This window comes from Manacus candei, unplaced genomic scaffold, assembly GCF_025592945.1.
Source record: "Manacus candei isolate 608988 ecotype Guabito, Panama unplaced genomic scaffold, ASM2559294v1 h1tg000092l, whole genome shotgun sequence".
NCBI lineage: Eukaryota > Metazoa > Chordata > Aves > Passeriformes > Pipridae > Manacus > Manacus candei.
In genome coordinates this window covers 1,945,043-2,076,823 of record NW_026138140.1, presented here as the reverse complement: position 1 = coordinate 2,076,823, position 131,781 = coordinate 1,945,043, and the positions used below count along the sequence as shown (strand labels likewise).

Genomic DNA, 131,781 nt, shown 5'->3' with positions numbered 1-131,781 from the left:
AGAAACAAAAGCTACTGTGGCCAGTTCTGACTGAAATGTCCATGATCATGCTGTATATGAAATTTTAACACAAGTCTCCAGCTACATCTATCTTTGCATCATTTTTGCCAGGAAATTTCCCACTGCCGTAGCTCTTGCTGCGGAGATCAGTCCATATAGGACACTCATATCCTGATATCTACATTTTGCCCTAACAACAGGAATTGTTTCCTCATTTGTTGCTCTTTTCATATATGACACTCTCCTCACAAGGGCAGCTTGAAAATACCGTAACAAAACACCTGCGATTTAGAGAAAAAAACAAAAAGAGGACATGCCATTCTATGGAACAACTCCCCTCCATCAAGTCCATGTTTCTAAAGTTTGACAGGTTTCCTTTTCAAATGCCCATTTCTAAACCTGCATGCACAGTTTATTTAAATTAAGACACCTGTGACACTTCTAACATTAGCGACTTCAAACACACTAAAAAAAAAAGATCTGGCAAATTATATATCGCATTTTGTGTTATTAAGAATCCCATATAGGGACTAAAATGGGCAAGGAAATACAACAACGGACATGTTGTGTTGCACATGTTCTTAAGCCCTTAAAAACACAGGCTATGTCCATACCATTTCATCTGCCAGGATGCCATTGATGCCGTTTTCATATAGAGAAATGAGCCAGTTCAGTCCTCGGATCTGATAATCCCGCAGCTTTCCCCATTTCACATCTAGAAGACACAAAAGAATAGACTAAAAAATCTACAAAAACTTATGAAAGCATGTCACCCACCGTTGCCTGCTCATTGACAGTGATTATCAAAGCTACAGAACAAAAATAAGTAGCAAATTCACTTAAATTCCAAGGACAATGAAGACTGGAGACAGCAACGTGGTAATTTTGTTTCTGCAAGCCGCTCCAACAGCTTTGTTTTTTGCAAGAACCCACAGCACATAGAAATTCTAACTCTATCACCACCCTCCAAATCTGAACACAGTCAACACTAATAGTGAATTCCATTAAATGAACTGGAAGCTGTTAGATACTTTAAATTATATCAGAATATAGGTTACACATGTAAAAATGGGAAGATGACAGACTTAAAAACTCTTTCCTAGTAACTAAAGTATAGGAACTGGATTTCTTAAGGACAAGACTCGCTGGACCATCTTTCTAGACTGACTGAAAATAAGCAGTCACTCACTAATACATTTTGTCCCATTTTTTTCCTCTTCCTCCTGTCCCCCCAAATTAATTCATTATCCTTAGGGAGGATGAAAACAAAGTTCGTTTTGAACAACATTTTGAAGAAAAAGAAGAGTGGCAAAAAAAACCCCAAAAAACCAGGAAACACACATGATGGAGACTCTTCAAATCGAGTGCAGACATTGGTTGTCTTGGAGCTTTCTGTTAACAGCTCCTCATCTTCTTCCTGCTCCGTCCTACGATGCCGGTAGCTGGAAAAATCCAAGAAAGCAGTAAGTTTCTGGTTTTTCTTCATGCTTTAGCATCAACACAAAACTCCTGTAACTCCTAGAATTCTCAAACAACCCTCAACTTACAGGTAGGCAGATAAAAAAAACAAAACCCACATGCTGCAATAGGACTAAAGCTGAGCAAGCTTAACTTACACTTCTAAAGTGCAATAAGATCTTAATTACAGTACAAGTTGGCCTGTGTGCCATCACTCACTCGCCAGCTGACAGTAAATTCTGTTTCTCGTCCTTCTTTATTCGTGGACGTCCAGGCTTCATTTTTAAAGGTGAAGTTGGAGTTTTCTGAGCAGCAGGCTGAATGAAATGAGCAAAGAGCTCAGTCTGCTTCAACAGATACTCAAATCTGTTTGCTCTGTCTGTTTGCTGTTGACAAGGGAAAATTAAATGGAACAATTGTGAGACGTGACAGTATGTATTCATTCAAAAGAAAAACCCTAACAAATACTTTTTAAACAACACAGATTCACATTTCTTTATATACATAGCTACAACATCAAAGAAAAGATGGTTAACATCAATATAACTGCTGCTGACAGATTCTATAGTCTTTCTATAGCCTGGGCCAAGGCTTGCCTTTGTTACCCAGTAAGATCAAAGCTGTGAGACAGACCTGAGCCAAGACTGAAATATGACTTTGGCACAAAGATTGCACCAGTCTCACTAGATAAGGCCGGAGTCCCCTTAACAACTTTCTCGTATCAAAAGTGATAGTCCCACTCCCAGAAATTTACCCTCACCTATCACACACAGGATTCTTCAATGCACTCATTCATCTCACCAACCTGGCAACAACTACTTTCTACTGCATTAGTGTCCTGCCTGCTCAGCAAGATAAACCACCTCACTGGGGTGTCAGATAAGCAGCAGAGCTGGCATGAAACGGGGCAGTGGGGACACAGCAGCTCAAAGCTAAAAGCCAGAACATCTATTTCAGCAGCAGAGGCCTTAGATATGCTCAGTCTAACTTGTCAGGCTACCCCCTTTGATACGAGTTGCTGTTTCTGCTGTGCAAAAAAGATTACAGTAGAAAATGTTAGTATCTGAAAGGTTCAGTTTCTTTGAGACAGGTTCCATTTGGAATCAACACACCTTCCCAAAGCCACATCATAACTTTGAACAGACAAACAAGATGGAAAACAGCTCCAAGGTTAACAGCAACCACTCTGACATTCTGCCAGCTGCCACAACATAACCTGGTATTTAGCAACTTGCAGCAGTTACAGGAAGTCAGTTTTCTTAGTAAAAAGGAACATATGTTCCACATTTCTGCAATGCCAGCTCTGTGAGTATTCTCCTCTTTAAAGCAAGCAGACCCTGCACTATGTAAGAGACAGGAAGACAAAGTGTTAGAAAATAAACAGACCAGGAAAGAGAACTGTATGTACCACAGAGGACTCAAACTCACTCTAACTTTAGTTTAAGCGTGATTGACACAGCTACAATCCACATCCACTAAATTTAAGTTTTCCTATATATTCCTCATAGGTTTTGTTTGGTTTTTGTTTACTTTGCAACAGTTTAAACTAGGTAAGATCTTACTACTGTCCAAATTGCTAACTCTTAAAGTACTTTTTTCACTGACTGTACCAAAAAGAAAAGATTCAGGCTGCACTGCAGAAGGTTCCTTGTTCTAAAATTTTAGTGAGGAATCTTCCGCAAGTTTTGGCCCTGTAGACACATCCCCACACTTGCTTTCACTGCACTTAAGGATGTTAAAAGACTAACAAACATTATCTGCATTTTTTAGGCAGGATACAGACAAGAATAGTCTGTACTCTGCAACCCTGATCTGTCCTTCTACCAACAGAGACACTTTTCCCATTTTCTTTTCCAGTGCATCTTCTGACTCTTGCAACAGTAAAATACAATCCCTCTTCAAATTGTGTCTGTCTCAAGACTTAGAGGAGACAACTTCAAGTTCACTTTCTTCAGTTTGCCAGAAGGTAGCACAAAGAAATGAGCAGAAGATGATTGGGTTATTTTCAGTGCCAAAAAGAAGAAATAATACAGGAAGCAGCAAATTGTAAGAAACAGTTTCACTTTCCTATGAAGAAATTCCAGATGAAGTCACAGATACTGGAATTATGAACAGAAAGAAAGGCAAACAGGGAGAAACAGAGGAAGAAAACATGGTGAGATGGTGAGGGATGGACAGCTCCATCTCTTACATTATAAAAACTAAGAAAGACTTTATTATTAAAAAAGAAAGGAAAATAGCAAATTTTCTCTTTTCTTACCCACGAAGCACAGAATCACCCATCTTCAAAAACCTGAAGACTTTAACTAGAGCTTCATAAAAGAGATTCCTAGAGGATCTTTCTATGTCTGACTGAGAAAGAGAATACTCAACTCTTTATACCCCCCCTTGCCTACTGGATGGACAGCTCTACAGATAACTTTAGTATGCTGTAAACAAGAAGGGTCAGAGGAGCTTTTTTCCAGATATTTTTTGGTTACAAGTTATGTATTTTTTAATAACTAGGTAAAATTTTATAAATCTAGGTAAGGGATTTCAAACAAACAGAAAACTCACGTGCATAGGTACTGGATAGCTGTACACACTCCCAAATATTACATACCATTTTCTCTTCATATGTAGGATCTGTTTCCTGGAGTTCTTTTTGTTTTGCCAAGGATGCATCATCAAAAGACTCCTGACATGAAAAAGAATTAGAGAAAAAAAAAATCTCTGAAAAAGAGAAGATATCCATGTAAAGGAGAATAAGCTTGTTTCAAATTACATCAAAGCAGCAAAAGATGACTGTGCCATCTGATGTGGACATATACTAGTCAGCTTTATATTATTTACTGTAAAATTACCTGGAGATGGATCAAAGATCCCTGCCACTGGGTGAGGGACAGAGCTGGGTCCCTGTAATCCGATTTAGCTCCATTATTAAAGCATCACATCAACATGAATGAGAGAGACAGCTGTGGTCCAGGAGCTCAGCATGCCCCTCCTAGGGTGCTGAGCCAAACCCCTCCTGAAGCTAGCTCTGGAAAGTACTGTGAAAGCACCAGCTCCAGGCCTGAAGCAAGAGTAATTTCAAGTGTTTTTTTCCTTTTTCCAGATTCCCCCAATCCCTCATCATTCTGTATCAAGGGAACAAATCTAAACAAGAATCCAGACTGCAGTTTTCTCCTGAAAGCTGAGTAGGAATTTAGACAAACTGTATTTTTTCCCTATGCAGTCTATTTAATTAAATAATTGTTATCACCAATGGTACCACTAACAATAGAAGAACAAGCTGGTTGGGAGGGGGCAACCCTTCCTGCCAAATCCTTAACATATTGCCTTCAATTACTCTTTCAGATCAGGGCTGCTTTATCCCTGTCTCTCCTGTTATTAGGTTAACTCTTTCCACACCATCTCCCACATATAATTTCATCTTCTGCTGTTAAAACTAAAAGCAGTGAGATGATCCTTCCCTGACAAACAACACTAAGACAATTACATTACAAAATAATTCCTGAAAGAGTGAGAAAAGGAAACAAACAGGATGCCTTCAAAACGATTATTAACCATCTGTTTAATTGAGCCAAGTCAGAATGGAGCTGAATTCAATCTTTATTGGCCAATGTAGAACAAAGGAACAGGAAAAGTAAGAAACACACTAAACAAAGGCTGACAAAACACGGGATGTTTGTGGGCGGGTATTTCCTCGGAAACCTCTGGCAGGTAAGGCACATGGAAACAGAAAAACCCAATTGTTTTGTTCACTAGTCAAAATATAAAGAATTGAGCATAAGAAGTTATGGCTAAAGCTCTTCTGAAGTCGTAACCAAATCCTCTTACTCATCTCTCACTGGATTCAGCCAACACCCAGTGAGGACAAGTACAGGACTGTCTGAACTGCTGTTCAAAATTCCCATTTCTCCCAAAATGCCTAACCTGAAAAGCACGGAGCACTACGGCACCACGGCATCCGAGCTCATCATCCGAAACACAGATGACGAGAACTTGCCGTTCAGCCGGAGACCAAGAAAAGCAGTCTTTCAGATGCTCGTGACTCTCAATAAGGCATTTCAACTTAAACTTCCACTTCATGGAAGGAAATCTCTTCCTAACGTAAAAAGGAACCGACCTGGCCAGTACAGGGAGAGCCCTCGCACACGGGCGCCTCCAGAGCACGCGTTTCACATCCTCCACACGCTTAACTCCAGCCTGGAATTGCCCTATTTCTGCAGGTTCGAGCAGGATTTATTTCCCACAGTGCTCTGGCTACTTGTTCATCCGAAAAACATGGCATTTGCAAATTTATTTAGATCAAGTAGGTTGGGCAGCCCAGCGTGACTCAGAGAGCACAAAACCACCCAGCGCTGAAAGCAGGACCGACCAGTTTCCTCTTATCATTAAGGAAACAATGCTGCGATAGAATTAGCATCTCCGGGCAATCACTTAAAAACCCCTTGAAATTTCTGGAACACGCGCACCTGTTGCCAAAACAACCCCCTCCGACAACCCCACGCCCCCGCCCCCCCAGGAAAAAAAAAAAAAAGGAAAAAAAAAAAAGAAAAAGGGAAAAAAAAGTTTTTAAGCACTTCAGCAGATAAGGTCGGTGGTTTTTTGGAAGCCAGGCCGGCTGGCCGCTGGAGCAGGAAGCGCCAAGGATGGGGAAGGTCTCAGGGAGGCCGGCGGTGCGCGCGGGGTGGGGGGGGCGCTCCCGCCGGCCCCTTTGGAAAACAAACAACGGGAGTGACCCCGGCTCGGCGCCTCCTTCCCGGTGTCCCCGCGGCTGGAAGAACGCGGCTCCCGGGCCCCCAGGAAGCACAGGGCTCCCGGGCCCCCTGCGCGGCGGGGACGGGGAGCGGAGGGTCGGGACCCCCCAAACACACTCACCCATCCCGGCCGCGCTCCCGGCGGGCAGGAGGGCGGGCGGCGAGCCCGGAGCTGGCCCGGCGCGGCCCCACGGCCTCCCCTCCATTGTCTCCCGCGGCCCCACGCGGCCCGGGCTGTCCCGCACCTGCCGCCGGCGGAGCCGGGGGGTCCCGGCCGGGGGGCGCGGGGAGGGGGGAAGGCGACTCACCTCCATCTTGATGTCGCCCCCGGCCAGCCCGGCGGCGCAGGGCGGCCCCGTGCCCGCGGCCTCGCCGGGGCTGGCGCCGGGCGGCGGTGGAGGAGGCGCGGGCGGCTCGTCCGGCGGCGGCGGCTGCCCGGCAGACATGATCCACCGCGAGGACACGGCGCTCCGCCGCGGCTCGGGGCTGGCGGGCGGGCGGGCGGGCAGCGAGGATCCCGGCTAGCGGAGGAGGGGGAAGAGGAGGAGGCGGAGGAGGAGGAGGCGGCCTGCGGATCCCGGTTCCCGGAGCGCGGCCGGCGCAGGGAGCGAGGCCCTTCCCGGCCCGTCCCGGCGGGAGCCGCCAACCAGCGCGCGAGCCGCGCCGCGAGCCCGCGCTCGCGAGACTTCCCCCCCCTCCCCTGCCAGGGCGGGGGGAGCAGCGCCCGCCGCCGCCGCTGGGGGAGCCCGAGGGACCCGCACTGCCCGCGGGAAGGGGCTCCCGGGGATCCGCCTGGGGATCCGCCTGCGTCCCGGGGGGCTGCGAGGGCTTCTGAGGCTGGAGGGAGGGAACGAAAGTGATCCTTCCCTCCCTGTGGCTTAGGGCCGTACAGAGGGGATGAGTCGCCTGTGTAATTCGAGTCTCGGTGGGAATCGGGTTTCATACCCTGGTTAAGGTTCACGGAATCACAGAATATTATGAGTTGGAAGGGACCCACAAGGATCACAAGGTCCGACTCCTGGCCCTGCACAGGACCATCCCCAAGATTCACACCATGTGCCTGAGAGCATCATCCAAATGCTTCTTGAACTCTGTCAGCCTTGGAGCTGTGACCACTGCCCTGGGGAGCCTGTTCCAGTGCCCAGCCACCCTCTGGGGGAAGAACCTTTTTCTAATATCCAACCTAAACCTCCCCAAACTTCATGCTATTCCCTCCGGTCCTGTCCCTGGTCACCACAGAGAAGAGATCAGTGCCTGCCCCTCCTCTTCCCCTCCTAAGGAAGTTGTAACTGCAGTGAGGTCTCCTCTCAGTCTCCTCCAGGATGAACAGACCAAGTGCCCTCAGCCACTCCTCATACAACTTCCCCTCAAGGCCCTTCACCATCCTTTGGACACTCTCTATGAGCTTAATATATTTCTCATATTGTGGTGCCAATATATGATGTGTCCAATTCCACAACAAAGATTAACAGAAGACAAAAGGAGGAGACTCTGGTGTGACCTTATTGAGACCTTTCAGTACCTGAAAGGAACCTATAAGAAAGCTGGAGAGGGATTTTGAACAAGGGCATGGAGTGATGAGACAAGGGGGAATGGCTTTACACTACTAGAAGAATATTGGGAAGACATTCTTGACTGTGAGGGTGATGACGCTGCCCAGAGAAGTTGTAGATGTCCCTGGAAGTGTTCAAGGCCACAGGGGATGGGGCTTTCAGCAACCTGATCTAGAGGAAGCTGTCATTGCCCATGGTAGGGGGGTTAAAACGAGATGTCTTTAAGGTCCCTTCCAACCCAAACCTTGGGTTTTAGAGTGGCCCCAGGGAGGCCTGGCTGTGAGTGCACTCTGCAGGTTTGTGAAGCTGCATCTCCCACATCCCAAGAAAGTATTGTAACCTTGTAGGCAGCAGCTAGATGGAGACCATCTCTGTGATGATTATGACAACCTTCATTCCATTGTTTTTTATTACAGACATTCTTTAACATTTTTTTGAAGTTAAAATTATTAGCTTTGACATTTCCAAAAGATTGTGTCACTTCATTTCTGCCAAAACTACTCGGAAGAATAAATTCCCAGAAAAAAAAAATCTCAATTTTCCTAGAATAGGATTTCTCAATTAATAGCAAATTTACTGACATATTTTCCCACTTCTTGTTGTCATCTCTTAACACAGATGAAAACCCAGTCCCTGAGCTTTGCTAAAGGCTTTTCTCTCCATTCAGGGAGACAGCTTTAACTTTTAAATATATGCAGCAGAAAATTATACTTAATTGTATTAATTCATCCACCTATGCTCTTCCAGCATAGCCTTGTGTCCATCTGCTCTGCCTCAGCTCCTGCCCCCTGTCCTGGAGCTGCTTCAGATGATGCAGTGCTCTCCCTGTTGTCAGGAGTGTAGGTTAGAGTGGGAGGTGAACTACACTCTCCCCTCCCCATTTTGCATTCTTTTGTCTCCACTGCAAAGCACACAAACAAAACCACAGGTGGAGGAATCACTGAAGGAAAGCGGGGTGGAAGGTCCCTGGGAAGAAGTCAGGTATTTGGGAAGAGAGGTGAAGGTGTTTTAGTACCTTCGACACCATATCTTACAATCAGACTGAAGCTGACAGGTAAGATCTGGTTTGAGGGAGAAGGGAAAAAAGCACAACCTTAATCCAAATCTTACTGATCCTTGGCCATCCAGCAAAATAAACCAGCACCTTGTGAGGGGGTGGGGTGCTGATATATTTGTACGCCTGGTGTCAGAAAAGACTAACATGGTATCATTCATCCCTACTTCATCAGGCATAGTAATTAAAAAAAAAAAAAAGAAAAAAAACCCTTTTTCCAAAAGTAAAAAGACAAGAGGCTCTAAATTTCTTTCTAAATTTTCCAAAGTCCTGAAAGCACAGCAAAAGACTATGCAAAATCTCACCAAAAATCAAAATCCAAAAAATCCCAACAACAAAAAAAAATCAACAGAAGCCCCACCCAAAAAACCTCCAACCAAAGTGGGAAAGAGGACTTTCCAAGTTGACGTGAAGATGTTCATGAACACAGAAAATCATAAGAGTCCATGCAGAGCCCGAATGTGAAGACCTTAAATCGAAAGCAACCAGTGGCATAAAGAAGCTCATGATGGGGATAACTAATGTGCTAAACACCAACATATGGTCAAATACACAATAAAGCAAAAATCCCTCCCTGAGCCAGTACCAAACTGTAAAGACAACTAATTATTAACATGCTTATGAAGTTAGTAAAGAACGGCTTAATTACAGATTTTTGTCAAATCTCTTGGGCGACATGTCTTTCAATTTTGTTGCTCAGTTGTGCAGTCATAACTTTAATTAATATTCTTTGGATGGCTCCTTGTTAAACAAGAAATTGAAACACCACAAGTAAGAGCAACTCTGAGTGATTCTATTAGCTGTGCAGCAATTATCCTAATAGGCATTGCTGCGCATGTATCAACGCTGTAAATCTTCCCAAAATTTGGGAAATGAAAGGAATTAAATAGACACTGTTTGTAGTCGCATCATCAGATGTGTGGCAGGCACTTGGATTTGGGAAGGCAGGAGAGGGATGAGAGCCTGGTTTGCATTCAGATCTTAGGGGGTTTTGTTGTTGTTTTTCTTAAAGTTTAGTTTGAAATGCAAAAGCAAAATACTACACAGGTGAGATTAGATCCTGCCAGTTTTTGTGGCCCCTCACAAGACTGATGTTGAGCTGGACTATCCCATCAAGAGTAAATACAATTAGGCCTATTTTTCAAAGCCATCACTCCTCTGTCACCATCATTTTTCTTCCGGCCTCGGATTAATGGTGCTGCAGGCAACAGGTGATGTACACTCACACACTCAGAGTCAGCAGTCAAAGCAGCATCAAAATCATGCTCTGTCTTCTAAAAACAATGACCCCCACACCCCAAAATCCTCTGCCCATCAGCAAAGGTCACTGTTATCAGCTTCATGAGAACTGACAACACATTGATTTTTCACTGTTAAAAAAAAAAAGGCCTCCACCAAAAAAAAAAAAATCAACACATGCAAACGATATTCTAATTTCAGTAGATTCCTTAATGCACTGGAAAAAACATTTTAAAGTTTACCACATGTAAGTAAAGTAAGTTTACCATACGTAAGTAGTAAACATACACATGATAAACATGTAAGTGGTATACATTTCATCCACGTGCTCTTTAAATTTTGAGTCCTGTGAGGATGACACTGAGGTTGTTCAAATTAGGGTGTAAGCAACCTAGTCAAATGTTTCATACAAAAGAAACAGTGACAATTTGGTAGCAGCAACATGGCATGTACAGACTGTCATAGCGTGTCACACTGTGCTTGTGTCCAGTTCAAAATAAGGCCTTTGAATATAATTTACTCATGCAAAAAAACGATCCCATACACAGTCAAATGCTAAGCCCATTACAGAAAACCTCAAAGAATGAAGATTCTGTAACAAGCAGCACCTCACAGAAAAAATAAAACCAGAATTTAAAAAAAAAATGCTTTGAGGTTTTATTTGCATGCTGCTATGATCGAAAAGGTTCAACCAAAAGGCAAAAATAGATTTTTTTTTAATATGTAAAATACATATTTATATAAGAAGAAATAATGCACAAACACTTTATTACACACAAAAATCCTTCCCTCTTCAAAATTCCAGGTTCTCCTCCCTCTCAACGACCTGGTTCTGCCCTGGCCATGTTTCCTTTCACCCACGAAGTTCACTCCACACCTTAGAGCACAGCAACCAGAGGGAGGCAGTGCAAGGAAAGGTTCCCTCGGGAAGGTCCCTTCCTCCATCTATTAGCACTGCAGTTAAGCCACCCGACTTCCTCCTGCTCCTGTCATTCTTAGAGCAGAAAAGAATTTTAAGAAGTTGGATATAAACCAGAACTTCACTGAAGGATAGGGATGAATCTGAAAAAGTTTTCTTAAGCAGGACTAATACTTTAACTTTTCTATTTTAACTGTATCTGCAATTCTATCACTTAGAGTTCTAGTGGGATTCCACGTTATCAATCTGCCTCTACACCCGAATTTCATACATCGAGGACTCTGCAGTAGTGTCTTAATCTGATTTTCAGGTTTTTCTTGCCTTTCTTATGCTGCTTTGTTTCTTCTCAGCTGCGACCTGGGCCAATTCTCCCCGTAGTGTTTAGATACTTAAATACTCATGGAAAGATTATGAAAAACACTTCGGCACTTAACTCACATTGACGAATGTCTACTTTCCTGAAACTATATTATCAGAATAAATAGGACATACAGGGGCTTCCAATAGAGTTTTTATTGCAGAAATGGTGGGCTCTTTATGTGTGCTGTAGACTGTGCTTGCTTTGTGCCACATGTATTTCCTGAGCCCTTGGCATTGGGCATGAATAGCTTTTTGTATCAGCCTCCAGTCAGTGCTTTTGGGTTACTAGTTTGTATACATCGTCTGAATTCCTTTCTGCATTAGTGATTCTTCTGAATAATAACAGATTTGCTATGTTAAAAAAAAAACTTCTGCTCACTCACGAAAAACAGAGCAGCTATTATAAAATTAATTGTTTCTCAAACCTGCTTTAATTAAGCAGAGTATTTGAGGAGAAAATCACATCAGAAAGACACAGGAAATCAAAGTAAGATTTCACCAAAAAACTAAGTGTCTTGGGAAAAATATAATAGCATTTATTCAAATCATTATGATGCAGGGGAGATAAAAACTATGACCCCAGCCAGCTGAACTGACGGTGTTCCGGAGGGATGCTCTCTGAAGGAAATAGAGAAGGTCTGTGCAGCTGTGGTTTACCTGAAGATAGTCAGACCTATAAATAGAAGATACTAAATAAAGATATACAGTTGAAATCAAGTTTTTTTGGTTTGGTTTTTTTTTGTTTGTTGTTTTTTTGTGTTTGGTTGGTTTTTTTAGGGCTCTCTGAGTGTTTATTTTGTGGGTTTTTTTTTGTTGTTGGTTTTCTTGTTTTTAAAGTATCACCTCATTTACAGAACAGTTACTGCTTGTTTAATTTGAAGTTTCCACTCTTCTACACAATGCACCCTCTAAAAGAAAACCTCAAGAACTATCCTTAAACTTTTATGCAAGTACACCTTGACAAAAAAAGGTTGAAACTACTGATGAATCTATGTGTCCAGTCACTACAAAGTGCATTATCACAAAAACTAAGACTGGAATAACCTTGCATAAAACTATCCCACAGTTCAAGATCAGACCTGACCACAAACCTGCACCCATTCAGCTTCTTCCCAGAGTCTGAGGGAACCGTATTCCAGGCAGCTTGGATGGCTGGCTAGAGAAAGGGTGTGAGCCAGCATTTTCTGCTCCTTGATACCATAGCTTAAAAGATGGCCCCCCTCCTGATACACCAAATGTACAAAAATACTCTACAAAAAATATAGACCACAGATACCATTACAAAAAATGAGGGTGAACAATAAAATTCACAGTGAGATGCAGCACAGTCTGTAAAAGGTAGTACCAAGTGTACTTGCATCCCAAAGTTCATCATGTTCCTTTTACGCAAGCGAAACAAACCCACCACCCACCAATCCTCTCCAAAACTAAATTTTTGCTTTAACTCTTGATCTGGTTTTTAAGCACACCACTTCTTCAGAGCCTGTTGGTGCTTTTCTGGCACTGGCCAGACAGGATTTCAGTCCCTACTTCTAAGCTGAGCACTGGAATTGGGGGCAGCTCCACTTCACGGTGTATGAGGGGAATTGGGGGCTCACTGCAAGGCAGATCAGAGGCTAAATCTTGGTCCTGCTTGGCTCTTTTAATTTTCTTCTTGTTTTTAAAAAAGTTCAAGGGCCAAGTCTCTTCTATGGTCCCTCATATTGAGCTGTGAGTGGGTAGAGCTAATGGTAAAAATGTCTTCAGGATCAACACTTCTTTCATTTATGAAGGAGAAGAAAAATAGTTAAAATGCAGAGTATTTTTAAAGTTTTGTTCCTAAACTTATACCTACATACCTGAGTAGAAATTAAATTATTTTGAAAAAGTTCTTGGAACATTCACTTACTCAAGGAAGGTACACCAGTGCCTTGAATATTAAATTCTGCTCCTCAAAAGACCATGCAGTGGATTTCTGCGCCTGGGGAATTTGAACCCTGTTACACTTCAGGCCTTAAAATGCTGCTCTATGCCTAACTGGAGACTAGGGAGCCTAAATCTAAACACCATTTGTTTCCAACATTTTGGTCTCAACTACAATTAATTTTTAAAATGTAACTAAATATGCACACCATGATTTCTAGGTATTACTATGAAGACAACCTCAGCAGAGGGTTGAATCACCATTTTGATGCAATTAACTCCAGACTCAAACTGAAGTACTCTAGCAGGCCGGTCTGAGGCATCTCTAAAACTCCTAGGCCTGTATCCTTCACCCCTAACAGGCAACAGAAAAAAAACCCCTAAACATTTCAGTTAAATCTCTGTAGTTTACAAGTGTGTAAATCCACAGCACAACTGCACAGAAACAAGCAGTGATTCCTTCCTCTAAAGTTTATTCCCTGAAAAGAGCATAAAAATATGAAAGTTTATGTATTTTAAAGTCTGGTAGGAATTCAGCAAAAATAAGCCATAATTATACTCTGCTCCTGTTCTGGCCTTCTGATTAAGAAAAAGCAGTACAGGCAACTTTCATGTGCCCAGTTGTATTTGCTCACATTCAGCATCAATGACCAGCTTTCCAGATACCAACAGATTTTCTGTAAACAGGGGTTTAGAACAGATATCTATACTTCACCTGTAAGTGTTGGTCTTCGGAATTTTAGTGGCACTAAAAAAAAAATCCTCTAGCACTTTATATAGCTAGTTACTAGCTAGTTACAGCTAGTCCAAGAACAACTCAACTCCCTTGCAATGTCTACAACTAAATTCAATAAAGCATTGAGATGCCCTATATGAGCCTCTTTTGCTTTCCCCAAATCAAAAGCATTTTATTTCATACTTAAAATACACTTGGTTGATTCTAGAAGTAATACTAAGCCTGGTTCTACTTTGTGTTATACCTGTTAAATATTTTCAGCAGACTGGATTTCCACATCCTCTCCTGAAGTGCAATCAAACCATCTGGGTACCCTGTGCAAGCCCCACAGAAACACACTAAACCCAGGACCTCACACAGCATTTAATAAAATCTTATTAGGATTGGCCTTTGTCAAAATTGATGTGACACACATTTTTTTATTATTTCACTGCAGATATACCTTACCAGAAAAGGCTTGGCAATGATGACAGATCCTGTGAGAATTTTCAAGAGCATATCCCAGTGATTACTACAATGGCTGATTTTATAACTACGAGAAAATTTCTCTGTTTTAACAACCCTGTGTTTTATGTTCTGAACTGTACAGGATTTTATTTCTATTCCATTTTACTGTAGTACACTAAAACATCATGTGTGTGCGCAGCACATCATACAACTACACCCTTCAACTAAACTCTTTTTAAAAAGTTGAAGCCAACATAGACGGTCCCTTTCAAATAAAACATGGACATTTTCTTCTAAAGACCATCTAGAAAGAAAACCACTGGCATAAGAACAGTCTAGCTCTGTTTATCTAATGGCGAGATGGCACAACCTTTCACCTGGTCATGCATCCAATGCCTACTATCCTTCCACTTCTGATACTGAAACTTAACACCAAGGATGCCAAACCATAAACATATACTGGGAAACTTACCATGACAAAGACATTGTTCATAACCATCTCAAGCACCTTTTCTTTTTGTCCCACCTTGAGGTTCAGTTCTCAACCTGACAAGGTACAAACTGCTTGTTCAGTTAAGGCAAAAAGCCAAAAACCTCATTGCTTGGTATTTGGTTCATCTACACCTGATCAACACAATGTTTCTGTGGAACATTTATTACACTAATTGCTGGACAAGCATCTGTTATTTGTGGTCATGGACCACATTAGCATTCCCAAGTAATAAGACAAACAACAAGAAATGAACCTTAAAGAAGCAGCTTGGTGCAATGCACAGCTACCAAGAGCAGACACAGGAAATATGGAGGATAATCTCCAAATTTAAGTTCATCTCCTAAGAGCTACAGGTATGAACATTTAAACAGATCAAGTGACATTACTGATGTCTAAATTGTATGGCAATACCATTTGTGTATTGTATGGTTTTTGCCTTGAGCAAATAAACATCCTCTATAGTTAAGGATGGAATGGAAGCTCTGTCCAGGGCTGCTAAATTTCCAAAACACTTTTGCAGGACTAATATATATATATATCTATAAATTCACTGCTGCAGGCAGTAATAGCTAAGCTTAAATGTCACTGTGATAAAAGTCTTGCTTAGCTCATAGTGCACTGTGAAAGATGTAGAGCTGCCCATTGCTCCAATGACTCCCTACATGGACCAAGGAATTCTAAATTACTTAATTAAAACAGCCATGTTGTAATCTGTCTGTACGCCCTAAGTGTGGCACTATGTCACAACAGTCATACATGAGTGGATTGTTAATATTAACATAAATACAAGTCTCGGTAAAGTAAAAAAAGACTAATGATCACATTTGTATGTTTTTCATGTCACATTACAAATGTTTAGCAGAACAGAGCAGCTGTGTTTGCACCTGCACTTCATGAGGTGACAGTGATTACGTCACAGTGTGTAAAAGTGTGGCTGTTGGTACTTACCAGACAACACAGTGTTCAGATGATACCATGGAGCAATACCAAATCACCTCAAGAGTCAGTCTGAGTGCACAAGGCACTAAGTTTTTCTATTGATTTCTGTGAGCAAGATGTTTTGTATTTGTAAAAGACCTATTACATACATATATTTGCAGTTTATAATGAACCTGGTTTATGAAGGTTATACAGCAATGAAAACTATATCCACAACTGGTACCAGGTTGTTTTAGAGAAAGAAGAAAGAACTTACCTGTCTAGAAATAGAACACTTGACAAACAACATTCACAAAATCACTTCTGCACCAGTATCTACTGGAGTTTCCACCAGCATCCCTCCAACTAGTGTGTCCTCACAAAGCTAGTAAGAGAAAGTGGCACAAAGGCTAATATCAGTCCAGCTCACTTTCTACTGCCTACAGTTTTATGATTCACATTTTCAATTTAATATTCACATCCTCAGACCATCAAAGAGCTCAGACACATCTGCAGCATGAAGCCCCTCTAGCTTTACAGGTGAAAATGAGTCATATCATCAAAAGTTACATACTCTGGAAGACATGTAAGTAGGGAAAATGTATTAGGAATAAGGGGGAGAAAACTGCTAAGAAATCTAATTAAAGAGAAATTTTGGACTGTTATTCAAAAAGCATTATACTGTCTGTACAGTGTGAAAACTCCTGTTTTCCTTAGCAGAAGAAAGGGAAAAAGCCTAGAAATTAAAAGTGGATTCTCAGTCATAATAACATCAACATTGTGAATGTTGCCAAATATTAAATGAAGAAAGAATAGGTGTAATCTGTAAACCAAGGACTGATATCAGCAAACTTAAAGCAAACCCACCTTCTATCACTAGCTCAGCAAGAGAGGTCAGCCTAGGAAACTGATTCTTTCAGGCTTTTATACCTCAGTCTCAGAGATTCTCACAACATCTGAAAACACAGCATTGATATTTAAATATCGGTATCGTAAAAACCCAAAGAGTTTTAAAAATAAAACATAGTCATGTAGTTGCTCAGTGTTTCAAGGACAGACAAGTTAGGATTAGGTAAAAAATTCCAAACCTTCTCCCTCAAATTCTCCCGCCTCTTGAGAGGCCAAAGAAACATAAGTTTGAAATATTCCAAGATCACCTCGCTCCTCAGGTGCAGGCATGAGTGTAGGAGTCCACAGTGTGAGTTCTTCTCCCCAGGGGCAAGCACCAAAACAATTGTGTAGGATAAACAGCAAAGTGATACTTCAACCACATTTGTGAAGAATTATGGGCATCTCACCGGTCAAGATGCACAGCTGCCATTGCTGTGGTAAAAGGCCTCAAGCCAATGCCCTCAAACAAAATATCATTACATTAGTTACCAAGTACTCACCATGCCTGTGGCTGCTTCAGCTGTGGCATGAGTGAAGGAGAGTTTGTTATGGGATAGCAAGACCATCAAAGCAGAGCTGAGCTACAGCTCCAGAATCTTTACGGATCTGAGATAATTTTGATGGAGCCACCAAGTTTTCCCTGACTCACATCACTGCTTCAGGCTCCCAGAGGAGTGAGAATTCACATCATTTACCTTCTTGGTGCAGGGTTTTAAATCAGAGATTCTTTTTGAGAATTGTTTTAGCTGCACATCTGTTTTTTGAGAGGTACTAAGAGGCAATCTGCAATTTTGACCAAGGGTGGTTGGCATCCAGGCACCCTCACAGACACACCGACCCCGGTTTGCTGTTTCACAGGACAGAGTTTACACATCAAAACCGAACAACTTGATTTATTTAAAATTCACCTCAAAATGCATTGTGTTTAGTTTCTTTTTTAAAATGAACATTCAAAGCATCAAAATATTACTAATTTAAAAAGAATCTTTGTTAAGAATAAGATAATTTACATACTGTAGATTGTGGCTGTGAGGGGAGAGAAACAACCAATGGTAGATTAGGCACAGTACTAAGGCCAACATGCCAGAAAACAATGCAGCTCTATGCTCAACTTTTAAATGATCTGGACAAAGTAAAACAATTGGGTGGGAAAACTAAACCAACCACTTGCTTGAGGGTGTTTGTGTAAAATGAGAGTGTTAGTAAGTTTTCTATCTAGACCTAACTCATTCATGTATTTAAAAAATCTCTATCTTCTTCCAAATAACAAAAAAATGTTTCTAAAACCAAGGCAGATTATTATTTGGAACTGGCATAGTAAAATAAAGGATCACAGTATACAGAGCTTAAAATCCTGTACCAGGAAAGAGCAACGAGTGGTTTACAAGGGGATCATTTAGGTATATTATCTAATTTTTAAAAACAGAGATATAAAATATCAGTTGCATAGGGATTTAAATATAAGGCCAAGCAGGAGATTAAAGTAAAATAGAGCTCATAAGAAGGGCACTATGGTGTCAAAACATAGTATTTCCATTTGAATTAACGTCTAATTCAAAATCACAGTATTTTGCTAGTACTACAAAAAGTGAATGTCAAACTGTCCCATTAATCTCAAACTGAAAACTGACATTAGAACTTCTAAATAGTACAAAACTAAAGCTCATTGTCTAAACCTGATCAGTGTATTAGCACAACAGTGCTTGGTACGTACCTGATTTATATACTCTACCTTCTGTAAATAATATAAAGGTTATTTCTTGTTAATAAGTGTGAGATCACAATATTACTGCATGCCATCAGTGGTTTGCAGGCTTACTTGATATTTAATTATTCAGTCTTTGAAAGTGTAAGATCCCACCCTGCAGAATCTTCACCCATTGAACACAGAACACTGTCATTAATAAAATACAATAGAAGTTCCACCACTAACAACTAACATATAAGCCAGGATTGTAGGTCTAAACCCAGTACAGTTCATTATTATTAACTCACAGCAATTTTTGTTAGGAAGGTAACCTGTAGACTTCCAAATAATCTTGTGTGTATTAAATATAAACAAGTATGTAACTAACGGTCCTCTCTTGGCATTTCAAGTAGATTATTCAATTGTGAAAGTACTTCTGCAAAATCAATTTTGAGTTGTTAAAATGAAGTTCAAATATTAATTTCCATATCTACACGTAGCTTAATTAACCTAAAATTGTAAGGAATAGTAGTGTAAGGAAAAAAGAATTCTCCAGATGAATTAGGCATTAAGGTATACTTACTGGGAATACCTGAACCAACATTGTAACTGAAAAAGTGCATAAACATGGTAATACTACAAATGTGTTAACTACAGAACAAAAGGTTTTCTGAAAGCTAAGTGATATTATTTTACATGTTATTTACAGGCTGCGATTTTTCCAGACACCACAGAGCCAATTTATGATCTGAAAAGTTCCTTTGATATATTCAAAGTGTCCCTTGGCTTCCATCCTATTCGGTCAAGAACCTGCTCACACACCAGTGAATCAGGTGCTGTACAGCTGAACAACACTGCCACTGTGGTTCTGTAATTCTTCAGAATTCAATTCTTCCTGTTCTTTCAAGACAGAGCAGTATTTTCACTTCACGCTTTTCGTAGGTGTTTCAGACTCCGTAGACTGTCTCCCATCAGTCCAGGCCTCTCGTGTGCTCTTCAGTGCTAACGTTTTCTGCTGGTCGACCACCACGTAATCAACTCTCTCGTCCGCCACGCTGCTGCCCGAGCCACTGCTCTTCTTCTGGAAAAGGCAAGGAAGAGGGAAAAACATGGTAAAATAAATTACCAGCAAAAAGTAAGTAGATGTCCCAAACAGACAGAGAACAAGTAGAGGTTTTCCTGAAAGGTCTGACACTGTCTCTTGGATTGACTGTTTGAGAAAGTAGTTAAGCCTTTGACACCATCTCCCACAGCATTCTCCTGGAAAAGCTGGCAGCGCACGGCTTGGACAGGGGCACTCTGTGCTGGGTCAGGAACTGGCTGGAGGGCCAGGCCCAGAGAGTGGTGGTGAACGGTGCTGCATCCAGTTGGTGGCCTGTCACCAGTGGTGTCCCCCAGGGATTAGTGTTGGGCCCAGTTCTGTTTAATATCTTTACTGATGATCTGGATGAGGGGATTGAGTCCATCATCAGCAAATTTGCAGATGACACTAAGTTGGGGGGGAGGGACCATCAGCTGGAAGGCAGGAGGGCTCTGCAGAGGGACCTGGACAGTCTGGAGAGTTGGGCTGAATCCAACGGGATGAGGTTCAACAAGGCCAAGCGCTGAGTCCTGCACTTTGGCCACAACAACCCCCTGCAGTGCTACAGGCTGGAGACAGAGTGGCTGGAGAGCAGCCAGGCAGAAAGGGACCTGGGAGTTTGGATTGACAGGAAGCTGAACATGAGCCAGCAGTGTGCCCAGGTGGCCAAGAGGGCCAATGGCATCCTGGCCTGTGTCAGGAACAGTGTGGCCAGCAGGTCCAGGGAAGTGATTCTTCCCCTGGACTCAGTGCTGGTGAGGCCACACCTGGAGTGCTGTGTCCAGTTCTGGGCCTCTCAGTTCAGGAAGGATATTGAGGTGCTGGAGCAGGTCCAGAGAAGAGCAACAAGGCTGGTGAAGGGGCTGGAGCACAAATCCTATGAGGAGAGGCTGAGGGAGCTCAGCCTGGAGAAGAGGAGGCTTAGGGGAGACCTCATCACTCTCTACAACTCCCTGACAGGAGGTTGTAGCCAGGTGGGGGTTGGTCTCTTCTCCCAGGCAGCTCCCAGTAAGACAAGAGGGCATGGTCTTAAGCTCTGCCAGGGGAGGTTTAGGTTGGATATTAGGAAGAAATTCTTTACAGAGAGGGTAATCAGGCATTGGAATGGGCTGCCCAGGGAAGTGGTGGATTCTCTATCTCTGCAGGTTTTTGAGATGAGACTGGCTGTGGCACTTAGTGCCATGGTCTAGTAACCATGGCAGTGTCTCAGAGGTCTTTTCCAACCTGGCTGACTCTGTGATTCTGGGATTTTGCTGGAGGTTCCCTCTTTCCCAGCAACTACTTGTGAATCGATTTTAAACTCTTGATGGCAGGACTGCAAGAGCTGAAGATCTGCTTACCTTACGAGGTGGGGTAGATTTTCCAGAATCTAGGTCCAGATCTAAATACTCTACTTGTTTGTCTCCTTTAGGTTTTACCATAGGGCTGCTTCCTCCGTCAAGACTGTTGCTTCCAAACAAATTCTGAAATCATAATATAAATAACTTCAGTTACAAATGTATGTGCTAGTGGTCCACATTATCAGATATGCTTATTATAAAACTGCCAAAAGCTTAAAGGTTAAAAAAGTGACTAAGAGCTCTTGCAATCAGTTAAATCATGCAAATTTCATTGACTTTGTAGAACAAGGGGGTATATTCTATGTCAAAACTGGGACAGAGTCAATAGCCAATGGAAGGGAAAAACCCAGAAACCAACCCCCCAAATTTAACGTTGCCACCAAACCCATCTGTGCCTTCCACCTAATGTCCCCTTCATATCATGAGATAAGAATGGAGTGTGCTTTGTTCTTTTCAACTGTAGTTGTTATATCTCAAATTTAGCATTACTTAATTGCCAACTTTTTTATTTCCTTAAATTGCTGTTTAATACCTACAATAATTCCAGTTTTACAGTAGTGGCAAAACTTCAAATGAAACTTTTACATTTCATTCAAAAGTCATCATGATTAAGCTGAAAATCAAAAAGTATTATTCCATTGTTAAGATCAAAATATTAAAACTTTGGAAAATATGTGTAGGGCTGCCTGAAGTGAATTTGCATTGTATATACCTAAATTTCAATTAGCTCAGACTTTTACGACCTCACCTCCTCTGTCCTCTCCCAGCCTGATCCCTCCCTCTTAACAGGTGTTATAGGAACAGTACAATAGAAGGACTCTTCTCTAAAAGATAAAGAAAAAACAGGAAGACAGAGGGCAGCAGTCAGCAAAAAATGAAGAGGAAGGCAGAAGGAAAGACAGAAGGGTAAGGCTGACAGCAACTTCAAAGAAAAAGCAGAATATTGCTGATTTTATTAAATAAAACAGAAGTATGACATGTCCAAACAAGATGCTTCGAAGCTGATGACAGAAAAAGATGAAGAAGTATGGACTCCTTGCTCAGAGTTGCAACAAATAAAAATTCTCAAAAAGTCTATTTAATAGGCAGATTTTAAAACAAAGGCTGTGAGCTATCTGGAAACATTCTGGTTCTCTAGGAAATAAAATATTTTATGGGTTAAAGCTCAATGGGCTGGGCTTTTTAGATTGAATTTAAATTTGTATCATTCAACTCATTTAATATTAAGTGGTAACAAAGGACAACAAACACAAACAATTGATACAAAGTTCATTTTTGTTGCCCAAATTCTCTAAACGAATTTCTGCATATGTAACATACAAAAATCAGATTCTGTATCAATGTTTCCAGCATAAATTAAAAACCAAAAAATAATCTGTTATTTCAAACAAACTAGGCAGGCAGAACATAGGCATTAGAAAACAAAACTTTAAATATAATACAAATGAAACTGAAAGGAAATCTGCAGAACAACCTTAAAGAAGGAACGGTGCAAGTGAACAGAAGATATTAATGACAGGCTGAGCCATGGCATTAATTATACCATCCTGGCATTGGCGTTAAATCCCTGAAACAGCCTTAAGGATGCACAGAAATCCCCAGTTTGAACTGCGATTCTGTGCAGGGAGAACCGCGGGTGGCACTAATCCTTTGTGTAAAATGGGATGTTTCCTGCGCCTGTGAAAGGGGAACGTCACCGGTTACTTACCAAGGGCCCTTGCAAGAGAGGGGCTCGGTTCTAACATCACCAGAACCCACTGCTGGGGCACATTTCTCCCGGGAAGCACACCTGCACTGCCCGCAGGTCAGACAGGGCACAAAGCACGGCTCGGGATGCTCTGCAGGCTCCTGAGCCGCCAGAGCTGCCCCAGGGGAGTCAGCAGGAAGGGCTCGCTCAGGGGGGGCTAAGGCACGGCATCCAGAGGCAGCAGTGGTGAGCTGAGGGGAGGGAGGCTGGAGGAGACTGGGAGGGGATCCAGAGCAGCAAGGGACAAGGAAGCAAACAGCACTGCGAGAGGAGGGGTCCAGGGGGTAGCAGGGACATGGGCCAGCACATGCCATATAAGGAGGCGGACAAACAAACAGGACAAAACCGGTGCTAGACAGGCCCTCCCCAAAGAAGGTCGTTCGTAAGTGCTTTAAAAATGAAAAATGCTGCTGTATTCCCTAGGAAGAGCCCAAGCTGGAAAACATGGTGAAGGCACTGAACCAGGCTGGATGGGGCTTTGAACAACCCGGTCCTTGCCCATGGCACGGGAGGCTGGAACTAGATGATCTCTGAGGTCCCTTCCAATCCAAACCATTCTATGATTTTATACTGAACAAAAAGCTGAGCTCAAGATTCAGGTTTTCCTCCAGTGTTTTATGGGTATTCTAGACCACATTTCAGTTTAGGCCTAGATCTACTGCTATTCTCTTTCTTTAAACTACTATTATTGTGTCTTCTTTTTCTCTCTCTCCTTTTCCCCCACCCCCAAAGAAAAACCACAGCATGCATCACTAACTTTTCCTAACTAGGTCTTCAGTTACTGCACTGCATATGAAACTTTATTATCTGAGAAAGTTCTCCCCCAAAGGGGAAAAAATACAGATACTCAATACACACAGACTCCTTCTATCCTCTTCTTTGAAAGAAGCCTAATAGAAGTACACATGGCTCTGTTCCCATAGAATGCAAACAACAAATATCAATCTTTTTTTTCCCCCTGTTCCTTCCACATTTCTTGGAAGATGTCCTTTTAATACAGTTTTTTTTAAGCATGTCTCAGAGGTTTTTAGACAGTTTCTTTCCCTTGATGTCATAATACTGAATTGGTGCATAGCCCAAGGACAAGCCATTATAAAGAGGAGACAGTTTCTAGGGAAGAGGTAGAAAAAAAAGTAATGCCTTGAATTGCTTTGTATAATAGATGTGTGTATCAACCATTCTCTTTATATGTGACTATGCTCTTAACTTCTTCAGGGAAATCTTACCAAAATTACAGGTTTTCTATGGAATTTTTTTATTATTATTTTGATCTGGAAGTATCAAGGGAGTGATGTTGAGCGAAGGATCTGTGTTTGCATGATTTAAAAGTAAGGACTGCACAGGAAGAGAGTAGTTAAGACGTAGATTTTACATACTGGGTCTTCAGTGGACTGATTTGGATTCATGGATACATAATTCTCTTCACTGTCGTGCGAGTCACTGCTGGAAGTTGTGCTATGAACTGAATCCGGTCTGGGAGACACGGGAAACCTGGAGGAGCTAATTACCAGGAATTATTTTACAAACAATACATCTCGAATATCTTAAACCTCCTGGTAAACAACAAAAATAAGCATATTAGAGCGGAAATTTTCATTCAAGTTTACTAGAGTGTCACATTTTTTGGTTATACACAGTCCCTTATATTTAATATTACAAAATAAAAATTCACATGGACACATTTTGTTTCAATATATAGACACACACACACACACACACATATAACACACTTCCAAAGGAAACTTCAATTTGTATTACACAGGCTAAAAATATAATACACACACACATTTATTAACTTTCTAGTGAACAAAACCAATTAATCCGAATAAGGAAAATCTAAGAAACTTACTCTCGTGCAAAGCTTCTGGTGATAGGAGATCTAACTGGAGCTTGTAATTCTTCCCATTCAGGCAGAGGTTTTATTTCTAGTGGAGCTGGTTTTGCTAAGTAAGAAACAGATAATCTTAAAGCACAGAACATTCCAGAAAAAACTTTTATATAGCAAATTTTAAATTGTAAATACTAGTTAGGAAAAGGAGACACTGTTCAGTTCTCAGAAATGTATGTTATATTAATATATTTTTAATCTTTTCAGGTAATGAAAAGCAACATCAATGAAAAAACAATTAAAATGTAAATTTTTAAAAATCCACCACAATTTAAGAATTTTGCAGCATATACTTGTACATAGGAATTCTGTTTTGAAAAGAGATTCTGAAAGTGGCAGCATCAGGTTCTGCCTTTACCCTGCCACAATGACTTGTTGAACTGACAATGCCAGGATAGGGCTGATGGATGTTTCAGCAGAGCCAACTCTTTCCTTGGCTCAAGGACAGTTATAATTATGTAAAATGTGCCCTTGCTGCCCTTACTGATGAGGTTTCACAACTCAAACTGTGGGCAGAACCTGCAGCTAAGACTAGGTCTGCAAAAGTGAGATGAGCCAACACCAAGAGGAGCTTGGCTCACTGCACTGCTTATCAAGAGATGAGCAGAGTGGTGGTGTGCTTCTGCCATGCATGACAGCTAATATTGTTCTCAAAAAAAAGTGCCATTTTTAAATTCCATTTTCAGAACAGAACCAAGAATAGACTACTAGTGAGAAACCCATTATCCCTCCCTCCAGCTTGTATGTCTCACCCCTTCTAAACATTAGGGGAAAAAAAAGTATAAAAAGACTTGTGGGAAAAAAAAAGAAAAAAAATTAAACAAAAATCACAGAGTCAAACTGCTATCGCAGTTTGGATCTCAACTTCATCCTCCCTAAAACTGTTTTTAGAAAATGAAATGCAATGTCCTTATAATATCACCCCTTCCTCTCCTTGCCCCCCACTCCATGAGTTTGCTGATTCACTATTGGCAGATTCACTAAGATCAAATGTCAGGCATGTAGCACTAGTTCATGTGGCATAAGAGCTGCCTTAAGTGACCACATGAGGAACTGAGAGAAATCAGTTGCCAGATCAGTGTGTTTGTCTCACAAGGGAAAAGCAGAACTGTACTCATTATACTTTCATTACACTCACTCCTCAGACTGAGTTTATTAAAAGGTCAGCTATCATATACTGAACTTAAGAACTCCAAATTCAAATTTTCTGGATGACTATCAGTCTTTGGTATCCCAACATTTTTCTCCTTTTCCCTGTTAAGAAGTGACAATTCCACGCTCCAAGCACATCAAGCCTAGTCCAGTAATTCTGCCACTTTCACTCACTTGCTTATAAAAAGCTGCCACCACAGACTCCAAAGAGGAACTACAACTCATCCATCCAGAGATGTAAGGTATCACATGAGATAAGAGTGGCAGAACTGAATGTGACATAGGCAAGATGATACTAAAGCGTGAGTGACACAAACTGATCTTTGTGCTTGATCTTGAGCTTGGCTCAAGTCCTCTGTAAAGGTCTGAGTCTACCTGGCAGGTATAAACAGTGGGCAAGGTACTGCTCCAGCAGAAACAGAGCCAGGACTTTGTCCAAAGCCCACAGCAAAAATATTTCATCCACTTGCAATGGGCTTTAACAACCAAAGGTAAGGATCAATGATATTTCTGTGAGATTTTTTAACATTATTCATCTCCTCTACTTCTTGTGACTATATAAGGCACCAACTCAGCATGATGGGCTCATCAGACTAATTGCGAACCTCATTAAGATGCATAAACAGATCTCTGCACTAGTACAGGGGCAGAGGATCAATATTTTTCTTCAGCAGGGGACCAAAGTGAGCTGTGATTTCAGGTTATTGCCCAACAAAAGTTATTTCAAGTAACTTACAAGTTATTATATAATAAGTTACAAGTTATATATACATGCTTCTAAATAAACAGACAAAAGTAAATCCAAAATATGAAAAACTACGACTTAAGAGATCAGAACACCCACGTCAATATCAAGGAAATGTTTCCATGCACTGTTCAAGGAAAGCTGTTGCTTGGCACAGAAAATGTATCCATGATCTTAGACTATGACAGAAGTAAAAAGACTATGCAAGAGCTAAAGTTATTGTAGAATAACAGTTTTCTTAATTTTTGCTTCATTTATTTTTATAAAGCTCCATATACATACAGTGCTAAAGTACATACCCTTTCTTCTTGTAGTAAAGTCACCTATGGTTTGTGAATCAGTTCGCTCTAAACCATGTGGTTTAGGTCTTAAAATTTTAGGACTTTGACCTAATTGGTAAAAAGAAGACTCTCTTAATAATATTCTATTTGTAAGTGGAAAATTGGAATTTTGTAAACAAACAGCACAACCCCCTGCAGAAAGATTAATGCCACAAGCATAAGCAAGCTGCTCAAGGAGAGTTTTACAGTCTAGCTGAGGCTCACACTAAGGGCTTAAGCACCAAACCAGAAACAAAGAAAACACTGCATGCAAGTAATATGTTGGAGGCAAGCGTAAAAAGTGTACAAAAAGGCTAAAATGTGCATCAACAAATACTGTAAATAATCAGTACTATTAACTGGTTTCATTAAAAAAAAAAATCGTATTTGAGGGGTATTGAGCATGAAAGGGGAATAGTCATCTTTCAAATGCAAGCTGAGGTACCCTCAGGGAAATTAAATTCTCCTTAGTCACAATATTCCTTTGGAAATAGTGATACTCTTGGGAGATCTCCTATTCACTGGGCATCTCCCACTTGAGATGTCCCAAGAATCTTTTTCAGCAATGTATTTGTTAAATTTGTTCCCTAGAGGTCTCCATCTCTCTGTACCAAAGAACACCTCTCTGGCCCTGCAGGCACAGTGGGATTTTCTTTCCACTGTCCCTCCACCACAGCACACCCCAACCTCCATCACAAACAACCCTGTCATGAAAATACCAATAAGCTCCCTACAGACACCAGTGGAACCCCCCTGCCAAAAAGGGTATTCTTTAGCCAACATGACCAAACTCTGCAGGTGTTCCAGGTCACATTTTAAATAAACATGATCGACAATGTGTAATAGCCCTAAGCTTCCATTAAAGTCTATCTGAAAAGGTGTTAATATCAAAAAAGGTGAATGCCTTCAAGAGGTCCACCAAGAAGCCTTCTGAAAGGTAAATCTTTACAATAAATCAAATTAAAAGTTTAAATCTGATAATGTTAGAAAATTGCCCTACAGGACAAAATGGAAAAGGACTGGTACAGACTCAGACGTGGGCTGGTTCTCCCAGCAATGAGTGAGAATGCTTTTTAAAAAAAATAAACTTGGCAACAAACACAAGAAGTTTGCAAATCTCTACCCCAAGTGTTTTGCATATGAAATGCTCTATTACTGTTATCACTGAAGTATTGGGAATAATCAAATAACAACAAGAAAGGTAAACACAAAGGTTTTATACTGCATCTTAACTTCTACACAGTGCTTCTGAGAGACCATGCAGGTAAGATAAAATTTATTTATTTACCAGTAGTGCTGCTTAGTAACTTCCTTAAAAAGAAAAGGACATGGAATTATTTTGACATAGACAGTTCTTTCCCAATTTCAAAATCAGATGCTCCCTTAAATGGCTCGATGTGCCGATGGAAAGGGTGAGCAGTTGGGCAATGCTGACCAAAGACACAGATTGCAAAGTGGAACACAAAAGTATTTCTGTACAGTGTACTGTTGACTGGAGCCAAGTCAAAAGCACGACCCAACATGTTGGTGTACTTAATTCTGAGCTGAACCAATACTCTTAAGTACCTTGCCTACAACTCTCTGATAAAAGCTGGCCTATATAAAAGGACCAGGACCTTAAAATCGATTGAACAAATGTAGAAGTTCAAATGCAAACACCTCTTAATTAAGAACAATTTGATGCTCAATATCATTATGTGATCATATTAATTTTGTGTTCGGCAGTTTTAAAATCTGATTTAAAAGAAATTTGGCCCAATACAACTCAACTTAAAATGCCAATGAACTGACATACGAGCACAGATCATAAGTACAGTGAGAAAACTAGCAGAGGTAAGAGAGTTAATGAAATTATTTAAGCAGTGTGTACTTTATAACCTCTGTTCTTATAACCAAACAGACTGAAGTGCCTGAAACCCGTAATACAGAGATAAGCTCAAGGAACTCATGCCTGTGACTCATTATTTCTACTTATGTTAATGATGTTACGTGGTCTCGTGCAGCCAACCTTTCTGAACTATGATTAGCCCTATTTGTAAAACATGGGTATTATGTAACTGCCTGCTTCACACTTAATTTAGCACTTAAAAACCACTCCAAGATTTTCAGAAGTACAGGTCCCTATAATACTTCTCTTCCACATCAGACATAAACATACAAAACGCACTGAGCTTTCATCTCTTGCTGCTGGAAGACTGCTCAACCTCAATAAATGTCATGGCAAAACAGCTTGCTGCTACCAACCAGCCAGGACAGTGCAATTCCTGAAGCTTAATATGTCACAGAGAATTAAAATATTTGGGCAGGGTGTTTTCTTTTTCCTCCCTGCAAAACAAAACCCCAAAAGGCCTAATCTCCGTTCAGGAGCTTATACTGTGTAACAGGAAAGACCTGATACCGGGCAAAGGAAAAGGGGAGGGAAGGGGGGGAGATCAAAATCACAAAACTGAGATTATGTATTTGTTTAAGTGCAGAATTCCTATACCCCCTTTTTGCCCATTTAAGAAGATCAAGTGACACGAGCTAGGGCACTGAAAGCCCTTAATGATATCCCTTAGTGCCTTCAAAAGACAGAATTTTCCCCAAGAGCACCTCTGAGAAGCAACAAGCTGAATATAATGCAGAGGAGAAAGTGCCTCATCCAGCACACTGATCTCCCTCATCTATCCCCAAATAATCACTAAAGGTAAGTGTCACAGGGCTGTTCTTCAAATCAGCACAGTGAAGGTGGAAGGACAGTAGGGCTCTATGGAAAGCCTGGCTCTGTACAGCATTCCAACGCCAGCAATATTGAGGAACACATTTCCTGTGGTTCCCACAGGCCCAGATTTACCTCATCTCATGTTCAGGCATTCACAAAAAACAACACTTTTAACTTACACACCTATTCTGGGAAAGCTAAATCCAGGGTTAAAAAAGAAAAAAGGTTTTATTTATGTAATTTTACTTTTTTTTAACCGAAAAGGAAATAAATTATGTTGCAACACCACTGGATGCAAACCTACAAGGGAGAAAAAAAAACAAACCTAAATAAATTATGTCAAGTGAAACCAACCAAACAAGAAGTGAAAATTAGATGTTTTCACTGTTCAGTCAAGTCACCACCTGTGAAATGCAAAATGCTACAGCCAGGAGAGAGAGAAGCTCAGCCTCTGCACGTTCTATCAGACGAACAGTGCACAAGGGCACTCTGAGCTGAAAAATCACTAATGAAGTCTATTTTTCTAACAAATGGCTGCTTGTACAAACTGCCAGGCAGAACAGGCGATGGTGGCTCCAGCATTAGAGCGCACTCAGACGCATGAATTCTGCTCCTGGCATTTCGGTGCATGTCAATGCTGCCTTTGTCTGAGAAGTCATCAGGAGAAGAGTCCATTTCACATGTTTGATTTGGTTTCAAATAACGGTTTCAACTGAAAAACCTTTCGGGTTTTGCATCGGCTAATGTATTCTCTTGTTGTTTTTCATAAAACACTTGGAATATAGTGTTGAGGGGAAAAAAGGGATCCCACTGCATCGAATTCCTGCATCGATGTAGGTGGGTCCCAATGTTTTTGTGGACGTAACACTGAAGAGCCTCATTTGTTTTCAGGCTATTGCCTCGAAGCAGCAATACTGAACATGACTTCTGTTAAGGACACTTCTTTCCCGACTGGCTGCTTGCTCCATGGCTTGCTGGTGAGGGATTGTACATCAGGAAATTGCAAACATCCTCACAGAAGAGGCCAACTCTCTATTTAAATATCAGCTATTTAGGGCTTAAAATTTTAAGGGAAATATACTAACGTGACATAAAATTTAAGAAATGTGTGATCTGTTAATGCTGTTTCCTGGCCAACGGGAGTAATCCACGTGAGACAAGGAGATCAGACATAGGAATGTAAGAGCAGTGCTCTACTTGGAATAGCAGGGGGAGAGCAAAAGGAAAAAACAGCTACATAAGTGCCCTGCATCCACAAAAGTACTTTCAGAGAGAAATAACAGCAGTTTCTTGTTTCCATTAAAAAATACACATCTTTCCCCCTTTTCTTTGTTACTAGAGGAAACCGAAATTTGCACTGAGGTCAAAGAATTCCCGTACTCAGAATCACTGTAGACTTTTCCTTGGAAAACAAGGCTGAAACTCACTGTCTTACTCCCACGGGATTTATTATTTGGTTTTCAATTCTGCAGAATAAACTCCCGCTTTCCTTCTCTTCCTCTTCCTCACCCCAGTGAACTCTGATTCCCAAGTACATGGTCTTCAGCACAGAGCTCTACAAATATCCTGAATTTGCTTTTTTATCTCTGTTTTTATAAGACTATTTCCTGCCAAGGTACTTCTAATTAGAAACATGTATTTAGTTATACAACATTCAAATGGATTTCCATAGTAATATCCACCATCAATCATGTGCTTTGTTCTGGTCAGTGATGTGACATGAATGGTGATAACTACAGCCTCTTTAGGACAGCAAAACCAAACTGAAATCGACTTATTCTTCAATATTATGAAATACAAAAAGCAGTCACCTAAAGAGAGGCTCTCCAGTTTTCTCAGACATCTTTACCTTCTCAAAATAACTTTTCTCAGAGAACTGGTACTTTGAATGCTCCAGAAATTAAGAATGAATTGGAAAAAAAAAATCTGATTATGAAGAAATCCAACTGGATGTGACAGCTAAGGTTCACTGGTATTCCTAAAATATTTGCCAAATGCCATGAAACTATTCAGAGAATACCAAAGCTATTAATCATCAAAATACTATTTGACTGCTCTAATTTGTGAGTAACTCTACATGTCTGTATTTTAAAATCCCCCAAAGCATGATGAACTAAAAGCATTCGATAACAAAGTACAGTGTTCTGGAGTGTTTATTGATTAGCAGTTCAAACCTGCACTAAGATTCATTAAGTGCAAAGGACTTCAAAAACAAAACACGAAAAAAGTAATGGAATTCAACTTGTTCACTGGAAAAGTAAAGCCTAACATTAAGCCTATAAAAAAGCCAAGGGAACAGCATGACAATATGTGCATCAAAAACTACGTTTTCCTAAAAGAAAGCAATAAGCACACAAGGAAGAAAAGAAAAATTCTATGGAGGGGGGAAAAAAACAGGGCGTTATTACCCTTGTTCACTTGTTCCTGCTCTCCGTGGTGCCTTTGGAGTTAAAAACTACCATCTCTACCGGTAGCATCAGAGCAAGTATTGCAGTTTGTCTTTAGAAAACTCGTGTGTTTGATTTTCTTAAAGCCATTGTGTCCAGCAAAGTGGAGCGAGCTTCCTTTGCAGCTGCGACGCAGCCATCCAAACGAAATCTTTACTGAAATTATTTGTTGTTTCAAAGTTTTGTAAGACAAATCACAGCTGCAAGTTAAGGGCTGGAGTATCGCAGCAAGGAGTTATGTAAACTTCATTTCAAGCTATTAAGTAAAAACTAGGCTTGTAGAAATAATTTGTACGGGCACGGAGGAAGTTTAATTTTCAGCTAAATGGGAGCCTTTGGAGCTTGTGGGGGATCAAAGAAGAAAAAAAAAATTCAGTAAATTTGTATTCAACTTGCTTTAGGAATTCTGACGAAGCACCGAAACTTTCCCCCAAAACAGGATTTTTTAGAATTCCTAAACAGAATGAACAGGAGTTTCCAAGAGAGAAAAAAAGGATTAAATGCCTGGATTTCTCAAAAGCAAAATGAACACTACTTCTGTTCAAAAAAGTCATCACAGAAATTACAGTTTCTTTTTTAACAGATCTTTAGTTCAGTTTTTGCTGCTGATTAAAATCACCATTCAGATTTTTTTCAATGCCTACTTGTCCTAAAGCCTGAGAACATAAGTGAACCTTTATTAAAGAACATGCAAGACAATCACGATAGCGTAGAACACTGCAGTGTTGCCAGCTTCTAGTTATTATTATTATTTATTATTTTAAAAGAATTGTCAGCTCCTGTATTCACAAATGCTTTAACTGTTTCTCTGAAGTTTTATTTCAGGTTGGTGGGATGCTCCTCCTGCATCAGGACATGTAACATGTTCACGCTGTCCAACTTAAATATTTACATGTTTGAGTGTCTAACAAGGAAATTGTTCATTAGGCTATTTATAACTGCCTCCATGATTAATGAGGATTCTTAATTTCCTTAACAACTACCTACTTTACTTGGGATTTTTACAGCACCATTACTACACTACAACAATGGGTGATTATGCTGGTTATCCAGGAGCATCATAGCAGGTCCTTTGGGGACCAGAATGTGGCAGGTGCTTCCTGCCATGGGAAAGCTCTGTACACAAATACCTTTTCAAAGTGGGTTTATACTCTTACATCAAGAAAACTGGAATTTTCTATGAAGTTAATCCATTTGGGAGATGCTCATGAGGAGCCATGGCCAAGATACAGCCACATTTTTAGAAGCAATCCACATATTTGTGGTTTAACCACAGAAATAATGTCTTTTAACATCTTAAATGAGAAAAAACTATGAGAAAAACAACCAGATAAAATTTTTAACATTTTTAAAAACAATCACAATTCCCAACTCCATGAGAATTTTCTTCCTCTCCCTTGGTTTGTTTTGTTTGTTTGTTTTCTTGTTTTCAAGAAGCAACTGGGTATTTTCTTGGCATGAAAAGAAAAGTGTGCATCACCCACTAAATCCAAGTCTAAATCCAAGTTCACCACATGCTGGGCTGAAAATTGCCTGGGCCAAGCAGCAGCCTCTTTTAAAGGCAATCCTATGGACTTAAGTCATAGGAAGCATCTCAGATTAAATTTTTGTTGAAATATAAGCCTTTAAAAAAAAAAAGTGAAAATGCACTACACTGGTTATTGGTTATTTCAGTAAAAAAATCTCTGCAATCCTACCCAAAACCCCTGTTGTAAACTGGGATTCCCAAATTTTGTATTGCCTCTGTCAGCAATCTGATCCTGAGGGTATCATTCTAACTCAGCTCCCCGTGACTCTGAACTAGGACCTGTGCTAAATGGAACTCTCTCATAAGGTGTTTTTAAGTACTATGGATCAAAAACATGACTAAAATTACATTTATATTCATTCATGCATTACATTCCAATATTATACTGAAATGAATGAGATTAAATTTTAACTTTCATTCCATCATGGTTATGAATTGCTAATTCAGCCATATGCCCATAGTTCATACATTTCTTTGCAGAACCTTAAAATACCCACTTTGGTAGAAATGGTCTCAGAAAAAAGAATTTACCAAGTTAATGTAAGCTAGGCATCAAACTGAGACTCTGAAGAAGTAAATTCCACCATCCCCAATTCCATCGCTGACTTAACAGTTTGATTCAGATATTGAAAAACTGTATTTTATCAGTCAAGATGACAAGCACAGATTTCAACTTTATGGATGAGATGATGCCACATAGCTATAAGGACTCTTTCTGTAGGGCTCCTAAACAGTTACAGTTTTTAAAAAAATCTGATTTTGTAGATGTTTGGTCTTAAAGTCTTGGTTTAAGATGACATACTCCATCCCCCTAGTCCTGGAAATAAACCCTTGGGCAGGAGGGGGTCACTAGCATGCCCAGAGGTTGACAGACACTCTCATCTCAAATGCTATGTCACTCAAAGGCTTCCTGCTGACCTATAAAAAAGAATTCACACCTTTTTCCTTTCATTTTTGACCAGGTACCTTTTCCTTAAAATAGGTTGAACAGGTGTTCTTTGTTGCCTTGGCTGCCCACCGTGTTTGGGCACCTTTAATTCCACCGCTCCTTCTTGGATAAATATTGTTTTGAGGAAGGAACACGTCACTGTCACAACAAATGTCACAACTGCTCTGTGGCAGAACCCTTCACAGTCTTTGAGCAATTCAGTGAGTAAGATTCAACTGCATGGATGGATGCAATATTTCTTCTGCTCGAAGCCTTTTGCTAGCAAACACGCTTCCAAATTAGCATCACGACTACATGCAACTGTGGCAAGCTAAAGCGGCCAAAGAGCAGAAATACAAAAATCAATACAAACAATGGTTCTATATAACTAAAGAAATAGTACCCTGAAAAAAAAATTAAATTAAAAAAGATTTTTTTTTTATCATTCAATTACAGGTGAATGCAGAGAAGCACCTGCTAAACGCTCTCCATTTTGTTCCAAGCCGTACATCACTTACCTTTTGGTATGCTTCTTTAAAGAAAAAGTAAAGTGCTCTGATTCAAGTTATTGAGGCAGGGAGCCAACACCATGTTTTGAACATGGTTCAAAACTGCAGTTTTATTTTTCAGAAAGTACTGGAAGCTCCCTGTATTTACAGAAGCAGCTGTGAGCTAGAAAATGAAACTATGTGAACCTGTAGCGTAATCTCAAGGCTCTCTCTCTCTATTTTTTTTTGTTATTATTTTTAATCCATTTTCTAAAGCAAAGCTTTAAAATCCAGTGGGAAAAGACACAGGGTATGTCATAGCTCACCATGGCTCCTGGTCCTGGCTACTCCTCCAGCTGGGAAGACCAAAGGGCCTATGCCTCTCAGGGCTGGGCTGCACAAGTACCCTCCTCAAAAGAATGTGCACGTACTTTAGTAAATTTTAGACCTATTACCTACATTTAGTTTACCTATGTTAATGATTTTTCATAAATCAGTCCCCTGTCAGTCACTACTTCTACATAACTGTAGAAATTTGGAGAATATTAATGATTAGATAAATTACCCTGAACGTCAGCTGCTGTATGAGAGCTGTGAAGACACTGCACACTACAGTCACTACTGTCGATGGACAGACTGCCAGGTCCTTGCTGCCTGACACATTATTCTTCAAAGACAGCAGAACCAGAAGAAAGTGAGTATCTGTTTCATGTCAGGTGTACAGAACAGAACAGCAAAGGGGAGAGCAGGCTATATGCCAGAGAAGGGGCCCTGCCATCACCGAGCCCTCCACTTTCTACTCTTGTCAAACTATACTGCCTGTAAGCTGGAAGCCCTTAAACCAAAGGAAAGCAGAGGAGATGCTAAACACATACATCTGACAACAAAAAGCAGTATATTCTTTCTTTATCTGCTAGTTTCACCGCATTATTTCTTTGTCAAATGCATTTTTAGCACTGAACAAACTTCCCTGGCCCACACCAACATGACTGAGCTAAAGCTAATGCTCATCTGAAAGGCAATGGTGATACTTCTCGTAGCTACTAAAGAGCAATTGTTACTTGGAGGCAGTGCAAACACTATTTTTGCAGCAATCTGTAACCAATAAAAAAAGATACAGCACCTTCTTCCAAGAGAACAGGAGATGTGCCCTCACAATACCTCACCCAAACACACCCGATCTCTGTGGTAACGCCATCTCTTAGAGAAGCACCAGTGGTCTTCAACAGAAATTCTTGAACCAATGGCATATTAAAAAACCCCAACATTTAATGGAGCAATACCCAGAAGGTAAATATTTTATGTTCCATTTCCTCCCTTTCTGTGTCTGCCAAAGATTTATTGAACCTATTGGCCAACTCAATACTTTCTATGCACTCATTTGTAGCAGAAGAGCGTTGCAGTACATTTACATAAGCAGAAACAACCTGATAGTAGAAGCTGCTACAAGAACTTGAAAGCTGAAAAAGCAACACAGAAGAACATAAAGCAAACACTTGTTTTAATTAGGTAAAGGTCCACTTAAACAAGAGTTTTATCCTACTTTAAATCAAAAGAAACTGCAGTTTTATTTTCCCAAAGGTATATCTGGAAGGAGTTATTTGCGTGGAGAATTCAGCTACTAAAATGTGAATATATTACCATTCTGATGTGCCATCATATCTGCTCTTCACAACAATGGAAAACTCACAGTAATGCACTTGATAAAATTTGAGTGAGGCTGTGTGTATATGTGTTACTAAGATAAAACCCTCAGTGATAAATCAGAATCATTACCACTCTTGGTAGCTCAAGATCTTCACGACATTTTTTGCAGCCCCTAAGCATTTACTATACAATATTTACTTTCAGGGACAGTTTTACTTTAAAATTATGTTATCTTGTAAATGACATTAAATAATCCTATTATTTTACAGTGGTAACAGCTTCTAAAAGTCTCCAGGCAAAAATTTCAGCCAGTCACTCTACACTTATTCAGAGGTATGTTAGCACATCTAAAAATCTTTTCCCTAATGTTAGCTAGTTCTTTCTAGCTGTAAAGCATTTGAGGATGGGAGCAAAGCAGGAGCCTCACATGCCACTTTCAGAATGTGAACCACTAATTCAGTTTCAAAAAGAGATGCAAGAGCAATGATGTTGCACCAGCAGACATCTGTGTGGCAGCTTTGCACTGCCAACAGCAAAAGTGAGATGCTTTTAAACACAGAAGTTTACTGCTTTTGAAGGTCAAACATTTTATCAGTAAAATACACAAACTGGCCAGTCAGGAAAAATATTTTAAATCAGTTCAGTGCTTATTTTGAGAATATTTTCCATCATCAGCTTTCATCAATCTGTTACTGTCCAGTATTTCTTAAGAACTAAGCAAAACTACTGTCTGGTAAAACAGAAACAATTAGACACATGCATAGAGCCAAGGTCTTGAAAAAGGCCATGCCTTGCTTTCTGAACATGGACAGGCAGAATAAGACATTCCATTTCACACTGAGCTCATCTATATGATCATGATACTATCTACATCCCTTAATTACAGGCTGTTTTCACCTAGTGGGAAAAATACTAATTTAAAGGTTTAGTTAGTGAATATTTTAGACCATCTGAATATTTGCCATCAAGCTTTCCTACAATGAAGTCAGGCATTCTCAATGTAAATACTAATTTTTTCAAATGCATAAGATTAAAAATAGGACTTACTCATATGCAAAATAGCGCAGAGACTTGACCTAATGTTCTGTAGTTGCCACTTCTACAAGAAAGTTAGTTATCTTGTCTGAAAAACTGCATAGTGGGGGAAACAAGTTCCTTAAGCATTTGCCTGTATTTCTGACAAGATGGCTGATAAAAAATTTCAGCTGAACTGGAAAATCCAAGCTATTTATTAGTGATTCTCTATACAAGTATCTCTTACAGACACATTGAAACCCTATCTTCTTTGTTCCTTAAGAACACCAGTCACTCAAATAATCCTTATTTAAAGGAAAAGTAAACACAGTGTGCACCAGATTTACAAGATTAATCTTTTAGGATAGATTTGGAAGGGCCTTCTGAAGTGAAAATGTGTACTGCTCCTGTACCAAGCATTGTTATGGCTATAAATCTGTATTTTATCCAGTGCCTTGTGTGCTCTCTCTGCATCACAAGTGTCTCCTATGTATGAGGACTAAAACTCACACCTCTAAATGTCAGCAATTCTGTGTCATTTTTTCTTTAGTAACTGCAGGGCTATCATATAAGCCTATGCTTGTATTTGGCACTGTTTTTGTGATGCTTTAATATTGTTAAGAATAATCCTACGATCCCTTTGTGTTACAATTACCTCATAGGATAAAAATTATTTTTAAAATAATTTCTAAGAATATGGTAATTTTCCACTAACTGGAAGCTGGGAGAGCTATGTTATTTTCTTAATTAAATTAGCTTCTAGTGGACATTTTCCTCACCTTTTCTGTCTGGTTTGAGGTTCCGATCCACTGGCGGTGGCTCACATTCTGCAGCAGGTACCGACCGTCTGGGAGGGGTCTTTGGACTGGACCTGAAACCCATGTGAGCAGGAGGAGGGACTTGCTTTCCAAATAATGGAAAATCAAACGTGCCTGGTATCATTGGTACATAGTTTGTTTCCTGGATGGGTTCAGTGAAGCTGCTGGAATGCTGTCGTGGAGGAGAGTTGGGATTCATTGGGACATAATTTTCATCTAGTTCTTCACTTGAAACACTTCCCACTGTCAACATGCTTCTGTTTTTCTAGAATTAACATATATTTCCTTTAACAAAATAAGTTATGCAATCAGCTGTGAATCATATGAGTTTTTTAACCTAATCTACTCAGATTAATACTGAAACTGAAAAATCACAAACACCGTGCAACTTGCTTTTTTACACAGGAACCAAGAGTATTCAAGCACTGTCACTGTCGCCTCACATCAGATCAAGTCATACTTACAAAGTGGTTATGGAAGCCCTCCAATGAATTAGATCTGTCATTCGGAAACGTTCGTGGAATATCATAACAGTCTTGAGAACTAATTTCTAAAGAAACGAGAAGAGAAAGTGGCTATTTATCATCCTTGTTCCTGTCACTTGGCACCAGGCATCCAGAGTCTGTTGTTATTTACTGTCTGCTTCTGAGAGCATACAAACACGCCTCCTGAAGCTGTGGCCCATAGATTTTATCTGTACTTGGGAGGACTGTGCTCACAAACAACCTTAGCACCCATCAGTCACAACGCGAAGCTCTTATGGCGGCGGTTTTCCACAGTGAGAAAAGAAAAAGGAATTTTTGCTTTTAAAGAAGCAGCAAAGTCTTTCTTTCAAACAAGCACCTGTATGAACTTAGTGTAAGAGTCGGAATCTGGGCCCTCATGAAAAAGCTATTCTAAAATAAACAAATGGCAGATGCAGTTCAGGGTCTGGAGAAAGGTTTCCTTACTGATACCCTTCCCTTGGAAAGTGCTGATTCAACAGGATTCCATCTGTTGCAGGAACAGGTGAATCCCTTCTCTCAGCTCCCCAGTGTGGTCTCCAGGGGCTTTCAACTGGAACAAACTGCTGCAGAAGCAGAGATCTCTCCATTTTCAGAGTTGTGGCTCCTAGCAGTCCCCACTAAGAAGGTCTCGATCTTCGTGGCTGGTTCTTTGGTGGAGAGGGGTGTTTGTGGGACACCTGGTTCCCAGGTGCTGCTCATCCGTGCAGGTGGCAGACTGCCTTATCCTGCAGCAGGCATGCCCTTCCTCCTGATGCCAGTACAGAAACTGGGAAAACTCTGGGTTTTAGCCCCACCTTGCCCTGTAAAAAACCTCTGAAGTTTTTTTTGAGATTTCCATCTCAGAGGAAAAATAAACACCTCTGCTATTGAGCACCAAATTAAAACAGTATTTTCAGAAAGGCTACTTTTCCTGAGACAGAGAATCTCAGCTTTAGTGTAGGAATATTCACCTACAAACTTAGGAAAATGAGAGAAGGTAAGCGGAGCAAACAAGGATCTTTCAGGGTGTTACTTTGTAATTTTAAAATGCTATCAACCACCAATATTGTTATACTCAGCCTACAAAATGAATGACAAACAGGACAATACTATTTGAGTACCTGTATGTCACATCCATTCTGTATATTGCCTCCTCTAAAAGCCCTGTTCCCATCCCCTCATTTCAGCCTCTCATCCCATACCAAGCACAACTCAAACAATTCTCCTTTCAAAAGACCTCTAACACTAGCATTCACCATAACCAGCTTAGAATTTCACTCTAAAAATAACACTGTAATACCCACCTGCTTCAGGAACCTAAAAAATGATGGAAGTCAGCACAAAAGCAGTTAACAAGACAATACACAAGGCAGCACATCTAGAGTACCAACATTTAGGTAGCCACAAGGAATAACTTCAATTTTACTTAAAAACTGCACTAAGCATGTCAATCACAAGTAATGAAATAAAGGTTAGTGGCAATGATCACCCAATCGGGGTTGATCTCAAAGCTGTGGGTATACACCAAATCCCACTGACCTTCATGAAACTCTTTTAGCTTCTGCAGATTGGACCACAATTTACTAACTTTGGTCGTTCTGAAAGACTGATAATGGCAGTATTGAATTCAGTTATATGAGCTTATTAGGTATCAGAAAAAAAAAAAAAGATTAGTTCTTCACTGGTGTTTTCTAAAGATGAGTAACACCACAAATATGTCTGGGTCTTCAAATATTTTTAGCCAAGACCAAATGCCACAGTGCAATGTCCATCCCTTACTGATGTTCCCTTTAATAATCTCTTTTACCTCTTTCTTACGTACTGTGACCACAGACCACCTTGTGAAGGGCTACACACTTGTTTCCAAGGGCTAGAAACGCCGCTCACATCGTTCATATCCCACCATCCCTCACGAGAGCACACCATTTAGCACAAAAACTCTGCGGAGTACTGACCTTTCCGAAAGACATTCAGATCTCCAGTTGAAATGGTATTACTGCGGGAGGGCGGCACTCCTGCTGTGGGGATGCAGTAACTACTGTCCGTGTCGGAAGCAGTGCGACTAATGCTACATGTTTCCACAGGAGACCGATCTGCAGCGTGGTGAGGTTTTGGTGGCCGAGGCGGAGGAATATCTGGAATAGTCTCCAGTTTTGAAGTCTGAGACAACGTTCCCTCCGGAAAAGTTCGTGGAATCTGATAAGTACCTCCAGGTGTGGGGGGAATGTCGTAGCTAATGGAGACGTGTCTCATCTGTGCGTCCAGCGAAGACGTTGCCGACGGCGCGTTGAAAACGTGTTGCTCTCCTTCCGCGTCAGTCCCAGACGGAGACGCTGCCTTGGGTAAAACATCCTGGGAGTAACTCCTGGGCAGGTTATAGAGGCTGCAGTCTGCCAGCGTCAGTCCGGTCCGAGAAGGAGGGGAGTCATAGACCCCTTGCTGCGGAAAGAAGCCGTTCACAGCGTGCTTGCTCGCTGAGGGAGCGGGGTTTTTGTGGGAGGGCAAGTTATCATTGCAGTCTGTTTCAGAAGAGCTGGATTTTGCCGAGTCAGCGTGAGATCTACATGTGAGATTGTAAGATTAAAATGTTGGTGAACAACACAAAGGAAAAACAAACATTACAAGCGATAGACACAATGTTTGGAATGTAAACAACTAAAAAGTCTGTCAGTGTCTTCCAAGTTTTTATTTTTATTTTTTTAAAATGAGATGCAGGAACTCAATTATCAAACAAATAGTAGTGCTTAAGGATCCTAAGTGACTACATATGTACAAATTCATGCATGTGAAACACATAATACAACTGTGGAGCTTTACAAACAGCTCCACAACAGGTTGATATTTCATAAAGCAAGTGATTTCCATGATGCCAATTTGGAGCAGTTTTTTTGGCAGCTGGGGGATTTTTTTATTTGGTTTGGGTGCTGGAGGGATTTTTTTTAATTGTTATTTTTTTAACCCATGTTGGCAACTAGCAGCACTTTAATGGCATAGTTAAAGATAAAAATAAGACACTCCATTCTTGGGGTTACAGTACTTGCTAGTTCTAATCAGTATGAAAAAGATGTTAAGAGGAAAAAAAATGACTGCTTGTAATGCTCTTAAATGTGTGCCTGATGTTGTACTGACCACATAAAACTCATTTGAAATATGTAAAGGAAAGAGAAGTAGGAGATAAGAACATAAATAGGAGGAAAACAGTATGCTCTTTGAGGGGAAAAAAAATCCATAGGTTGCATGTGCAACAGAGTGCTTTTGTCTTGAATGCAAATTAAGGCAGTGGTGTTAAATAAAGTTGCACAGCTGTTTACCTTTGATTTCTTAGGAAATTCTTTTATGAGAATAGCACTCACTAGTAGTGGTACTAACCAGTATTAATGTTTACTAAGTTTACTACCAGTAAACTTACGTGGAAAGCAACCACGTTGCAATGATTTTATTTTCTTTATAAACCTCCCCAGTTACTGTGCTCCAGGCAGAGAAATTCTGTTATTACTGGTCTTGATTCTGTATTGGACTCCTTGCTTAAATGAAAGTCAAGATAGTGGCAAAACACTGGTGGAGTTAAGGCAGTCCACACGCTTTTTGACCAATCATACCATGATATTTCCTATTTTCATTAGCACAATACCATACATTGTGTTAATTTATACATACATACGTAAATATTTCATCATGCATATGTTTCAGTGAACACCTGCTACTCTTAGTAAGCTTGATTAAGCAACTGGACCACACAGTTCTGAAACTTTTGAGGAATAAAATACATGAACTACCATTTTCCCCCTTATTTAAGAGGCTCGCTACCTCAGAGGGATCACAACCAATATTTATTATACAAATTTCTTTCGTCAGTAAGTTTGCACAAAACTTTCTTTCTCAAGGGACAGCTGCGTTTATCTCCCAGGGTTCTGGCAACCTGAGGAAAAAGGAATCCAGTTTAGCTATCCAATTAAATTTCCCCTGCAGTCATCAGAGAAATGGAGACTGTGAAACACAATCTGTTCCTCTTAGATATCCACGTAAACACGAGGAATCCCTCACAAAGTGCCTCCCTGACAGCTATCAAGGGAACCAACATGGTTAGTTTGGAATGGACATCTGCAGTCAAGAAAAATGTCATTCACCCAACCAACAGAACTTTTTGTTCTGTTTAATAGCAGAGATACAATCTTCCACCAGGATGAGCAGCTTATGAGATTTCTCTCACTGCAATTATATGACCTTCTCCTGTTAGCTTATTCTTAGGGGTTTTGGCTTTTTTTTTTCATCAGAGAAATGCTCTGGTTATTATTTTAAACATAGTTTTCAGTTCTGTCTTACTGGCCAGAACTGGTTTCTAGGTAACTCAGAACATTAATCAGCATTAGTTTAGTGGACTCTCTCCCAAAAATAAGAGAATTTTCTCATTATTTATCCTTGGCACAACCAGGGAAGCAAAACTTCCTGTATTCCCTCCAGTGCTGACCATGAAAAAATTATATCTCTTGTCTCTTAACAGTTTACTCCCTTTGCCTCAGAGCTTCAAGAATTCACAAATGAACCGCTGGAGGTTTAAAACGTTTGCAAAAAGTAGAGCCCATGGGACTGAAGGAATTACACGAGGTTACAGACCGCGTAATAAATTGTCAACAGTGTGACCGGTAACACTGAGCTCAGCCCCTGCTGCAGCCCCTCCTCTTTACTCAAAGAATTGATTCAGGAGTTCCTCGCTTTCTAGATGTACTCTTCCAGTTCCATGACATTCATTCAGACTGAAATCTCAGCAAAAGTCAAATGTTTTTCACATAAGCAAGTGTGGCGAGGATTGGGATCTCTGTTTTTCATGCCATAAAAATAAAGCGGGCAGTCTAGAGAAGCTGGGCACCGACAATCAATTGCAGAACCAAAATTATTAGTTCCAGTTCACTAGGATATACTTTAAAATGAAAAAAAACTTCTAAAACTACAGAAATAAAACATCGACACTACATTTATCTTACGAAAACACACAGGACTATATAACCAGAGCTCAAAAATGCAACAACAGCACATGTACAATGCCAGTGCTTAAGGATTACCCATCACATGCAAGCAACAAATGCTTTTTTAAATATAGGAGTTTTTCTGGGTCAAAGTGGATGGTGCTGCTTCTTGACCACAAGCACTTAGAAGACTTTCAAAAACCATGACGCATGAGACAGCCAGGTCTGTAATTTGCTTAGCTGATGGCAACAACTTACATTTCTCATTATAAGAGGGCATTTCTGATTTACTTCATAATTTTCAATCTTTTGGAATCAACCTCTGTCTACTGAAACAGTTTTCAAAATATGAATGGGTTGTAACCAACCTGATTTTGCAAGACTAAAAGTTTGAAGACAGTCTGAAACAAAGAAAGCAGTTTAAGTCCAAACAAAGTCAAGGAATTCAGCCTCTGAATTTTAACTAGTTTTCAAAAATCAGCATTAACCACTGATCATGATAAGAACACCACGTACAATTCTGAAAATGCACAGTGCATAGTTGACAGGAACAAACTTTACTTGTGGGGGTTTTTTTTGTTTGTTTGGATTTTTTTTGACAGGATGCCCAATGACTTCTCTACTTTGGGAATTTTAATTTTTACCAAGCACTTTAGTATAGCTCAATAAAAAAACCCCAATTGCCTTAAATATTCTATTAACAACTGGTTATTAAGATAAGCATTATTTTTTTATATCTCAGTTTAAAACAATGGCAAGGCTGGATATAACACAATGATAACTCCTCACTTTATAAGCAGAGGATGGCTATGACATGAATTCAGTGTTATCACAAGTGGATATCATGTATCTCCAAATTATGCTCAGTGGCCAAGCTATCCCTTACCCAGTATTAGGATTGGACATCTCTTTCCACATATCAAGAAAAGAAAACTGTGCAGCCTGCTGGACTACAAAGACTAGGCATTAAGGTGCACAGAGAAGAGGTGCAAGGGGAATCCAGTGAAAAGTATCCACATCCTAAAAACTACATGTTGACAGAGACCCAGCAAAAAATGTTTAAGAAGTGTTTTAGTCTGAGGGGCAATCATCCCATTTTTGAAAATGATGTATTCGGGCTGGCTTGACCACTCATCCTTTCCAGCTGATTCTTTTCCCATCTGCAGGAAGCAATATGACTGATTAAACAGAATATTACGAACGATACGGTAGCAAAACTGCTCTTGTGTGCAAGTAATCTGGGACAAATGAGCAAGCACAGAAAAGAAATGCGGTAGATATGTAAATAAATAATAACCCAGTTTTCTTTCCAGAAAATTCAAGCCAAAGTTACAAGGTTCTTCTGTTAAAACTCACAGAACACCATGCAAGACGCATCTCAAGCAAACAATATTTTCAGGCAAGTTAATGGCTCTGTCATTAATTTCTCACACGTGTGCCAAGAATGGCTACTGTTCACTCACTGCAGTGGAATCTTTTTACTTTCAAAGTCTTCTAACAGCAGGTATTCCTGCCCTTCTTCTGAGAGAAAGGGTGACCCTTGGCTGGTTCATAAACATAGGAGAGATGGGGAAGACAGCGTTTAGTATTTCAGTACACCCCTCGAATGAGCCAGAACAATAAGTGGGTTGGAAACAGTCTTTGGCTGCATTTTCCTCTCTAGGATCCAAATGCAAACCTTAAAATCTCACTAAATGTTACAGTCAAACAATACTCTTTCTCAAGTCAAGAGCGATCAGAGCATAAAACTATTTTAGACAAAATACAGCGTGATTGTTACAGCTGCAACTGCTGCATCCAAGATGTTCTCACAACAGTATGTGGTGCACTGTATGACATTGTAATGAAGCATTTCAAAACTATTTACTAGTTCTGAAACACCACAATTCTCAAAAAATTCCAAAGAGGCAGCTTGGATACTTCCTCTATATTTCACAGTCCCCCATCTTGCCCAGAAAAGAACCTCAAAGCCTTGAAATAAAATTCAGTGGTTCCCAGATTACCTATAAAGTAAAATGTACAATTAGAATAGAAAATGTTCCCTCTGCATATTGGCAACTTTTAAGTCTAAAGGGAAAACATCATAAAAATAAAACCATTTAATTAACAGTACCTGCCTGTTTAATTACAGCTATTAAGCTTTGCACTTTGCACTAAGTCTGTATGAAATACACAGATATATTGCTTCAAGCCTGGAAATTATTAGGAAAATGATGAAGCCATTTAATTTTTTTCTTCGCTTTTAAGGATGTGGACTGGGGTAGTGCACAGAGTGCACTCTTACTGATCACCTTAGTAACATGCTACACAGATACACAAAGCTCTAATTCCATAGGAAAAGGTCTATATGCTCTATATTCTGGCCCAAATCCAGCAGAATACCTACTTTACCAGACAGAAAACATAAAGAATCCTTTTAGGTGGAACTGAAAGTCTAGCACAACTATTATTCTGAATTTTTATTATTACAGCCTTTTTAATGAAAGGACACAGTTATTTAGCAAATTTAGCTACATATAATACATTAAGGCCATATAATATCCAAGTGATCACAATGCCAATGTTTCAGTCTTCAAATGTTCCTACAAAACCATCATTCATTTAAACAATCCCTACACTCCCAAAGATTTTGATCAGTTATTTCTCAGTTCATGGGGCATTTTATCTCCATTGGACCTTCTGCCTGCCCCAGTTCCTTCTCCCCTGTGTCATCAGTGTCTTTCTTGAGAAATTTTGTAAGTTATTCATGGACTCTCTACTTGCCACAGTTTGTGTCCCTTTTTACGGTCTTCTCAGCTTCTACTTAATGCACTTATCACATAACTGTGGAAATCAGGTCAGAAAGTGAATTACACACCTCAACCTTCATAATTCCTAAAAACACACTTCATGTGGTGGTGTTAAACTTCTGCTCTGTGCCCATCCCTCACAGAAGCAAACAGGCACTCAGACACATTTCTGATGGGCCAGGGTGCTGAAATAAAAGTCAAGATTCCTCTGCCAAGTTGTTCTGGAATGAATACCAAACTCTTAAAAGCTTTTGGCAGGAACAGTGACATACTTCTTGGGCACTATCAGCTTCTAAACATCACTAAACACTGAAACCTTCAATGGTGAGAAAGCAGATACTGGGTTTCCTCTTCTCCTGTAGGAGTTTTTAGGGCACACCATGATGCCTGTAACTGCACATTCCATACTCTGGGGGAACGGTAGGCTCATTCCCTGATTTTATAGGGAAGATTGTGAAGGGTGGATACTTTTCTACCATGTAATTATCAGTAAATGGAGCAGGAAACTCCTCAGGCACAAGAGAGCAAGATAAAAATGCCAAGGGAGCACAGAGCACATGGCAGAGGGAAAACTGGCAGAGCATCAAGGTGTTGTTGAAGAAGGCACTGCCACTAAAAGGTATGGCCCTAAGGAAATATGTGAAATACTCACGAAAACACTTTCAAAGGAAGCTTTCCTCAGCTTCCATGTACTTGTCTGCAATCACAAAAATAGTATGACATTTTGTTTATTTTTCTGGAAATACCCCAGCAAATTTTATTTGAAATTACTGCAGAAGAGAAGTTTGCCAGAGGGATTTATAGGGCTCTCCGACAGAATACTCAAGGTTAGAAGATACCTTTGGAGATTATCTGCTCCAGCTCTTCCAATACCTCTAAGCAAAACCCTTCAAAATCAGATGAGGCTCCTCAGGAGCTTGTCCAGTCAAGTTCATTTGTGGTTCTTTTGGTTTTTTTGTGTTTTTTTTTTTTTTTTCTGTTGGTTGGTTGGTTTTTGGTTTTTTGAAGTTTTTTTAAAGAGAACACAGATTCCACCATGTCCCTGGGCAGCTACTCCAGGAATGGCCACCATGATCCATTCTGGCAAAACATAGTGATATTTCCCAGGTAGCTACCATGGATATCATAGTATTCTATGCAGGAGGTGCTGTGCATTTATATAAGTTTGAAGTAGCAGTTGGAGAAATAAATAGACATTTAATTCAGTAGAAGTTCTAAATGCTTTCCTTAAAATTTCCAGTTGCACACTCCTCTGGAGAACTGACTGTGTGGATAGTCTTTATTCAGCAGAAAATAAAGGTTATTTGAGCTTGCTTTTAAATATTTGTTATTTGGAAAAAGTTAAAATTTAGGACATGGAAATAGTGTGGTTTTAGCCCCCTGCATTCTTAATTATCACAAAATAATTGCCTTTTACTCTGGCTTGAGAGTCTGAATCATGCCAATAATAGTAAAAAAAACCACCACTCGAAGATTGCTGCACTCAATGAGGTGGTAACCTGGCAGGTGATAACAAACATCAGCATGTTTTCTAAATCCCTTCCATGAAAGCTTTAACTGGCAAAACTGGGGCACCAAATACCAGAAGGGAGAAAGGCTAAATTCCTCCAGGTTTTTCCAGTCCTAAACTGGATTAAGCACACCAGATTGTGGCTAAAAAAAGAGTACTTCTCTGCTCCGTGCCATGCACCACTCCAAGCTACAATGAGATGCTTGGATCACTGCATTATTCCTATACTTCATTCAAGCAATTGCTGCCCACACTTTTGAAGAATACAATATAGGTCTAGCACTGATCAAACAATTTATTATTACTGCAAAAAGTTCAAGCACAGAAAGTAAAAAAGCAGAAGTTACAGGCAGCTTCCTTGGGTAGATTATGCCCATCTGAATGTTCAATGTTTTGGCAATAAAAAAGTGCTTTTAGCACAAATGCTGTTGGCCTGTAATACAAACAAATGTCATTAAGAAACAAAAGTCACTCACCTCATGGGTTCAGGTTTTTTACTTTGACAGTTTATTAGCAGTAAGTAGTCTTGAGGATCTTCTTGACCAGAGGAAGACTCCAGTGGGGGGATGTTAATAAGCCGGTAAGGAGAAGGTAGGGAAGATTCTGCTTGCATGGAAGGTGGTGAAGTGTTGATGGGTAAGGGTAACTCAGCAGATGGTTGTAAAGAACTGACTGGTGGCTTCACAGCATCTGCAAACACAGGAGCAAAGCATTCCTTATGCAATGAAGAAATAGTCTTTCAATACTACAAAAAGAAAATTATTAACAGAGGATGAGAGAATTCTCGGGCTTTAGTTCCAATCTGTCAAAATCAGTGGACATGAGAACATCTGGATATTAAGACTCGTTTCAAAGTATTTAAATTTATATATAAATCATTCAATTTTCAAACTGCAATCAGCTTCTTAAGTATGCCTTGGAAACAGAGGTTATGCCTTATTTAGTGACTGACTTAACCTGCATTCTGGTCACAGAAAGAACAAAGGTTCTGACAGCTGCAGTGGTACATCGAAAAACACCAATCTGTTGTTTTAATCAAGAGCAGACAAAGGCTCATATGTTATTATAAGTTATATGGCAACCTGAGTTAGCACTTGCAAGTATTCCTTCCTTTTTTTAACCAAGGTCACTTCAACATTTGAGATTAGTCACCAGCTGATAACTGCCCACTCTAAATAGCTGAAAAGCAACAGGAAAAATGTGGCTTTTCCAATGGAAGATTCCTTAGAACTATAAAAATAAGGCAGAGGTACAATAGGTACTATGTTCCACCAAGCCAAACTTTTTATTATAGTGCAATAAATGAAGCAGTTGTGGTTGGATTAGGGGATTTTTCCTTGCTTTGTTTTGGCTTGGTTTGGGTTTCTCTTGCAGGGGGAAAGGAGGTGTTGGATTGTGGGTTTTTTTGAATAACCTTATCTTTATAATTCTTATGCACTTCCTATTCATGTATCTTCTAAAGTAACTTCTTTTTTTTCTTCCAAGTATATGTATCCTGACTATTTAATTATCTGGGAGACTAGAAAATATTGACAATCCGACATTAAACAATCATTTAACTTTTTCATTGTTTTAATGACACATTGACTAAGAACAACATAATTAAGCAAATTATTCCTCAATTATCAAGGCTCCCCTGTACTTGCAACTCATTGTACATTCCAACTTGCACATCCCAAGAATGATGCTTTTTATTAGGATTGTTTAAATGAACATATTATTATCCAATGCAGACTGCTCCTGTTAGGCTTACAGGCCAGGTATGCACTACAAAGTAACTTCAGCACTATTCTGGGAAGAACCAGATGAGCAGCCCAGAAAATAGCCCTCCTGCTTCCAGTCCTGTGTACAATAGGTACAAGTGATTTAGACGTGGAAATAGAAATAACAGCACTTGCTTTGAACTCCCATGGCACTTAGAGAGGCTCAGAAATTAAATCCCACCACACCCATGTGGGTGGAAGAAGTCTAGGAGTATGAAAATTCCTCAACTCAACCTACCTGAAAAGGTAGGATAACGTAAAAAAAAAAAGTTTTTATTAAAGGTTATGCCTGACCTATTCATCAAGCTAGTTAGCAGGAGAAAAGCAGAACCAGACTGCATCCAGGGACTTGAACAATTTTCTATTATTTAGGAAATTCAAGAGCTCGAAAGAGCCTATTTGAGGCACCTACTGATATTTCTTGACTCTCCTAATGCTGGGGTTCAACAGCAGGAACAGAGAGGTGCCTGAAGGGACCTACCAGGTGTGTACATCTTGCTCCTGGAAAAGAGATAGTGGAGAGAAAGGACAACTATCTCTGTCCTGTCCCCTCCAGAACTGAGGAATGCATGAGTAAGAGTGGAGAGGAAAGGTTTCCTGCCAAATACAGTCTCATTCTTTGACCACACTTACAGACAAGATCCTCAAGAGCTTCAGTGTTCCATGGTCCCCACCCCTGCTCCTTGTCCCCGACTACACACGGCTTTCACGTCATTAAATCTGCTTGGTGCCAAGTTCACACGAGGGGGAAAAAAAGACATCAAACAGGATGTCCATGGGGCTTCCAGGGAAGATGGGTGTGTCAATCAGACCTCATGTAGACAGGAGAGCCCAGCAGGTATACAGCAAAATGCATGCCTACATGACGCTGATGCAATTAAACAGGCCACCCACTGGCATTCCCAGGAAGAGCAGCAAGACTCGAGGGTAACTTTCCAGGGAAAAATAACATCAAGACTTTTTAAAGAGGACCACTGTATTCACTAAGGTTGGAGAAAGAAAAAGTTACTTTGAGAAAAAAGTGTGTGTGAGAGAGAAAGAAAAAGAAGTTACAGGCTGGCTATAAGCTGTGATTGGTGAAATGAGGCAAGGTGGTGCAGGCCATTATGCTAAACATCCTGGCACAGATCTGTGTTCTCTGAAGCCCACGATGCCATCTCTGATGGTGGCCTGATGCAGACATCAAGCCTGATGTACTGCCCCCAGCTTCTGGGGCACCCCAATGCAGAGGCTGCATCCACAGCCAATGCTGACCAGCCCCTGACACACTGTTTTCTGAATTTCTCCTGCTTCTTTTAAATGCTTTTTTATTTTTGGCCTCTACTACCCTTCTGTGGCAGTGAGGTCTACACGTTATTACTTGTGTTATGAAAACCACTTCATTTTAAACCTGCTGCCTGATAGCTTTACTTGATATCCTTCAGCTCCCGTCTTCAGAGAAACAGTGAACAATTGCCTCCTGTTCACAATCCCCATTCCCAACTTTACACAACTTTGTCACAGTTTTACAGAGTTGGTGCTGCTTAATTTTTCCTGGAACGGAAGCCATTTCATTGCAGATCTGGTTTCCCTTCACCCTTACCTTTTCTAGCTCTGCTATTTTTTTTTTCTCCTGAGAAAGGAAACTAATTCTTGCATAAAAAGCACAGGAAAAGGTCTGGGACACTCTCACTGATTTACAGACATAACAATAATTCATTCTATTCCTATCCCAACCTTTGCCTTTCGATTGTTACTGAACATTAAAGGTGATGCTGTCCACCTGTCTAGAAGGTTTATGGTCTGTTCTCTGAGCAAGGATTTCGAGCCCATTAATGGTAATGGATAGTTAGGGACATTTTCCTTCTGATGAGCTGCCTCATTTATTTTGACACAGATACCACTTGATAAAATCCCTGATCCTCCTACGGATGTGTTGTGGGGTTTGTGTGTGGTTTGGTTGATTTTTTTTTTTCCCCAGTGGATAAAGCACTAAACTATTAAAATACCAACTTTCTGATCTGAAATTCATCCTCACACAGGCATTTTGTATGTATTAAATAGTGTGGGTTAATGACCAATTTAAAGAGCAAGTGAATTTAGTCTAAAGCACTTCATGCTGGGCTACTTCATATTTGCTTTATGCATTGATGGGATTTCAAATTTGACTATGAAGAAAACAGGCATGTTAAAGCTTTCATCACTGAGCAAATGAGTGCTGTTTGCCTATCTGTACCCTCTCAAATGTTCTCTTCAGCCATGTAGTTCTGAAGCTGATATGAAGGAAAGTTTCTCTCCCAGCAGCCTATTATGATTTCAAAGAGTACAATCATCAACTTGCTCCACTTTGGACTAGCAGATTTTTAGGGAAGGGGTCATCTGCACACCAAAGAGCATTGTAAGTCATTTGGTTTGTTCCCAGAGCTCAGACACTCGGACTGCTTTGAAATAACTGGGAGCTGGAAAAACAGCCAGAATATTTAACATGCAAATGAGTCTAAGAAGAATCCTATTTTGTTTTTATAATTCCTACATTCAGTGCAGCTAGAACAAGCAGCTTTCTCAAAACAAGGCAAGAGTTTTATCTGTTCTCAGATGGTTTGTTAAGAGCAGTTACAGACATCATCTTTGCTAGAATTTATACTTTTTCTCTCAAAACCATTTTTGCATTTCATAAAATTAATGAGCTAAAAAGAGCATTTTCTGAACAAGAATAATAAAACGCTTCCCTTTCTTCCTTCTTACCTATATAAAGCTTCTTTATTCCACAAATTCCTATATCTGTGCTTTGTGGACAACCTAGAATATTTGGGTGTGGGAGTTGCCATTTAGGATTAGGTTTGTGTTTTGGTTTGGGTTTTTTTTTAAATGAAAGCAAAATTTAAATTGTTTTCCAAACTATGATATATAGTCTCTTAATATTCTAATTATGTAAATACTTGGAATGTTCTCATAGTGAACAAAACAGAGAGGCCTCATTACAGCAAGCATTTCTTTAAATGTCAAAACTGCAATCCAAGTAAGAAAATGCATTCTTTCCAGCTTGTAGGTAGAAACATGAAAATAGAAATGGGATTTTCCCATTGGAACAGTGAATCAGCAACAGATATGCAGTGGCATGATTTCTCTGGCATGATTCCTGTTCTTCTGAGATGCTTCATTCAATCCATTTGCTATGATGCAGATGTTATTAAAATAATTAATGGCCAACAAAATGTCAAAGTAATAACTTTGAGCAAAAAGTTACAGATACAACAGTAGAAGCCTTAATAAAAGTACAAAAACTTTGTAGCTTCACTTTAAACCTTAAAAGAACTTTTTGTTGTTTTCTTGGGTTTTTTTGTTGGGGAGTATGTATTTCTTTTTTGTTTGTTTGTTTTATATTAGGTCTGTCCAGTCCTTATCTCTGCTGCTTAACCTGATACATCCTGAAATACACTGCTGGAGCTTCCTCTAGTGTCAGCCTCTCCGTGGTCTCAAGTGAAAGATCCTGGAATCAAAGGGCCACATGTCTGATGTGCCTGCCCAGAGGACAAACACATATATATACAGGGAGGGGCACAGACAGACAGACACTTGCTCTGCTCACACACTGACTCAGGAGGTGAGAGCCAGATCCAGCCCAGAGGGTGCACAGACACGAGAGCCTGGGTTTGGTTTTCGGCATAAGTGATCAGCTTGCAACCCCTATGAAATCTATGCAGTAAACCTCAATTCTGAACCTTCCTGCAGTACTCAGAGAAGATCTTTTTAAATACTTTAATTAAGAGTTCCTGTGCATTTCATAAGTTTGTTTCCTTAGTTTAATGTAATCTCACAGTATCTCTCTTTTTCTGAAGACAAACACGGTACCCTAAAGAACACTAATGAGCAGTTGCTCATTGTACATTATGCTTTGGACAACTGTGCCTCCTGCATCTGAACCAGAAACATGACTAGGTTCTTATCACATGCTGAAGTTTTCAGCTTTCAGAGCTAACAGCTAAAATTTAGTACTTACTATCTGCAGTTCATATGTAATTTTAAGCTACAGTTCTGGTTACCCATTTAAGATTTGAAAATACTAGAAGCATTTCCACTCAGAAGTTATTCCCCTTCTCCACCTGCAATTTTCTTTTGAAGACTGTTCATTCAAAAAGAGACTAAAGAAAGAAACATCTGTAGCCTGTTCTCTCCATCCTCAGATGGCTCACAGGCTGGGTGACACAGGAAAAATAATCAAGAAATTCTGTTATAGACTAACTTCTGTAGGTGCTTGTGAAGAGAAACAGTGCAGCCCACCACATTAAAACACTTGGGATTTTTTTTTTTTCTTCTCTAACAAGGCCCAGAGCTCTCCTCAGCAGAGCCATGGTTCTCTGACCACCAGGTGAGTTTTCCCAGCTGGGGCTCCAGCACGGTGCCCGGGACCGTGGGCATCCCTGTGTCTGCCTCTCAGCACCTCACAGCCTGAGAGCCAGCAATCTGCAGAACCGTTTTCCACCCCACCACCCTGCAATCCCCTTCTCCCAGGGCCTCGTCAGGTGATGTTAAGCAGCACAAAAGGTGTCCAGCAGGAACCAGGGAAAATGAAGTTAATTACCTAGATTCAGTTTATTTTTCCTCAAGGAAGAGCAGAATCACCTTCCATGTGAACTTCTGTTACATGCAGCTGGCAGCTTAAGATAATAACCCCAAATGCTCAAGATTAAGACTCTGATTGTACCCCTGATAGTAAATTATCTTTTAAATAGATGTGTTTTTTCCTCACATCCTGTAAGGGAAGACCTACAGTTGCAGATTTTGTGCTCTATTCATCATCATCTCACTTAACCACCTATTCTTTTACCACATTATCTGAAGCTGAAGACATTTTAGTCCTCTCTGCTGTCTTCTCTTTCTCCTTTGGATAACAGGCAATGATCATCTCAGCTTTGCCTCCCTTTACTCAGTTCTTGAGCCACCAGCTTTCACCTCTATCAAAAATTTGGTTATTCCTATGCAATTTTGCCACTTAACTCTAGCATCATCACAGTCTATCCTCACCTTCTTTGCAATTCCATTCTTAAAAAAAAATTTTAAAAATCATGTTTATATGTGTCAGCAGCCATTATCCCTGAAACTTTATTCAAAGCTAACAACCAAAAAAGCCTCCAGAAAAGAGATGCCCTTGTGCAACTATTCCCTCTAAACCTACTGCCTCACTTTTAAGAGAATAGACCCACAGTCCTTCTCGGGAGGGTCTCTCTCCTAATGCTTAACTCAGTCCTTTTATGCTATTCTTTACTGCACTCTGGGTCACCAGTCACTCATCCTTCTGGCATGTCACCTTTGAGCCAACATTCTTTCTAGTAAATAATGTCTAAGAGGTACAACAACTCGTCATTAGGTACATCACCTGCATGGTGTAAACTTGTTGCAAATTTTTTTTAAGTTTATTACTCTGTTATTGCACTTCTCTTTATGCCCCTCCAGAGCCTCCCTTCCTTCATCTAAAAGTGAGCTTTTAGTCCTCGCTTTTGCTATTTGTCCTTACTTTTGAGTCCTTCCATGACCAAGGCCTCTATTCTTCTCCCCATGTTATGGGGATGGCTATTTTGATTTGCCAAGTGTTCCAACCTCCAACATCCACTTGTCAAAGCTGCCAAAGAATAAAATTTTTTATTTCTTACAGGCAAACCCTTCATGCAGGAATGGCATCCAAAACACCTCCAGTGTCCACTATTTATCAAAGACCTCCTGAAAACCTCTTCTGAAAAAAGCCCAGAGCTCAACCAGAGTCCAACACCTGAGGCACTGACACTGTCACAGTGGTCAAAGGCACCTTGTTTGCTTTCACTTCTTCCCCTGCCCTTGCTCCTGTGCTGATGTCTCTTACTGCAGACAGTAAGCTCTTAGTAGCAGAGCCTGTTCTCTGTTCCATGCGTGTGTCACAGGCAGCACAGGGAGATCCTGATGGGAGATGGAGATCACGGACACAGCGCAGCAGCGCTGATGCCTGACCATGCAGCACTGGAGAGGATACAAGGAGCCAGGATGGCAAGGTGAAGTTATGTTCATCCTGTCACTGTTACTGCAACCCAGCTGTGATCAACCTGCAGTGCATGGATTATCACAATACGACGAAAAAAAAGCATGGTTCTCCAAAAATAATTGTCCCAAAGGCAGAAGGCATGAGAGGCACACACCAGAGAGCAGCTGCCTGAACAGAAACACTGCAGACTTTGAAAGTGCCGTGTGTGAAAAAAGCTGCAGCTCCTTCAAAGTACGGGCCTTCTGATGACAAACTTTCTTTACCACATGTAATTATTTGTGTAAATGTAATAGTAGATTTCAATGTCTTGTTCTTCCCTTTTCTTTTTTTTTTTTTTCTTCTGCTTTGCCTTGTTATTTCTTCTGGTTTACTTTGCTATTGCTATCTTTATTCAAATGAATACATGCAAGTAACATGTTTGCATATAGTAAGATTATTTCCTCCTTCCCCGGCTCTGCCAAGCACGCAATTCACTAAATTACAGAAACATGGAGCTGGATCACGTATAGAACATTCATCACAGATGTCTACTGAATTCCAGGGAAGGGCTTTCACAGTCTGTGCTTAGATATATCCTTAGAAGGGTTTTCTTTATTGTTACATCACTCACTGAGAGAAAAACAAGTAAGTTCTCTCTTCAGATAACAACTAATCCATGTCCTGCTTATCACAGCCTTTTTTTCAAAGTCAGTTTTTCCCTCAGTATTTTCTTCCCAGGGGAAAAGAAAAAAAAAATCCTTCAACCTTTCTTCTCATCAATCACTTTAAAAAAATCCATTTCCTATATTTCTACCATTCTTTAAACATTTCTCCCCATCCTTCTGAAAGTTCAGGCCACAGTATATTTCAGCAGACATCTCCACAGCACCAGGCAGAGAACAGACATTTCCTAGGTCTATTCACTCTCTCCACTCCAGAATGTCTCCTACTGGAGTTCAAAGCACACAAAACACAGGTGACACATTTTTGCTCATAGTTTCATTTTAACTTCTAGATTACTTATTATATTATGACCTTACAGACAAAATATGAATGTTAAAAGTGCAATATGAAACTCTGAGGTAAACCTAAACCCCACGTTCATGTGTAGCTTCCTCCACCTTTGCACATGCACTTTAAAAAGAAAGATTCTATGGAAACAAAATTTACATTTGAAAACAAATGAAAAAGAAGTATTAGCTGAAGAAAACATAACAAGTACCCAGATATTAATTTTTGAAAGTGAATTATTTACCTTATTTAAAAGAAAAAAAAATCCTTCGTGTTTCTGTCTTGCTGTAAGTTTAAAATACCGAAACCACTGTGAACCCTTTCTTAAAAGAAACTCCCTGTAAAAAGCCATATATTGCATATATTGTAATTGCAATGAAATCATTACAGATTACACAATACTATGATGCAATCAGAAATCTGGAGACTCAATGGTTGGTAATAATGACTGAAGAACATAAAGTTATCTATGTCCAAATACAAATGTAACATTGCAGATCTCCACAATGAAGAGATTGCACAGGCATAGACCAATTTTGAGTTGGAAAGTCACAGCAAAGCATTAGGTAAAAATGAGTACTCAAAATAATTTCTGAAAAAATAAACACAAACTTAGCATCATAGGAATCTCTGAGTCTTCACTAAGGATGAAAAGAACAGCTCACAGCTACTCTGAAGTGATCTTTTATTTTTTTGGTCTGTCTACAGTTATGACAACTCTTTGTCCCTAATTCTTCCCAACACCAAAAATAACAAGTCCATATTTGTTTTCTAATAGCACTAACCACCACGACTTGTAACTTCTTCCTTTGTAAATCCAAGGAGACAATGGGCCTGGGCTTCCAAACAAACACCAGTAGGAGCAATAGGACAGTGGTGCCCCTAGTCCTTCATGGAACAAAGGATGCCAACAACAGTCCTCTCATAACACAGCCCTTAACCTGTCTGGCAAGAGACATTTTGTCCAGCCTCAAAGAAAACTATCCTCTGTTTCCACAGGCTAAATGGGAGATCAGTTATGCCCCATACACTCTTTTTGTTTAGTTCAAGACTAAAATCATAGAATCATAGAATGTTAAGGGGTTGGAATGGACATTAAAGATCATCTAGTCCCACCTCTGCCATGGGCAGGGATACATCCCACTAGACCAGATTGCTCAAGGCCTTATCCAATCTGGCTTTGAACACTGCCAGGACTGGAGGAACTGCAACCTCCCTGGGCAACACTGTTCCAGTGTCTCACTACCCTCACAGTAAAGAATTTCTTCCCTATATCTAACCTAAAATTCCCCTCTTTCAATTTGTAACAATTACTCCTTGTCCCATCACTACAGTGCCTAACGAAGAGTCCCTCTCCAGCTTTCCTGTAAACACCCTTCAGACACTGAAAGGTTTCTGGGATGTCTCCACACAACCTTCTCTTCTCCAGGCTGAACAGCCCCAACTTTCTCAGCCTGTCTTTGTAGGGGAGGTGTTCCAGTCCTCCTATCAACTTTATGGTCCTCCTCAGGGGCCATATGTTGGGGACACCAGAACTGTATGCATACTTCAGGTGGGGTCTCACAAGAGCATATTAATAGTGCTTTTTTACTGCCTGAACTTCACCTATTCTTGAACTTTTCAAAATAAACTGGAGGCTAACACAGATTTTATAAAGTACATTTATGACTTGTTCTTCCACTAGTAGGAAGATTCATCTTGGAAAAATAAGAACTTGGCAATAAACACTCAGCAACTGATTTTCCCATTTTCCTTTTTTAAATTCTTCCTCAATTCACTGCAAGACATTACTAAACCCATAAAACAGACAGTACTGTCAACTGTCAGTTGTGTGAAGTAAAGGTGTTGGAATAATCCAGGCAAAGCTAAAATGCCCAAGATGAAACACGCAATGAAAGTACAACGGGGATAATTTATCAATACAACTGACTGGAGCAAAAACCAGTTTTGGTCCAAATGGCCTGTGATGCTATAGTTAGATCTCTTCACATCCATAGTGTGTTTCACCTTCAATTCACCAGCAGATGTTGTAACCATCAACAGAAAATAAGGATGAGCAATAAACCAGCCTTCAGAGGAAAAGCCTCACGGTTTTTAGGGGACTCTACCTCTCCCTCCCACGCAACAGACACAAGCTCCTTTGTGCTCTGCCAAAGAGCTGCCAGTTAAACACGTTTCCTCCTTAATTCCCAGATTCCTAGTTTGTCCCCAGAACCTTAGGCTTCTGTGCACCTCCTGCCCACAGCTGCACTGGTGCACTCGTGTGTTATCCACTGAAAGGCAAACCACCTGCCCACCCCTCTCCCGTAGGCAAGGGATGCCTGGCAGACTGAACACTGAATCACCCGGCAATCGCTCTTAGAAACGTGCTGTGGGTGGTCTCGGGGATGTTCAGGATGCCATGAAAATATGCTGGAACTGTCAAAACAAGCACCCTTCACTGCATTTGCTATTTGAGTGGTAATTCACAGATCAGGTTTTCGTGACGAAGTTTTAGTTCAAAACTGCAGCAACGAGAAAGAAAAGGGCCCCTCTTCAGAGCACAGTATTTTCCAGTCACTTTTCAAGATCTGGCTAGAGCAGAAGTGATGCCCTTTTTCCCTTCACCTCCCTCAATCCACAATCCTGCAAAAAGCAGGGATTTAACTCTAGCCCCTTCAGTCAGGCATGCCTTATTCATAACCCTCTTACCACATATTTAATCTTTTCTTGGGACTGTGCACAGAGCAACAGCAAGTCATGCAACCCACTAATCTCCACAAGGAATGCAGGAATAATAAGTAAATAAATAAGAATGGATTCAGGACAAGCAATGGCCACAAGGTATTTGTAAGGAATTAAACACACCATCCTGTTTCCTACAAGCTGCCTTCACAAAATGCCTATTTTGGTAGGATTAGAGCTGGATAGTGCAAAACTACAAGTTATTTTTTGTTTGTTTTAGCTGGTGGGGGGTGGACTTTTTTCCCCCAAGTTGCAAAGCAGACGGAGAAATGGTAATATTAGAAACCTGACATTTTGCACTCATTCCTGTTTGCATAACCATATGTTTTTATACCAAATGGGATTCCTTTGATGATTATGATGATCTACTGCTGCACATGATTTTACTTAAAGATTTTTTCCTGTGTTCTCAAGACCTAATGCCATGCAAAACAGAAGAGCGTCATCCAAGTTCCATGGCACACTCAATTTGTAACAAGTTCTTCATATCTCCCTCTGTTCTGCTTGCTTTTTTCAAAGACTAACAAGGAAGTTTCATAGCCAATGGATACGAGTTTTAAAACATATGCCAGCTAAAGATAGCCATCTGATCTTTGAAACATTCTTTGCATGTAGGCACTGCAGATTCTCAGAAAAAGCAACAGAACTTACCCTCATCTGTAGGGTTGAACCCACAGATATCACAGATACATCGGACCCACTTATTCATCTCCTCCTCGCTGTCTGCTACCAAATAGAAGACTCGGTCTATAGTGTTGATATCAAAAATATAGCTGTTTTCAAACTCTTTTTTGTTGAACGTTAATCCAGCATCCACTTGTTGACACAAATTTAAGTCAATAATACGGATAGGCTTCTTGGCATGGTCATTTTTGTAGTATTCCAATACATCCGGATCCCCCGTTAAACGGCCGCTCCGAAGAACAAACCATCTTCTCTTCCATGCCTGAAAATTGGAGAGAGAAAAAAGGGAGAAAAATTAGAAGAAATCAGACTTTAAGACCGTTTTGTGTATGGCTTCAACCTGGGTTGAACCAAGTGCTAATAAATAGTCCAATTGTTATTTTAAGAGATTACACACCAGATACCTACATTTAATACAATCTACTTAGGTGTTGTTACAGCAGTGGACTTGAGGATTAGTGAATTTGTATTTTGAAGTTTATTTGTTAGCTTTGCTTATAACGAGTGGATATATAAACTAAATCACTGTTTACAAAATGAGAAAGAATGAATCCAGTAAAGAAAAAAAAGGGGGGAAGGGGACCAGGAGCGGGGTGGGGTGGGGAAACTCCACACAAAAGCCTTTGAAGGAAGCTCTCATAGGCATGGGGAAGACAAAATAAAATACATTTTTCAGTGCTGCATAGCATTTTGTTTCCAATGTCTGTTGCTTCAGGCTGATGCATTTTAACGGAATTTTTCACTGATACTCAACAATAGTTGACCTGTATTTAAAGAACAGACAATGCTCACATTGTACACTCGCCTTGATGCCAGGGGACCTCTGCACTCAGAACCTCATAATATTTCTACAGTAGTACTTCTCACAGAAAAAGAGCTACATTATTCTTTTTGAAACCATTAGAGAGATGAGGATGGAGAGAATGACCAAATGTTATAATTTTACCACATAAAGCCAGTCTTTGGGGAAGGTACATCCAGAGAAGAAATATATTTGATAGTCTGAGGCTGTGCCTAATACACCAGCCCTCCTGATGCTGCAGAGACAAAGAAGCTGGTCTGAGAGAAAAGCACAACTAAATTGCCTCATCTTCTAACTGATCCTCAGCTGCCTTTCATTCCCATGGGCCTCCATCACCTGTTATAATTCTGATCAAAGGCATTAACTTAAACTAAGAAAACAAGGTTTGCATACAGCTGTCCTGTTGCTTCCAACAGCAACTTTATTGCCCCACTTGTTCCTCAGCTCTAGCAGCAATACAACATTCTGTGCTGCAAGCTTCTTTATATGCCCCAAGTCCAGGATAACGGGCACAGCAGAAGAAACCAGACGTACTGCCTCTGCCCACTGGAAGAGCTGCACTGCCTTCAGAGTCAGAAATCTGAAAGCAGAGCCCAGGCACAGTGGGGAGCCATCACTGTGTCATCCATTTGTTCTTACGCTTTCCAGCAAAGTTGGAGACCAAGAAAAATCAAGGCAGTAGCCAAGTCCCTGCACATCACGCTACAGGCTCGCACCGTGCCCCAAGGCAGCCCACTTAAAACTGCTTTGGGATATTCAAACGAGGTTGTCAGCAAGTCCTTTGGAAGATCAAAAAAAAAACAACAGAAGAAATGCATAAATAAGACAGGTGAGTGCATTTTCCTTTTGGTCAGCTCTGGTTGCAGGCTAACCAAGGAAAGGAATGAAATCAGCAAGGATGGTCCTAGAAGAGGTCAAGATGTGTGATGTCCCTTACACACTGGGAGTAGGTTTCAAAACAAGTGTTTCTTACTGTGTATTAGGAAAAGATTCACAGACATTTTTGTGAGGCACAAGAGCGCTTCCATTTCATTTTTAGTGTAGCTGTTACCTTCAAACAAACTAGTGGAAGGAGGACATAAAGGACAAAGAGGGAGAACTGCACTGCCATCTCCCAGCTCTGAACTAGCATCGTCAGCTTGGCCCTGGAGACTCACAAAACCCTCATTGTGAAGTGGGAATGCCTTTTTGGGGTATCAAGCTTAGAAAGCTATTATGAAAAGATAATACAGAAAACAAGGGGAAGGGAAAAATGCCAGACAGCTTAATTAAGGCTTGTGATCCATTCTCCAACTACCAACACTCAAAAAGTTATTCGATTTTAAGATAATGTCTATACTTCACAAAACAAGTATATTTATTGTAGTTGTACAATATATATGTATAGTATATTGTATTTATTGTGTATTATATTATGATGAATACAGCATCTGCCTTTAAATGTTGAACTGTGTGAATCAAGTCAAAGTCTCAAAGAACTATTTCCATGGTAGCAATAAGTTTAACTGGGTGAACACTCAAACACAGAAGTAGAAAACATAACAGACGAAACCCCTTCAAATTTAGATTTCAAATGTGGGTATATTCTAGTAGCACAGCTGGATAAGCACTGTCTAACAGCGACCCAAAAACACCAGCAAAGTTTGTTTTGTTTCCTGTTTCCAAATCAAGTGACAACTTAGATGCTGGGATAACAGGAAACGTCAGTATCAGAGGCTCTCTCTCCAGGCAAGGTTGGTCACAGATAACTGTTAGAAATCAAACTGCAAAACCCTCCTGCTTCAAAAACTGCCTTTATCTTTAACCTCAGTCCTCAGCCACTCAGATGAAATTTTCAAAGCTGAAATCAGGAGGGAAGAGATTAGAGATAGGAGAGGGACAAAGCAGTTGAGAAGCACGATGTGTTTTGTCTCATAATTTGTGCAACAACAAAACACCATGTAAAAAACCCTATAAGCTCTGTACCAACCAGGTGTGCCTCCTCTAGAAGTTTATTTCTAGTACTGTGTTAAGGAGCAAAAGATTCTTAGCAATTCTGATAATCTCTGTTTAGCATTAACGAGTAAATAGGATTCTCTAAAACTGAGAAAAACCAACCAGCTAAAAGAATTTCCTTTCAGCCCTTCAGGCTACAAAACAGCAACTATAAAGTACTTAAAACATTGAATTTAGCCTACCAGCACCTGCTACTATTTTTGCAGAGTTTTCACATAGTGCATATGTGAACGTTTATTTCAGTCCTATAATGAGTCACACTCACTGAAACTGGCACAGATTATATTCAAAAACAAAAGCAATTCCATAAACTACACACTAATAAGGCAGATACAAAGGTTCTCTGGATTACAGTACAAAGCACAATTTAGCAGCAGAATAAAGCTTAAAGCTAGACAAGCGAACTGACATCAGCACCCTTGCTAATCATAGTACAAAAGCGCCTCTATATTTTGTCAAAATGCAAAATGAGCTCACATAAATCACTCTTTGTTATTTGAAAATATCTGGGATTCTTAAGGCTGGATCTATTTTTAGCATTTCAGTATTTGTCACTGTAAAGAAAGCTGTACACTGCCTCACTGAAGCACAGATCAGTGTGCTGGATGTGTACGGAAGAGCTTCTTCAGTAACAGCTTTCCAAGGAGAAGTCTCCAAAAGAAAGCATGTGCACATGTGGAAATAGCTGTATTTTCCTTTTTTTTTTTTTTTACCCCCTTTGGGCATTTTTGTTTAAAAATTTTGAAATTTTTTTTACAGAGCATGTTACAGACTATTTCTTGTAATCACCCAAAAAGATGCAACCGGTTTACGTCACAGGAAAATTACAGGTAGTAATTATTTATCTGTCATATAACTGATGTTATCAGCCATACATTATCAAACACTGGTTTTCTGTGCTAAAAGTCAACTGCTTTAAGTTTGAGAAGTCGAAAAAATAGCCATGATGGGATTTAAACATTTTGTACAAATATTATTCAATTCTGGAAACAAAATTGAGCCAAGAAATAATCAAACATATAAAATATGCTATTAATATAAACAGGATTTCAAAATATATTTTACAAATACACTACCAGTTACTAAACACTGCTTGCAGAGCAAATACTTAGTTGAGAAGTAAAATGGTTCCATTTGTAAGCGTAGTAAGGCGAACGCCACGGGAATCAAGCTCACCAAAAGCCTGTGTAGGCTTTGTAGATTATTACAAAACACGGTTTAACAAGGTTTGCTGCTTTTGTTTCAGACTAAGAAGGGCCTTGTGTGCCTCTCAGCTTGTTTTCTCCTTCGAGCTGCAAAGCATATCAGCTGGCCTAACATAGGACACCACCATGCCTGCCAAACATTGTCCTGTTTGTATCATGAGACCATCGTATCATGAGACCATCATAACTATAGAAACAGGCTTGTTTTCTTGTTTTTGAGGCAGGCTGAAATCTGACAAGCTGCTCACCCACAGAGCATCAAATGATCAAAGGAACAGTGGAGTTCTGTATTTTTCACACAGCGTTTTGAGTAGGTTACAAAGTAAAAACAAAAAATTCCTACTATTGTTATTTTTTTCAGTAAGATACTTCCAAACTGCTGATGTAAAAATGAATGAATCAGCTAAGAAACTGGCAGAAAGCATCATGTACCAGTGTTAAGAGTTTAGTTGCTTTTTGTTTTGTTGTTTGGTTTTTTTTAAATACTGTAGTTAATCCTGTATCCAGTACACCGATTTTACAATATATTCTCCTTACAAGAGGTGTATCTGTTGAAAAAGTTGTAGCTATACCTCCCTTAATCTTTCCATTATGGATTTCCCCCTCCCCTCCCATCATGTACACTCGAGATGTACCTCATTCAGCTGCTGGCTATAGTTCAAAGAGGTAGGAAATAGGGGATGTATGTGTAAATGGAGAGGGAAAGGAAGGAGGAAGGGGCAGGAAAGAGTAGATAATTTATATTTTTAAAAGGATTTAACCTTCCATTTGGATCTCCTCAAGCTGTTGCTCAAGAGGCCAAAATGATTACATGACATGTTTAAATAAAAGCTTAGAAATGTTAAGTCAAAGACAACTTTTTCGGTCCATTTTTACAGATTTTGCCCTCATGTGACCAAGACAAGTACCAAGTAACTGTGGTTACTGATAAACTGGTCAATTGTGCTCCTATATTTTCTTAAGTATTATTACCCATCAATCTGTCATTTAAAGCTGATTTTCTTCTTCTTCTAGCACATTTACCACCTTTTTTTGTGGGAGGGGGAAGCATCCAGTCAAAAAAAGTCTTTCCAAACTGTTGAGCACTGGCTAAGCTGAAGAGGGTATCACATTCCACTCTGGTAATACTGCTCATAAATCTTTCCCTATGTATGACCAGTAAACCCAAGAATAAAATTACAAATCTCAAGCCTCCCCTTCTCATCTCTCAAGTGTGGAGACATTTGTGCTTAGGTTTGCATCTCTGAACTCCATAAAGTACTTTAAAAGGGCAGTATTTGGCATCCTCCTTTCTCAAACAAGTCTGCTAAGACCTGGAAGAAAGAAGTGACTTACCCAGGAGGATCCCCAAATAAACCCTGATGTTTCATAAATGCACAACAAAACATTTCCTTGCTCCAAAAGACATTATGAAGTGAACAGAAGACATAGAGAGCATGAACCAAAGAGAAGTAGGAGCAGCAAAAGGCACAGCCCAAGGTGACTTCATCACACTCTCCTGGACATTTGCTTAAGTCTTGAAGCTACTGTTGAGGGATTTTCCCTCATCTGCTGGGATCAAGGCTTAATTTTCTTTATACTTTTTGCTGCCACCTATTTAATTTATCCCTCTCTCTTTACTTATTTTTCAGTGCAAAGGCTAAACAACAGTGAAACTGGTAGATGTCTGACAAACAACCAGAAGAGGGATCGCAAACAGAACCTGAGTACTTCTCCTTTTTGCCTCCACAGTTCTAGTGTCCAGGTGTTCCATTCATTGCAGGAGACAAACACGCCTCTGGCACAGCTTCACTGTCTAACTCACACGTTAGACCTGTGCTCTGCATCCCATCAGAAGCTCAAAAGAAACAAAAATAAGTGTCCCTCACACTGTGCTTCTTTTTAAATCCTGTTTGTGGTCGGCACAGACCAGCGACAGCTATCACTGAGGAGCTTCATCCCACAGGGCACGTACTTGGGAGGACTGCCGGGAAGTAGCAAAAAGAGGTCACATTAGGTAACGGTACTTCAAGTACAGAACTTTACTTTTTCCACTTGCTACTCTTCCGGCTTGCAGAACTAATTCCCAACATGGTGAAATTTCCAAATTTCGGCTGCTGTTTTCCCTGAGAAATTAACACTTGTAGATTTTTACATGGAAATAAATTACGGGGTGTTTTACAGAAAGCAAGTTTTCGAAATATTTTAAAACCTGTTTGTTTGTTTTGGTGTTTTGTTTTGGTTTTTTTTGTTGTTGAATTCTTTTTTAAAGGCCATATCATGAGCACTAGGAACTGAGGAACACATAATTACTAGTTAGTTCTGAAACCATTATCATAATACCAACTGGCAATTGCCATCCTCTTACCCTCTTCCCTAAAAATAATGACCTTTATTTTGTGAAACCTAAGACAGAACAACTAAACTGAGTGCAATAAAAAACATGTCTTACTGTCTTAATTCTATACAGCACAAATTGCATTTCCAGGATCTGACAAAATAGTCCAAACTTTCTACTTTTAGTAGTGTTAAATACTAAGAAGTGCAAATAGATTGCTGCAAAATAAACAAATGCGAGATGAGGAAAATACTGAATACATTACGACTTTCTTTAAATACTTAAGACTTGTTTTCCAGGAAGCACCATCTTTTCTCACTGAGCAAAATAAGGAAAAAACAGTCTCAGTGGAAGTTTCCACTCTCCTGGCCATCATCCTGATCATCTGTTCCGAATACACACAAGGCCAAAATTTCCTGTTTTCAAACTATTGTCACCATTTTCTAGTCTTGTGCTGTCGATTCTTTTGTTTATTTAACAAGCTAAAGTTAGAAAACACTGAAAATACAGAAGAACAATACTTCCACACACATTTGCTGTGAGCTCTGTTTCATAACTGAGGTTTCAGCACGTGAATTAATGTCCTAAGGTTACGCCGCTAATTAAAGAGCCAAGAGAGGTGCAAAATACAACGTAACACTAACTTCTGCTTTATTTGTGAATCTAAAACTGAGTATCTTCATAGTCCTTTCCATTTTGCATGGGGATCCTTGATTTTTTCTTACCTTTTGTTTGATTTTTTTTTCCCTACAGCCTTATCCCTATTCCCAGTGCAATTGTGCGGCCAGGTCTGTATCATCTAATTCACATTAAACTGATCCTTATGGCTGGTGGCATCAGGCACTTCAATAAATACTTACTTCTCTGCTACACGACAGAAATTTTCTAATGGCAAGCACAAATTTCCTCCTGCACACCAGAGAATTACCACCACGTCTTCACCAAAGGAGAGCCTATTCAGAGCTATGCAGAGCAATAAAACAGATCTGCAGCAGTGCCAGGACCCGAGCCCTCATTTCACTGTCTCCAAGCTAGGATCAGTGACCAGACCATGTCTCTATATTCCTACATCCTCTAATCCAATTCTAATGCCTACAAAAGTTCTGCTGCTTCTGATCACTTGCAAACCTACCTTTTCAGTTCTAGTTGTTGTACTTCACCACCCATCCCCTGTGGCTAAGACATAACTCCCAAACGGCCTTTCCAGGAACACGTTCCCTATCACTGGCAGTAGCTTCACCATCTCCTCTCACTGCTCCATCCCATTTGACATGGCATGAGGTTTGTCACAGCATAGGAAGTGTATCCATTACAGGTCCCTTACTCACATATCTACATGGTCTTTGCTTTGCTGCCCTGTTTCTCAGAACATTTCAGAAATTTTGTGGTTTGTTCTCTGATCACAAGCATGTTCTGACCGTCTCCCTCCCTACTCTTTCCCACATCCAACCTATTAAAAATAATAGTGCCAGGAGAATCTCCCTTCTCTCATTCTGATCACATCATCTTCTATTTTAAAGTTCTCCATTTATTGACTTGCTTTATCGCAGTTTGGGACCTCTTTTCCTATTTTTAGGCCTTTTCTTCTTAGGAAAATCCATCTTTCTTGACTCTCTGCCACTTGCAAGTCACCTCCTATTGTTTTATGCTCTACCACTAATACTAGATCTGGCTCATTTTTCCTCCTCTGCTGCATCTCTCATCTTCCTTTAACTTTTGAAGGCTTCCCAAACCAATAAGCACAGGCACGACGTCTCCTTCCTTCAGATTCCTCCTAAGGATCAGCCTCTTTAACAGTACTTATGATCATCCAACCAAATTACAATTTGGCTTTGCATCACATGGATTTATTTAAGAAATGTTGTTTTTGTGTATTCACCAGACAAAGGTTTGTTTGTTGTTTTGTTTTTTTTTTTAAAGTTGCTTCAGTCTTTTCATCAGCTTTTAATCAGAAGCCACTTCCCCCCACAAGTCTTAATCTAAGAAAGCAAAACATTTGAGGTAGGCTCTGCCCTTTTTTTCTGTACAGTACTTACCACAAGGATTACTACTGTGCTGACAAGACCCTCTTGACGAGTTGCACGAAAGCAGCACACAGAAAAATAAAAAACTTCAGCATTTATAAAGACACGGTAAGTCCAAAGCTGAAAGGTCAAGCCTAAACTCCATTGACATCAACAACTGCTTTCCCACTAATGGCCAGAGATGAACTATTTCACCATATATTTTTGTCTTTTCATTTCTCATATCCTGGGAGGACAGTAATTTTGAAGTGGTGTTTGTAACAAGGTGTGAAAAATCCCCATTCCTCCAGATCAGAAGCCCAAGTGCTTCTTGTAATATTTTGTACAAATTGAGAGTTTTCTCTTTCTTTCCTTCTTACTCACCCATGTAGATATCTATCTTCATCATCTGTCAAACACTTACACACAAGGAAAAGCAAGACAAGACACTAGAATCTTGTAAAAACATGCAATTCCTAACACGGTTTTGGATCCTCTGAAGGACACTGCAGTTGCAACAAACACGCAAGACATGCTTCACTGCTTCGTGTTTGGATCACTCAAGCATGCTCATTTTGCAAACAAAGTAAGAGGTTTTCACACATGACAGAGGGCAAGCATTTTGCACATCATCTCTTCAACGAAATATTTATAAGGCTTAGACCCTGTGCTTTGCAGTTCCTCTAAAAGAAAAGGCAATTGAGCTACAGAAGCAGCAGTCTCTCCAACTTCAATAGGGAATGATGAATTAAGGGGGATTTAGCAATGAACTAAGGAGGACAGTACAAAGGTACCCCATAATTTCTACAAGTTGCCTCCTGACTAACTAGCCTAGTTGTATTAAAGAAGCTTCTATACATCCATAACACACATGGAAAAGTCTCCCATGGAAATTCAGACTGTGTTTTCAATAAGCCCTATAAATTAAACTTAGAGCATGTTGACAGTCCATCCTTATCCCTTCCTTCTGAGAGCAGGGCTGTGCATTCTCTGACATCTTTGCAAATCAGGTATCTGCAGATCAAAGCAGGAGCCTCTTTTATAAATGAGTGGGCCACTACTACAGCAATAAAAGGACTGGTAGTTACTCAAGCCATTTACTCAGTAAAGGGAAAGCTAAAGGAAACCTATTGTTCTGCCACTTTTACAGGGAGAATCAACACAGTACTTTTTTAAATGCTGTCAGGCATTGCAAAGAATTCCTTATTCTAAGGAAGGGGACGAATTAGGGATGGTAATCGCAGTGTGTACTTTTTAAGACTAAAACTATTAACTTTTCCAATACAAACCATCAGATCTGAAATGTGCATGAACCATGTGATGGCAGGGAGAGCTGCTAAGGAAAGTAAAAGCTAAGATAAAGTAAAAGTCAGCATTATGTCTGATAGACACACTCTCCCTTTACATGGCTGAAAATATTTACCAACTAGGCTACAGCAGAGTTTTTTTCTGAGCAGAACCAACCTAAAGAACCAACCTAAAGAACTCCAGAGAAAAATTAAATCTCAAAACAAACAAGCACAAAGTCAAAATTCTTTGCAAGCCATTATGATCTATAGATTCCTTTTACTATGCTCCTTAACATGAGTTACAATTGTAACAAAAATATTGTTTTTCCAACGTGGCAAACAATATACTTTTAGACTCAAATTACTCACTAGTAGTAACAAAATGGTTAAGAAATTTGGAAACACCATGTACCAACAGCAAATTCAACTACATAATAGCATACTTGAAAATTTGGATGCTTCAGTATACTTACTTGGATTAGCTTATTAAACACTCCTGTAGCTCTCATCAGCTCACATAAAAAAAGTTTTCTACTGTTTGTTTCCTAGACTGTAACAGTACCCTTGTGCCATATATTATTAGGATCAACAGCTTTGTAGAACTTAACCAGCACAACCAATTCACTTATCATTTTTTCTGCCCACCCCAGAGCAATGTTCTGAACCCAGAGTTGTTCTCAAACCAGATGCCTCGAACGGCGTGGCCACAGCTGCTCCAAGAAACTACAGACAGTTCTTGAATAACAATACAAATAAAATCTTTTTTTCTTTTCCCCCCCAGAGTCAGTGATACAAGTGAACAAACGAGGTTTAGGCTCGTGCTTCAGAAACAGAATTTACCGAGTCAACTTGTAAATCAAAACGAAAGCTACACCTCTTTTTGAACAAAAAAACCCCCCATTTTTCAAGCGCAGAGATAACATTCTCTACGGAAGCCTTTGTTTACTTACTCCCATTCATTTGCCATATGCTTAAGTTACAAAGCAGAAAAATAAACAACATCAAGAACACTTTTTTTCTAGTTTACCTCTTCAAGTCTTCAGAAAATTTAAGCAAAGTCCTGGCCATTTCTGTAGTTGTGTCTACCCCAAAAAAGCAAAGCTTTCTTTTTCCTGCCGGCTTCCCACCTCACTCTACACCACCCTATCCTCATAACCTTTGACCAACAGGAAGCAGACACAATGGACTGAAAATAACAGCAATTGTAAGATTTCGAATGATTTAATACATGAGGGGTGGGCTTAAGATTTGAAAAACTTCCCTTGCTTTGGTTTTTCAACAGTTGCTTACAACTGTTAGACTCTAAGTCTGTCTACACAGACTTAGAACATTTGTTCAAAATCCTGGGTTGAACGAGGCTAAAAACTGTGAAAGGCACTTTTCAGAGTACAGAGGTCCAAATTCTTACATTTGTTGAGATTCTGTGTTTAAGCCATGGTCATTAGGCTATTATATACAACGAACTTAGTTTTCCAAGAGTGTAAGCAACAGCAGTAGAAGTTTCTTACAGTGTTACCTCTTTTTTTAAAAAAATATTTTTATTTATCTGAGCTTTGAGATCAGTAATAGGTGTATGTCCCATAGAATAATATGACATTCTTGTGAGAAATGTAAGCATCCGTTTAAACACTGCAGTTAAAGCTATAAAAAAATCACGGTGATGGGAAGTCACAGATACAAAAAGGACCTTTGCTAATTCTAAGTAGCTGAGATACACTTTGTAGTGTAGAAGGGAAGATCTTTATCTTCTCCTCACATAAAAGCCAAAGCAATGATCCCATAAACATCTTCATTAACAGTAAAATATTCACCCGCTTTAAACTGTACCAACATCTTGACAGGAACACTTGGGGGTTACAGATTCCAAAGTCCAAACCGGCAATTACAGCATTTCTTTTTATTAGTTTTAACGTTTTTGTCTTGCACTCCAAGTACCTGCCAAACCCAGAATCACATCCCATCCCTGCCATCCCTCCCCAGAGCCCTCAGGTTCCTCCTCTGCAGTCACACCACAACATACCCAGGTCACTGTGGCAAGAGGAGAATGCACCAATGCAGAGAGGGACTCCCTGAGGAGCTCTGAAGAGCTATACTGTGTTTTCTGGAGAAGGGAAAGGGCAGAGGGGTGAGGATAAAGAGTCAGTGTAATTTTTACACAGACTCCTGTGTAAAGATGACTAAAAGGTTCTTCCACAATCACAGGAGCTGGTAACCTCCTCAGCCTTGCTTGCGAACAACAAGCAAAATTTCAAGCTATGAATGTTATAGCAGAATAGTTGCAAGCATGCTGAAATGCAAGGTCATAATAATGTTCCAAAGTAATTCCCAAAGAATTTGCTACCCCCACACACATTTCATCGAGCATTGGCTGTACCTCTCTTGCATGTTAGGCATGGCTTCATTTTAGAGGCATTTTAACAATGGAATTACACTCAAAACGTTCTTTTCTTGGCAGGGGGAAGCACAGGCACTACATTTCTGCAGGCTAAGACTGGATCTACCTTGTCAATGCAGTATTTCAGTAAGGTCTGCTGGGGCTCAAAATAACTCCAGAGAAGCCCCTCGCACCGCTCGGTATCCAACAACAACTTCCAAATACGAAACATTCCTAGAGCACACGAGCAAGCTTTTGAGCACAGCAGCAGAAGCCACCACTGACATGTTGTCATAGCAGCTTGAAGCACAAATGGTTCAACAACAAGGGAAGTAAACATGAGGTCCTCAGCAAGCCTGCAGTTCAAGAGTCCCTTGAAACTACCCTGCCTGCTAACAGGATCCTCCTTTTCCCTTCCCCCATTTTAAGACATGACCTGATGCCATCACACCAAGGAATAACAGAGAAAGGATATCCTGCCAAGATTTTCCATTATACAGATCAAATCATCAATCCAGAGAGGTCTTTGCTTACACATGGGATAAAAAGAAGATGCTTATAACTGATAAACCCTGAGAGGAAGCAAGGTTGGCTCCATGACTATTTTTAAGTAGTTAGCATTCACACAATGGCCTAAAATTAATGGCCAGCCCCCAGGGTCCATGAAATCTTCATTAAAAATAGTAATAATAATTAAAAAAAAAAAAAGGAGTTTGCCTATTTGATGGGGGGAAGTGAAAACAAAAGAAATAGAAGGTGACAGATACAATCATGCTTCTTCCCAGACTCACCTTGAATTCAGTTTGTATGCTAAGTTTAAGTAAGTGAAAAGATAGGAAGCTTTATGTCTTTTTCCCTAAAAACAAAGCATTTCCTTCAACAATTGATGGGAGAAATCTTTCTTCAACAGCTCTTGTCATTTTGACTAATACTCTTTTGCTGTAAGTATCATAGGGCAAATAGTAAGAAAACACAGAAAAATAAAAATATCTTTATGTAGCTGTATCATGAAAGAAGGAACTTGTTTTTTAGCCCTCATTTCCAAGGCCAGCTACCACAGCTGTGCTGCAGCTCCCAGCTGAACAGCTCCCTCCATCTCACCACATTACAGACAAAGGGCATTTAGTTTACCAAATGGCCAGTGTTTCACATTTAGCTCAGTTAAAAGCATCCCACATCTAAGGCTTCATCTAAGCATGATAAGAAAAGTCATGCTTTGTGCATCTGGACAGATGATGAATACAAACATCCTTGGTATAATCTAAGGATAAATAATTTAAATGGCATCATGTCAACATTAAATGCACTGAAAATGCATTCTTAGGCCAGGCATTTCTTTGGATAAAGAACAAGATGGGGCAAAAGGCCCTGTAAGATCATCTCTGTAATCTAGGAAATGCCCACAAACTCAAGACATTTTAAGTATCATCATTCATCTCCACCTTTTGCTGCCAAGAAGGATTTCTTCTTTTAAGCATTTATCCTTGTGGAGGTGGTGGTTGTTTTTTGTCCTTTTTAATAACAGCATCACTCTGATGAGTAACTAAGAGATTCATGGAAAACAAAAATTGCCTAGAGTTTCTGATCTCATCACAAACTATTCCCCTCCTCCTCTGTGCACTAGATAAAGAGTGAACAATTAGCCTGCTGTTTGCTCTGTACAGTGAGATTGTTCATTTCTTCATTTGTATCAGATCAGATCACGGAACAGAGAAAAACATTCAAAACAGATTAAATAAAAAAATCTATCCTTAAACCACCAATACTGCTATGAGAACTTAAACCTCATCAGATTTTTATCATTTCTTTAGTAGTTTTGAGCAGATTCAAGTATTACAGTCCCTTTGCTTCATTTGGTTTGCAAAGTACTTCACGTTTTTAGGATTTGCTCTTTGACATAAAAAGCAAGCACTGCCTTATCCAACCGCTTTTTACACCTTTTTTGTGAGAGTTTCATAACCAGCTTCACTTACCATAAAATTGTTTAATTTTTAACTTACAGGAAGCAAAGAAACTCTAAAACTGGACGCCTTGTTACTTTATTTATTGGCTCTCCATACATCTAAACGGCATCTACTTTGTTTACTGGCTGGGAGCTCTTACCACTGCCAGCACTTCAGGAACAATGTAACTGTGGAAAGGGGAAAACATGTTTTTCTACATTTTGTTTGTCATCTAAGAGAATTATAAGGTACACGGGCAGAAGTTTGAAAATATTTTTAATAGCGGGTAACCTCAAATGGACAAAACAACTTAATTCAGCAGGTATTTTTATCTACACTCGTAACTTAACCCTTTTCATTCTGGAGCCATTTACAAGTAATAACCACTGCCAGATTTGCCATAAACAATGGTTACTTTTCAATGCCTGTACCATGACGCTGAAAAAGTGTATTCTATTTCTAAAGATGGCCATTTGTTAATCCTTAAAATGGAAAGGGCTTTGGGACAACCACAAGAGGCACGAGATCAGAAACAGGAGAATTTTGTACAATATCTTGTACAAAGTTTTCCACGTCTTAAAAATACATATCACATTTTAATGAACCCAGTAAGACACACAACACTGTGGGTCTTATTTTTAATATATTAAAAAAATGCTGTTGTAACAATGTATCAAATTCCAAACAAAAAAAGGAAGCTTCTCATTTTCCCCTCCACTTACAGCGGCATCCAAAGTCTTTCCACCCCTAGGGAATTCTGGTGTCACCTATATTAGGCTGTGTGACAAGGATCCACTTGTCTGAGCAGTACAGCAAGGTGAGAGGGATGCTGCTGGTCAGGCCAGTGCCACTCTCCAGCTTCTCTGAGCACAACTCCCTCCTGCTCACCAGCACAGCCAGCAGTCCTGGCACGAGGGAGGGCACAGTGTTCTGTATCAAGCAGGTGAGATTTGGCAGAGGAGGGCACTTTTACACCCACCATCAGGTCTCACACAGCTTGCCTACGCTGTCGTTTTACCCTCAGTGCTAAACGGATGTAATGCACGTATTGAGGTCTCCAAGTGGATGGCTACCCTACTTCCACAGCCAACCACCCATCCTCCCTCCCTCCCAGACCTCAAAGGCTAACAAAAATGCAGAAAATAAAAAATTAAATAGCTACTCTAAGCAATACTCAGCTGACCTTCACATTTGAACACGTTGGTCTTGCCTCTGCTGCAAGCCTCTTCCTTCCATCAATCCACAAAGCCAAAGCTGCTTATTCCCAACTTGAACCATGAGAGAAGAACTAAGACCAGCACTAACAATGTCAAACCATCATTTTGGAAACAACTGATGTGGAATGACTGTATCTTCACTGTCACCAACTGCACTGGCAGGACACCACCAATGTCATGTTTCTGGTGCTGCTGGAGGCAGCTCCAGCTCCTGGTCAGGCAGGTGCCACTCCACTGAAGCTACTCCATGACTGGAGTATAAACACTGCTAGGACTGCTCACATCAGCTACTGAGGGACACAGTCCAAATCATTCCAATCCAGAGGAAAATTATTTTGGTGATCAAAGTCACTGAATCAAAGTAACAATAAACACAAAAAGCACATATATATCTACGTCTTGGCACCTTAACCAAAATATGCTGATCCATCAACTTACCAGTCGCTTTGTGACTACTAAATAAGCATAACCAGTATTTTATTGTGTGCTTTGTACCTCCTGTAACTCTGCTCAAATACTGTAATAAAAGCACAGTTTAATGGTTGACAGTTAATGGTTTGCTCTACTATGAATGCCCTCCCCACAGAGGCAGGGATGGATGATTTTCTGCACTACCATGTGTGTCTTGAACTGGGCACACAAATTAAATACCTTCTGCCTGAGCAAAGCAACGACAGCATGGGATGCAGCTTGGGGGGAGAAGTTCCAGCTGAACTTCCTTTAGCATTTAGAAGAGGTATCACATCATACCAACAGAATTGACAAAATTCCCACAGAACGTAAGGAGAAGTTTCAGTGATTTTATCACCCACAGCAGAAGTGAGCTGGCGGGGCAGAGAAGCATATACAAATGACTGCTTTCTCTTTGATTCACAATATTTAGATTGTTATTTCCAGCCCAGGTTAAACAAATTGGTGTTATGATACTATTGTTAGGCTGGATGTATAAACACACTTATGCACTTTTGGAGGCCAGCCAGCTCAGCAAACAGATTACAAAAGAAACAGGGAAGAGGTAGAACATGAGCTGCTGCTCAAGTTCACCCACCAGGCTGTTATGGAGAGGGAGCAGGGGGTGGGAAGGAAGAAAACAGCACAGAACAGTGGAGCAAAATATGTTGTGAACACGCTATTTTAAGAAGTGTGGAAAGTTTCTTAAAAAAAAAAAAAAGGCTCAAGAGTTGGTTCATACTCAGCAAAATAACTCCTGAACATTTCATACAGACAGACACATTGAGCAGTTTCCATCAGGTTGCTTAATGCAAGGCAAAAGAAACAAAGAAACACTGGATATAGACTTCTTATAGTAAAAGGAAAATCAGTGCCCAAAGCACAAATGACCAGCAAAATTTTAGTTAATAGCAAAAAAACCCCTTGTTTGTTATCTTTAAGAACAAAGAATAAGGACAAAAGGCACTTTCTGAGTAACCTCATCTCTCATGAGGAGAGCTCAGCCTTACCCCCTTCTCTTCTGCAACAGCTCAGGAACTTGACTCCAATTTTCCATTTCTCTAAAAAATTACATTAAAAATATTTTTTTCCTCACTTCAATCAGGAGAGGTGTTTGAAGACAGGTTATTTACAATTGTTTACCAGGACACTCAGTTTGCAGATACAGAGTTGAAATAAGTATACCTGGACCAAGAGAGATTATGGATTTTTCAGCTACCACAACCAGCCTATGCAAGCAGAAGAAGAGCTGTAACTTTTAAATAAGAAAGGCAGAGTAACAAATACTGTCATGGACTAATCTCCTTTAGCAAACATTTTTTCCTGATGAACCTGAAGTCATTTATCTGTTCCAACAGCCAACAAGGCTGGGGTATCATCCCTGAGAGATCACTTCCTAAGCAGACCCAACATGCAGAGAGAAGAAAGCTGCATGAAGAAGTCAAGTCAGTAACTCATCCCCTTTGAAAAGGGCCTCGTGAGATCTCTCATGTATGATTTGCTCTCCTTCGTCCATGGCAGACACTCTGGAAAGAGTAAGCTGGGTTGCATCATACCAACAAAGGAGGTTTCTATTCTCATAATCAAAACACTTGCCTTGTTTCACTGGAAACACTCCATAATTTCATATTCTATTCAGGGGAACAGGTCCTTCACTGGCAAAATACAGCTGTAGAACAAGGCCTGGCTTTGCCCTTAAAGTAAAAAGTAACTGAATAGTAGGTTCCATCAACTGAGTACCCTCGAACATCCCAGGAAGCATCAGGACTTGAGCAAGGTCTCTGAGAAGGAGATCTTGAGATAATTCAACTCAGCCAATGAAAAATATTGGTGTACCATAATATATATACATACCAGATATTGTAATAGTCAAGTAATTCACTTCAGCCTATGATACAGAAAGATAACTACATAAAATAACACTTCTACTGAACAGTTTAAAAGTTAAAAAAAAAATAAAGTAAAGCTTGTCAGTTCATTTGTTTTCCTAAGCATTTAGTATTTGATGAAACTTTACTTGATTTTGCATATAAATTGTTGGCCTGCCTCTTATTTGGGTATCACTGATATCCAGTATAACCCTAGATTTTAAAATCAATCATATGAGATGATCTCTCCTATCATCAAGCGATGCCATTTTTACTAAATTGATAAAATTAAACTTGAAAACTTGGTGTGTATTTGCTCTGTGGATCACATTTCACACAATGCTGGTGTTTAGAACGTGCTAGTAACTTGTACAGGTATGTGATTTTATTTTTTTGTCAAATACATATGAAAGAACGCTCTCCTCACAGTGTGCATATTTCCCCACTTCTTCACATACTGGAACAGGTTGTTGTTGTTGTGGGTTTTTGGGTTTGAGTTGGTTTTTTTTTTTTTTCATGACAGCAGATCCAAAATAGCTCTTAGACAAAGTTCACTTCCTTGTGGAACTGCTAAACAAATAGACCCACATTCGACAACAGAATTCAGAAGATATTGTTGGGGTTCTCCTGCCAAAACAATAGATTATCTGAGCTTTTGTCTCAGTGGATGTGCTTATTAATATTATACAGTACTTTCTCTAAGCAAAAGAAGTGGACAAACTGCTCAAAACACACAATGGAAGTTACAAATGTTTTTTCTTTTCGTCTCCAACCTCCTAACAGATTAACTGGGCTATATTTTAATACAGAAAAATCTGACTGTACAGCAACAGTAGCCACTAGCAGTCTCAGAATAGTAGTCTTGACCTTCCAAGATTCTTTTCTAGTCACCCTTGCTTTACACATACTTTAATGGTGGAGACCCAGAATTAGAAATATCTGTAGCTTGCTAGCAAAAGCAAAGTTCAAGTATAGGACTAGTTGAGTACACTACTTTTCATATGAAATTCAGTGTTTTCAATGACCTCCTTAAAACAAGCAGGTGTGAGGAAGTCAGATAGGATTTCTCTGCACCACCAGTTCTGGTATTAGCATGTGCTGCCTGCCACATTAGTTGTAAACAGGACAGGCAAGAGGATAAGGAGTGACACAATTCACCTCATCAAAGGTCAAGACAAAGCTGACCTGCAGAAGAAACGCAGATCCTTTATAAAACCAGAGCTGTGATGTACATTGTGATATTCCACAGGAAGTTACACAAAGCAGAAGTGTGTCCTCTCAACACTTACACTGCAGTTTCACAGAGAACAGCAAAGCACAAGAAAGCATGATAAAACTAAGCTAGCACAAGCCTGACACTGACTTCAAGATAAAATGACATCATCATACAGAATCTTACTTTAAAACACGGAAAGACGGAACATCCTTCACCAGCCTCCAGCTGCTGCGACTGTTATCCGGGAGCAAAACCCAGCAAGATCTCCATTTCAGCATCACTCCAAGGAGAGCACTACACCTACTTAGCATCAGTCCCCAGCAGCAGTGCAACTGAAAGCTCTGCAATCTGGTAGACTCAATGAAGGTTTTAATCATCTAATGAGATTACCTCATCTGTGTGTGGTTTCCCAGTGCAGTCTCAACGGCAGCCCATTAAGGCAGTCCCCTGACACGCGGCATCAATCACGCTAATCGCCTTACTCTGCTATCACTCCTGCAGCCAGGGGACTGCCACGCACACACACCAAAGCCAGCCAGAGTCTCTACCTCACGGGATAACAAGGAACTGTGAACAGAAAGCACAGCCAGCTCCAACCTTGAAATTAATGTCTCTTCTATCCAACAGGTTACAAAGGAATGTTCCGTTTTTAAATTTTACATGCGTTCTGGGCTAAATCGTAGCAAAGTACAACAGCTCCTGTATGGAGAATATGAAGTTCACACGTAACAATTTACATGTTTACAGTTAATAAACTTCACTTTGGAAATAAAGCTTCACAGAACACCAGTAGCTGCCTCTTCTGAAACACAAGCTTCCCCAGTTACCACCAAACAGAGCTCATGAAGCACAGGGCGCCGCCCATTTTACTGTTACCAGTATCAAAATGGTACAGTAATTAATGCCATTCATTTACCAAAGCCAGGAGCATCCCACCTCAGAGTAACACAGAACAATAAAATTTGTTCTATTTGACAGATGAGGACGAGAAAAATCTAAATATTAAAACTAAGTTTAGCGTACACTGCATTCTTTGGTTGCAAGGGGAAAAAGCAACCCTGATATATCCCAAGGTAAGACAGGGATCCAGCTGTTGTATACACATATAAAATCCAGGCACACTTCACTGCTCAAAAGACAAGCAGAACAAGCCCCTCTAGTACCAGTTTTTTATACAAGAAAGCTTAAGCAGCTTGTCCCCAAGTGCAAGAATCGTGGGCAAAAATCTAAGACATTCCTATTAATTAGCACTGCCTCATCACATTGGCTTTACCTCTTAAACTTTTCCCAAAGCACTTGAAAATAGTGCTGAATTTCAACACATATTCATTCAAAGAAAGAAATTAAGACATAGTTAACAATACCTTTTCTTTAAATAGCTATATGTATCTAAACTTGACTGGGGACTAAAGAGGAGGTCTCCCTAACCTTCTCTACTGTATCCTTTTACCATTAGCTGCTTTCAATAACGTGAAGGAAAGGCAGGGGAAATTAAATAAAGGAGACCAGATAAGTGCCATAAGTCTATGATCTTGTCACATGTAGGCTGAAAATATACAGAACCACTTAAAACTTGACACAACCTGTAGAAAACAAGAATTGCAAAAAAAAAACCAACAAAGACAGAAAAGTGAAAAACAAACACATACACAATTCATATGAAGCAGCTTTAGGCCCTTACGACCCTTCTGCTGTTTAGCCGCCCATTTTGCTGGGCCAAGTATTCCAAATTCTTCTGAAAGCATCTCAATCCACTGCCAGAATATTCACTTAACATAAAAATGTAAACCGGGAAAACCAGCATGGCAATCTCAGGGAAAAAAAGGCATTTGCCCTTGTTATCCCAAATTAATTGCCCTTCAGAATACAGAGTATAAAACTGGGACATGCATGGTTCTCTCACCCAGACTTGATTACTTTTATACTGAATTAACATTTTTGATTTCTCAAACTTCCAAACAAATGAAGGACAAGACTGTGATCAAGAACAGTCAGCACAGATTCATCCAAGTGAAATCATGCCTGGTCAACCTGACGAAATGACTGGCTTAGGAGCAGTTAATTTTAATTATCTTGATTTTAGGAAGGCTTTCAGCACTGTCTCCCATGACATCCTCATGACAATCCCAATGAAATATGGGCTTTGCCAGCATGTCAGAGTCAAACCTTCTGCTCTGCTTAGTCTGGTAAGACACATCTGGAGCTCTGCATCTAGTTATAGGCTCATGTGAGCCTTGCAAGTGCTGGAGAAGGTCCAGGGAAAGTCTGGAGACATAATTAAGGGACTGAAGCATCTTTAATATGAGAGGCTGAGAGAGCTGGACTGTTTAGCTTAGAGGATAAAAAGGATCTTATCCATGCATATAAATACCTGGAGGGTGGAAGTAAAGACAGTGGAGTCTGACTCTTCTCAGTTGTGCCCAGTAAGAGGACGAGACACAACGGGCACAAACTGAAATACAAGAAATTCCATTCAAACGTAAGGAAAGCCTTTTTACTGTGAGGTTGACTGAACACAGGAGCAGGTTGTCCAGAGAGGTTTCCACTCTTGGAGGTGCTCAAAACCCAACTGGATATGGTCTTGAGCAACTTGGCATTGCTCTGAGAAAAGGAGTTGGAGTCCATCTCCAGAGGTCCCTTCCGCTCTCGGTAATTCTGTGACTATATCAATAATCAAGCAACCGTCAAACATTTTATTTGTTGACTGTTCTGAAGTTTTATTTTTACCACAAATTCACAAGCCAAAGGACAGTTTGCACAAGCAAAGACCTTCAAATTCTTTCCCACTTGAAACACCATCACAATAAAATCCCTTACTACCTACAAAGCCATTTTGAACGGTCTGTGAGACACCCCAAACCGGGAACACAACTGAAACAGCATGACAGGTACACAGGCTGCCACACAACCTGATCTCTCCCCATTTAGAGGTTATATTGCTAATATACTTTAAAAAATGCACAAAATCAAAACTCTAGATACAAATCAGCAATGCATCTTCCACTATTCCATCAAAATAACTGAGCTGATAAAAAGGAGAGAAGGCAAAGGAAAGGAGGGAGAATGCATTTGACTTGGCTACAAAAAGAAATGAGTAGGAAAAAAAAATAGACCTCTAATAATGTTTTACTTCATCTCAAGTATCACATGTTGACATTAAATGTAGCATTATTATTCTGCCACTAGCATAACACTGAAATCTGCCTAGAAAGAGCAATCCTTAGTTAATCTCTGTAAGCACGGAACATTTGCAATGCAAAAGCATCTGTCTTTAAACTGCTGTGCCATTAATAGAGTTAAATATTTAATTCTGTCCCATCCAGGAACTTTTTATTGTTTCCAAATTTGAACAATCTTCCCAAAGTCTGCTAACAGCCTTGTGAGACCAAGATTTTCCTTTCCACTCCCCACAAAAAGTTCCTGTTGGAAAGTACCAAAATGCTTCCCAGGGTCTTTCAGTCTTGCTACTGAAACTAACAGGGGTAGAGGACAAGGAAGGACATCTTCCCTAAACAAACCAATAATTATCTCATTTTCACTCCTTTTCTCTCACACAGTCAGCTTATGACAGATATCCAGAACAAAAAGTCATTAGCGCAACCAGTTAAAACATGATTTAACTAAGACAATACTATAATGGGAGATGTTAGGCAACCCAAAACTTTGAAATTCATTGGTTGGTCTATCCATAATAAGATTCCTGATGTTATTACGTTAGTTTCCATAGGGATCCAAAATGCTAATTAAATGAAAAGTCAAAAAACATGTGAGCTGCACTCTCTGTGTGGAAAAAATACCAAAAGGAAATCAACTTTATATGAAGTTCGTTTTACCATGCAGCCCTACTTAAGGCCTCTGTTTGATGTTCTATAAAATTGTCATTAAATTAAAGTAACTCTAAGCCCAGGTGGGAGAGTCACATAAAGCCCAAGGAAGCTGCATTAGGATGAGAGAATTTCTAATAGTGGAGCACAGACTTTATTGGCTTTCTGTCACTCATTTATCAGTGGTACCATTATTCTCCTGCAATCATTTTTGTTATTCACAGCAGAAAGGCACACCAGTAAACACACTCTATTGCTGACTAGATCCAGTCTGAGCATCACAGAGATAGCCAGGTACTTGCTCATATTGATGAAACAACAGTGAATCACCAAGAGTGCTCAGAGGATAAAAAGAAAAAGAAAAATATGTTGCCCTAGAAAAAACCCAAAAGTTTATTGAACATATCAAGTCGCTATTCACCTTCCTGCACATTTTTCTGGAGCATGTTGAATGGGGAGGAAGGATAGGGAAGAGCAGCAGGTAAGAATTCACTCATGCAGGTGACCTGTCATTCAGAAAAGACTAAGACTAAATAAGGGAACAGCCTTCTTTTTGAAGTAACAGATTCATGTAATTCCTGAATTTGCATATTTTCATTGACCTCCTAGGTCCTGAAATACTTCTAGTGCAAGACAGGCATGTTAAAATTGCACAAACATGTAAGAAAACAGTGAGCGGAAAAGAGTGAAATACAGGAAGAAACAGATTTGTGGCACAGGACAAGTGGGAAATGGGGATTTGCAAACTGCAGTTATAAAAATAATTAAAAATACCTTTCCCAATTACAGCCATATATATCAGGAAATCATTATCTCAAGCTTGGTATGCAAGACCACAATAATGCCTGATGCCTGACAAGTCATTTTGGGTCATAAAAACATGCTATTTCTGACACATTTCTTGTTGGTCAGAATGTACAGATTGCTCCACACTTCTAACCAGGGCATTGCAATAGGCACAAATGTTGAAAGAAGGTTTTAAGAAATATCTTCCCACCTGACAGTAATTTCTTTCTGACTCCACTATGATGAAGCAGAGTGTGAAGCTGTGCTGGAACTTACACCCACAGAAAACTTTAAAGATGAGAAAATGCTTCTGGAGGTGGACATTTGACCACATTACGTATGGGATTGGGGTTGTTTGGGTGTTTTTGTAATTTTGCATATTTAAAAGAGTCTGTCCTGGGAAAGTGCAGGTGCTCCTTAGGCCAGCATGCTTTCAAACCTCACCTACAGGATTTACAATGGATGTAGCTCAGAACCACAAACCTCAACATATACGCTCCACGGCACCGCCAAGACCACGTCTGTAGAAAGGCATATCTCAGCCTGCCCTTGCAGTTCCTGTCTAGTACACTGAAAAACCTACCTGAGCAGCACCAGACAAGATACACACATGTTTATATACAGGCTGATAAACACCCTGTATCCCAACAGCTCAGAGCAAGGAAGCCTGATCACTTCTACTGATATTATCCCCTATCAACGCTCTCAGACAGCCGAGCAGTGAACAACCATTACCAGGGGACAGACCATCTGAAGAGTAACAAGCTCCAGGGCGTTGTCTTACTAACAGTCAAAATAAAAAGCTGGCCTAGACAAGTCTTCAGAGGCAGCAGAGCTTGAGCAGAATGAGCTCTAGACCTAAGATGTTGCTAACAAGCAACCTGCGATATCTTCTAATCTCTGTAGTGCAGATTCAGGTCTGAAAAAAAAAAAGGATAACATCTTTTTTTGGACTCTGCCTCCTGCCCCTAATTTCTGTTCTACATTATTACATACAGAGATATGGTATGCATACACCAGAAACAACATGATTTTACAATTATAAATTACCATCATTTGGTAAGACAGTGATTTCAACCATTGTTTCAAGACTACCAAGCAGTCATTCATTAATATTTGAATCGAAACTACATAAGATTTTATGGTACAAATTTATAGTCAAAAAGCAAAACAGAACAGTCTCATTAATTTTACTTGATTAAAAGCACACTTGAAGTATTTCACGAAGTATAAGTGGGTTTTGTGGAAGAGGGGGAAGCACTAAAGTGCACGCATGAAACCAGAGACAAGACATATGGATGGGGTAAGCTGTTCCAGGTGCAAAGTATCATGGAAGAAACAGACCTGCAAGAAGAGGGAAAACTGATTACTCAGCCCCAAGACCTGATGAATTGAAGCAGCATTATCTAGCAGCTTTTGTGCAAAGCTCTGCCTACACAGGGCCAGCTCTGTGCCCTGCCCTGCTCTGGAGGGAGCTGTGGGGCAGCACACACCTTACCACCCACTGAACATACTTCCAGGGCCACAGTTTTCTGAGGAAGGATGTCTGTATAGACTCGATACCGCTGTATCTTTGATACTTTGTCTTCAGGATTCCAACTTGAAAGGGAAAGCTGGTTGTATTTGTTTATACTTGATCAGAGGTACCTCTTAAGACGATAAAGAAAACAACTCTTGCTCATCCTTCAAGAGTGTCCCAACAGCTGTGCATGGGTGCACACACAGTTGCAGATATGTATTTTGAGAGGACAGGGAGAACAACAATTGATTTCCTGCAAGTGTAACGTCCTGTTGTTTCTCTGAGGTGATCTAGAGGATTATCACAATCCCAGATGTTTACAAGGGGAAAGAGAAACTGCAGTAGCTCTGTGCAGGATGAGACAGCTGACTGCCTAAGCACATTATACTAAACACAATTTCAACGTTTCATTACTTTTTCTACAGAGGCTCTGTGTTCCAAACCCTGGAATTGCAAGCTGTAGGACATTAACAAGCATACATTTGAGTTTCCAGCCACTTCAAGTGTGCATGAGGCAATGAACTTATACAAAGTATTTTTAGACTTCCTGCAATCAACTGTCCTCCCGGCATTGCTCAATATGAGACACAGTTTTCTGAATGATGCACTTGTGCTAACATACACTCTGATTTTAAAGTTTCATTTCTATGTTTTCCATAAAATAAGTACTGTCAAATTTGCTCATCCAAGCAGTTGAATCACAAGTGATTAAGGGTCATCTAAGCTAAACCATATTGTGTAAATGCTTATTAAATTATACTTATAAAAAGTAATTCATTTTATCTACATAAGATAATTGTGTAAACTACACAAAACACTAGTAATGACTGGGAGTGTAGAGCAAAAATTCTGCACAGTACAGTTCTGCCATTACAGAGTCACACAAGTCTTGCTTGGCGTTAACCTACATTGTCTGTAAAGGAAAATAAAGAAGAAAATGTTGCCTCAGCTTTACACATCCTTCAAGACATAACAACTGAACTCCAAGAACTGTCCTATTTCCTGGCATGGTTCAGAAAATATTAAACAATTGAATTATTTTGAGGAGTGGTTGGGAAAGGGGGTGACAGTTTCTATCATCTATGAATCTCACATGTCCAAGAAAGGGTCAAGTTATATATATAGTTACATATCAAGTGCACCTATGACAGCCAGACAGAAGTATTCCAATACAAGAAGTTCTTGCAAGAAAATAACCATGGTCAGAGTGATTACTGGAACAAGCTAATTATTCAGCCACATTGAGTAACAAATCACTACTTGATGCAGCTCCAGACTATCCACTATTATAATAAATACTGTCATTAACCATGATTAGGCATTATCTCTAATGAAGAAGCTTCAAATGAAGGAGCTTGCTAATTAGCTCTGTCCTAAGTCTCAGAGCCAACAAAGGAATCTTAGAAGTCTCCTGCTACCAATCTGTAAAAACGGGTGAATAGGACTGGTCTAATAAGACACTGATGACACTTATTCCATTAAGAAAACAAAAGATGCCATCAAAATGTGGTGCTATGATTTTAATCTGTTAGTGATGCATTTCTTTTGCTCTATGACTGCTCTTGGTGTACTTAAGTATGGGACTGCCATTTACAGAAGAAACTGATTGCTACTTTTGGAGCCCGCCTCAATTCATCATCCCCTCATTACTACCATTATTATTAGAGTACTAAGTCATAGAAAAATTGATCACACTGCCAACTATTCAGAAAAAAATTATAATAAGTTTCACAAACTAAAGCTGGTGCAGAGACTTAACTGAATTGCCTTCGATTAAAGGCCCAGCTGAAACTACAATGCAAATAAAGCAGTTCGTTTTAAAGAGTCAGTTTTCACAGTAGTGTCCTGTTAGAAAGAAATTTAAATTCCTTCTGGAGAATGACATCAAAATGACCTCAGTTTCATGTTAATAAGGATGACTGTTTTCCTCAGACTAAATGATAGCAGACAAAGAATTTAAATGAAGGAAACAGTCTGGGGGAGGGAGGGGGAAGCCCTCTAAAAGTGGTGAAGAATTGCCCAAAACAATCAGAATCACACTGAAGGATTCAGTGCTGCTGAGGCTTACTACAGTGTGTACAAGTGACAGTAGAGTATCATATTCCTTTTTTTCCAGTTACAGTCTTGGTCTTGATAAAACCAAGAGTAGGTCAAGGAGTTAAAAATCAAGCCACATACAAAGTTAAGGATCCTTTTTAGTGAGCACAGAAACCATTTCTCATTATGATAAAAATGGGTTGGATTAACTGTGTAAATAAGGAGAAAAAAAAAGGCTCTTTTGCCATTTGAGCTCTTAGGACTCCTCACCCCTTATGTGCAGCACGACCAGCAGCTCCACAAATGGGTTATTGAAAAAGAAGCTTTACTAATTTGAACAATTTTCATGTATTTGATGAAGTTTAGATGGCTCTTCACTGGTCAACACATATGCAAAAGCATTCAAGCAACTGTTTTACACACTGTTCCCTCCCTTTTGAATCACATGCAAGGAAATACCATCTGAATGCAAGACTATTCTTGCTATCACCTGCAGGTCCAAAAGTAGCATGGCAATTTCAAAGAGATCTTGCCCACACCTGTGAATTCCATAATTTTGGTTATAGGCTACTGTTTCCATCACAAACTTGGTCCATCTTTAGACATTCAGGGGCCCAGGACAAACAGCAGTAGCTGCAGTAACAAACTAAGTCTCAGCTTTTCAGAAGGCAAAAAGAAGAAAAAATAAAAAAGTCACCAGACAAAATTCCAGCTGCCATATTGGCTCTGGGTTTACATGTTCAGAATATCAACAGTGACAACAAAAGCTAAGGCACGGAGTCCAAACTGTAACAACTCTTGTATTTGGACAGATCCCTCTCAGCTCTCATGGTATTATCCAGTTAACTCACTTCAATCACTAGGAAATATTTACTAGGGATGCCTTAGGAAAGACACAACTTGTCACTGTAATGCTGTTAATGTGGAATAAAACCAAGTTTGTAGAGTAAACAACTGAAAGGAGACAATATGAGGAGAAAGCATTGGCTCCTGCAGAGAAAGTACAAACTCCTGTCACGTATCATGTTTCTTTTGTCTTAAATCATGAAAAACTAAGAAATACTTCAGCAGGAATTAAGTAAGTGTTTTAATGGGAAATTATAATTTGAGAGCTACAAATAATTAATTTAATAACTATGGATAAGAGCAGACCATAAACAGAAAATTTTTGTTCACACTGAGGTGAAGCAATGAGGTTGGTATTTATGCCAAGAGTACACAGACTATTTCTAATAAAGCACAAGTGATACTCCTGGTACTCCTAAAGACTATTATGAAAAAATATATACACCAGGAGAAGCACGAACACAGAAAAAAAAATTTAAAACCATAAACACTCAGTTACATGTTATCTAGTTTGACAGACTGAAAAGGTGAAAAGCTTTGATGTCTCCCCAGTCCTCTCTGCTTTGCCATTTAATACTCTATATTTCTTTTTGTTAAGCCTACAGAAGGACTAATTCACACTGAAACAAGCAACTGGAACCTATTTCACTTCTCCCTACAGATATTCTGATTTTACCATCAGATCCTGACACCCAAATAAGAAAGTCTACTTATATTTCATACAGGTTGTTATAGAGACTTGCTACTCAGAACATACTTTGCTAACTATTCTCCAGTGCTTTTGACTGGATAGTTAAATGCCACCAGAGGAAAGTGTTTGTTCAAGCCTTAAAAGAAAAAAAGGCAGTTACAGACAAAAACTGCATGTATAAGACACAAGAATTTACACAAATCAAGAAATACGTCAGATTCCAGTCTTATAAGCACACATCCCAAAGTCTACAGTTAAAAAAACAAAACAAAACAACAACACAGAACAAAGCCCCACAAAACCCTTCACATGAGTGTTATTGCTATGCAATACGTTGGGTGAACTTAGAAGCATAACCAGAGCAAAGTTCCTCCTTTAAAGCAAAATCAGTACAGTGGCTCCAAAAAGCAGAAACAGTGCAAGAGTTCAGTTTATATTCAGTATGAGAATACCATTTACTTGGAATGTGACAGCAGCCAAGGTTAGTTTCACATTTTCTCACTTTCACTGCTTTACACAGGTGCTGCATGACGGGGAAAAAAAGTCACAGGGAGAGACACAAAGCGTGTAGAACATCCCCAAAACACACTTTCCTCCTTCTTTTCTCCTGGTCTTTTACAGGCTGTTTCTTAAAAGCATGGAGTGAGTCACTAGCCAGATCCATCTACCTAATGCACTAAGAAGAAACAAAATGTTTTGCAACCGCCTTGGTAAACTGGTAGTCACAGTTTTAAACATAAACACAAACCACTGCAGTAACACAGAAGTTTAAAAAGTCACTGCAATAGCAAAGACTGTATTTCAATTGTTTATTAGGCTTTTTCAGACCGTTTTGAGAATCTAGATAGTTAGCAAACCACCACTAGGATTTTTTTTTTTCCTCCTGCAAGCTTTATGTTCTGAGGAAGCAAAACCAACTGGGGTTTTTTTTGCTAGCTTTCTGTGGTATGTTTTCAAACATCCTCCCTTTTATTTATTATTACAGTTCTTGAGGAGAACTCATAAAAAGATTATGAGGAACTGCTTTCTCTAAAAGTTGACCAACATTGTTTCAAGAAAAAACATATTAAACACTGTAGTAAATCCAGTTAATGTTTCACCACACATTTAAAGTCTCTTTAAATTCAAGTAAAAAGTCAGTGAGATTGAAAGCAAAGAGAAATACCAAGTTCTAGGCTCGTGAAACAGGTTTATCAAATTACGATATGAAATCCCTTTCAAGATGACTTCAGATTTCACATCATTTTTTCACCACAGTTTAGTAACCTCTACATGATTTCAGGCAAAATACTTGACTTTTTCCAAAAGAAAAAGTAAATACAGAAACTTTCAAGATAATAATAATATGAGTGGCTACTTCTATTTATTGTACCCATAGTTATCACGTGCAAAGAACTCCAGCTATGATTTTAAAAAATTTGGTTTGCATGCTATGCTTATAGCTGCACACCTGCCCTTTTGTTACACAGAGATAGTGTACTGACCTTAAACATCAAGCCTGTTGAAGGAGACTTTCATCAATGAAATGCAGTGGCTTAATGGCTTAATGGAGACAGACCATTAGCTTATAGAACAGCATCATTCAGTCTCACCAGAGAGAAAGTAAAATTACCCCAGTGGGACAGAGAGGGAGTCTAGGAAGGAGAATAAAGGGAATGTGAAGCACATGAGCAGGATTTGGACCCGTTGAAGATGGCAGGACAGAAAGACAGGACGTACCTTTGCCCTCGGCGCTGCCCCTCTCCCTGACTCACAGCACCGGTCTGTGCCTCACAGTGGGTCTTCACACAAGTGGCACACACAGCACAGGCTGGCCCACAGCCAGCTGGGTGACTTCAACTGCTCCATATTAATATGGCCCCGGAATCAGCAGGCAGGGGACAGCCGGAGAAAATGGAGGGGGTTGTGCCCTTTGCTCAGCAACCCCCCTTCCGCAGCCAGCAGGCGGATGGATGAGCAGGAAACCTGCTGGCTCACTGGAGCGTCACCCAGGCCAGCACCTGCTGTGCCACCACCTAACACAGGCCACGGTTTGCTCCAAAACCATAAAAACACAGACAGACAGACAGACAGACATCCCCCTCCCCGCTGGGTGGCTGTCACTGTTCACACACCAAGGTGCACCAGCCACGCCACCGAGCGCCTCGCAGGGGCACCTGACGAGAAGAGCCTCTTCATGGTGAAGGGTAAGATTAAAGAGATGGATTTTGAAAAGGCCTTGGAAGTTTCAGAGGGTGACAAAATGCACTAAATTCCTGCAATAAATTATCTTGCACATTCTGAGCTATTTCCTGATACACGAGCTGTTCAGTCAAAAAACTTAAAGGTCAAATTTGCATCAATAGCCTCGCCAAAAAGTTTTCTACAGAGAAAAAGAAAGAAGGATGAAAGGCTAAAGAAGCAGACAAGAAAGTAAGAAACCAGTATCTGTATTTTATGCAAGAAAAAGTCACATGCATTGCTGAATCAGTCTGAAGGGGAGAGTTATTAGCCTTGTTTCAACCAATATTCTTTCTCTTATCTTAAAGTCTTTCTAATTAGTGTATTCTTTTCTCCAGTGTTACTTGGAAAGCCTTCTTTCTTTAAAAAGAGGGGAGGGGGATTAATGACTGTCTCAGTTTTAATCCTTCCTCACACTCCCACGCAGAGAAGATTTTTTTCCTTAAGGACACTTCACAAATACTTCGTTACGTCAAATTTATTTTCTGTGCCCAGTATATATAAAATAAGCACTTGCCATTTTTAACTCATTCAACCTGCAGCCAAGAATCTTGCCACAGAAATTGAAAACTAGGCACAGTGCTGTTAAGAGAAAGGTCTCTGAACACTTAAGGTATAACAGTATGCTTAAGCAAGCAAATACATGAAAATGCCAAATGTCATTTCTTACCTATGTCACTGGCAGATTTCTAATGACTCCACATGGGTTTGGCTTGGTTTTTTTTTTACACTTCCTTTTAACGAAGGAGAAATGGAAGCACCTGTATTTTCTAGGATCAGCACATCCCAATAAGAAAACCAAAAAATCTTAATTACTCAAACCTGTCTAGTTCCCAATTAATCAAGAATGCATAACATTAAAAGCTCCCTCATTCAACCAGCTGGTATTTTAGTGAGATCATATTCATATTAAAGATCATATGTTAGCACACACTCAGATGGGGAAGAAAAAAAAAGCACAGCCCCATGCATGCCTTATTTTCACACCTCATACTGTCAATAAAATTTTTCAAAAGCAAAACACACAAAAAGAAAAACCCTGTCCCTTAATGGAACCTGGCACTCTGATTTGCAAAGTAAACAGAACACATTCAAAGCTGTTACAGCTTAGTACTGGTTTTTTTTGCAGTGATCAAATCATAATAAGCCATGCACAGCTAATACCCAAGAAGGAAGACTTCCCAGCAGCAAGGTTTCCAGGTTGCTACTGTATCCCCCTCAGCTTCTCCACCTGAGAAAACCTTCAGGGTATGTACCCAGCATCACCGAGGCCTGTCATACACCAGCACAACTGTGCTGCCTGGCACATGTGCAGAGAGCCTGAACTCTGTCCAGCCCTTCTCTGCCCGCTGCACATGCAGAGGGAAATCAAGAACCCAACACCTTTTTCACACCGTGCTTCAGCTTTCCCCTGTAAGGTCACCATTTTCTCTGGGGACACAGATTTAGCCCTGAAAAAAAAACCCACCCTGTTACCACCAGGTGCTGTGATCCACCAGAAAGTAATGCTGAAATTCCCCAAGAGAACAGACTCAGCCCAGCTGACAGCAACTGTAGGTCTGAATGACATATTAAAAAGCAATCAAGCTGATTACATTATGCATCAAAACATGGTTAAGTGGTACAGTTTTGCTGCAACGTTAAAAGAACATCTGATCTTCCTCTGAAGAAATACAGTTTCACTGTCAAGATACTGACAAGAAAAAAAGAAGATAAAAGCTGCAGTGGAAGAAACAGGGGTTTTTTCAGCAGTTTCTGGATTAAAAATCTAAGGCTTCCCACACCAAGATTTATGGAAGCAAAGAGTGAATTTCCTGACCTTGCCTTAAGCAGATGGAAGAGACTGTAACATTACAAAGTTCTCCTATTCCTTTTGGCTTTTTTTTGTTTGTTTTCTTTGGTGCAAGTTACTCCCGCCACTCCCTTCTCATCAGGTGTAGGCTCACTTCTAAAGCTCCCAGTAAACCACCTCTCCTCTCAAGCACAGCCTGGTTGTTGCAGACCAGCTACTCTCCAGGTTCCTATACTCAGAACCCAAGATAAAACCAAAGTTTCTATCTGAGGCAGAAACATTCATCAAGTCAAGAGAAGAGGAATCCAGCAAAGATAAGCTACAGCAGAGAAAGAAGTCCATGAGGCATGTCTTCTTTTACACCATCATTTTTTCTTCAAGTGTCAATGTGCTGGGTTTGGCTGGGGAAGAGTTCATTTTCTTCATAGTAGCTGGTATGGGCTATGTTTGGATTTGTGCTGGAAATGGTGTTGATAACACAGGGATGTTTTTGTTATTGCTGAGCAGTGCTTACACAGAGCCAAGGTCTTTTCTGTCTTTCAGCAAGTGGGCTAGAGGTGCACAAGGAGCTGGGAGGGGACACAGCCAGGACAGCTGACCCCAAATGACCAAAGCCATATTCCAGACCATATAACATCATGCTCAGCATGTAAAGGTGGAGGAAGAAGGAGGAAGGGGGGTGTTTGGAGTGATGGCATTTTGTCTTTCCAAGTAACTGTTACATAGTTGCCAGCTGGGGTTAAACCAGGACAGTCATTCAAGGAGACGGGAAGAGCTCCACTGTGGATGTGCTACATTTCTGCTGCAGACAAAATCACAAAATTAGAGTCTGCTGAGTTGGAAGCAACCCATCAAGATCATTCAGTCCAGCTCCTCACCTTGCACAGGACACCCCGAGAGTCTCACCATGTACTTGAGGGCATTGTCCAAATGCTTCTTGAACGCTGTCAGGCTTGCTACTGACCACTTCCCTGAGGAGCCTGTTCCAGTGCCCAGCCACCCTCTGGGTGAAAAACTCCCTCCTGATATCCAACCTAAACCTCCCCTAACTCAGCTTTATGCCGTTTCCTGGAGTCCTGTCACTGGCACATTCCCCCATAACAACTACAAATTTTGGGTGGTGACAGACCTCTAGAAGGACCCCTTTGCTCCAGAAAAGGGAGGAGTAGCTTATGAGGAAAGGACACTGTCAGAACTTCACCTATCTTTCCAAACACAAAGGCTGCAATACACCCAAATAACAGATTTTTGATCCCTACCTAAGTTCAACCTAACTGAGAAGCATCTGCTGGGGATACCAGCCAGAACCACCAAGATACCCCAAGTTCCTCAGCAAACAGTATCAATACTCACAACATGCTGTGGAAGACCTTAGATAGCTTTTGCTTATCCAAATTGTCCCTATAGTGCAGTGATTTTAAACGGGAACTCTCCTACTATTTTTAATTGAAAACTTTCCACTTCAAGTTTTCTCCAATTTTTGGATTCTTGACTAAGGGAGACAGTTTAAGTCAAAACAGCTGCAGAAAAGAGAGAGAGAGAGAGAGATTACAAGTTTGTACACACTTCTGCATACCTTTGCATTAGGACTTTTAAGGTGGTATGGCTTTGTCTTTGAAGGCCTGGAGAAACTCACCTAGAGTAATATCGTGAATACTAAATTCACGCTTGGATTCAGTGCAGGGTAAAGATCAATTAGGAATATAAAAGTATGCTTTGTTGGACCACCACCAAGTCTACCTGTGAAGCTCACAAGAGCTCCAGAACTGTACTTCTGAGGCTCTGCTGTTGTAGCCCAGGGGCCACATACATTTATTTGCCCTCTGGTGGTTTCCATCCACATGTTCAATACGTCCGTCACTCACAAGGCGTCTGGGCCAGCGAGCGCTCACCACCCCACAGTCCACTTTTAGAACTGCCTTTTCTTTTTTTTTCTTTCCTGTTTTTAACCCAAAAGGGTTTTGCTGATTCCTCTTACGAACAGTGATGCCACAAGGCAGCTCCCAAGTCTGAGGCACTCTCTCACAAGCACTGCAATTTCAAAATGCAGACTTTCACGGGCAGCCAAGAAGATACAGCAGGAATGAAACAGATGTAACTATTAATGCAAGACTTTTTTTCCAACATTAACCTTTCTCATTAACCTTTGAGACCTGTACACAGTCTTGCATCAGATCTGTGGAATAAAATGAAAAAAAGTGGATGTCTCCTCTTCCTACACAGCAAGAAAGAGTCTACCAAAGAAGCAGTTAAGTCAGCCAGCATGCCAACAGGAAAGGTTTCACTTTTCATGACTGAAAGAAAAAAAACAAAAGCAACAAAAACATACACAGACAACAAAAAAGGAAATTCTGCTTCCATGCATCAGGCCTGAGCAGGAATATTCACTAATAGTAGCTTCTGACTCAAGTGATAACTTTAGGAAAAAAGTTCTTCCAAGTTAGTTTTTGAGCTATTCAGTTAAAAGCCTTTGCATTTTATATCATGATCCAACAAATGAAATTCCTTCCAAAACCCCACCCTTCTCTCCTTGCCAAAAGTTCACAAATTTGAAATTCTAGCCCCATCCTGGATTAACAATTCACTGCTCTGTCACCAAGTCATATTTCGCAACCAGCCTTCAATGCATTCATAGCAAGAACCATCTATAAAATCCTAAACTGCCAAGACCTGCTCTGATGCTCTCACTCCACTTGCTCTCACTCTCATTCAAGACTCCAGCGTAGCTTGAAGGCAGAGACCTGGAAAGAGCACCTCTGCCAGGGGTCCAGGTATTTTTCTGCTACAGGTACTGAGGTATCTATCAATTTAAATGGAAAGATTCACAATGTGTCAGTAAGCCTGACAACTACTACTCAGAGAAGTTGCTGCAGATCATGTAATTTTTGTTGTATACACTGATAATAATAAATCAGGAAATTCTCCAGAGCATAGCACTCGCAGTCATAAAAAATACATAGTTTCTCTACTCTGAGAACGTGCTAGTATCTATATTTTTTAAATACTTTAAATTTTACACCTATAGATAGTTTTTTCTGAGAAGGCTGGTCAATAACAAAATTAATTTATGAACACAAGGAGATAAAGCCATAGACAATCTGAAACTTAAAGACTAATAAATAGCATTTGATTTTAGGATTTCTAATTACTTTTTACATGATAGTATGAAATTCAAAGATGAAAAATTTTAAGTAGCAAAGCTATCTGGAAGCAAAGCTCTTAGGAAACAACGTGACAAAGTAAGTGTATTTATAGGTTTGCAAACGGGGGGGATCACTGAAGCAGCTGCACGGTTCTTGCACAGTGGACAAAAAAAAATATTAAAAAAGGAGGAAAATGCAGACAGAGAAGAAAAAAAGGTAGTTAAAACAAAGGCTCCGGTACTTAACTTATTCCTGTCTTAGGTTATCATGAAAGTATTGCTGTGTTTTGTTTTTACTTTAAAATTAGTGCTTTTTTTCTTCTCCCTACCTGATCCAGTTTTCGTAAGTGCCTTTCCCAGTTTTCATAATTAAACCCATTAAATAAATAATTATACGGCTATGACGCATGTTGCTATGGCAAGGATTGCGATAGCAAAGATTCAAGCTTTTATGACTTCACTACAAGGTCACAGAGAAGCCTGTGAAACAAGAAGAATGTGTGGCAAAAAAGGTTACTTCCATTAACATCAACTGCTAGGAAAGATACTGAGATGGAGTACATGCCTGCACTCTGTACAGTGGTCTGAGGGCGAGTGTTTCATCTCTCACTCCAGCTGCCGTAAGAAGTCACAGAAGGAAGAGAAATGTGACTCCCAACTACCTCATCCTTCTGGTTTTGTCTGAAAGGTTGGTCAGCACAGCGCTCCAACAGCGCGCGAGGCCCCAGGGCCACATACATTTATCTGCCCGCTAACCCAGCTGAACACTCTTTTTTGCCTTTCAAAGTATCCGTAATAACACTACAAGGCTGTGATCTTTAAAGAGTGTGCACTCCCTGCCAGCTAACTTTGAAGCGGCGCTCAAGGAAGATAAACACCACAGCCTGGCTTCCCATAGGAACACCGGCATCTCCCGGGCCCGCTGTTCCCACCAGAAACGCGCACGTCCAGCTCGGATGGGAGAGACACCGCAAGGGGCATGAGCAAACCAGTGGTGCCAGCCCAGGGCAGGAGGGCAGGAACATCTGGAGGTTCTCTCCAGACAGCCAGCTGCACTTGGTGGTCTCCTTGGAAGGCTCTTCACCGAGTAAGACAGAGCCCCTCAACAGTCTCAGCTGGGAAGAGAGGAGCAAGGAGAGGCCTCCAGCCCTACACCCAACACGGTTTGGGGGGGGGGAGAAGAAAACCTGCCCTCAAATTACCGACCAAATTTGCTCCCAAAACAGTTAGAAACCACTGTTGCTGAAGGCCATAATTTATGACAAAGAAGCAGCCACTCGGTGCTGCTGGCCTGGCATCGGCCCTTCAGGTGACAGAGGCCTCCATACAGAGGCACAAACACCAGTCTCTAACGAGGAGCCTAACGAAGATAAAGCAAAGTGCCTCTAACTTGTTGCTATTTTTACCAGTAAATCTTGTCCTAAAAATATTTGCGTGGGGGAGGAGGAAAAAAAAAAAAAGGAGGATTTAGTGGGGTGTCAACTAAAACCTTCTCATCAAATACACACATGTATTTGAAAGCAAATAAACCGCTTTGATGCTGCTCCGTGGTGAAGTCCTACAACTCAGCGCAGAGGACAGGCAAACAGTCTTGCAGATTAAGAGAAGAGGTGGGAGATTCAAAATTAGAGATGAAGAAAGCACACACTCGTACTGAACTCTCAGAACAAGTTATTCCAGTTTAACATTTTTCTTCCTGAACTGACATAGCATAAGTAAGAACCAATGAGCTAATGAAATGCAAAGCTTATCCCGAAGCATGAAAGCATTATAATTGTGCTGCGCTTTGCTAATTTTAGAAGACGAAGAAGAATGACTATACTATAATAAGTCAAATGTAAATACACAAGGCCATCCCATCATGCACAGTGCATGCAGCCCACATTATTCAATTCTTCACTGTATCCTCTCAATTTAAGGCAATAACAGCAGCAAGGAATTCCTCTACTACCTCCAGTTTGCTAGGCACACAAATCTATTCTACTCCAGAGGAAAGTTTACCAGTCACAATCTCCTTTACTTCAAGGCAGAGCTTCTGCCTGTAGCTTTCTCCACACACAGAAATGTCAGACAGTGCAATATAGAATTGTAAAGTCTAGAATCTTCACAGTGCTCCACGCCCCTTGTTGGCTCCACCATTACCTCTGGATCCCAGGGAAAGCCAGATTTTCATCACTATGGTACCCACACACTGGGCTAACATCAGTATAGTGTGAAGATGGCAGTTTCCTACATGACACAGAAAATAATTGGACTGAAAATTGAAACAGCAAAAACAAAAAACCCCAAATCAACAAAAGCAAACCACAAAAAGCCACCAAAACCCCCAAACTACTAAGAAGTTTCAAACAAGGGAACATCTTCCCTTCCAGCAACTATTTCCAGATAAAAATCACTATGGGTCATGGCCTCTGCTGTTATAAAGCCAGCGTTTTGCAGAAACCTTCTTCCTGTAAGAGAGATTAAGGAGGGCAGATAACTACTCAGAAATATTGAGATACAAGCCACATGGTAAACTATACATGAATATATGCTCACTATCTCTGCTTTAAGTTACCCTCAAAAACTCTGAACAATCCAGACCAAGCAAACTATGACGTGCACATTAGGAAGGCTATCAAAACAGGGAAAGTCTGGAACACCCAAGATTACAAAGATACATTTCCTTACAACCTTTTGGGAAAGTGGGGAGAGTAGAAGAAAAAAAAATCTGGAAATGTTTTGTTTCAGTGGAGCTGTATTTTGGGTCTTCTGATGACATTTTATTACAATTTTCATGGTAAAATTAAAATACTTAGTTTTTTACTGTGAAAGAACAGTTAAATATATCTATTTTATCAAAACATTTTTCTACAAAAGTCATTAAAACAATGGATTATAAAGAATTATTTCTATTCATCTAGATAGCAATTCTGATATGACTCTGGGGAGTCTTCAACTTGAGAGGAACTTCAACTTTCTTGTTTGAGTAATTTCAGGTTCTTAGAGACCACCAGATATTACATATTAATGTTCAAAAGGAACAATAAAAAGCAAATCTAAGCATAAAACCCCCAAAATTTTACAAAAGACTGGATTCTATAGCTGAAGCAGTTCTCACGAACAAAACTGGAAAAAAAAATATTAACTGCAGAACTTGGTTCAAACCAGACTTATTTCATGTTTTCCTGTTTAGCAGAATAGCGATCAACTTACAGTACCTCTGATTAACTGGCTCACTTGAAAAATTCCTTACTAAATTTTGTTTAGTATTAACTCATGAAGTTGAGTCCAAGAGGAAAAGAAAAAAAATGCAACTGGCACAATTTTGCTTATCATTGAAAGTATTTTGCTGAATGACTATTACATTCTTTTCATACTAGATCTTCTCAGTGAAAGAAGTTGTTCATAGTAGCCATATTACATGAAATACCAAAAATATTCCTATGATGAACTCCAAAAGCTCACCAAAAGACCCAAGAAGGTGATGAGCTTGGGGAGGGGGACTGAAAAAAAGAAAAAAAAAAGAAAGAAAGAAGTCACCTCATTTAATATAAATTGTCCAACTACACAAACAGTTCCACTGTATTTCAGAACAAGCCCAAAGACCATCAATAAGAAAATCTGCCACTTCCATTTACCTTCCCTAGGAACCCATGTCCCTGCCCCCCACCTTGATTTATTTTTTAAATACGTAAAGGACGGCTATGGTATTTTTTGAGTGTGTCTGATTTCCCCCAATCTGCAAAGAATTACAAGGTGCATCTCAAAAGCATATAGACTTCATGTGCCATTAATGTGTCATACCACAGGGGCATATTTTGTTAATGCTATGTAAGATATTACAGTACATTCACGTAGCTCTGCAGAGTTTAACCACACTCACCTAACAAGACAGGCGAGTTTGGCTTATACAATACGTAAACAAGCCTTAGAGCAAACATGCAGTAGAACAAGTTGAAACATTGGTTACATTAGTTAAACCTCATTACACCTGAGTAGCCTCTTCATTTCCAGTTATTCCCATTAAGAACACTGCAGGTTAGCAAGATCAGAAAATAAGAAGTCATCACCTTCTCCATACCCACCCCCCCCCACCACCACCACTTCCAGGAATACTTTGCACAGATTGATGCAGAACAACAATCAGAGAGCGCACAAACAGCTCTGGACCCCTTCCAATTTACCCGCCCATCTACATGCAGACAGGTCTATCTTTTCCCCCCAAGCAGGGTCATTGCAAAACTCACACACGGAGCCTGCTCGGTGTTAACTCGATCGGCACCAGCCTTCGGTACCTCGATCCCCGTCAGTGCGTGCAGGATCCTGCTGAGGGGGCTCACACAACTATTTCCCCTCGGACAGCAACGGGCTTGGATTACACTCTGGCACTTTAGGACAGAGATTCTCTCCTGCGCGGAGTAATTGATTCTGTTTTGTCACACATCATTTTTAGAGAACTTTTAGAGACCTGCGAAAACAGAAAGTAGTAGGCCCAGCGGCCACATCACCACTGTAAAGGTACTTCCCAGCTCCAACTCACTTCAGACTTGCCTGACACAGGTTAGGAAAAAAGTACATGATAGAGGCACAGTCCAGGGAAGACAAGGCTGATGCCACAGGAAGCACTCAAAGACTCCAAAGCTTTCTACTCTGTTTTGATGAGGGAATGCATGTGGTGAATTCTATTGGCTTCAGGTTTTTGTTTTTGTTTTGTTTTTATTTTTAATATATATATTCTTATTAGAGTAGTGAGATCATCAAATGAAAGAAATTTGGCTTTATAGTTAAAATTGCATTCTTTCAGGGGTCAGTTTTCATATTTGTGTTTGCTTTTATATCTCAATGGAATTTGAATCATGCACGCTATTTGGGGCTTTACTGAAGGATGACCACAAAGAAACTTTACAGCTGATACAGAAGACAGCAGCTTATCTTGGCAGTGCTCCCAAAAGAGCACAGATAATTCCCATGCTCACCAGTCTGTATTCTGTCAATTGTTTCTATGCAAAATTCAGGCCATTTTTGGCCTTCATGGATCTCCATGTGGGCAAAGTCCAAGCCACAAAGGAATCTCTCACTCTACCCAGATTAGACTAAAACAGAGCAGTTACATTTAAAGCCTGCCACATGCTTTCCAGGCAAAGAAAGAGATGCTTTTCCCCATGAACTCTCCTGAAAAACTCAAACACGGTTCCTTCCCTCAGTATAGACATAAGAGCATTTCACAAAAAGACACAAGTGAATAGAAAAGCCTCACAAATCCTTTGTACATGTAACAGAATAAATTAGCCTCAATTGAGAACTGAATGAAAAAAGCATCCTCTAGTTCTAATACTTCAGAAAATAGTTTCACCACTTAATCCCAAACTTAGTGCAGAGTTCCAAAACAGAGATAAATCTATTAGAGCAGGCAGGAAAAATACTGAGATACAAGTCTCTAAAGAGATACAGTGCAGTTACAAATAGCTTTTAGTACAACCTTCAAGGAGCGTGAATTTTATGACTTTATGAAAAAAACAGTAGCAGCATTTAGAGATACACAGGCCAGTCCTGTTTAACATCTTTACTGATGATCTGGACAAGGGGATCAAGTGCACCCTCAGTCAGTTCACAGATGACACCAAAATGGGTGGGAGTGTTAATCTGCTGGAGGGTAGGAGGGCTCTGCAGAGGGCTCTGGACAGGCTGGATCAGTGGGCCAAGGCCAACAGTATGAGGTTCAACAAGGCCAAGTGCCAGGTCCTGCACTTGGGTCACAACAGCCCCGTGCAGTGCTACAGGCTGCGAGCAGAGCGGCTGGAAAATGGCCTGGCAGAAAAGGACTGGGGGTGCTGGTCAGCAGCCAGCTGAGCATGTGCCAGCATGTGCCCTGGTGGCCAAGAAAGCCAATGGCATCCTGGCCTGGACCAGCAATAATGTGGCAAGCAGGACCAGGGCAGTGATCACCTCCCTGTAATTGGCACTGGTGAGGCCACACCCCAAATCCTGTGTCCAGTTCTGGGCCACTCACTACAAAAAAAGGTAGTGAGGTGCTGGAGCATGTCCAGAAAAGGGTAACAGAGCTGGGAAAGGGTCTGGAGCAAAAGTCTGATGAGGAGCAGCTGAGGGAGCTAGAGCTCTTGAGCTTGGAGAAAAGGAGGCTCAGAGGAGACCTTACTGCTCTCTACAACTATCTGAAAGCAGGCTGTAGCCAGGTAGGGGGCAGTCTTTTTTTCCAATTAACAAGAAACAGCACAAGAGGCAATGGCCTTAAGGTGTCCCAGGGGAAGTTTAGATTGGGTATTAGGAAAATTTTCTTCACTGAAAGGGTTGTCAAGCACTGGAAAAGGCTGCCCAGGGAAATGACAGAATCACCATTCCTGGAAGTGTTCAAAAACCACGCAGACATGGTTTAGGGGTGGACATAACAGTGCTGGGTTAAGGGTTGGACTCCATGATCTTAGAGGTCTTTTCCAACCTTAATGATTCTATGAATATGCTTAGCAAGTCTGAAAAATATGACACCAGCTACAGTTGGCCCTATCTGGAAAAAGCCCACACATCCAACCCATGGTGAAAGCAGGCCAACACCTACGTGTTCCTGGAATGGGCAACTCCAGTGGTCAAGGGACTTAGGAAAGTTAGGAAAATGCTGGGCATATGTTAAGGGAACACAGAATGTGAGCTGCGAAGACAAATTCCAAGAAAAGAGAAAATATACTTAATTTGGCAGAAAAACATTAATGGTAGCAGTGTACAGAAGATAAGTCAGAGAAAAGGCAGTGTTTAGGAGGAGAGACTGAAGCATGTGTCATTGATGCAAAGTTTACATAAAATGAGCATGAGAAGTCATCCATAAACAGTTTGATGGCAAGGAAGAGCAAAGATGAAGAGACAGAAGCTAACACAGAAGATGCAGATCCTCAGGGTAAAGTGAGACCAACAGGAAAAGGCAGGGGGGAAAGAAAATAAAAAAAGAGTACCTTTTACCTTTTAGTAAGGACATGAATTAAGTCACAAGAGTAGTAGGGTGTAATGTCACAAGGCTAAATACAAGAGCTCAAGCAAGGAGGTTTTAATTGTTTCTCAAGTGAATGAAGATGAAAAGGGAAAAAAATAAAAAGGATGAATGAACTTTTGACACAAGACTCAGCTTGGAAAAGGTCACCTGTAGGCCTGTGCAGGCATCTGCAGAGGTCATGAGGAATGATTGAATCAGGTCAAACCCAAGGCTTCCCAAATATGGAGATGTACTAGTAGATTCTGGGAAGGCTCTTGGTTCTGACTTGTGTTCCAACCTACCCCTCACAGATGACCTCCTGGGCAAGGCTTATTTACATACCCACGTTTTTACCTGAAGGACGTGGGAATGGACATTTTGTGAAGATTCTCCTACTTCCTACTAGGAAGGCAAAGATACATATTTTGTTGTCATGCCACTAATTTCTAAGTTGTTTGAACTGTTTTAATTACTATATACACACACCAAGAGTTTATGGTAAACACTGAAAAATATACACAGTGCTTTACTGCATTTAGAATATGCACTTATTTGGACACTGAGTGTTACCACACTCAGTTACCACACTCAATTGAAGTTCAACATGTTCTTTCAAATAATTTCATTAACAATACTTAATTTTTAATCCAGACCCGTAACAAACTTAGAGGACTCCCTCATTTTGTCTTTTTAAGTTACAGTAATAAACGACTAACAGAGCTACAGTTAGACCAATATGTCCTTGCTATCACACACAATAATTATCCAAACCAAAGTTTCTGAATTATGCTATCGCAACCTTAAAGATTTGTTGGGTTCTGCCTAATCTTCACAATACACCTTTGGGCAAGCCTGGGAAATTATCCTTGTAAACTAAAAGCTACAATCCTGCAACTACATCTGCATCTGGGGACCTTTTCCTACAGGTAAATGTTTGAATGCTACCAGGGAATAATTGCAGTTGAGAGGAGTTACACTTAATAACCTCAATGAACTTTCTTCCGATCTGTCTCTTTTTAACTATGCAGCCTGTAGTTTAGGGATCTGTTATTAAAAAAATAATTAATCAGTGTTGGATGCTGCACTTCTTCATGAAAAGCCAAGATTAACACATTGAGTCAACAACTTCTATTTTGAAATAGTTTAATTCTCTAAGGAGATGACTGCTTTCCCCAGATGATGCAGACATGTCTGCTGTTGTCTGGGCCAATTCAGAGGCTTGTTATTCACTACTCGGTTGATTTCAAAATCAGACTACCCCTTCAGAAAGTTGCAGAGACTATGACATCACATTTATGATAATTTATTGCACAATTACAGTGGCTACATCCCTGGATTCTATTTCGTGGGAAAGCATGTTTCTACTACAGTCTCAACGACTTTCTTGGCTTACGCCTGTTGACAGAATCACAAGTTTTGGTATAAAGCTTAGCCTGATTTTTTCATAACACCATAAAGGTGTTTAATAGCAACTCAAGACTGCATAGTTCAATTGTCTAGAGAAATATTTGCACTTTAAATTGAGACTTACTGAAGTTTCACAAGCAACTCAGAAGCGCTGCTTAACAATTTGCTAAAAATCATACAACACTCACCAGATTTCCCTTTGGTACTACTTATGTCTTCTTAAAGAAACAAAAGGCCCAATATCCTTTGAGGAAGCAAGGTTGTCGTCACCTCAGATGAACGACAATAATGCAATCACTGAAATTCAATGCAACAGCATCATTTAATAGCCTCAAGTTCAAATGAAAAGGTTTGTGCACCACTGTGATGTTTATTGACTGGAACTGATAAAACAGTACTGTGGAACATTACAAGACAACTTAAGGTAATGCAAACGACTGAAAAATTGGGTTTCATTATGCTTTGGTCACTGTTATCTTCATTCTAACCAAGACACTTTATATTACAGGCTTAAATTAAAAGACAATAGTAGACAGGTCTGTAATGCTATAATTACAGGACCCAACCCTTACATTTTTGCTTCTGATTCAGCAAAACTTTCACCACACAGCGTACAAAGGACACAAAAGTATTTTCTACACTATTTAACATGGCATTTATTTGAATATGTACTTTTAAGTTTCAAGAAATCCAAAGCACATGCAACAAACAGATAAAATAAAAATATTTTCATGCAATTGTTTCCACATTCAGTTTCCACATGGTACAGTGTTATTAAGAAACAGGTTGCCATCATTTTAGACTAAAATATATTATAAACAGGATACTGCCTTCTATCATGCTTTTTCTTTCCAATTCTCTAGTATTGTACATTACCAAATCACACCCCCAAGAAAATTACTTTCTTACTCCAAATACAGGAAACTCATTTCAACCCCAACCATAGAAACAGTAACTCCTCCCACTATTGTGGGAAAAAAATATAAATTCTTTAGTACACAAGAGCAAACAGCATAAGTAGGCAATGATAACAGAAAGCGTATCCAACCTAATCAACTTCCAAGATGAGCTACCAGGTTCAAAATCCCTCTAACTTATCTTTTGGAGGAACTTCATCCTTTCTTTCACTGACTGGATAAAAACAAATGGCACAAGGGAAAAGCCCATGTCCCTGTGCACGTGGAAACTGGAACATGAGGCATTCCCACTGCACGGACCAGCAGGGTTCTTCAGCCTCAACTGTCTTTTCTGAAATTTACTTTAGACTAGAGTAACATCCTGTTGCTTTGTCATACTGACACAACTTGCAAAATGTTTTTGTTAGTTATTTTTTTTTAGATCATAGACATTATGCTTTCCATGCTATACACAACACCGTCAAGAAAATCAAGGTAAGTTGTAACTGGGGAGAAGAAGGTGCTCACTCTTTTTTTTTTTTTACAAGAAAGCATGATGAAGTCAGCATAACACTGAGGCTGTTCTTACCTCATCTAATCTGTCCTAAATATATTTGACTTATTCTCACCTTTGTGGCATCTTAGGAGGAAGAATCGGAGACAGGAGTGAGGAGGTACTGATGGATAGGAAGGTACAAATGCAAAGTTGCCAAAACAAGGACTGGATCTTTCCTGTGTTGTCTCCATTTAGCAAGTTAAGTCCATTTAACAGTTCCACATGCAGTTGCAGTGTAGGAGCTGTACTGTTCAGCACACTGTGAGGCTGGTCTATCATGATTCAGGACAAATCTTCCCCATAAAGGACAGAAACCAGCAAAGAGAGAGTGTGAATGCAACAGGAGAGGTGGGGAGTCTCTGTGGGTGTTAGCTCTGTCTTCCATGCTTCATTCTGGAGTCACAGCAAATTCAAAAATAAAATGAAGGATTTTTCAAAGCTTAGAAATAGGAATAACAATATGAAAAGTGAGAGTGATACACTCCTATTTTGCAGCTTTTAGAAATATGGTCTAAGAGGTCCGTCAGGCTGATGGAGGCAGACCACGTGTCCCTAAGTACCCTGTGTTATCTCCCTGCCTTGCAGTGAAAGAATCCAAAAAATGAGCAAAGCCCTAATGTTAGACCAGACAGAGCTTCTCACAAGTGACTGGTTAAATGGCAGCCTCTGTGTATCTCAGCACTGTATGCACATGCAAGGCATGAGAGAGAGAAGAGGTGACACCAACAGCAGCAAGACTTGAGGCAACCTAGTTGCTACTGTTATTAACTTCAGAGGCTCATAATCCCACTGTTTATACTCCGCTTTTATCATCTGCTACCATTCACCTGCTGGTCCTGATCAGCCGAGCAGCTCCATCAGTTTAGAAGATAGGAAAGACAAGGAAATCAGCTGGCCACAGAAGCATGCAGTAAGCAGCTTATCCAACCTGTACACAAGTGAATTAGCTTCCCAAGCACACTGCCAGAGGGACCCCCCCACACACACATTCATAAACACAATTTCAATTTGGAAAGGTGCCAGAAGTAAAATGTTTGTTTACTGCAGGCAGGAAGAGCTACCTATGATTCAGACATTAGGAAGTGACAGGAAGGACTAAATTATGCAATTTAAAAGTAGGAAAATAAACACAAAAGAGTTGCAATGTGAGGAAGAAGGAGAAGGAAAGGACAAAGAGACACAAGGTTTGGATCTTCTCTCTCACTTGTGCAGGGCTGAAGCCATTCATTGCAGCAGGAGGCCCCTGTAGGATTTCTTCACCTTTTAACCCTCATTCTAGAGCCCCTAGCCAGGGACTTTCCTCCTTAGCACTGAGTAAGAAACATCTGTCCAGCTCAGTCTCCAGGCTGGAAAGGACAGATCACAGTCTTCCTTATTCCCTATTTTGTTTAAGCGGAGTGAGATTTCAGAGAAGAGCATTCCATCCCTTTAAACAACAGCTCCCAGAAGCAAAGGATTGACAAAAAGAAGGCTCATTTTCCAGCCAGCTAAGGGAGGCAGGAACATACTTCAGCTCTGTCGGATGCTGGTTGCAGAGACTGATAGGAAAGCCTCTTCCCGTAAGCAGAAAGCAGGAGAAGCACTCCCATGGGAACAGCACTGCCTTCCCAGCAGCTGTTGGAAGCAATCGAGCATCTCAGCAGTGCTGCTTACCACTCTGCACCTCCCATCCACAGTTTGGCAGATCCCACCAAAAGTTTAGTTTCTTGAACTGCAGTAATAGTTGTGCATAAATAACATGCCCATTTCCAAGGCTAAAAACAGCAAACCAGCAGATTTGAATCACAGTAAGTTATGGCTGTACTGTAAGAAAAGCCCACCAAAGAACACTATCAAATTTATGTAATGATGGTGGTGCCTCCCTCATACAGTCAGTAAAGACCTTCCTGACACTCTCTTTATAAATCAGACAATAAATTCCTGCTCTCTTTTTTTTTTTTTTTTTCCACAGAGCTGCAGAGATTCACAGAAAAACAGAGCCATCAAATCAAGGAAAAATGCAAAGGACTGTGAATTAATTTAGCACTGAAGCACACACCACAGCAGAAAACTCTGTAGTTACTTGTCCTGGGACAAAATTACCCTGGGACGAAACCAGGGTTATGTTTCCCAATTTACAGTAATGAGTCATTTGAATGCTACTCTTCACTTTAGATTTCCCCCCTGCCCCATTTCTCTCTTCCCCTCTCCAAAACTTCACAAAAATCAAAACCAGGTTTTATCTTAGTAAAGACTTCTGAGTGCATGTAAGTGTGTTTTCTCTGCCAACAGACCTTCAATAGTGAAGAGTAACTTAAGTTCTTTCTCACAGTGCTGACAAGCTTATGCAATTTAACTTCATTTGTGCACACAGACAACTGTATTAGATAGGTCATAACTAAGAGCGTGACATGACCTCAGCTTTGAGCTTTAAGAGCATTATTTCACACTGAGTAACAAGTCATTAGACTGCAAAACTTACTCACATAGCATGATGCAAATAATTTCAGCAGTAACAGCACACAAACAGTGAATGGAGATGCATTAGGACATGCAAGATTCAGGAAGATACAGTTACTGATATTTTGCACTTATCGAAGTTATCTCCCTTAGTAACAGGAAAGGATTCTGTAAACAACAAGTTTATCTAATGCCACCATGAGAACATCACCCAGCATAACACATTATTGAAAGAAGAAACATTTCTTTAAGGAAGAGCACCACAAGAAATCATGGAATTACACAACAAGTGACAGATTCAAAAGGGGTATGTTTCTGTCAGTTTGTGGCTTAAACATCAAATTAAGTTCATATAGATCGCTACTTTCTAGGAAAGCAGAATTGCCAGATGGCATCACACCCATAGCCTACCTCTGACACTTCCTTCACCTCAGCAGAATGAGGAAAAGACTGGATCACATAAGTGAACCACAGGAACTGGTTACAACTCGACACTTTAGAAGTCTCCTCTTATCACACCCCAGACCTCCAAGCACTCATGTTTACAGCTGGGAGATTCTCTCCAAGCCTCCCCGGAATCTCCTGCATTCCCAATGTGGATACCACATGGCAGAGCGTTCCACTGCCTCATCTGTCCTGGGAAACACAAGTCTCTTGTGTTTCAAATTGCACTGCAAACTCTCCCCCCCCCCTACTTTCTCCCTGTCTCTTCTTCTTTTCTTTTTTTTTTTTTAATTAAACCATGCAAGGACAAATTGTGAATTCAGATCAAATCCATACATAACTTTGACATCCTCTTTCTTGGTTGTTTCACAGACTAATCCCTGTAATAATCATTAGGAGCACCAAACAAATTATCCCCACCATCTTTCCTAATATGCTCCTTGCTTTTCAGTGTTAAAAGGGGCAGACTTGCTGTCAGTATTTTACCATATTTTTAAGGATCACAGATATTCATATTCCTTTTTTTTAAAAATCATAAATGTTTGCTAGATTCTGTATATGGACTTTGGAGTTCATTGAGATAAGGGACTGTTCACATGCTCTACACTGACTGGTTTCCAAAAGCAGCCCTTTCAAAGCAGCCATCATCCCTGCACCATCCCAAAACCAGGCACAGCTTCCCTACTACATCTGATCCTGCTTAACAATCTACATGGAAACACAAACGTCAGAAAACTGTAACAGAAACATGCATTAAGTGTGAATGGGAACATTTGTCTAGCACATTACGTGACTCAGTGCAGTTATTCTTCATACAAAGGGAAAATGACAAACTGACACATAATTTTTGGAATTGCTTCTTTTTACTTTATTTTTTTATAAATGGGTATTATTCCATTTTGAAACCTAAAATCCATTTTTCATCTGATATCATGTGTTTATTTACCCTTTTAATAACTCTCCCAAATGGACTGTAATTCTTATGTGTTGATTGCATCAAAGGTCTATTTGAAGGCAAGGGTATTAACTGTGTTTGAATAGCTTCCTGTATTCTTACTCCATACCCCAAATCTAATCCTGTGAACTCCTACTGTCAGCAATAAACACCTACAGAGGGTTTATTTTGTTTTTAAATCCCAAGCCGCAGACAACATAGAAAAATAACCCAAAATCTAATTTTGCGTCAATTCTCTTTTTTCCCCCTTTTCCCTTTGAGGCAGAAATACTGAAGAGCCTGCCAGTAGCTGTGGCCCCAGAGAGAGGAGCAGGAGGAGCAGGCTGGCCTGCACCACTGAAACCCATCACATTCCTCCCGGGGTGGAGACAGGCTCACCCGGAGCAAGGCAGGCAGCAGATCTGCCATCACCCTGCCCCAAGGCTGGCTGTGCTGGGAAGCGGGTGGGGAACCAGATTTACTTTGTGACAGCCACTATCTCCACCGCCACGAAGGGTTTATCTGGCGTTGTTTTCACTTATAAAGCAGCAGAACAACCCACATGTGACAAGCGAGCTGGCTGGAAAACTCCTGTGTGGGAAACAGGCAAAGGGACAAGTTTGCTTTTCTCCTGCTGGGCAAAGTTTTATCCCAATCCCCAGCTGCCATCCCCAGCCTTGCCTGCACATCACCCCACATCGAGATTCCTCATCCTGGTTAGCCAGCGTGTGGCAGAAGACAAAAACTACCTCCTTTTATAAATTGCAGAGAAGGCAAAGCTTTCTCCTGGCTTCCTAGAAATTCTCAGAGAAAAGAACAAGCACATCTCCTGAAATACCATAGTTGTTTTTAAACCACTCTGCCAGTAAACTGCTGTACAAAATACAAATTAGCACAAGCTCTTCATTTAATTCACTTCTTGACGTGGGGCCTAAGCTCAGCTACCCAGAACTGACAAGCTGGTACTGTAACTTGGCACAGCTTCCTAGCCAAAGTATTGCCTCTTTTTCATGGTATGTTTTTAAACAGAATTATTTGCATTATGTACAGATATTATTTATAATGATACACAAGCCATATGGACATAACTGCCTGACATTTTTAATTACAGATTATTATGCTACCAGCTCCAAGAGAGACAACTCTCATGCTGTCATTTACCCCAAACAACTGCTATTTACCAGAAAAAAAAAGGGGAAGAAAAATGTGTCACCATAACCTCAGGGAGTTAAATCCTAAAGTTGTAATTCTGGGGCATAAAATGCAATTAAATATATTCCTTCTCCTCAGTTAGAAAAACAAAAACATACAAAGAAAAAGCAGGTTAGAGAGTTCAACAGTTAATTCAGTCTCTTTCATCTCACAGAAAGTTACCTTATAAACATTTCCCTGCTGTATTCTGCCAAAGAGACATGCAGATACTACGTAACATAAGATTGCTTTTTACAACTAAAAGCAGTATGGCATGTTTCAAAGAGCTTCAAAAATTCATCAGAAGAAACAAAACCTTTGTCAACAGCTGGAAGCAAATACAAGTACAAAAAACATACTATGAAACCTTTTATTGGAAGCCAGGGGTGCTTTTTAAAGAAAAAAGAAATACAAAAAGCATATTTCAGTGAACAATATTTACAAAGCTAACGTTATTTTTGTAACTATGAATACTTTTTCTAAGGCAAACAAGCCACAGAATTCATAAAAGAACCACTGCAATAGCCTAATCAAGAACTGATAAAGGGAGAGTTGAGAATAAACAATATTTTACTGCACTTGGGAGACAGCAGAATCCTCCCTCCCCACCTCCCTTCCCCCCCAAAAAAACAACACCAAACCAAAAAAACCCGACAGTACTGCCTTAGAACTAGTTGTTTGTACATACGAGGAGCTGAATTCCCATTAGAGTCCCTGAAACAGCAGCAAATTACACTGGACTACAATATTCCCCTGTACACAACACATACCTGCCTTGACAAGATTATCCCTTTCTGTGTGATCTTTCAGCCTGCCTTGCTCAAGTCATTTGCATGACATAAGGTCTGTCCCTCCTAATGAAATACTGCCATGAAATTGCAACAGGTGAAATTGCTTCTATTGGCAATAAAATGATTAGTCACTGAAGCACAGAAAATTTCAAGGTCATTTTGAAAAGGTCTCAAGAAGTCTGTCACAGCAACACTACAGAAGCGGGGATGAAAAAAAATAAGGAGGTGTATCTTTGCTTCACATTTATTTGCTCTGCATCAAAACAAAACTTGCACCTCATCAGTTGTACTCCCCTGCTTGATTTAAGAAAATATTTCACCCAATATATTTTGGTGACATCTATTTTTAGACTAGAAAAAGGTGACAGTAAGACTGAAGAAGTATAAGATAGCCAAGCCAGAGCCATCTACAATACACTAATTTATTCTTTCCCTTAAAATTACTGCATTTTGAATCACTGATGTTCCTTCATTTTTTTGCCAAGCTTTCTGTCAGAGCCATAAACCAAATTTAATGGGAAATAAATGTTTTCTAAATGTCTATAGAAGATACATTTAATTCCGATTATCTGATCCAGAAGTTATATCAAAAAACACAAAAAACCCCCCCATGCCTCACAAACGATCAAACCATCATTCCAAGAGTCTTAAAATTTAAAGAGAAAAGAGGACACTTGAAAGAGTTCTGTTTGTCATTTTCCTCTCTCTAAATAAAGGACTGTTGAACATCAAAAAAGATCAATGAAAATGGAAGGTTTACCTCTCAGCTGAAAGAGTGACCTGGTCAACCAAAGGCTTCCAGAACTGGTGCTCATTTTGGCAGTCAAGGCCTACACTTTTTTAAGCTAAACTGTCCAATAAAACATTCATTTTTCAATACATCCAATTCACTTTTCACACATCTGCTTGGGGCTTATGATTGACTAAGAGGCGTGCAAAACAAGCTCATCTGCGTATAATTGGAAGTCAAATTCATGGTATTTCATTATTTCCTCTGCTTAGTACATGTGTTGCTTATACTGAATTATTCAATGCTGCAAGACTTTGTGCATTTGTGGAGGAGCAGCCACTATGCAGCACCAAGAAAATGGGAGACATCAATTTGTTTTTCCACTTCCTCTCGCTGCTCCCTGTTAGTTCCTCGTTGAACTGTAATCTCCTGTGATTAGCTGCACCAAATCTTATTAGCACACCTATCAAAATACAGCAGCATAGTGAAAGGATATCCATAAGCTGCTATACATCCAATTGCAAACCATCTTCAACATCACAGAGTCAGAAGTTGACTATTTCCTCATTTCTCAGCTATCGTGGTCCCAAATTAAGGGTTATTATTTAGCAGTTGCTAAGAAAAATTTTTCACATCATTTACCATATTTAGAATATCTGCCTTATTTCATATGTCCAGTAGTTCACCTGCACTTCAAGAGGAAAAGGACAACATATGTTACTTACACCTCCGACTTTCCTATCTACACCAAGGAGAGAAAGCATCCAAGCAGTCCAGGTACTATCTGACCATACAAGCTGAGAAACATTTAAATTAACAGTATCCATCAGTGTGGTATACTACATAAAAATTTAAAATAACTCGTGAAAGGTAATTGTGCTAAATGTATATTAGACTTCTTAATCTGTTTTATACACTGTTGCCTGCTCTTACCCGCTGAAACCATTCCCAGGGAGCTGATTCAGAGCACAGGTCAAGCACTAACAGTGCTGTAGCTCTGGCAGCAAAGTCAACACCAGCTGCTGATGCGCTCTCAAAGATCACAAATACTTGTACAGTGAGTTCCACACTCCTCATGTGAGACACCCAAACAGCAAGTTTAGGGGGTAGGTATAACCCCCTACATACCAGAGATTGCTTCAGCATCTTCAGTTGGCACATGAAACAATGCAACTTCCTTCTATAATCAACAAAAACATTGTGTTTAGTCATGCTTTGAACTTCATGGTTTTTGGTTTACTAACCCATGTTTGAAAAGATCAAAAGTCAAACTGCTGTTTTCTGACTAGTGCACAGCAGAAGGGGAGGGGCAGACTTCCTTCCAGAAGGAAAGTTTTCTGCACAAACACCAATTCCTGCAAGGTCTTCAGCAACTCCTGGAGTAGCACAAGCACAATCACGTTCAGAACATTAAGATGTCACATAATGGTACTTGATTACACATCTGTCTTGAGTTAACTTAACTTGACCCAGCTCCACAGGGACAGCACTGAATGATGTCAAACTAGCTCATCTTGTTTCTTTCTCCTGTAAACCAACCGGATTGTTAAATTTGCTCACTATGCTGATGAAAGATCACAAAAAAAAAGCTTTAACACAAACAGGTGTCTTCCAGAAAAAGGGCCTTTGTCAGGCACTGCAGCTTTTACCAAATTACAACTATTCTGCTGAATAAAACATTTCTTAACACCATTACATATCTTAGCACATTTAAGTATTACTCAAGACAGAAGAGGCACCTATGTGATTAGTGCCAAAGAGCAACTGCCAAATAAACCACAGCAAAATATTCCACTTCTGTACCCATACTGTCTGAGCCTCTATTTCAAACATCAATAACTAAGCTTAATAGTCTGACATTTTTCAAGTCTCTGTCTATGACTGAAAAGATTACAAAGTCAGAAGATACTATTTGAGCCTTGTCTGAATTACATCAGTTCCCTTTATGTCCTGGGGAGCTCAGGCCTATTTCTCATTTTTACACTCTTTGCTTTTAAATAATTAAATGCACAATCAATAGGAATAGTCAAATAACCACAGGATTTTTAGTAACAATTACATTAAAATTGATTCCTAATTTACTTTCAAAAACATCTTAAGAACTCTCAGAAGTGCAGGGAAGTCTTCTAGCTATAGAAAAATCTGAACCAACTTACCCCAAAAAGTGTTTAGTCTATGCAGGATATTTTTGATGGAGTTTTACCTTTTATCAAATAAAATGTATTTCACTCTAAGTAGGACACATTAGAATCACAGAACTGTTAGAGTTGGAAGGGAGATAGTCTAGTCCAACCCCCCTGCCAAGGCAGGGTCACCTGGAGCAGGTGATGCAGGAACACGTCCAGGTGGGTTTGGAATGTCTCCAGAGAGGGAGACTCCATAACCTCTCTGGGCAACCTGTTCCAGTGCTCTACCACCCTCAAGGTTAATAAGTTCTTCCTCATGTTGAGGTGAAACTTCTTGTGTTTTAGTTTATGACCATTGCTCCTTGCCCTGAAAAGAGTCTGGCACCATCCCCTTGGCACTTGCCTTCGAGATATTTATGTGCATTAATGACACCCCCTCAGAACACTGAGAATTATTATATTACCTCAGTAGACTTTCTACAAACTGGTTTCATAAACCAACCATCAATGCTAAGACCCTGATTCTAAGCACATCCAAGTTGTCATACTGAGCCCTAGTCTACCCCAGACAAAAGTGTAGTAGCTCTAGGAGAGAATTTAAGACTTATTCCCATTCACGCCAGCTCTTCTCCCTTGCTTTACCAAGGACAGCTGTGTTTAAATATCTGGTGGTTTCATAGCATAATGGCAGTAAAAAACCCTCTATGCTGCTACCACAAAGAATCAGCTATTTTAACTGGCACGTGCACAGCAGAACTGCAACGTAGCAGAAAACCACGAAGCCAAGGCTTACTATCACTTCATAAAGGACAGATGGGGAGAAACAGGCTTTCCAACTACATCCTTAGAAATAAGGGGACCAGAGCAGAAAAAGTACAGTAGGTAAAGCACGTAAATGTTTGCAAAGTTGAAGGCAACAGAACAAGGCAAGAAAGAAAAACACATAAGAGGGTAGCAGAAGATGTGAAATCTAGCACTCCTCCATCCCTCTGCACAAACAAGTTCTTTCAGGTACTCGTGCAACCGCAGCATAGGCTGTGGAGACCTGTGCAGGATTTAGCCCCAGCTCCCTTCCCCTTCTCCTCCACTAAATCCACATCCCCATCTTGGACCCCCAGCTGGCACCAAAAGTTACCTGTACTTTCCTCAGAGATCTGCTGCTGGAAGCAGCCACTCTATTCCATCAAACTGTTCTGAATACCAGCTCCGGGGATCCAACAGCAGGTGCCAATGGCTATCAGAACGTTAATTCATACCAAAAACACATGAGTGAGGCAAGAGAATAGAACTCCCTTTAAGGAGGGAAACAGACATTGACATTAAGGCATACATAAAGGAAACCTGACTTTTCCACCTGCACGACAGGGTTGGTTGGAGATTTTTTCTTTTTTTAGCCTCAAAATGAGTGTAAGCCAGCTTTAATACCATGTCCCACTGTTTCAAACTAAAAACTGAAGTCCCTGTGAAACACATGCCTATGTACTAGCTTCAAAGTGCTCCTTTACGCCCTTCCTAAGAACTGAAACCACATTTAACTGCGATTTCAGACTTTTTATCTCCCTTTCCAGATGGTAACCTGGGTCTGCCCCAACACTTGCATGCAAAAACTAATAGAGCGTGAAGCTACAATTTTCCATATATACATGTGAAAAGCATGCATTGCAGAAAAGCCATTTCCTATCGAAATCACTTTCCCATCTTTTCATCTGGTGCAGCCCCTTGAAATATCACCACTATAAAATATGGCTTTAAAAAAAAAACACAGCTCTCTCTCTCTCCTGCGCCTTCACTTAAGCGTAGAATTACAGAGAGCACAGGCCAACCCTTCAGCCAGTGCACTCAGCTAAAGTTCATCGTCTTAAGGACGTCAACTTTTTGTTTGTTCAAAGACGGCGACCAGAATGTCAAGGTCACTTTTAGGTCTTTGAAGTGAGCGTGAACCTCCAGCCTACAACCGACCTGGCACTACGGATGAGCAGGAGGAATGTTACTTGAAGTCCTCCTCTAAACAGCACCTTTCTTTTATACACGCAGAAAACAGTCCAAAACAACGTGCAAGATTTAAACTCAGGACCTTATGGCCTACAGTGCATGAAGATGATAAACCAAGTCATGTTCATATAAGCTTTCTATATTATCACTCTGCCTCCTCAAAAAGCAGGTCCCCCTCTTCAAGTGAAAATTAAGGATTTACCTCTTTCGGACAGGGAAACACTTGACCAATGCTGTAGTGAGGGTTATCCCCTCAAAGGTTCTGTGTGATTCCAGTATGGAAGCACAGCTATAAATACACTGAAGGGACAGTTACACGGAAAGAAAGCTGGCATATTTAGGGATTGATTTATGGGATTGATTTAGGAGGGCAAACTCTTGCTTACAACTCTGTTCGTTAACAGACAGCACAACTGTACAGGATTTAGAGTCTGAGTGGGAAATTTTTTCAAACTTTTAAAAAACATTAATGCCTAATTCCTACAGGCTGGTAAAGAGGCATCCTGTGAATACACAATTAGACATGGAGAGTTGGCCAAAAATACAGTCCATGTCCAATTCAGCAGGGAAGCAGAACCCTGCTATGTCCCGTCAGGATGTTCTCTTTGCAAGTCTGATCCTGTGTCCTTCACACAAACAGGACTCTTGCCATTGGGAACCAGAGAGCAGGCTATCCCAAATATTATTTTTTAATTTAAACAGAGTCTCATTTCACCAGTTTCCTGGCATTTAAAAAAAACACACGTCCATAAGAGCAACAGTTCATCAAGAAGTGGTTGCTAATCGCTAACAGATGAAAACAACATGGTCACGTTAAAACCCGTAATTCACAGATTCTCAAACAAATCTGAAAGTTTAGCTGCTTAAAAGGGAAAAAAAAAACAAAACAGCCAACACTGGAAAAAGAAAAAAGAAAAGGAAAAAAAAAAAAGAAGGCCCAACATTTTGTCCCAATTACACAGATGCCGCGAAGCGAGCCGGGTGCCAATGGGAAAGGGCTCAGCCAGCAGCGATGACTCCTGGCATCACCCATCCCTCCTACGTGACCTGACAGCCTCCCCGGCGGCCCCGCAGCTCCGATGTGCCCTGTCACGGAATCTGCCCGCTCAGCAAACGCGCTCCATTTTCCTGCCAGGAGCGCGGTGTCCGCTCCGCTGCAGCCCCTGCGAGCGCAGCCACTGCCGAGCAACAGCGGGAACAACTTCGGGAAAAGAGACAGAAGCATTTCTCTTAAAACTCCCTCCGCCTTCTTCTCGGTGCGGAGAGTAAGGGCACAGCTTCCCCCCGGCCCCAGCGGGAGCGCTCCCGGGGCATCCTCGGCTCCCGCCGTCTCCGGGCCGACAGCCCCGGCTGCGATCCCGCCGGGAGCGGCTCCCGAGTGCCGGGGCGCCCCCCGCCCTCCCTGGGATCGGGCACCACCACCGGCACGGCAAGTGTTTACGTTTAAAAATACATATAGACCGAGCCCCGGATCCACAGGGAAGAGGGGGAAAACTCCGCCCCCCTCTCCCTGCTCCCGACTCCCTCGGAAAGGCGATAAAAAGCTGGGCTGGAAACATCTGACCGCTCAGCGCCCCTTTTTATAAGGGGAAAAAAAATAAGAAGGGGGAGGAAAAAAAAAAGGAAAGTAGGGAAATAAAAAAAAAAAAAAAAAAAAAGGGAAAATAAAGGTTGTGGAAGCCGGACGGGACGTGCCGGGCAGAAGTCCCGGCTGGAACAGGGAGGCGGCCGGGAGGGAGGGCGGCTGGCCCGGGCCCGGCCGGCAGGGACCGCGCGGGGAGGCCGGGCCGGGCCGGGCCGGGCGGGAGCGGGAGGCGAGCGCGGAGTCCCCCGGGAGACAAGCGGGGAAAGGAGGGAGAGAAGGAGGGGGAGCGCGGCCCGCGAGTGGGAGAGGGCACTCACGTAGCGTTTCAACTTCTTCTCCGGCGGGGACTTTCGGAGCCAGCCCGAGCAGACCACCTCCCCGCCGCTCATGGCTGCGCCGCTGCCCGCCGGGGCGCTCCCTCCTTTTCCTTCTCCTCCTTCTCCTCAGGCAGCGGCGACGGCACCGGCGCCCGGGCCGAGGGAGCCCCGATCCGCGGCGGCGGCAGCACCGCGCCCGCCCCGGCCTCCCGGGGCTGCGGGGCGAGGGGCGGGACGGGGCGCGGGGTGTGTGTGTGCCTGGCTCTCTCGGACAACAACCCGCCGGAGCGGAGCGGCGAGAGGGGCTGAGGCGGGAGGGTCCCCCCTTCCTCCTCCTCCTCCTCCTCCTCCTCGCCGCCGCCGAGTCACACGGACATCGGGAGCGACGACAGGGGCGGCCGCCGCCCCGCCGCAACTTCGGCGTCCCAGGGCAGGATCCAGGATCCAGCCACCGCCCCGCGCCGGTGGCACCGCCCCGCGCCCCGCCGGGACCCTCCCGCCGGGAACGGCCGCGGGGGGCTCCGCTCCGCTCCCCTCCCTCCCCTCGCCCCGCCGAGCTCAGCGCCGGCCGCCGCGGCTCCACGGGCTCGCTCCTTCCCCTTCCCTTGCTTCCTCCTCCCCCTGCGCCCGGGAGGAGGGGATCGACCAGCGCTGCTGCCTTCCCTCCCTCGCCTTGCCCTGCGCGGGGAGTGGCGGGGCGGTGGTCTCGCCTCGGGCTTGGGGCCGTGGCCGGGGGCTTGGTCCGCTCCCTCCCGGCCAGCGAGGGAGGGGTTTACCCTGGAATTCACCGCGCCGTGTGTTCCCCCCCCCCGCCCCTCAAGCCCCTTTCCCCCTCAACGCCGAGCGGCGGCACCTCCCCTGCCGGCCCCGCCTGCCCCCGCCCCAGCGCCGCCCCGAGCGCGGCGGCGGCAGCTCCCCCCGAAACTCCGCCGGAGCCTTTTCAAACAACAAGGGCTTGGAGAGCGAGAGAGAGGGAGGGAGGGAGGGACGGAGGGACGGGCTTCCCAGAGGGATCCTGGGAGCTGTAGTCGGCGGCCGGCGGGGACTGCGACGGCGCGGAGGGGCCGGGGGCGAAGGACGGGCTCCCGGCGCTGAGGGCGGGGGGCGGCGGCTCCTGCGCGGTTCCGAGGGACGGGGCCGGGAAGCGTGTGGAGATTCAAACAACAAACATTGAAACCGACGCTGAAATGGTGATTCTTTGAGAACCTGACGCAAAATCGTTCGCTAGCGATGGGGAAAACAAACAAACAAACCGACCCCAAACAAACAAACAAACGAACAAACAAACAGCAACCTAAAAAATCCCTATTAAAACTGCATTAAAAAACAGTTCGGCCAAAGTAAACTGCCCTTAGCAAGTCTGGAACTGCCTTAGAAAGAAAAAAAAAATTAAGGTTAAGACCCAATTCGTTCACCATCTCTGCTGTGGGCGCTCTCTGTCTCTTCCACTATGCCAGAATAGACCTCCAAATACGTAATAATAGCAAATAAAATATATAATCAATATAATCAAATAATATTGCATAAATAATAATAATAATAATACATTTTACGTTTTCATTTACAGTGAAAGTAACTATAATTTTTTATTTATTTATTTATTTATTTATTTATTTATTTATTTATTTATTTATTTATTTATTTATTTTAGATTACTAAACTGCAGAGTTCTGGAACGGGACCGCTGCTGTGCTGTTTAAGCCCCGGTGCTCTTCCACTGCAGAGAAATAGTCCCCCTAGTGTGCCTGGGCTGCAGGGAGCCCGGCGGTGCTGCCATTCATCCAGGTACAGTGCATTAAAAAGTTACAAAGGTGTAGTGTATAGGGGCATTTCAAGAAATAACAGGAAAAAATAAAGGTGAAAGCCCAGAGGTGTTAAAATCTGCGCAGCAATTCCAACGTAAATCTTTTAGCGATAATTACGACAGGTGAAGCACTATTAAGCACTAAAAGAAAGATCATCAAAGAAGAAGATATTCTGCCGAAAGATTTTGAAATAAGAAAACCAGTGAATATTGGCCTTTATCGATATTAAGAGTGCACAGATCCTGGCATCCAAACCATCCTTGCATTCATTTCTGCACATCGTCACTTCAGCTGCCTCAGTGAGGCCAGTGGAAAGAGTAAGAAAGTGATTTGATGAGTGCAGTTGGTAAACATGAACTCAAATTGTACTGGTAGGTTTAGATTTCAAGCTGAGTTTCAGTACAGCTCTTTTTTTTTAACTACTAATACTATTGTTTAAGAATCTCAACATTTGAGATTATCCAAGTGTCAGATAAGAACACAAAACCTTCCAGTTTCTTTTAGAACCCTGGAGATGATTTAGTATTGTCAGATCAAGAACATGTAGAATCAGTGTAAACTAACTAAAAATACCATTGGCTTTAGGGCGTTGCAATGTGATCCAATGGTTCATTTAAATCCCATTAATTAACCCATGTCTTGAGGGCCAATCAAAGAAAGCCTGTTTTGGCTCAAGCAGACTCTATGGAGGCACCAACCAAACAAGTTATCTGGTCCAAAGACACAAGATTGTCCCTGAGGTCAAATTTCAAAACATTACATTTGTATTTTAAAACATGCTGAAACCAGTATTAGCCTGGACTCCAGCATTAGTTTTCATATATTTGTTTGTCAGTTCATTTTCTTGGAAATAGCCATCCAGAGACAAATGCTGTATGAGGGTTTCATCCCTGCCATGTAATGATGAAATATACATTGGGGGAAAAGAGCTAATATCATTGTGAAGAATAATAAGTAATAAAAACTGCCTTTTAAACTATACTTTGTTGTTGAGCCTAATCACAAGCCCCAACACTGGATATAAAATTGCTTTATTGCATTGTTGAATTGAAGAAAACATAATGCAGCAAAGCAAGGTTTCCAGATCCCTAGTTAAGATGTTGTCTGATGGTCTGCTCCCTTCCTACTCATGGCAATGGATTTCCTTCCCTGCTCTCAGCCATTTGAGTTACCCATCCACAGTCCTGCTGGCGCCTTCACTAATCATCTCAGGAGAGGGCTGCACGGAACCCTCTCTTCCCAAGTAGGTGAACAGCTAGCAAATCCAAGATTATTAATGCTGTGGATTTCTGTGCATAACCAGCAATGCTCTACAGTTCATAATTTAGATACCCTGTATTAAGGTAAACCGGAGAAATTAAGACTAATGAAATACATAAACAGCACAACATTTAGGTCTGACTCTTAACACTCTTACAGCTGTAAAACTGTCTATGAAGAGAATAGTGAAATAATTATGCCAGATAGTTGCTCCGTGTAGAAAAATTCTTGCACTTAGCTAACTTAGACTAGGCTATAATTTCCTGAAAATAGGATAAAAATCACAAAGACCTCTGTCAAGAATGACTGTTAGACTTGGTTTGCCTGCTAAGCTCTTGTCCTGAAAGTTTAAACAACATTAAACGTGCTCCATTTTTAAATTCTCCTGCAATATGATTTGTGCTTGGAAGTACCAAATACCCTTTGGGGACAGCCACTGCTTGCAGGACTGCTGTAACCCTACGTCAGGACACAACCACCCTTTCCCTTCCCTTTGTTCCCTCTGGTTATTTCTGTGCTGTTCCTCAGGAAGCCTGAAGGACAAAGGTCCTTTAAGCTCAATTAATTGCACTACGGAGGTCTTTGGTATTTCTGTACAAAGCCAATCCTTTGAGGAAGAAGAGAGAAGGGAAGAGGATTTTTTTTTTTTTTTGGAAGAAAGAAGATTTTCCCTGTTTTTAACAAGCAGCTTGCAATTGGCAGCTGCTGGTGGCCAAGAAGAGGATATCCCTAGAGAAGGGAGCTCAGGAGTGAGCCATCCTCGCTGCCCACAGTGCCAAAATCCAGCTACAGCTCCCACACCATGGGGCATATCGCCATTCCTGAACCCCACATAGCCACTGCCATCCAAAACAGTACCTGCTCTGTGAGCTGTGACCAACACAACATGCTGAATAAAATACACTTCAAAAGGCAAGGCGATGCCATGCCCTGGTCTGTGACAACCATACACATGGTCACGGTGCTTGTGCCAGCCTTCCAGCTCACAGAGCACGTGCAGGATGCCTTGATTCCTCCACTGGCCTTGTCTTCTTCCACAAGTGCATTCCAAAGCGTTTTAAATGGTTCTCCAAAATTTTGGAGTAGACTATTTATATGTCTCGCCAGATAAAGTAGGTCATGTGGAAATCCTATTTGCCTCTGGTTTGCTTGCCAAGTCGCCTTGACAAAGGAAACAGGAGCTGATAGAAGAGGAGATTAAATCCACATGGGTTTGTTTTTAAAAGTAGAAATGACGCTAATTCTTCATGCAAATAGCTGAGAAATTCTGGACTTGCATAATAAGATAGTGCTTGCTACAGCTCCCAACTTTGTATTGTACTTCTAATATGAAAACCTGTGCATTTCTTTCTAGTTTCACCTTGCAGTCACAGTCAGCTGCAGCTCCTGATAGTGATCCCTAAATTCCTCCATGCACTTTGCTTACATTTGAAAACAAAATTTGTACTTTGACAAAAGAGACTAAACACCCTAATAAAAAAACCTCAAACCCTCATAAAAATTAATTTAACAAAAAATGCTGCACGTCAATCTATATTCCAAAACACCTTTAGGTGTGAAACAGTGAACCAGTGCAAAAAGACAGATTCTTTTAAGCTTGCAAACACCTGCATTTACACATTTGTTTTCATCTCAAATATTTCCCTTTTGAATTCAAAATTATTCCCACGTAGATGTAATCTATGTAGTTACTTTGGTCAGTTCATGGATGACGTTATCTACTGTTTCTGTCAGACTGTAGTTATTTAGATTATTTGGCAAAGAGATTGAGGAAAGTAATACAAACCAGACATAATTAAATGAGATGACTGTATTCCACACACTTTAGGGTTGTTTACTGGTTGTTAAGCTACCTCACCTTTTTTCTATGATTACTTTTAACATTGATGTAGACAAATAAAGCTCATACCAAAAAGGACTGGTTTTGAGTTCTGCATTGGTGTAATACATTGAGATTCCCTTTGTGTATTTTGTGGAAAACTTTCATTCCCAGTACTGGAGTGGAAATTCACTGGTAAATGTTTGTCCTCTGTTTTTGTGTCAGAGGATCAGTTGACTACCTTACTTCATGCAAGGGAATTTCCCTTTTCTTTCTAGGTTAAGCAAGAAAGAAGGAACAGGCTGGCTGGTTGGCCAGCCATGCAGAACCTTCCTCAGGTCTACGCTGTTCAAAAATTAATCAACAAGCTTTTCCCTCCATTAGGACAATACCTTTGCACCTATCCTCATGTACTGAAAATGTGTGGCCTTTTTCTATCATGGGTAACATTTTACAAGTTCAGCACAATGGAAACTTAATAATTCAGACACCTTAGGCTTGGTCTTGTAATAGAAATAAAAATTACTGTAGAGATGATCATGTTTTCAGGACAAAAAGTAATGCATGGTCATATAAGAGACCAATACTCCAAAGCTTTGCAGAGTCAAGAAAGCATCAGCCATGCTGTTGTGTTGAACGTGGTTTGTCCTCCAAAAACACAAGGTGGAAGTGGTACTGAACACCTCCCAAAAGAAAAATTGATTGCAACATAGAATACTGGGCAAGTTAAGTCCAAGAGACAGCAATTATGATGACATTGCAGGCTGATGGTTTCTGTTACAGCATAAAACAGCAAGCTCATATCAAAGAATATTTTGGTTATAGAACAATTTCAGTAATTCAGCTTACAATGCAAGTCAACTGGATATTCTGCTTTTTCTTACCTTTCTTTGTTGGAATCTCCATGCTTAAGCAGATCCTTACAACTGATATTTTGAAAATGAAATAGGGAAATCAAAAGATTTCCTAGAAGCATCTGAAGAAAGAAGGAAAAATGTCTGAATGAAAGTCAGGGTTAAGAAGTGTTTAGCTGAAGCTCCTCTCTTCCTCTAGCAGATTAATCCAAGAACCTTGCTGCAGTGCTCCCAAATTTCAATTATTAAAATAATTTAAAGCAAAAAGGACAGTCAGATATCTTGAAATATTTTGATAGCCAGTGAAAATGTATAGTCAAACCCAAGAAATTTAGGAAAAAATTAAAGATGCTTTTGAGGAGAAGCCCATCTAACAAACACACAGATATCTCTGAACATTGCAAAAAAAAGGCTACCATCACAAGACAGAGACAATGGCAAGAAGGTGCCTTTCTAAGGTTCTCAGGCTAAGGAGGGCCCAAACTCGTGTTGTTTGAGACCTGGTACTTCGCAGAGAAATTAGCACCACTACAAATTACCTTCTCTGCAGACTTGAGGGTGCCTCCACTGGAAGTGCTTTGCCTTTGTTCTAAGCCATTGCTTTTCAAACAGCCACATTTACTTATCTTTTATCTTACTGGAAGAGTAAGAAATGCAAGCCTCTAATACTTTCTGCTGGAGTAAGGGCAGTTTCAGGGGTAGTCCTGACACTTGGCCTGCAGCCTCAGCCAAAGGGAGCCCTACTGTGGTATTCCAACTAGCTGTGCAAGCCATCTAGGCTGGGATTCCCCTCGCTGGAGTCACCTACAGCCTGGTGGCTTGCATATGCACTGCTCACCTACACCTTCTTCATAGTCAGTGGCGAGATACAGGCAATTAGGACGTATCTCATCTCTTCCAAAGGCAGATGTCTAAATTGATTAGGTGAATTGTGCCCTTGAAGTGCTTGTTTATCTCTATTGACTATAAAAAAGTCTAGACACCTGGCTCAGAGCTAGACAGCCATGCTTGTGACATGTAAAGTTAGGTAAAATGAAACCTGTGAGGGAGAAAGGCAACATAATCTCAGTCCTGAACGGGGGGGGGTTATCTATCTGCCTGTCTGTTTATTTCTATCTATTTATTATCTACTCTATTTATTTTGCTTTTGAGAATTTTGAAAATCCTCAGCCTATATCAACAGTAGGGATAGGAAGTCTAAGCAATAACAGATTGGATTAAAAGCTCTGAGAACCAGAGCCAAACACTTTGCCTGAAGACAGGACAGTCTTGTCCAGGCAGAGCACACTGAGGAGATGTAGTTTTTCTAGTTATTTATTAAACCTCCAGTGTTTTGGCCTGAGATTTCCAGAGCCTGAAGCTAAGGAGATATTTAAATGTGTTTCTACCATTATTATAATTTCATCAATCTCTAATATCTAAGACCACTGTAGCATTTTAAATTGCCAAAACATGAAACAAGAAGGTGTACTTCTTTTCTGCCTTTCCAAACAGGGGAAGGAGGACTTTTTTACTTTGCAAGATTTTAATTCATTTTATTTTGTTTTATTTTAAGAGCTTTCACACTGGGGTCTGGACCCATCAGAAAAAAAATCTTTTTTTTTTTTTTTTTTTTTTTTGTAGACCTGAACTCTTTCAGGCTACATGAGCTTTCCTACCAAGAATTATTATCTCTTCAGGAATGCACTGTAGTGGAGCAAAGCAGACTGTCTCAGCTAAGTGAGTGGAACATACCATATTGCCTGAAGTGCAATTACATCTTCCAAACATTTCTGTACTCCTCAAACCAGAAAGCAAAAATCATATTGGAGCTGGGTGGTGCCACTGTCAGGGAAGGAGAAACTCCTGGCCCCGAGGTGACACAGTGTCCAAGACAATGTAAACACACACAAGGGAAGTGGGGTGGCAGGAGGACAGCGGAGTCACAGCAGCTTCCTCAGGATGTCTCAGACCAAGTCCAGAAAAAAGGGTAGGAAGGGACAGTTACAAGTAGAATTAATGATCAGATTCACAATTTAAGAACATTCTCTTGCATTATTTCCACTGCTTTTGGATGACTGTCAGAGTTATCAGTAATACACAATGACATGAATCTGAGGAACGGGGAAGATAAAAGTTTGAGACAGGTATGGACTCATTCTTGCTATTACTGCAAAATTCAGATGAACTCTGAAGAGTTCAGTAAAAGTCACTATGATAATAAAACACCTTTTTCTTCTTGCCACAAAATGATGCCTCTTTGAACATTTTTCAGTGGAGTTGAAGGGTTAGGAGTCCCTTCTGCAGCTCCTCAGTCATGAAATGGAAACGCCATTCAGTATCTATTACACAAATACTGTAGGAAAAAGGCAGTCTTCTGAGGTTCATTCTAGGGTCATTGGTTTAGGCCTCAGGTATCATTAAGCTCTTTCGTCCCATGCACTGAATATTTCACAAAGTGTTCTTCTGGTGTTTTTGTTTTTTTTTTTATTTTTGGTTTTTCCTGAGGAAAAAATAAAACATTTAGAGTTAGGAGGTAAAAAAGGAATTCAAATAATAATTTTGCTAATTAGTGATTAACAGTGTTTTTTTAAAGGGTAGCACCTACCCGAATTCTCTATAAATGTTATTGTTAATTTTTTTTAATACTTCTTCTTCCCGGTGTTTTCAGATTGCTTGAAAGCTTCCTCTGGGTATTCCTGTTCCTCTGGAAGCTGGATGTGTTGCCAGTGTTTCCTTTATAAATCAGTGATGCAAACAAAATCCTCCTGGAAAACAGAGAGAAGGGTGTGAACAGAAAAACACGCAGCGAGCTGTGGTTAACTCACCTCCTCAGAGAATGGGAAGACTGGGGGAGGGAACTGGAGGGGGGCTGCTGAGACCTGATCAAAATGGTGCAAACGAGCAGCTCCAGACTGGGCTGTGTGTGGTTGGTGTTTATCCAGACTCTCAGCAGGTCGGCCCTCCCCATGCCAGCTTCCACACCACCAGCAGACACTGCCAGCAACTAAAAGCAGGTAATGTGGCCAGACATGACTGAGTTGCTTCTTTGGTTTAATCATGTTCCCTCCAACGTGCTGCTGCTCGACACTTCAGGCAGAAGGAGAGAAGGAAGAAATAGATCTTTTTGACACCTTAGCTCCCCAAAGGGAGAAGCTGACCCGTAAAGGAGAACAGCTCACCCACCACCCCACATGCAGTATGTTGCTGAAAGTAAAGATGGAAGACCAGCATTGCTCTCTACCCAGTGGGCAGAGTGAAGTTATCACAGAAAGTGTCTGTCTGACTTTTTTTTTAATATCAGAAAGGGCATTGCTGAAAAAAGCTCACTGTTATGCTTATTGCTTCTTAATATTTCTACAGTGTTAATTTCCTAATCTCTTTCTTCATATTTCCAATGTGTGAATTTTTCTATGTGGAGACAGCACAAGCCTTTTCAGTAATGTAAACCAACTCAAGTTTTGCTGTCCCACAGATAAGGACAAAAATTACTTAGACTGTCTTCATCCTCAGGAGCAGCAACCTCCAGTTTGGCAGGAGAGGTAAACTGTGTGTCCAGAATAAAGAGTATTCAATCAGAAGCTTCAGGAGGCTGGGAAACCTGGATGTAGATGGGAAGGAACTCTGTCTCTCTCCCATGACTAAGACCTTTTCAGATCTCATTGGAGAGACTGAAACCCAAGGTAGAGGTTGAGGAAAGCAAAACCCCAGTTCATGTCACCACCTTGTCCACAATGTCTCGATCATCCTGCACAGTAAAACACAAACCTTTTGCTTACTTGATCAGCCACACGACTCCAGCATGGAGTGTTGGAGAGGGTGCACGGCAGGGTGCTTGTGGTGCTGTCAAGAGGCCATGCCTTGCCAGGAGTGTGAAATGAGTGCAGCACCTCGTCTCCTTTCTCCCTGGAGAGGAAGAAACAGTGGGGTGCTGTGAACTCGGTGTGGGGGGGGAGGACACAGCAGGAGGGTGAGGGGAGCAGACACCAAGGGGGTTTGGAGCCAGGCATACAAACAGGGAGGGCAGTGACTCATCTGTCACCCTCCTGTGGTCCCAAGCAACTGCATGTGAACAGTCAGCTCAGTCTCTGAAAGCTGTCTTGACCCTCGTGGTTCTAACCTGTTGTGAGCCTTTCCATGAGAGTAACACATTCCACGTATCACTCATGTGTTATCACATGTATGTAATACCGCAGTCACGGAGCAGGAAGATCTGAGTTTGCAACACTAAATTCTGTGCTAATCCTTGGCCTCCCACGGGCAACAGATTAGAAATAACCAAGTACTGTGATCAAAGAGGCAGTGAGCCCACAACTTTTGTTCCACCAAGCCTCTTCCAGGAAAGGAGCAGCTTTGAGGTTCCTTTCCTAACACTCGCAGCGTCACTCCCCAGTGCACTGTTGGATGGAAGTGCCTTGTTGCATGCAGTGGTACCTTTCCTGTCTTCCTGACCTAACTGTTGGGGAGTTTAGGGCAGTAAAAAATGGGGTGTTTAATCCCATTTGAGAAGTGCTCAACACACCTAATTGAGCAAAGCCAGTCAGAGTAATAGTGATAGTAAGCTAAAGTCTGATTTGTTACACGCATGTGCAACCTTGATAAAGACCTGTTTACAGCCTAACCAAAGGTTAAAAGTGACTTGAAATCACTTCACGTGATAAGGTGAGAATTATTATAACCTCAGGTGTATTTTACGACCTTGATCACTTTTATGTCTGTCAGTGATTACACATCTCCATCTCCGTGGAGGAATCGGGCTCTTTACTGCAAAACACCAGAATTTGCACCCCCACATTTTGTTCAACATGGTTTTACTTGCAAAAAGAAGTTGTTCTGTTCTGGGTAAACAGTTAATTTCTTTTGTATCCTGGTCCAATATAGCCCATTCTTCCCATTGAAAATGATCTAGCTCCTACACTAAAATTTTCTGTCTGATAATTGAAGACTGTGCAAACTGTATATTTTCTTATGAATATATAATTAGAGCCTCCCATAAAACAGGTTTTGAAATGTGAACTGTTCCTGACTACTAATGTCAAAGTTGTTGCAATGGCTTATTTTCATTAGTTGCAACATCCTGTCATTTTAATAAGAACACAGTGCCTTACATATCTAATAAGAACAGAGTGTGAAAGCATGAAAGAAAATTATTTAAGAGTCTATTGATATTAGTGGTCAAAGCTTTAATTTTATTCTTTAACAATTTAGGTATAGCATTCCCAAACCCACACTGCATGCAAGTAAGGAACATGTATTTTCTACAGGACAAGTGGATGCTGTTATTAGTCAAGTAAAGAGAAAGACAAGGTAAAAATAAAAAATTAAAAGGAAAGATGCGGTAAAGTAAATAAAGCTGCAAGCTATAGGGGACTGCAGTGCTTGTACTGCCCATGGGATTTTTTTGTCTTAAATCATCGATTTTTTGAGGTGGGGAATGTCTTTCCACTTTGCATTGAGATCTAACTCCAGGACTTTTCAGGTATTAAAGCCAGTTTCATTCCTTCTAGGGGAACAGGAGAGGTGTTAGGATAAAGAGCCATGGGGCAGAGTCCTAGGGCCTCATCCACGCTACACCTCTTGGCAGATACAGGGTTGGGGGACCATGCTGGAGGCTCTTCTGCTTCACACCTTTTCGGGGTGGGGAGGATGGGTTGGAGCAGAAATTTAGTATGACAGTGGTGCTTGTTATGGTGTTCTAGGGATGTGGTAGAGAGAAATACTGCATAAACCCTGTTTTGCATCCAGCTCAGCCTTGTGCTATAAGCAACTGCCAAGTTTTCCCATACCTGCTCTCAAGCTGCCTGTGTTTGTCCAGCACAGCAGAGAGTGGGTTCTTGTTGCTACAAGCATGAAAACAATAATCAATAACAACGTGGCCTCTGGTTTCGAAATACACAATAACGACGTTTGGGAAAAACCTCAGCCAGTGTGTAAAAACAAGACCTGGTGCTACAGGTCAGCTTTGTTGAATTGAAGAGTGTTGTTGAGTCTTGTATTTGACCTTGTATTCCAAACTTAATGAAAGACTTGTTGTAGCACACAGATGCATGTTGCTCTGTTGCACTTCTCCTGATGGGCACTCTTTGACTGGTATAAGGTGGGCTGTTTTTGGGGAGGGGACTGGGACCCTGAACACGTGTGTAACAAACTGGTTGCACCCAGGCCCAGTTGTACCAGTGGTAGATGCTAACTCATGCCAGCTTTGTATTTGTGTAAGCAGCCAAAAGAGATGCACTTGCATTTTTACATTAATTCTACTTAACACACTGTGAAAAGCCCAGTCGTGAGGGGACTTTATGACAATGAACTTAAACCACTAAAAAGATTGTGCACAACTATGAATCCACTCTTACATGACCATGCATCTGTACTGCTCTTTCCACAAAGCCTCTGTAAAATCTCAGCAGATAAAGAAGAGAAATGCCCTGCAAGTTGTTGAAGCTGGTGGGAACTGAAGTAATTTTGCATTATACTAAACCGAGGGAGGAAAGTGCATGGCATGTTACTGAAAGCTGCATAAAAAGAAAGTGTAAATTTAAATAAGAGACCATATTGAGGTGCAAAGTTAGTATTTGGTCTAAACAAGCTGTAACTCAGCATTTGAACGTTGCAATTTCCTAAGTTTCTCTGAGGGAAAAACAGCAAAATGAGAACAAAAGATGCTGCGTTTGTTGTTTTCTGGTCAAAGTGCCCAGGCAGCACCAGAGATGGGGAAGTGAAACTGTTTGGGGTAGATGGATCACACATTAAAAATATTATAGGATGTGGTCTAAATGCCTTGGATAACAGTTATCCACTTAGACTCCTACTTGCTGCATGGTGTACCTGAGTCTATTTTGAGGACTTAGACAGACTCTGTGTGGTGGCACAGGCCTCATCCTCGTGCTTTTTATGGAGATGCATTTCATCCCAGTTGCATAACTGTCAACAGCTGCAGCCCGTAATAAATGTCGTAGGTGACAGTTGTGAGAGGGACCTTTCTCACTTGCTGTGATGTAACCGGCATGGAAAAGGTGGAAAACAGAGTAGCTGGGAAGCAGCAAGTAACCATGTAATGCTTCAGTTTCTGTACATACCGTTTGTATGTCAGGTGAAAACATTTTTCACTTCAAGGTGGAGATGCCATTGGTAAGAGGCCACGGGCACAAACACAGGCTTGCACCACGTTGTAATCAAGCTTTTTGGAATTCGTGACCTTCAGAAACACGGGCTTGGTAAGGTAAAAGGAGCAGCTCCCTTATCTTGCCTGTAGATAGGGAACCAACAAGCACTAAGTAGTTCAGGATGCCTTTCTGCAGAGGGCAGGGCTCTGCATATGTACGATACAATTACAGCACAGCTTCTCACCCTGCTACTTTTCACAAACCACCATCAACCAAGACAGACCTGCCACATCAGGAAAGCCCATATGTCATGGGAATCAGCAACATAACTTTGGCAAAACAACACAGTGTGGTACACCAGCAGCTTTCTAAGAGATTTCTAAGACCAGAGCTTTCTTAGAGCTTTGGTTTACAAGTCATTGCAATTGTATGGAACTCCACCAAGGTGCATGTGTGAGTATATCTATAACTATATCCCTGTGATCTTCTGGAGCGTTACAGGAGGAGCTTTGCCCTGTATAATCTCCTGGGCTTAGAAGCATTTTCAGTATCCGCAGAAATAATGAGCTTAGAAGACCGAAATCGTCACTGCTGTTTATTTATGCTTTTTTCATACACTGAAACAATTAATAAAGGCTCACAAAACCTTTGTCAGTGTATTGTTACAGACCTGCTACTGCTGGTGCAGCAGTGCAGCTTGTGGGAGGGGAGGTGTATAGCCATGTAATGACGTTTCCTCAGTGGTGGGGAATACATCAGAGGTTAATCAAAATTTTAAGTGCGCATGATGCCAAATGATACTAAAACAACTAAGTGCCAGTGCTATTGCAGCTTGTCAGTACTAACAGTAGTAGATTTGTGCATTGTTGTGCATCGCTATTTTTCATTTATAGGTCCTTCCCTACAGAGGTA

The 131,781-nt window shown here is 40.7% G+C and overlaps 2 protein-coding genes across 11 annotated transcripts in view; both read right to left on the bottom strand.

The window, feature by feature from the left end:
• Positions 1-6,858, bottom strand: part of SMARCA5 (SWI/SNF related, matrix associated, actin dependent regulator of chromatin, subfamily a, member 5) — a 22,094-nt gene extending 15,236 nt beyond the window's left edge. For 2 of the 3 annotated variants that reach the window (XM_051768109.1, XM_051768108.1), the window contains exons 1-5: positions 6,509-6,858; positions 4,061-4,135; positions 1,678-1,844; positions 1,342-1,442; positions 615-715 (exon numbers count right to left, since the gene is read on the bottom strand). In XM_051768109.1, the coding sequence (XP_051624069.1) occupies positions 615-715; positions 1,342-1,442; positions 1,678-1,844; positions 4,061-4,135; positions 6,509-6,646 (582 nt within the window). In that variant the 5' untranslated portion in view covers positions 6,647-6,858. The remainder of the gene's footprint in view (positions 1-614; positions 716-1,341; positions 1,443-1,677; positions 1,845-4,060; positions 4,136-6,508) is intronic. The other variant, XM_051768107.1, reaches the window with a different exon arrangement.
• A 10,697-nt stretch (positions 6,859-17,555) lies between these two features.
• Positions 17,556-118,875, bottom strand: GAB1 (GRB2 associated binding protein 1). 8 transcript variants are annotated; one of them, XM_051768114.1, is made up of 12 exons: positions 118,050-118,871; positions 60,112-60,406; positions 48,468-48,681; positions 45,156-45,236; positions 40,684-41,288; positions 38,708-38,793; positions 38,205-38,508; positions 26,652-26,741; positions 24,417-24,510; positions 21,569-21,644; positions 20,821-20,943; positions 17,556-19,480 (listed from the first exon to the last, which is right to left on the bottom strand). In XM_051768114.1, the coding sequence occupies exons 1-12, from the start codon at positions 118,119-118,121 to the stop codon at positions 19,322-19,324; spliced, it is 2,199 nt and encodes a 732-aa protein (XP_051624074.1). In that variant the 5' UTR covers positions 118,122-118,871; the 3' UTR covers positions 17,556-19,321. The 8 variants fall into 8 exon arrangements, 7 of the variants coding, with proteins under 7 accessions (XP_051624074.1, XP_051624073.1, XP_051624077.1 ...); XM_051768113.1 differs by lacking the exon at positions 21,569-21,644 and adding an exon at positions 23,944-24,067 and having other exon boundaries at positions 118,050-118,869; XM_051768117.1 differs by lacking the exon at positions 21,569-21,644 and adding an exon at positions 23,944-24,067 and having other exon boundaries at positions 38,205-38,415; positions 118,050-118,869.
• Positions 118,876-131,781: the final 12,906 nt, after the last annotated feature.

What these genes read in the sequence shown, in the direction of transcription:
- GAB1 (XM_051768113.1), bottom strand. Translation starts at nt 118,121, where the DNA reads ATGAGCGGCGGGGAGGTGGTCTGCTCGGGCTGGCTCCGAAAGTCCCCG. An exon ending in ACCAGAAGCTTTGCACGAGA is followed by an intron (nt 24,068 to 24,416) that starts GTAAGTTTCTTA and finishes CCTGGTAATTAG; the next exon opens with CTCCTCCAGGTTTCCCGTGT. An exon ending in ATCAGTCCACTGAAGACCCA is followed by an intron (nt 20,944 to 23,943) that starts GTATGTAAAATC and finishes TTATGATTTCAG; the next exon opens with AATTTGTTTGGAAGCAACAG.